At 42.3% G+C, this 140,305-nt stretch overlaps 13 protein-coding genes across 17 annotated transcripts in view; 3 read left to right on the forward strand and 10 right to left on the reverse strand.

Moving 5' to 3' along the window:
* The window catches only part of kiaa1614 (KIAA1614 ortholog), a 6,888-nt gene extending 3,384 nt beyond the window's left edge, over positions 1-3,504 (reverse strand). The window contains exons 1-3 of the mRNA XM_084692286.1: positions 3,440-3,504; positions 591-1,873; positions 217-355 (exon numbers count right to left, since the gene is read on the reverse strand). Coding sequence (XP_084548412.1) covers positions 217-355; positions 591-1,873; positions 3,440-3,504 — 1,487 coding nt within the window. The remainder of the gene's footprint in view (positions 1-216; positions 356-590; positions 1,874-3,439) is intronic.
* Positions 3,505-4,177: 673 nt separating this feature from the next.
* On the reverse strand, positions 4,178-30,381 carry LOC146221095 (polyamine-transporting ATPase 13A3-like). 2 transcript variants are annotated; one of them, XM_084692667.1, is made up of 34 exons: positions 30,108-30,380; positions 25,010-25,085; positions 22,334-22,429; positions 21,839-22,012; positions 21,310-21,480; positions 21,146-21,216; positions 20,106-20,189; positions 19,867-19,936; positions 19,116-19,250; positions 17,983-18,055; positions 16,920-17,051; positions 16,214-16,402; positions 15,921-16,078; positions 14,624-14,812; positions 14,284-14,345; positions 13,855-14,005; positions 13,300-13,419; positions 13,135-13,152; positions 12,882-13,035; positions 12,551-12,671; positions 12,344-12,468; positions 11,974-12,146; positions 11,648-11,776; positions 11,457-11,536; positions 11,318-11,360; positions 11,055-11,164; positions 10,692-10,788; positions 10,096-10,168; positions 9,791-9,968; positions 9,467-9,651; positions 9,278-9,366; positions 9,101-9,181; positions 8,430-8,525; positions 4,178-7,500 (listed from the first exon to the last, which is right to left on the reverse strand). In XM_084692667.1, exons 3-34 carry the CDS (start codon positions 22,382-22,384, stop codon positions 7,297-7,299), a joined length of 3,786 nt encoding a protein of 1,261 aa, XP_084548793.1. In that variant the 5' UTR covers positions 22,385-22,429; positions 25,010-25,085; positions 30,108-30,380; the 3' UTR covers positions 4,178-7,296. The 2 variants fall into 2 exon arrangements, with proteins under 2 accessions (XP_084548793.1, XP_084548794.1); XM_084692668.1 differs by lacking the exon at positions 25,010-25,085 and having other exon boundaries at positions 30,108-30,381.
* A 4,091-nt stretch (positions 30,382-34,472) lies between these two features.
* LOC146221096 (uncharacterized) lies at positions 34,473-39,753 on the reverse strand. Of its 2 annotated transcripts, none has more exons than XM_084692870.1 (9): positions 39,620-39,753; positions 38,792-38,845; positions 38,504-38,605; positions 37,588-38,388; positions 37,169-37,492; positions 36,948-37,082; positions 36,773-36,824; positions 36,524-36,675; positions 34,473-34,567 (listed from the first exon to the last, which is right to left on the reverse strand). In XM_084692870.1, the coding sequence occupies exons 2-8, from the start codon at positions 38,822-38,824 to the stop codon at positions 36,554-36,556; spliced, it is 1,569 nt and encodes a 522-aa protein (XP_084548996.1). In that variant the 5' UTR covers positions 38,825-38,845; positions 39,620-39,753; the 3' UTR covers positions 34,473-34,567; positions 36,524-36,553. The 2 variants fall into 2 exon arrangements, with proteins under 2 accessions (XP_084548996.1, XP_084548995.1); XM_084692869.1 differs by having other exon boundaries at positions 36,524-36,678.
* A 3,772-nt stretch (positions 39,754-43,525) lies between these two features.
* LOC146221097 (phospholipase A2 inhibitor and Ly6/PLAUR domain-containing protein-like) lies at positions 43,526-45,293 on the forward strand. The gene is made up of 6 exons (XM_084692287.1): positions 43,526-43,552; positions 43,737-43,806; positions 44,010-44,114; positions 44,274-44,435; positions 44,885-45,001; positions 45,112-45,293. The coding sequence occupies exons 1-6, from the start codon at positions 43,526-43,528 to the stop codon at positions 45,291-45,293; spliced, it is 663 nt and encodes a 220-aa protein (XP_084548413.1).
* Positions 45,294-51,935: 6,642 nt separating this feature from the next.
* Positions 51,936-55,871, forward strand: LOC146221098 (uncharacterized). Of its 2 annotated transcripts, none has more exons than XM_084692263.1 (9): positions 51,936-52,070; positions 52,845-52,898; positions 53,090-53,191; positions 53,307-54,107; positions 54,203-54,526; positions 54,648-54,980; positions 55,067-55,234; positions 55,354-55,405; positions 55,506-55,871. In XM_084692263.1, the coding sequence occupies exons 2-9, from the start codon at positions 52,866-52,868 to the stop codon at positions 55,625-55,627; spliced, it is 1,935 nt and encodes a 644-aa protein (XP_084548389.1). In that variant the 5' UTR covers positions 51,936-52,070; positions 52,845-52,865; the 3' UTR covers positions 55,628-55,871. The 2 variants fall into 2 exon arrangements, with proteins under 2 accessions (XP_084548389.1, XP_084548390.1); XM_084692264.1 differs by having other exon boundaries at positions 55,509-55,871.
* Positions 55,872-56,007: 136 nt separating this feature from the next.
* On the reverse strand, positions 56,008-59,897 carry ttc22 (tetratricopeptide repeat domain 22). Its single transcript, XM_084692265.1, has 7 exons — positions 59,331-59,897; positions 59,178-59,233; positions 58,953-59,068; positions 58,701-58,819; positions 58,340-58,501; positions 58,067-58,219; positions 56,008-57,643 (listed from the first exon to the last, which is right to left on the reverse strand). Exons 1-7 carry the CDS (start codon positions 59,895-59,897, stop codon positions 57,110-57,112), a joined length of 1,707 nt encoding a protein of 568 aa, XP_084548391.1. The 3' UTR covers positions 56,008-57,109.
* A 3,156-nt stretch (positions 59,898-63,053) lies between these two features.
* Positions 63,054-73,551, forward strand: lurap1 (leucine rich adaptor protein 1). The gene is made up of 3 exons (XM_084693136.1): positions 63,054-63,793; positions 69,561-70,648; positions 73,491-73,551. Exons 1-2 carry the CDS (start codon positions 63,581-63,583, stop codon positions 70,569-70,571), a joined length of 1,224 nt encoding a protein of 407 aa, XP_084549262.1. The 5' UTR covers positions 63,054-63,580; the 3' UTR covers positions 70,572-70,648; positions 73,491-73,551.
* A 6,563-nt stretch (positions 73,552-80,114) lies between these two features.
* On the reverse strand, positions 80,115-83,871 carry LOC146221101 (calcium-activated chloride channel regulator 3A-1-like). Its single transcript, XM_084693135.1, has 7 exons — positions 83,847-83,871; positions 83,644-83,750; positions 83,332-83,550; positions 82,794-83,061; positions 81,023-81,187; positions 80,614-80,850; positions 80,115-80,508 (listed from the first exon to the last, which is right to left on the reverse strand). Exons 1-7 carry the CDS (start codon positions 83,869-83,871, stop codon positions 80,138-80,140), a joined length of 1,392 nt encoding a protein of 463 aa, XP_084549261.1. The 3' UTR covers positions 80,115-80,137.
* A 206-nt stretch (positions 83,872-84,077) lies between these two features.
* Positions 84,078-90,801, reverse strand: LOC146221102 (calcium-activated chloride channel regulator 3A-1-like). Its single transcript, XM_084692288.1, has 3 exons — positions 90,721-90,801; positions 84,424-84,660; positions 84,078-84,329 (listed from the first exon to the last, which is right to left on the reverse strand). The coding sequence occupies exons 1-3, from the start codon at positions 90,799-90,801 to the stop codon at positions 84,078-84,080; spliced, it is 570 nt and encodes a 189-aa protein (XP_084548414.1).
* An 8,663-nt stretch (positions 90,802-99,464) lies between these two features.
* Positions 99,465-106,771, reverse strand: LOC146221103 (calcium-activated chloride channel regulator 3A-1-like). 2 transcript variants are annotated; one of them, XM_084692787.1, is made up of 14 exons: positions 106,495-106,771; positions 105,606-105,740; positions 105,343-105,493; positions 105,146-105,251; positions 104,425-104,581; positions 103,977-104,204; positions 103,657-103,881; positions 103,394-103,571; positions 103,191-103,297; positions 102,878-103,096; positions 102,344-102,611; positions 101,808-101,972; positions 101,405-101,641; positions 99,465-101,309 (listed from the first exon to the last, which is right to left on the reverse strand). In XM_084692787.1, exons 1-14 carry the CDS (start codon positions 106,642-106,644, stop codon positions 100,936-100,938), a joined length of 2,700 nt encoding a protein of 899 aa, XP_084548913.1. In that variant the 5' UTR covers positions 106,645-106,771; the 3' UTR covers positions 99,465-100,935. The 2 variants fall into 2 exon arrangements, with proteins under 2 accessions (XP_084548913.1, XP_084548912.1); XM_084692786.1 differs by having other exon boundaries at positions 105,606-105,703; positions 106,495-106,558.
* Positions 106,772-109,576: 2,805 nt separating this feature from the next.
* On the reverse strand, positions 109,577-115,068 carry LOC146221104 (calcium-activated chloride channel regulator 3A-1-like). The gene is made up of 14 exons (XM_084692879.1): positions 114,919-115,068; positions 114,369-114,503; positions 114,100-114,250; positions 113,918-114,023; positions 113,427-113,583; positions 112,979-113,206; positions 112,664-112,888; positions 112,399-112,576; positions 112,120-112,226; positions 111,806-112,024; positions 111,301-111,568; positions 111,023-111,187; positions 110,614-110,850; positions 109,577-110,509 (listed from the first exon to the last, which is right to left on the reverse strand). The coding sequence occupies exons 1-14, from the start codon at positions 115,066-115,068 to the stop codon at positions 110,121-110,123; spliced, it is 2,715 nt and encodes a 904-aa protein (XP_084549005.1). The 3' UTR covers positions 109,577-110,120.
* A 7,665-nt stretch (positions 115,069-122,733) lies between these two features.
* LOC146221105 (single-strand DNA endonuclease ASTE1-like) lies at positions 122,734-126,283 on the reverse strand. The gene is made up of 4 exons (XM_084692341.1): positions 124,969-126,283; positions 124,579-124,786; positions 124,224-124,401; positions 122,734-123,544 (listed from the first exon to the last, which is right to left on the reverse strand). Exons 1-4 carry the CDS (start codon positions 126,226-126,228, stop codon positions 123,292-123,294), a joined length of 1,899 nt encoding a protein of 632 aa, XP_084548467.1. The 5' UTR covers positions 126,229-126,283; the 3' UTR covers positions 122,734-123,291.
* An 11,330-nt stretch (positions 126,284-137,613) lies between these two features.
* The window catches only part of LOC146221106 (calcium-activated chloride channel regulator 3A-1-like), a 6,343-nt gene continuing 3,651 nt past the window's right edge, over positions 137,614-140,305 (reverse strand). The window contains exons 11-15 of the mRNA XM_084693154.1: positions 140,235-140,305; positions 139,960-140,124; positions 139,011-139,247; positions 138,563-138,910; positions 137,614-138,457 (exon numbers count right to left, since the gene is read on the reverse strand). The exon at positions 140,235-140,305 is cut by the window's right edge and continues 197 nt beyond it. Coding sequence (XP_084549280.1) covers positions 138,117-138,457; positions 138,563-138,910; positions 139,011-139,247; positions 139,960-140,124; positions 140,235-140,305 — 1,162 coding nt within the window. The 3' untranslated portion in view covers positions 137,614-138,116. The remainder of the gene's footprint in view (positions 138,458-138,562; positions 138,911-139,010; positions 139,248-139,959; positions 140,125-140,234) is intronic.

Below are 140,305 nucleotides of genomic sequence, written 5' to 3' on the forward strand. Positions count from 1 at the left end.
GGTTAGGGTATTGGGCTATTAGTCAGAAGGTTGACGGTTTGATTCTCGGCTGAGAAAATGACGTTGTGTCCTTGGGCAAGGCCCTTCACCCTACTTGCCTCGGTGAGGAATGTCCCTGTACTTACTGTAACTCGCTCTGGGTAAGAGTGTCTGCTAAATGTAAATGTATCCTTGAACAGTGGAAATTGGAATTGGATGAATGGATGAAGAACTCACTCAACAGGACTGCGACCATCCTCCCTCTGCTTCTCTGCTCCCATCTGCCCTCTGTCACTTCCATCACCCGCACAGTGGTTCACTGATGGTATGTTGTCCACTCCTTTTAGACAGTACTCTTCCATACCTAAATGCTCAGCTATGGGATGGAAAAATGGAACGTACATGCAGTTTTTTGTTTGTTTGTTTCATCGGCATCAATAAAACAAGGGGTCACATTTAAATTTGAATTCCACTTAGTACTGCTAGTTTATGTACCCTTAGTATAGATAGTCCACATATTTACATTTTAGGTTTAGGTCAATTACCCATTTCTAATTGGTCAGTGTGAGGGGGTGTGTGAGGGAGGGTGTTGGGGGAGGAGTTAGTCTAACCTGATGCGAGGGGAGCGGTGTGACTGTGCTGTCCTGTGGTTCGGGCGGGAGATGAAGAGTGTTTTGGGACAGCGGGGTCGATGCAAGAGGCCATCGCTACGCCGCCAGAAGTGGGCACAGAAGAGACACAAACCTCCGTGACATCCCCGTGACCTCCCTCACCACAGAGTCCCTCCTGACGACTGGCTATGGCACCTCTCTCCTGGACCTCCAGGGCCTTCTTCGCCGCTTGCTGGCCATTGCACTGGCTCCTGAGACCCGATTTGAACGCGGATTTGATACGGAGTGGGGACGAGGGGTTGCTCTTGGGTGTTCCCAGGGTTCTGGCGTCTTTCACCGAGGACACCAGACGTGGGGTTAGAACAGCCACACCCACAGCCTGCTCCAGGGCATACGGGTTGGGTGGTAGCGCCACTGTGCCATTGGTCGAGGCAGGCGGCGACACGCGGTCGTCGTCGGGTGCCACAGGCACTGTAGGTCTGTGGGTGCCCGCTGGCTCTCCCTTTTGGCTGCACCTCTTCACCCGCATCTTGGAGACACGCAAACCACAAGCTTTGCCTCCACTCCCTGTCGTGGCATCCTCTGAACCTCTACGCATGCTGTCGCCGTCCCCCGTAGCGGCAGGAACCACGGTGCCGATATACGTCTCCTTGATGCGTTCCGAGTGCACCCAGCACGGCACCCCGTCGGCCACGCCATCCGCGAGCCCAACCGGGGGGTCGGGAGGATCGCCATAGAGATACGAGCTCTGGGGGGGAGGGTTCGGATTGAGGTTGTGGTGGGCGACCGCTGCGGCGAGGAGGGTCCCGCATGATTTGCACTGTCTCGCTAACACGTCTTGCGGCATTCGAGGTCTGCAATGGCTCGACGTACCCCTCACGAAGCTCCCCTGAACTCCGTGGGGCTTCCTACGCCATACAGCACCGCCCTCAGGGCAACATCCTCTGTCGGTTGATAGTCCATTTGCGGCTCCCGTGGGCTCGTTCGTCTTGTTGACGAAAGAGGACAGATGGGGCTTGGGCACGAGCAGCGGCGGAGGCCTCTCTGCCGCTCTCTGCCTCAGTCTCTCCAGGTAGCGGACCTCCGCTTCGGTTTCACTTTCGTCTTCGAAACGCACCCGCGTCGGAGAGGGACCGGGCCATCGCCTGGGGGGGGAAACGGAGTCCGTTCGAGAGGAATCGCCGTGGTTCCCCGACAAGGAATTTCTAATACAATGGGACAGTCCGGCTTTCCCCGCCAGATAAGGCCAGTGCAGAGGTACACCGGGCCTAGAGAAAGGCTCCCTGTAAGTGGACACACACACACACACACACAAAAAGCATACAAGTGTTTTACTTTCTGGGCAGAGTATTGGTTTCATGCCTGTGGGATTCCTCTTCGAAATCCAGGCCTTAACATTCCTCACATGCTTGGCAGGCAGAGAATAGCCATCCTCAGTCTAAATGCGCTTTCTGCATCCAATCATCTTGTCTCAGCAGCTGCAAGAGCATCGCTCCATCGCTTGAATTACAACACGCTTCCGAAAGATGCCCAACCATTTCTTTGGCCCTCTCTCCACGTAAGCCTAGCACCGAATTGAGGTCGCCTGACATGAACAATGGATGGATTTGATCGATGATCTGAGGAGATCAAACTGTTTCGAGGTTTCCACTGTGTTGTTGTTTTGCAGACGGTTAGATTGTGGGGCAGGGAAGTATGACATGGCTGGTTACCTTCTTAAGCTGCCAAGAGAGGTGAGGTAGTCCTGTGCTGACATCAGCACACCGTATCCTGTTGATACTAACAGCCGTGAGGGTGTGCATGCGGTGCGGTACCTCTGGAAAAGAGGCCTAAGTATCTTCCTAAGGCACTGACTGTACTGTATATGTGATCCTCATCAAAGAAATTCTGCAGGCCAAATTAAACCAAAACATGCAATATTGTCTTCAAAAACTTTCAATTTTGGTTACATATATTAAAGTATCCGCTCTACTGAGGATACTTTGTTCCTCAGTAGAATGTTCCTTTCGATTATTCTGAGTGAAACACTCTCTGTTCAGGTGAATATGCTGATGTCACCAGAGGATCACTATACCAGAAATAATTTTAGCACTGAGATTGGAGGCATGTAGAAGGTGGAGAAAATATTTATTTCTGTGAAAAGGACTATTGAGAGCCTGAATAAGAGGATAAGATAGAGATCAGAGGGATAACAAATTATGCTTATCTTACAATTGGCATAATTATGTGTTTTGTTTAAAGTGTTTTATGATATATAACTGACAATATTGATTGCACTGAACACAACTACATTGCAGCACTCGTACATTGTATCTGAAAACTATACCATGTAAGACTTTTAGGTTGTCATATCTCTGGAGCATAGATGAGATTGAGAACAGTCCAAAAATGTGTATACAAGGCAAAAAAAACTATCTAAATTACCTGGCAATACATCAAAGCAAGGAAATGTTTTACTAATATATGGCCATGACATATATTAAACAGACACGTCAGGCATTTGGGCATTCATAAAAGGCATAACAGGCTAAACTGCCCCAGCAAACAAGCAGCACCATTAGATGTAGTTAATCTCTCCACAGTCATGTGTCTGACGGAACTGCATGTATACACCAAACATAATAAAGCCATCGACCACAATGTCCTTACTTAATAACGGGCACAGGGTCCCACAAATATAGAGATGAACGGAGGGAGGGAAGAGAGAAAACACACTCTTTGAAAAAGAGCTTGCTGGTTTAGGTGCCTGCTACAGATTAGCCGGGCCAGCAAATAACATTCCATCCCTGAAACGCATGTAAACACACACACAAATAAACAAACATATGATTTTTTCTTAGGCCACTCACGGGTTGCCCCTCTGGACGGGTAGGATGGTGTGGTCGGCCTTGACTGGGTAAGAGCGGGCCTTCATGCGAGCTCTTTCCTGGATCCGCTAGGCCTGTTCATGGCGTGGACTCGGCAACAGGTCCTTAGTGGACACAAAGGCCCCGTTAGCCGTTCACAACACACAGTCAGTTGGGGAGAGGGGGGGGTTGGGAAGAGGGAGAGATGCATGCATCAGCGCCTGTGCGAGACACTCATAGAGCAGGGGATTAGACAGAGTGGGCAGTCATTACTCATTAGGGTGATGAGGGCTGTGTGTGTGTGTGTGTGTGTATGAGAGAGAACTGTTATTTGTATCTGAATGAGCTAACGGATCGTATACTTATGTGGTTCATGTAACTTCTTATTGTACGTTTTAGTGTTTTGTAAACGTTTTTTTTCCATGTGGTGTCCCTCTTTGACAGTAGTGCTGGCTGGCTAAAATCCCTGATTGTGTAAATTTCAGGCTAAAACATGATGTCTTCACCTGAAGGGAGGGCTCTGATTCTAGCCAGTCCAGTCATGTTTCATCATAATTTAGCCAGGGACAACCAACGACTTAAACATTATTCAATAAGGATAATGGGCAGATTTAGGAAAACACCATCCTATTACCCTCCTCTGTGTCTAGGTTACGTTGCAAGTTTCACCATGTTCTAGTTCATAATCACGATATATTTTCAAATGTAAATGATCTTTTGTGCAATGAATCCAAACCTGTGGGATGTTTTAACCACATTTATTGAAATTAAAAGGAAATAATCTACAGAAATCAGACATGCAATGCTCAGAAAGTAAATACAACGCAAAATAAATACAAAATAAATAAAAGTACAAAATTCTGTGAGTAATTTACATCTCAGCTAAAAAAAGGATAATTACTCCATGAAGCCTATAAGGATCTGAAGACAGGTTTTGAAGCATAATCTACACAGAAGAAACACCTGACATACAGGAGAACTGTAATAAAATGTCTAAAAACAAGCATTTGTCAATTAGTTCGGTATCAACTTTATTTCTTTATTTGTTACAAATACACATTTCCCTGAGGAAATAATGTCCACTGGAACATGTACAATTTTAGTGGCTGATCGGTTCTTAAAGTCTCTCGATGGTCTTGTTTAAAAAAAAAAAAAAAAATCTAAATACAATTCTAGAGAATAAAGGTGTCAACCCTTGGAATCATGTACCTGTAAAAGATCATAGGGCTTTCAGCATACACTCAATCGGTTTGATATAGTCATGTCTTGATAATCCATTGAGCCAAAAACTATTAAGCGCTTTCATAGAGTCTGAATTTACAAGATTGATGGTAATCATAAAATATTAAGATTACAAAAAGGATTAAAGGTGCACCATTATGACAGTTGATAAATAATCATTGTCCCCAAGCAGCAAAATAATCCTTACAAGGATAGATATTGAAAGTAAATCAATAAAAAGACACTGACAGCATTGCACATTCTTCAGCATGTGACGTTTATCTTGATTTCACAAACCGAAAAAATAAAACGTTTTTAGCATAGAGTATCTAATTTGCCTGGTTTATTTGCCCAATAATGTGGAATCCCTTCTTCATCAATCACTAGACATACATAATTTACACAATACAGTGACAAATGCTCAAGTGCTTGGTTACAAAGTCAATACATCTCAGTCAAGATGCCATTATAATCCCACCTCAGAATCATTGGTTCAAACCGTCAAAGAAAAGCCAAAGGCATCTATTCCAAACCAGCTAAATCAACACATTACAGCCCTGTAAATGAATAACAATAACCAAACATAAAACCCAGACAGAAATTTAAAATGTATCATGACAAAACAGTACCAAAAGTAAAAAGCAACAACAAAGCCCTCTGTTACAAAAAAAAAACGGAGACGTTTTAAATAATAGAATGCTGAAAATGAGCAGAATACTGTAAATATGCATCTCAACAAATACAGCATGTGTTCATATTATTACCAACATGAGGTCCATTGTTTTTCAGTCTCATTCTGAGTTGGTCTTTTAGAGAAATCGGAAAATATGAAATGCTCAAATAACTTAATTGTATTAAAATCTTTGGGGACTGCAGAATGGGAATATTTTGGTGCTAATCTTGAGGGTGCTGTTCAAGTATGCATCATGATAAAAATAATAAAAATAATTGAACTATCCATTTCCATTTTGTACATAAGTCTGTACAAAACAATACAATAAAACAAAGCAACATTGGTCACTATATTTCTCAATATTTGTGATATTTGCAAGATTCTCTGCAAATGAAAACATCATGTTCCATGACTCCATGATCTTTTTTTACCCCTGGCTAATATTAGCCAGTTTCTATAGAGAAATGATTTGGTTATTAACCACTATCCTGGTCAAAACCATAAACTATATCCACATGATCTGCACTTCAGCTAGGCTTCATGATCAACCGGAAAAGAATGATTGTATATCACGATTTACTTTAAAAGTCTGATAATGTAATCCATTTCAATTTTGTGAACTCAAAATACAAATCATAATGGATGTTGTCCATAAATTCTTACGTTGCCTTAATTTATTTGAGGTTATTTACGGCTTTGCTACTGGATCATTGAGTCAAGTGGGGCGGAATTTCAACAACTTAATCTGATCTAAAATCGTTACAACGCTAGAAACGCTCATCATTGCTGTGCAGCAAATAATATTCATGTGCGTACTAGTACATTTACTGTATGTGTAAGTGGATCAAAATGCATGTTCGGTATTCTGTAAATTCTGATATTGACAATGTATTTTGAATACTGTAATGTAGAAGAGCAGAGGATACATATCTTGGACCTTCACCCGGTCTTTCAACTATCCTAGCCATAAAGCATACTGACATGCATTACCACAGCAGTGTACCTTGGTACAATGCGGATGCATGGCATGGCTGTATCGAGTGTGCGCACAGCAAGCAACTGACAATCACAATGTTTGGCCTTTGACTAGTAGGATTCTTTGATTGGTCTTCCATAGGAAGAAAAAGCGAAAGAGAAGATCTACTAAAAAAAAAAAAAAAAAAAAAAAGACAGACAGTAGTATTCGACCATGGCTAAAATCACAAGATTTTGTAGATCGAGAAGAGCTTTGGAAGGTCTCATGTACGTGGGTTCTGCCCGTGTTCTCAAGTAGATTTGCATGCCATCTCTACACGTTCTGCTCCTCAAAGCAGACAGGCTGCTATGGCAGACTCCTATATTTCTACCATCTTGTAGAAATGCTGTGGTGGTATTCAACCTTGTTTCATGCAGGTCCATGCATCTAATCCCCTTGGTAACTGCTCAATTGGAAAGCATGTGTGTCTGATAGGTGCACACACACACACACACACACGCCAAAACACACACACACGCCAAAACAAGTACTCTGAAAGATCTATGGGTGCCAAGAATCACAGAGGCCGTAGATCAGAATCCTGCGTAGGTCCCCTTGATTTTGTCAGTTCTCTGCATATTTAGCGATATCGAAAGCAAATCACTGTGCATGTGCGCATATTGGACAGCAGATCTTTTATTGGACAGCAGAGAAGGTCGGGTTGAGGGCTTGCGGGGGATGGGGGGGGGTCGACACAAAACACGCGTGTTGAGAGTACGCGTGTCAGCCTACATTAGGAAGAGCAGGAGGGCTCTGAGGAGGAAATAACACGGCTCCATTACATGCATCCGAGGTGACCTGGTCACACACCTCTCCTCCTCCCCCCCCCCCACACTCCCTTCACTTTCAGAGTCGTCCATGGCCATCCTCAACAACTCGTCGTCGTGGTCCAACTATTGTTAGAAAAAATAAAATAAAACTGTAGGCGGGGGTTGGGGGGCAGGGGGGGTGCTAGGAGTCGCCCGTTATCTGGTAAGAGCCGTTCTCTGGTCCTGGTGGCGGGGGTTTGGCTTCGGTGGTGGTGGTGGGTTTGGGGGGCCAGTCGGGGTCCACGCTGAGCTCTTGGGCCAGGTGCATGTAGAGAGCCTTGGGCATGGTTCTCCGCCTACAGCACAGCCAGGACAGACACCGCCGGCCCCAGAGGTCGATGCCACTCTGAAGTCGTGACGACAAATTAAGAAAGATAAAACTACAAAAACACTTTATATTTGATACTTTTTTTTTTTTTGAAAGAATGACTGACATGCACTGTATGATCAATGATGTATATGAAGTAGAATATATATGTGTCAAAGATGTATGCAATGCAAAGCTATAATTACAATATAAATATATAGGAGGAAATAACATGGCTACATATACATATATACATACATATATATTTTTTTTATTATTTTTATTATAGCTTTGAATTGCATACATCTTTGACAATGACCTTAAAAATATCATACATGCATCCAACCAACACTTGTTGAGTGAGCAGCTGCCTTCCTGCACTTTGCATGATTGTGAATATTTCACAAAAAGGAATCTAATGGAGTCCAAATCATATTCATTCCACCTTTCCTACCAATTTCTGGAATGAATCAAAACGTTTCCGGGACCTTTGAACACCCATCCTTATTGGCTACCAACATACCCCTTGGAAGTTACCGTGCATTTGTTGTGTCCAGAGTACATACCTGCCTTTGGCTGTTCTGTTTGCTCTCGCACAGTTTGAGAAGAGACTATATACAGTTGAAGGAAAAGCTGATAGATAAACGAGCAGCACTCTTATTGGAGCCACTGGGATGACGAGGCAACAACATGAAAATCGGAAAGGAAGGAGTAAAGACGAAAAGTGATCATGCTCAGGGAGGAGTTCTCTACCCCCACCCCCCCCCCCCTCACCCCACCCCCCCCCACCCCCTCCCAAGGGCACAAGAGGGAAGAGAGGCACAAACGAAGCACATGCGAGAGGAGCTGGTTACGTCGAAAGAGTGTTTGGTGACATGGAAAGAGGAGGAAGGAGGAGGACAAACGGGATGAGAGCACCAGACAAGAGGGAGAAGAGGGAGCGGGGTGACATGTCCGATTTTCCCAACCTGGTGTGTCGGGCCGGCAGCAGAGGTGGCGCCATAGCTGCCCTGCTTGTCTCGGCTGAACACAAGCTTCCATAAGACGACGTCAAGCACGAAGGTCTAGGGAGTAGCGCAGTGTGCAGGGGAAAGAATTACAGGAGGGCTACTTGATCACACTGCTACTTCCAATAGATTTGTGCATGTTATCCTCATTCCTTCAACATACACTATGAAAAGGGACATTAAGGGTGATTTTTAGAGGCTGTGCATTAGTCGTGAAGTCAGGAAGAGAGGCAAAATAAGATGGTTATTATTATTTTTTTCTTTCAAACTCACATGAAGATTAGAGGGTTGTTGGTGATTTAATCTACAATAGGTGGATAGCTACTCTTCATCAAGAGCATTTGGGTCATCGTTATTGGCGATGAGTGACTAGGATCTGTTGGTGGTTGGTGATTATCTACTCATTGGTGGTGTAAGACACGGTGGCACCCTTTAGACTTGTGTGCCGAGAAAGCGTGCTTGACTTGGGAGGCTACAATGCAAGTCGAATGATTCTAGAACGTGAAACGAATGAGCGCACTGCGCGACAAACGTTTGACCTGAGGGGGGGGGGGGGGAGGTCGGAACCGTTGGTGCACGGTAAAGATGAGGAGTAGGCGTGGCCGCGTAGTGGGGCGTGTGCGTGCGCTTACCTCCACGAAGACCGCCACGGCGGCATTGACAACGATGACGCAGAAGAGTGTGATTCTCCACTCAAACGGCACACACACAATCTGAACAGGGGACAGACATGTTCACGGTTGCCTTTCGAGCGAGATTTGTCGGGAACAGCGAATGGTTGGTTCAATCGGGGCTGACGGGCCACTCACCTCTAAAAAGTCGTCGATAGCCTCGACGGGGTAGAACATGATAAAAGTAAGGAATAGGTAAAGGCTTAAGGCTGACAGCACAAATGGCCCTGCAGAGAACAGAACACACGCAGAATGATTCGCCACATGCAACACTAATTAAGGGAGTTTGAGATTTGGGGGGGGGGGGGGGTGACAAGGGAGTCTTACAGTTTTTGTAGCTGGGTTGCCTGAAGGGCTTGCCCTTGGAGAAGACGATGGCCACGATGAGGTACTGAAAGGAGGAGATATAGAACAGGCTGGTGTTCTCGTAGTTCTTGATGTTGTGGTGGTCCAAGTCCTCGCTGGAGTTGTGCTCCGGAGAGAAGTTGCCGTAGGAGGTGACGTTGCAGGCACTGCGAGAACAAAAAAGGACAGTTCGGCTCAACGGGTACCTGTGATTTGTACGTTGGCTTTCGATGGAAGCGTTTTGGCAAAACGAACCCCCAAAAAAGCGTCCAAACGCCGCGGCGGCATTTGCCATGTTGTACTCACTTGGACTGGGGGGTCCAGATCTCATACCAGTGCTGGTGTCTGACCCAGAGGAAGGCGATGGTCTGGAAGCCCAGGCAGATGATGATCTGGGTCAGAACCGAGAAGAGCAGCGGGCCCGAAATCAGCCCCGAGGGAGGACGTTGGGACACCAGCTCCTTCCACGCTGGGTTCAGACTCACTGGGTCGAGAAAGGGAGAGGCGTTAGAAGGACATGAGAGAGAGAAGACATTGAGAGAACGGGGGACTCGAGCGAAAAGAGTCAATCTGCAGGCCTTTGCGTGTTGGTTCTCTCCGTTTATACTCACTCGTGAAAACGATAACGAGGATGATTGCGATGTCAATGAAGAGGAACTGGAAGTCTCCCAGGTTACTGAGGATCTGTGAGAACCACAGACAGCCCAAGTGAGAACCACAGACAGCACCAAAAAAAAGCATTCATGTTGTGCCCGAGCCCTAGACAGCTCTATCACAGATTTTCCTAGCAAAAAAGTTTCCTAGCCAAAATGTACTTGCTATTCCCAAACATCTTCTCATAAGCATGGTCATCAGATGTGTATAATTGACATATAATGCAATTGAAGGATCCTCTGAAAAAGCTTAGGTTTACATTTAGGAACCCTTTTGAGCTCTTTAAGGTGCTGTTCAGAACCCTAAATATTTTTTGCTAACTTAAATGTTTCTTTTGGAACCGAAAAGAGTCCTGAATGGAAATGTACTGTTTATTGCGGAACTTAATCGTTTGAGCAGTTTTCTATTCTTAGAAATGATTCCATTTAAAAACATCTATTGATTGTAGTTCCTGCTTCAAACAGGCGGCAGTAACAAACACTGCTAAATAATGCATCTCCACCAGAGGGTGGGGGCAGAGTACATTTGAAACGACCCGCCGAAGGCTACTCACAGAGTAGAGGAGGGTGACGCTGATGTACTGAATGATGCTGTACAGGGCCATGAACTTGAAGACGCAGAAGGAGGTGATGAGAGCGGCACGGCCCTCTCTGCAGACGGACAACAGCGTGTTAGAGGGGAGTCAGGCGGCTGAGCGGTGAGGGAATCGGGCTGGGGATCTGAAGGTCGCCAGTTCGATTCCCGGCTGTGCCAACATGACGTCTTGTCCTTGGGCAAGGCACTTCACCCTACTTGTCGCAGGGGGAATGTCGCTGTACTTGCTGTAAGTCGCTCTGGATAAGAGCGTCTGCTGAATGACTCAATGTAAATGTTAGACGGGGCCTGTTGTCGTACACAGCGAGTTGGGCCAAGTTACCTGATGAGACTGGGAACGCAGGAGATGTTGGGGGTGCGCGAGGTGAAGGGGGAGGCTACCGAGGCCTCCAGTTCCGACAGAGATATCCCACCATGGGCCCTTTTCAGCGCCTAGATCGGGAGATGGCTAAAATCACTGACCGATTCAGGTCACCACTTACACAAAAACAATCCAACGCTGTGATTCGCTGTGATTCGCTGTGAAATGCCCCAAGTTACCTGGTCAGCAGAAACGGAGGAAAAAGAAATAAAGCTGGTACTTACCCCGCAATCATTAGCACCATCTCCACACATCCCTACAAAGTAGCTGGACAGGGAAAAGGAGAACAAAAGTATGTTGTTGACCCGAATCGAAAAGAAACGTCTGAGAGTGTGTTGTGTGTGAGCGCGTGTTGTTACTCACTCTACACCCTGTAGAGCCTCAATGAGTTGGGTTTTTTGGTCGGGTGCCATTCGGGCGAAAACCGTGCCGTGAAGGACCAGCTAAAAACAATCAAACATCAGTGGAAGATAACAACAACCACCATTCACAAGCCATTTCTTACGTTTTCTTCAACAATTATGCGTCCCCCCCCCCCCCCCCCCAAACTCTACCTTCTGAAGCAGGTCTTGGAAGTGTTCGGTAATGACGGCAAAGGACTTGCCACTCATGGCAAAATGGTACTGCTCCTGAGCCTTGGGCTTGTCTGTGTGGCGCACGTCCTCCATGCTGATCTCCACATTCTGAGAGAAGAGACCCAAACACAGCAACTGAGTGACGACTGTTGCTGAGGCGAAGAGGCTGTGAGAAACATCGGACGTCGTCGGCTTTGAACGATGCCTTTCGCGTCTCCAAAAATCGTACGGAATGCCAGCGCGCCCCGTGTTTGCGACTCAACCCAAGTCGAGGCGCGCGCCCCCCCACACCCACACCCACGCACCCTATAGTTGGCGTCCAGGTCGTGGGACTGGCTGGGCTTGTCTGCGTAGCGCCATGTGATCTTGGCTGCCTGTCCATCTCTGGGGTGCAGGGCGTCTGCAATGATCACTTTGTCTAGTGGGGGGATCATACCGCAATCCCTCGCCACGGAGATGGCAGTCAGCATGTTGTCACCTGAGACACGGGGGGGGGGGGGGGGGAAGAGAGAAACGGAGGCCGCGATATAGGTCTCGAAAGCTGGTAGAAGCTGTTCAGATAATATGTATCTGCAAATGCGCATGCTGCATACGCGGTTCATTTTTCTAGCCAAGTGTGGGCAAATCATTTTAGCTTTGATCAAACCGCGCGCGTGTGTGTGTGTGCGTGCTCACCAGTGACCATGACGGTACGGATGTTGGCTTTGCGGAGGTTTTCCAGTACTCCAAAGGTCTCTGCCTTGAGTTTATTCTGCATGATGATCAGGCCCAGGAACTCCATGTTGGCTTCGATATGATCCCTGGGGAAAACAGAATGAGGATCCGTCATCTCAGACAGTACAGCCTTTGGGATAGAGCGAAGAGCCGAGGAGTGGAAGATACCTGTTGACATTCTGGACTTTGTGCCAGGTGAGTTTGGACTCAAGGCGGCGGTGGGCCAAGGCTATGACCCGGAAGCCCTGCTTTGTGAAATCCTCCAGAACACCTGCAAAATTCTCTGGAACTACACACACGCAGACACATAACCGTTTATACCTGGTCTTATAGATGTTGTGCTTCGGTCAACTTGGAAAAGGTTCTATATGCCCCCCCCCCCCCACCACATTACATTTACACATACGACTAACTTAACAGACTTGCAATCAATGACTCAAGTGCATGATAAACATACAATGTGAGCAGATTTGCAAGGAAACTCGTTTGAAGGTATTACCCGTGTCCTTCTTGCAGAGGCTGGCCACCACCTCTGGCGCCCCCTTGAGGTAGGCATCCATGCGTTTCTCCCCGAGGAGCCGGGCCACCACACTCATCCTCTGGAGGGCGGAGGAGAAGGGGAACTGGCGCACAATGCCGATTTCATAGGCCGACTAGGGACGGAGCACACAGTAGAGATTTTAAACCCTTAAAAAAATATAAGAATTCACGCAAGAAATAAATGAATGAAACCAAATCAGCATGCCACTTACCGACAACTCGTACAACTCCTGTGAGACAGAGGTGGAAAAAGACGAACAAAGATCATCGGTCCATCAGAGAGATTATTTGCAACTTGATTTATGACGATGAATGATGACGATTTATGATGATGACACTTTCGCAAGGGGGGGGAGGGGAGAGATTCTAGCACGTACCATATCCTGCTCTGGGGAGGCAGTGGGCTCGGGTGGAAGCAGCTGTTTGGGAGGCCGCACCACGGTGGGCATGATGAGGTTGTGATGGGACGTCTCCTCCTCTGTGGCCTCCTCCAGGATCTGAAGGATGGAGGGATGGAAGGAGGGATGGGAAGAGGGTGGGAAGAGGGATGGGAAGGAGGGATGGGAAGGAGGGATGGAAAAAGAGTTGGAAAGAGGGGATACCAAGTTTAGGAAGCATGAACAGTGGGGATCAGATGGCTGAGTGGTTAGGGAGTCGGGCTAATAATCAGAAGGTTGTTGGTTTGATTCCAGGCCGTGCTAAATGACGTTGTGTCCTTGGGCAAGGCACTTCACCCTACTTACCTCGGGAAGAATGTTCCTGTACTTACTGTAAGTCTGCTAAATGAAACCGTAGCTCCAAACCTTGACCTGCTACACTTGGTAGTCACGCTATCATCTTATGAGAATGTTATTCCCAGCGAGAAAGAATGTGAGGGAGACTGAGGGCAAAGGTGCACGATTAAGAACATCCAGGGACTAGTCGTCACGCACCCAGCCTGTGGCCTCGAACATCTTAAGGTCCAGCGGGTCCCCGGAGAGCTGGCCCTCAATCTTGGTGAGGGAGTGGCAGGTCGACATGCACGCCACAAACTGGGACTTGACCAGGCTCTCCTTGTAGGCCTTCTCCTCTGATGGTTGGAAACTGGGGTTGGGGGGGGTTATGGGAAGGAGGGAAGGACAACAAACGGGAGGGATGAGGAACCATTTTAAGGGAGTCGATTTCAAGATATCTGCCCACAGTACTGTACTATAGTGAGCGGGCTCATTCAGATTCTCCAACTTGACTGGAGTCCGAATTTTGACACAACCCTTTTAAATGTACCTTGTTTATGCGGAGACGATTATACGTTCTTGATTACACGATCAGGATGAAGTTAGTAGTTCATCTGTATGTGGTTTATGACTTCTGGTCCATCTTACCTGCCATTCTCTACCCTTTGGATACCCCATAGGTCCAGTCCATCTTCTGTCAGTGTGCCTGTCTGAGAGGAACAACCACGTGTTAGTGATTGAGACGATGCTTACTGTGCTAGATCTATTCAATAAGATGAAAAACTCAAATAAAAGCAGCGTTATTGGACCGCATAATTAAAACTTATTTTCTGAACTTTCAGATGGCTTGCTCTGCTTCTTAAAAAAAAAACATGGTAATTTATTCCCCCCCCATTTTCATATTTTTTCCGTTTTAACGTGGGGACTTAACGTGGACATCCTAGGGTGCGAGACACCGAAGAGCTGGCGGTTCTGTCTGGGTCCTTACTTTGTCAAAGCAGACCAGGTTGAGCTGTCCACAGATGTTGATCCTCTGTGGACTGATGCAGAAGATGCCGATCCGTTTGAGGCGGCGCTGGGCGTAGACGATGCCTGCCGTCAAGGCAGCAGGCAGCGCCGGCGGCACAGTGATGGTGATGATGTCCAGGGACTCGATGATGATAGTCTTGGCAGGCACCTTTGGACAGGAATAAAAAGGGGTAAAATTACATTCACTTTTATGTCATTTATTTTGATATACCGGTATATGTAGTTTTTTTAGAGGGGCATTTATTATGCTTTATTGGACAGTTTTGACAAGCATGACAGGAAAGGCAGAGAGAGAGAGGGGGAAAAACATTCAGCAAAGGGCCATGGCCAGATTCGAATCTACGCTCCTGCAGCAAGGCCTCAGCCTACATGGTACTCACTTATCCGGTGAGCTCCCGGGGGGGGCGCCCAAATCACATTTACCCTTGACAGTACCCATTACATAAGGCAGCAACTAAAAAAAGGCAACTGTTGCCTACACATTGTCAGAAATCAACAAGTTTCCACTCTAAAACAATGACCGTATTTCTCGGATATAAAACCGGCTTGTACCCCGATTTTTTAGTTTTCTTGTGGTTGTACAGCTTATATTTCAAAGCGCCGTACAGCCTGGTTTTAGAACAAAAAAGTGGCTTCGACCCAGGATCTCTACAGACCTTGCAGCTACGTAATTTAAAGCTCAACACTGGAACGGGCTTATTGAAAGAGGAATTATTTAAGGTGTCGTCTCAGTTACACTATCAGGGCTTGAAAATACAGTGACTTGCTAAAGTAGGCAAATGGCTAGTAGAAAATACAATTTCATAATCATTTCAGTAAATCAAATAGCTGCAAGACCCAGTGAAATGTTATATACAGCTAGCAAACCAACATTACTAACATCGCTAACAACATTGGCTAACCTCAGGATTTGCAAGCTAGCTAAACCTATACAATATCTAAAATAATTTTGTAGACATAACAATGGATTTTGCCACGCATGGACATACTATCCACAACCAAAGTGTGTTACGGCACGCTGTAAGATCGCCTATAGTCTACTCATGCATTGCTTGGTATCATTGCCCCTGTATCAAGTGTGGCATATATTTCAGTGGGGGTTGAAATCCGATACAAACACAGTGTGCTCCGGTAAAAAAAATAATACGGTAAGAGGCATCCTTTACCTCTGCCCCTCCCAAAAAAAAAACATAACAAACTCAACTGCCGTCAAGGCAAAACTCAACCAAATCAAACCAACCAAAACTCAACCATACCTTGTTCATGATGCTGAGGACTATGGAGTACACAAAGCCGATGCCGGCAACAGCCACCAGGCACAGCAGGAAGAGGTAGGCATCACGATACAGCTTGAAGTCCGTCGGCTTGGGGTAGAGGATAGAGCGAACCAGCTGTCCCTTGGCTGTGCTGAAGCCTGGAGGAGAACATGGAAGACATGAATCCAGATACGAAGGAGCAGGAGAGGGGAGGGAGGGTAATAATAACAAAATGCACAACTCGACAGGAGGATAATAATAACAAAAAATGAACCACATGACCAAAAGTGTACCTGTGCGGACCACCACAGCCTTGACCAGTTCTCCGGAGTAGAAGCGGGTCTGGATGACGTGGGTGCCACAGAAGAGTGTGTGTCTCTTGTGCTCTTCGGTGCTGTATGGTGTGTCGTCCTCCAACGCCTTGTCCCCCTGGGCATGGCCTGGGTTGGGGAGGTTGGTCTTGGTTACCGGAACACTCTCACCTGGGAAAGGGGAACAGAGAAACGAGTTATGAAGACTGACCGCCTTGGATTTGATATGATAGAGAAGATGACAACATGGGATGGGAGGATAGGAGAAACAATATTTGTGATGACAAAGTTGTTAATTGCCAGCCCCATCCTAATCGTGCAGATATACTCTGAACCTGGTGTAAGGCTATCGCTACAGACCCACGGACATTTTCAAGAGAGTCAATGGAAGTGAGTTCATCACAAAAGTGGAGCGACGCAGTGATTTGGGAAAGGTGTCTTTCTCTGCGCCAATCACAATCTTGCTAAAAAACAAACCCTGCACACGTGCTGCATGTTGTGAGATTGTCTTAGACCATGCACAAGACACATTCTCAAATGTGGATATCTTCTAGTTGTATAAGCATTTACATGCAATAGAAACTACTGAATATGCCGCTTTTGTGTGGAAAAGCAATTATTTGCGTCATAAAGCAAACAACTTAAGAGTTACAGAGTATCGGGAAATGGCAGGGGTTCAGTGCTTCACCTGTGAGCATGCTCTCATTGACAATGCAGGTACCGCTGATCAGCACAGCATCACATGGCATGATGGTCCCGTTGCTAGGGATGACCACTACGTCGCCAGGCACCAGGTCTGTGGACAAGGCCTCCTCGATCTCTGTTGGTGGACAAGATAGGTGCGGGGATGACAAAAAGAGGAAATTAAGAAAAAGGAATGAAGGAGATAAAGCACGGTGGGGGGGGGAAGGTGGGGATGAATTGGAGAGAATATGGAGAGGAGGAGGAAGCTGGGGGGAGGTCTTGCTCACAAAGACATCTCTCATTACTCATGCCCCTCTGGGCTGAAGTGAAACTGCTGAGGTGTCATATTTACAGGTCAATGCACCAGGAAAAACACACACACACACACAATGCTGACATCACCAGCATACACAACAAGAAAGACGTTTTATAGTACATTCAACAGCACACACGGCTTTCCATAATAGTTACAGAGGTGGGTGACAGACGGTACTATGCTGACCTTAATAATAATAACAAATATTCATGTTTAAACTTTTTTTTATATAGTGCTGGAGCATGACATCTAATATGCACAAACAAAAATTACATTAACCCTTCTAATTGTTACCTGTGTAAATGTACTTATTTGACACGTAATTAGGAAGTAAGCTTATATCATATGGGAGCATTAAAATAGAAAAGAAAAAAAAAAAAAATTCAAGGGTTTTTCTGTTGGCGCTAGGCCGCCTTAGTTTTAATGCCAATTGAAGCTTGTATAGACTTGTAGCAGTGCTAGGCTTTAAAGTACAGTGCAAAACACTACATTACTCTAATACCCTCCCAAGTAAGTTCAAAAGCCAGACAGGTGTTCAAACGCATAGGCCCACGAGGGACACTATATAAAAAAAGTTTACACAATTCCTGGCCGTGCCAAATGACGTTGTGTCCTCGGGCAAGGCACTTCACCCTGCTTGCCTCAGGGGGAATGTCCCTACACTTACTGTAAGTTGCTCTGGATAAGAGCGTCTGCTAAATGACTAAATGTAAATGCAAATCAGGCGAAATCTTTGAACGTCTCAACTTACCGTTGTTGGCCCGGCACACAGACACGCGGACGACACTGTGAGCTGCCACCATATCATGAAGCATGACATATTGCTGAGGGAGAGACAGAGAGAGCAGAGAGCATGAGGCAAAAGACTAATCAGCGAGAAAAGGGGATCAAGAAAACACCCAATCTCGTGCAGTGCGTCTGTACGGCTGCATTAGCAGACACCTGATGAACTAAAACAACCTCATCATGGGATACTCGGGCCTTTGTTTTATTTGCTCCATGACAACCAGTTCCAGTTGGAAACAAAGGAATACGATTGTCTCCACACTGTCTGACCCCCCCACCCCCCCCCCCCACCCTCCCCCCACCCTTCTAGCGGAGAGCAAGTTGGGAAAGGCAACTTGACGCTTCAGAAATGGAGGTTTATGCTCGGGAGGTCTAACAGTTCTGCTGAGACGACACCCAAATGTGAGTGCGTGCACCATTGTCTTCCATGCGCGTCACACTCCAATCCCCGCAGTGTGAAGCGGTTATGCAACTCCTGTTCTATGAGTGGAGCGGAGCCCTCGAGTGGTGCCCTTTGCTCCCGGTGGTACAGGCAGGTTGTCTAGACAACATAGCCTGAGAAAACAGTCATGTACAAACTTTTCCAACGAGGAGTCGACGGCCCCTATCCAGAGACGGAAGACCACAGGAGGCAGCAGGGCGTGAAAGCCCTATGGGGCTCCGCTCCACTAGAACTCCAGTTACATAACTCTGAGAACCATTGTTCTATTTTGTAGACCTCTGCCCAATAGAGGGTGCTTTGCTGTGGTATACTAGACAGATAGCGCCACAAAGTCCAAAAGGTTCTGCTTGCTGACCAAACACATGACAATAACTTTGCCTATGGTAAATAAGTTCCATCCAAAGTTCTGCTCTATAAATACAATGTCACAAGTACCTAGCAAATTAATGTAAATTAACTAAAACTTTGAGTGAAAAAAAAGAGGTTTGACAATTTAACTGTTTTCAGGTTGAATTGTCTAACTGGATAAACCCATGAACGTGATGCCATACTACGCATAAGAATGTCTAAGTTCAAAAGAGGTCGCGATTATACTCTGTGGGGTTTGTGTGCGTGCTCGTTAAAATTATTATCAGCTCCAGAGTATTTTCACCAACCTTTTTAGTGGTGTACAGAGAGGTAGTTATGGATATGACGGACATGAAGACGATGGCGATGGCGTAGTAGTAGTACTCATCTGCACTCCAGAGGATCACACTGAAGAGTTGGAAGATGTAGAAAGGGTTGAGGACCTGGAGGATGGAGAGGCACAGAAATGAAAGCAAGAAAGAGAAAAAAAAGTAAAGCAAACATTACTCACAATTCCTCGATTGACTTTCTATGTGTCCGAATTCTCGTGTTAAAGTTTGTATGTTTTCCTGTGGCGTGAAATATTCTACAAATGATACAAACTATAATATAAGGGTTAACTGAGACATTCATTTTCATGCAGATACAAAAATCAATTTCTATGTCAGAATCCTAAAGATGAGGATTTCTAAAATGTTGCGTATGCACAAATGAAGGTGTACGCCACTTGCTGAGCAAAACTTTGGCATTTATCAACCAACATTTTATTATGGGAGAATGACCTATGTGTATACATCTAAACTTGAGGTAGGAGAAACTGCAACTCCAACGGCAGTAGGATAAACTGTGAATGAATTTCACAGTTACACTTTCACTTTGAAAGTGAACACTTTCAAATTTATACCATCCTGTAAAACAAATCTAAATATTTGGGTTAGGGTGCTTTTCACCTATCATATATGAAGAACATTCTCACTATGAAAATTCACACAATTTGCAAGAGAAAAAAATATATAAAATCCTTGAAGGTGTCCAAATCCCTAAATGAGACAATCCTACCTCTTTGATTAGCAGCTTGAAAACTGAAGGCACTTTCACTGATATTTCATTTACTCCAAAGAACAGTCTCCTGCCAGGGTAAAACAAGAAAAAAAAAAAAAAGTTAACCATACCAAAGCTTGAGTACAATCAGCACATTCTCCCCCCCCCCCTCTCTCCGTCTCTTGAACATGCGCAAATCTAGATCAAAGCAGCCCAGTTGCTCTGTGCGGCAAATAATGGAATTTGTAAGCAGCTACCTGTATTCTTGTTGGTTCCTAGTTAGCCCAGTGCTATGCTCTGAGTGTATGGTTGAGCAGTTGACCTGCAGATCCTCCAGGCCTCTACAGCGAGTGGTAGGATAGGTTGGGAGACAAAGCACATCGTAAGTATATCATGTTGACACACTACCATAGTTAATAGTAACATTTCATGGAGAATTGCGTTCAGTCCGCATGTGCATATTGGCTGGTGCATTGCTAATAGGACAAAGTGGAAAACTAAAACAATACAAATGACATTTAAAACGTTCTTACAAGAGCATTGTTTAAAAAAAAAGCACAACTCAGGAATAATTAAAGGGTTGGCATTCACAAAGAGGCCATTGCAAACCATATAATATAAATTAAAGATTAAGAAAGATAAAAAAAAATCTCTGAAAGGTGTTAGTTATTAGAAAAGCGGTTCTATTTGTCCATCCAGGGTGCCAGACTTCTATGAGAGTCAGGAATTTGTTGGAGCGTTTGATTCAAGTTCACAGACAGAGAAAACTGGGAGAAGAGCAAGGTAACATGTGATTGCGGAATTCTAAACATGACTTACAATGACTTAACGATTTGACATAAAAGTCAGACTTGTCCCAGGGTTTAACACAGAACCTTGTGCTTTCATTATAGATTAGATGGTCTTTTCCACAAAGAGAAATTCATTTTGTTCAGTTCTGTACCATCAAAACAGATGATAAAAGTGCAACAATAACAGTACAAAACACAACACTGCTAAACTAAACAGGAGGTATGATTCAAAAAGTTGGCCCTCCTGACAACGCTATTGTGCCCCAACGGTGTCATGCATATTTGCGTGTACAGTATAGTTCTACTACATGCTACTTGAACATTACATGCCGACTTACAACTGGGTTGGGAAATTCACAAAAAGAATTGCGCAACAGATTTTGACGGTAGAGGAAGTATAGGCAAGGAGGTTTAGTTACTGAATGTAAAAATCAAAATAGACTTTGAAAAAAGTCTAGCCCAAGTCATATATATTTTTTTTTTTTAAGAACAAACGTAAGACTTACAGTAATGCTTCAAAGTTTTGGCCCACGTCATTCCAGTAGTACTTTGTGCTGTGGAGTGTGAAATAGCGGATCTGATGGGTAGAGAAGAGAAAGACAGTGAATAAGGACAAATCCAAGCCGGTGTTTTTCAATCTGTCAGCAGCGTTTGCTTGTCTGTGTGCTACCTGAGTCGGCTGGTACTCTGCATATTTCTTGATGAACTCCTGAGCTGGGGTGTCTGAAGGGTTAGGTACGTGTCCATTGACCCCAGCGGGGGTCTCCAGGCTGTCAAATGGGCGTCTTCCTGGGGCTAGCATTACCCTGACCTTCGCTAGGAACCAGCGCTTGAACTCGTCCTGTAACACAGACAGGCACAACTTAGACCACCTGTGTATGTGTGTGTGTATGTATGTGTGTGTCTGGGTTTATGAAAGTATAACAGAGTTAATATATGGATTTGTAATGATCCTTATAGTAGTGTTATACTAACGTACAGGTGTTTTATAAATTATGAACCAACAATTAACCAATTCATGTTCCATACAGTGTACAGTGTTACCAAATTTCCTAATAACATTACGTGCAAACCAAAGAAAATGTTTCCCCCCCAAAAATAGTGTATTATTTGAAAAATATTCAATATTTTCAGTCACAGCTCACTGCATGCATGCATCTGTGCGTACACAGGTGAGTCAAGAGCAGGCGGATACGCACAGTGGATTGGAGCAGCACCACCTGGGCGTCTCTGACGGTGGTCCGCGTGCAGGTGGCCTTCACACACCACTCAGGCATCCAGTACAGGAGCAGGAGAAGGAAGCCCCCGGTACACAACACCCCCAGGCCCACCAGGCCCACGCGCCAGCGACACAGCCGGTACCCTTGGAGCTCCTGAAGGGAAACACGGGGGGAGTCCAGAAAGTCAGAGCTCCAGCCTGGAAAGCAGTTCTTGCCTTCTCTTTATTTACTTGCCGCCTCTTACGCAAAAGGACAACAACTTCATATTCTTTCTTGCTACTTTTTAAAAAGATGTTCTTTATGTGGATTTTTGGAACTGGTGTGCCCCAATCGAGTGGGACTAACAACCAATCAAGTGGCAGCAAGGTGTGGGATTGTTTCAAATTATGCTCCAAATGTATGCGAGTGACAGAGAATGTGCGCGTGAGATTGTGGCAGAGAGAGAGAGAGACAGAGAGGAGCAAAGGTACGCGCCATCTCATCCTCCTCCCCCTTGTTGATGATCTTCAGGTCTTCTTTCTCCATGACGCTGCAGACAAGTCACCAAGCCCACAGAGAAATGCTGATTCACTGGAAAGACAAACAACCATGCAGTCAGTTCCTATTTGTGGCACAAACCAGATGACCAGTGACCAAACAAACATCCCTAAAAAGGGTGTGAATACCTCATTTGAACCACCTGACCTACTGTGAGCATCACACATCACATGGATGCTGACCCATTTACAGCAGTTTGTGTCTTTCAGACTTGAAATCAACAAGGCACACTTTGAAGGCATTTTCAGCCATATTGGTTGAACCACTTAGAAAATCCAGAACCTGGTGTACATAGTCCCCCCCCCCCCCATTGAGAGTTTTACATGCATTTGCTGAATAGGCCCTGCTGCTATGTTTCATTAGACAGCATTCATTTCTGGCATCCGTGTAGTTATATAAAATAATAACAATAATAACAATACAATTTATAGGTGACACTCCCTAAACAACGGGGCTTGGTTTCTATTGTCTTTTTTATTTTATTTTTTACAAATCAACCACTGCATTATGTTATATTAAAATAAGATATTGGGTGGAATTGCTTACTCTCAATCATCTAAAGTGAAGCTATTGAAGCTCCACACGGGGTTCATACTTGCCTCAATCCCAAGTAATAGTGTCCGTGGGGGGAAGTGGCCACATACAAATGAGTTGGCGTGACGGTCTGTCCATAAAAGTTTGCCACAGCCGTGCCACATTCAACCAACAGAGGACAGTGCAACCCTACTTCCATGTTTGGCCTAGGCGGCTCGTTAATCTCCTATCAGTGTCCATTGTTGTGTCCAACTGTTTCATTCTGGTAAGGGAAATCAAACAGCTGACCAACCCGATATGGGGCTCGGCATTCAGTCATGTCCGCTTTTCCCGGAGAACAACAAAGTAAGACAAGGGAGATGTTGAATGAACTTAAGTTATTAGCAACGTATTACAATTAATGTATAAAAGTTGTGGGCAGGCTAATTGTCAGCTGTCAACATGAGGGTCTGATCCTCTGTGGTTGAGCACCGTGCTGTCATTAGTCAAACATTTTTACCTCAGATATGCTTGCTGGTTTTACGGGCTTCCCACCAGATTACCTGGTTAGCTACCCAGCAGTGTACAGTGTGATCTTGGGGGGGAAAAATGTCCATGCACGCTGTGGTGCCAGCTACAGGCTATTGTAATAGTTTATTTATATTGGTAGTAGTAGGTAACAAAGTTTTACAGAGCATGATGCCAATGTGAATCATTCCTTTGCTTTCATTACCGAGGTTCTTGCTCTCTACATGATCCAACTACACTGTGATTGAAAAGCCAGGTCCTTGAATCAAGTATAGCATCAGAAGAAAGGGAAAACTACACTCGGATTTCAGAAGTAGGTTTATAGTGGTGCCACTTGCTCATCAAACAGTGCCGTCTCTGTTCAACACACTGATATGCAGTTCCTTCAGGGCCTTGAGAAGAAAATGCTGTTAGATTGAGTCAGGATGGCGGCTGCAATTCAGAGGGGCTTTTTTTGGGGGGGCAGGCAGGACATGCTGTCATATCAACAATGGAGAAACGCACGGCAGGCAGGCGAGGACAAGGAGAAAGGCTGAGGAGAGTTTGTAGGGGCCAAGAGAATGCTCCAAAAGCCAGAGAATGGAGGGCAGGGGGGGGGGGGGGGGTGAAATAAGGGAAGAGAGACATAAGCGAGACGGACAAAGGGGAAGGGGGGGTGACCCTGGGTTGGGACGCTGCCTGGGCTCCCCCTGCCCTCTGCCACCTGCCCCTCGCCCTGATCTTATCTGCCCCGCTGCGGTGGGGAGTGTGTTCCCTGGCACACAGCGGGGATATTTTGCTTGTGACCAAGCCCTTCCTACCATTTAACAGCACGGGATCTGGAATGGCGCTTCGCCTGGAGGCTGGACAGGCCTCTCTCGTGTGTGTGTGTGTGTGTGTATATAACATATTACTGATAAATAGCACAAAACAGATTTCACAGATTAGATTTTTAGGAAAAGATCAAGTCTAACTAGCTGTCCTCAAATAATATTAATTCAGTATCCATAGGGGTCAGATGGCTGAGCGGTTAGGGAGTCGGGCTATTAATCAGAAGGTTGCCGGTTTGATTCCCGGCCGTGAAAAATAACATGTCGTTGGATAAGAGCCTCTGCTAAAGGAACAAATCCAAAATATCCATTCTTGTGTAGGTGTAGCAGATAGTTAAAGCACTGTTACACGTCTTGAGCCTGCCATAAAGTGATCCTTTATACAGAAAATAGCCATTCTTGGCCTTGCATAGCTTCTTCAGTTTTACATTGTTGGTACATAGTCACAGGCTACAGAGAAAGCATGGCTAATCAGCAGCCCCAAATGTTTTTTCTAATCAGGACTCATAGCATCAATAGCTCACTTTTTAACCGGAGGTGAAAAAGTAACAGTAATGTTTGTAGGGTATTGTGTCAGGCGTTGTGGAAGGGAGGCTGTGGGGACTGTCTTTGAACCTAGTCCAGACGTTTAAATACAGATCCCCCAATTCATGTTTTTGGTCAGACAAGCCCCTGGAGAAAGACAAATGTAACTAACTGAACATAGCAGACCAGCCCTGGTAGGAAGTACCACACATGGCAAGCTGAAACCAGGTATTCTCACCTTAGGTGTCTGGGCGGTGAAGTTACCAGGCTGTCCTTCTCCCCGGTTAACTCTCTCACAACACCAACCTGGACCCCTGAAAGACACACTTTTCAATGACCTATACAGAAAGTAAGTCTGGGCGATAAAACAATACTAATGTGTACTGCTGTAGACACCTCCTCAAAAGCTATTCGAAAATTGTTCGATAGTATTACCTAAGAGGCAAAAGGCCAGGAAAACAAAGATTGCACAAAGTGCCCAGCTTTAGCATGAGCGAGCAGAGGGTGAGGGAAAAAAACACAGGTTCTCTCGTCAGTATGGCGGTTTCTCTTAATTTTCGGTGTAAACAATATTAGAACGTTGGTGCATTAGCCCCTCTGTTCATGGCTTTGTTGCCAGCTTGTAAAATTCTTGAAAGGTATTATGAGCAAAAGAAAGCAGTTGTTAACTGATTAATTGTTGACAAGGATTAAGCAATTGTTGCATCACACTTTCGCTTTAGGGTTTAGGTATGCTTTTGGACAAGGACATTACTAACGTGTACCAACAATAAAACGTTAGTGATGTGGCCCAACAACGGACGCAAGAAAAGTTGACCGAAAGAGTATACCATCCTTAATTATCAGTCAGCGTTTTGGACTTCATTGAGAAATCTCAAGCAAAGCCACTAAAGGCTGTCTGTAGAGTTCTTCTTGAGTTTGTTGACTTGAGACCCTTCCATCTCCTTCCTTTGCCCCCGTTTGCCTTAATAAAGAGTTGTATTGCAACGTTACAAACCACACGCAAATCTGTCCTCAGCAAACAGTAAAGAGCCAACATCACACACCCCCTTTCAAACTGTCAAAAATGCTAAGAAATATTTGACCAAAAATGAGCAAAGTCTGGTAGGTGGGCTTGATCGGTCACCTTTTCCCCACAAGACGTGCAAACCTAGAAAACATCGCTTTTCCTGTTCTAGTTCGAGACCAGCATTAACTGTAATAAGCTGGAAGATCATCTGACCGTCGCCGTCTGTGGCCTGAGTCCAACACAGAGGAGATCAAGAAGAAAGAGTTGCGGGTCAAGATGAGACCCAGGATTAAGGTGGCGTGTGAGGTGGCATGTAAGCTGGCGAAATGAACAGTGAAACAAACCGAGGGAGGAGAACGAAAAATAGAGATCAAACATGCACAGAACTCTTAAGTCGGGCCACATGCTAGTGGATTAACTGTGGCACCGCCTCGGAAAACTAATGAACACTCTTGCAAAGATTAAGCAAAATGACAAAACTCCTTGGGACAATTGTAGAAGGCTACAGCAAAAACAATTTTGATTGTGTGGAGCATGTGTTCGTTTTTCTAAACAATGACAATTAACCTTTTGGGGCAGTTTAAAATCGGAAACACATCTAAAGTTAGAAAAGGCTCACTTTCAGCATTCCGACCCATTGCCAGAGAAACTGTTTAAAATTGCTTTCCCAAATGTCATAGTCGTTTTCATTTTAAACCCCCCTTCCAGCCTCATGAGCCACAGAGAAAGGAGATAACCTGGGGCAGACTAGGTTCATGTAGGATACCTCTTGGGACGGACAACTGCGTCTATCTGGCTTGCACCTTCAGCTTTTTTGCCTAAATATTTCTGAATATGGCTTATGAATATCTGAATATTTCTAAATATGGCTCTGTCTTTGGTGTCCTTCTTAGGTCAGTTAAATTGTGGCTTAGATCCTTGAACCATCCCTGTTCCTGCCGTTGGGGCTTTGGTTTGCCTTGGCCGATGTAAAAACAAACAATTGGGCTGCAACTACAAAGACCCACCTCTGCACCGCTGCCCGATGGCTCAGAGGACAAACCCTACCAGGTTGCTGAAGGGACTTGCACCATGTTAAGATATGTCACACCCCAGCTCCAGATCAACATTGGCAGACCTTCTGTCACAGGCTGTGGTCTTTGAGTTCACCTGTGAAAGGCCCTTTAGCATTGGCTAAAGGCTCGGAGGGGAGATCAGTGCCGCACTCCAAAGCCCTCCAAAACCAACTCCAAATCTTCTGTTTGGCAAGGACATCCTGTATGCTTGGAACCCGAGGGGAAGACTGTTTAGCCGTCATGCTGAGAAGCAGACCACAATTTATCAAACTACGTAAGGTGCCATATACAAAGCTAGATGACTTGTCAGAGTAGACAAAATCATTTCAATTCGTTTGACCATTTATTTTTCCCCAGGCACAAGCAAATGTGATTGGTCAGGGGAACAAATGACTCACCATCCCCAAATCATCCTTATTCCATCCATTGGATGAACAGTCAAACCGGTATCTGTGCCAGCAAAATTCTGCTGGTGCCATCGCTGTCATGTGTCATAAGCGTTTAAATATTACCACATTGCAACTGCTTTTCCAAAATATATCACCTGAGGATGTGACAGGTTTGATTAGATCTCCAATAAAAAAAGAGACTCCAAGAGTCCAAATCTACAATTATGGTCACCCAGGACATTGACAGGCAAATACTAGCCTAGTCTTATTCTCAGACGCAAATATGTGACAAAGGTCTCATCACATTGTTGAATTCTCAGACATAATTATTATTGTAAATAATCTTGTGGGCATTTAAGACCGAAGGCAAACACTAAAATATTGTGAACCTACATTCTATTCTGAACATAAACACAGTTGGTCATAACCACAATGAGACAGTCATTGTGAGAAAGTGGCGCACAGCCACAAGGTGTGAACTTTGTTCCACAGGTTCTTCAGCAATCAATGATGGAATTGAAATTGTATATTAACTTGTGATGACATAAGAGTCGCAAACCAAAACTAATAATGATAAGGCCCACCATCTTGTTATGCATTATCACACTCATGACTAGCCTATGACAAATACAGTGCGAGAAGCACCAACAGAATACAAACCAAAGTGTAGATCAGTAAGGCTGTATGGATCACTTCAGCTAGGCCTATTGTTCCTTTTGAACGACGAGCAAATCAGCCAGGTGCTATAGTGATTCATAGCATTAACCTCAGTAGCTGTAGTTTTTTGGTTTGAGGGTGGTCTGATACCTCAAGCTCTTGAATACTTGCTATTTGTTGAGGTTGGTCAGCTATACTGGTTTGTGTCAGTGACACTTGAAATGTAACAGAAGAAAATGCAATATTGCCCAAATAGCAATGCACCATTTTTTTTAAATAAAGTAAAGACACTTATTAAATCAAATCAACTAAATATTTAGGTATTTCCACACAAAAGGAGACACCTTTTAGCATAAAATCATACAGGGGAGTAATTCGGTGTACGGGCTGAGCTACCATAAATTAGATAGGGGTGAATGTAGTCACACACAATTCATTTAAGTTTATTGTCACTAGAAGACTATCTTTAATGCATCAGGGCCAAGATAAAAATGATTAATCTCTTTATGATACAACCAATTCGAAGCTAACCTAGAAGACAACACTTTGCATTACTAAAATGCTCAATGCTTATGTGATTTCGCCAAGTGTCATTTCGCATGTGGCTTCACATGTTCCTCTGCCAAGTGTCTTGCTGTGTCAGACAAGGACTCATGGTGAAAATTGCCTGTCTAGTAGAAAAGGCTTTAGCCGTAGTTTTTGTGGTTTAATTATGCCTTCTTTCTTTTTCGACACTATACATAAAGGTATGGAGCCAAGTTAGTCTTGGCGTGCTAAAGAGATACTGGCATATAACAGGCAGTAGCCTAATACTCTTTAAACCAAACATGACCAACATGTTGTGACTTCCACCTCACAGAATCGACTTTCTCTGCGCAAAGACAGGATGCAAGGTAGTCAAGCCAGCAGTTTGAAAAGAACACATAAAAAGGCAGACAGTCAACTGCACATTTTTGACATATGGCCTTACCTTGCTGGCTCCTTAAATGGATTGTATGTCAGAGCATATCAGATGAGTACAAATGGATGGTTCTGTGTTGGGTTCTCAGTTATCAGGTCAACACCATGATGAAGACTGTGCTCCCTCACCTTAAAATTTTAAGAGCATCTCCCAAAACACTCACTAGTTAGACTTACTCTTGATACTCACTAGTATTACTACACTTGTACTTTAGTATTAGAAAAGTATTAGTAAGGCTCTCTCTACGTTAAATGACCCTAACCCAACAAAAACATAATTTAGCCGCGGTGGTAGTGTCATTGTCAAATGTAAATACATTTTTTTTGGCTACACATCAGTGCCAAAAATCTCCAAAACACCAGTCTACCCAACCAATTACCCATACTCGCTCAATGTACCCCCATAAAAAGTTACTCTTTGACGTAAACAATATGGACCTATTTAAAACGTCTATAACGCAAGCAAATAAAGTTGTGACTATATTCTAGTTTCAATTTGTAGTCTCGACAATAAAATGTGTCATGTGTTAGTTCGCAAAATAATTACAAATCGTCATTGAAGATCGTACTGTGACACAAACCTGTCAAAAATTACATACCGACACCAAGAGGTTTTTACTTAAGTTTGAAATCTTAAGTTATATAAAATAAAGCCACTTTAAAACCAAAAACTTTGAGTCTTAATCATGGCCAAGGTATGGCCACTTACCTTCCCAGCTACAAAAGCCGTATTTAGTGGCGTTTTGTTTGACAGGTCGTGGCAAGTGTGTGCTTCACACAGGAGTCTGTCCGTATAACCACAAATATGGAGCTAGCTAAATGTTACTTGGCTTAGATGCTCGTACCTGCTAATATATAAATATATATATTATAACAGTTTAAATTAACTGGCTATTGTATTGATCGATCCGTCAAATACCTATCAGCCTAGGTATGATCGCGTAGGTAGCTAGAAATCTTCCTGGTTTAACGTGTTAGCCGACAAGCTCGCTAGCACTAACGAGCTAGTTAAGTACATACCATAACAAACATTTCATCAGAAGGAACCGTTACTCTTGAATTGGTTTTCCCATTAAACTGAAGTACCCAGTCCAGTGATTGACAACCAAGAGACTATTTAGCTAGTGTGTCATTAAGGCTGGCTCCAAGATTCACGAATGACCAGAATGGCAGACACAGCTTCTGGCATTGCTAGCTGGCTAAATAACGTCAGTGGCTAACACATGTACTGGCGTTAACAGTCCAAAAACGAGTCAAGACACTTACCAGAATCACCCGGATCATTTAAAGATCATCTTAGAGTCATAATGAGACAAAAGCAGTTGTTGTATCGAAAATAATACGTCGTTGAAAAGCGATCTTGGTAGAATTTACTAATCGAATGTGGTCCCCACAAAAGGAGATGGAAGGTGTCCTACTGACAGTTAGGGGCTGTGTGGCTGTAAATTAGTCGTTTTGGTGAACTGCCCTGAACTGGCTGCGTCCCTTCTTCTTCTCCTCTGCTTATTTTGCCTTCCGGAAGAGTAGGAGCGGCCAACGCATGTCTGCCTCCTGTGCTGCCTCCCAACGGTAGCTTGAAAAACAGTCCAAACATTTTTTTTTCTTCTTCTTAGATTTGGTTGGTGGATAACATCCAGCTAAAGATGGATATACTGCCACCTATTGGGTGAGTGAGTTTACGGCAAACGGCCTTCCACATTCGTGTCCCATGTGTGTACTATGGTAAATGTTTAACTTGCACATACAGACACACGCACACACAAAGATTTTTTGAATTATAGTATAGATAATGCCTAACTATTTAAACCACATTTGTAAAATAAAAGATATGAATGTAAATGGGAGTAAACAAGGCCATACAACTGTAAAACAACTAGCCTACTGTAAGCACATGAACGTTTTGTGTAGCCCCGAATTTAATTTTAATATCTCGACAGAAAAAAACAATGCGTGTGATGTGTGAGTTTTCGTATCATGCTGTAAATGTCTGTCAAAATAAATGTAGTGTCTCTAGTATGTCAGTGAACGTCTCTAGCTCTAATTAGCTAGCTGAAGGGATGTGGGTCTGGTGGTCCGACCGTCCGCGCTGTGTAAGAGCCAGTGACAGAAAGTCAGCGCCGTCTGTCTATGACTACGCCCCTGCTGAGCCTCACACTTTTAGCAAAACACTACACACACTTCTCTACAATAGACACATAAATCTAAGATGTCATTTCTTTGCCATTTTAAGACATCGCCCTTAAAAATACCACACCTATGAACCTATTGATCACAGCCGTCGAGTGTACAGGCTTAGTTCTAAACCCACCTATCAGGCGTAAGCACTATTAAAATGCAACAGGGTCTGGTCTGTCTTCAACAAAAATGGAAGGCAATGTTGCAGTGAGAGGAAAAGGATGATGAGGAGGAGTGAGGATGAGAGGGGGAGCCCATGGAGGAATAGTGGTTGGGAGAGTGAGAGGTAGACCTGGAGAAGGACTTGGACAAAAAAGAGAGGGCCACATTTATTAAATGTGATTAGATCATTGGATCACTGTGTAGTATTAGTCTTGAGTGTTGTGTTGTGTTCATGTTTTTTTAATAAATAGTTGTATACTTTTGAATGTAGCGTTTCATGTAGCTTTCGTTTCTTTATTTATAAATTAATTAATAATACAAATAATAAATAATTTAAATACTTATGTCACATTTTAAAAACGTATCATACAGGGAGCAGTCTATGTGAGCTAAACTGTGAATGATTTGTCATTGCATGACACAAAATGAATGAATTGATTAATCAAGTTAATTATTTTCTCACTCAGACACAACCACCACCAAAACTTTATGTACCCACAAGTCAATTTACACGTTTACATACCCTTTTCAAAACTGTTTAACTTACGTAAGTCCTAAATCTAACATGATACAAAATTGAATAGACAGCAATTGGCTACATTTATACAATAATATTGTATTGATATATTAACATATATATATTAAATACCATCTAAACAATTAGAACATTCCAAGGCTGATTCCCATTGTACACAATGAATCCTGGTTGCCTGGACATATCGACAGAAGATAGTCAGGGATGGACCAGCCATTCCAAAAGTTTTTGTCCTAGGTGTGTTGCCCAAGATGACGTAATATGTGATGTGGATGAGAACCTGTGACCAAATGTAGTAGACAGAGTTGCCTAGCGTTGTTACTGTATCAGTAGAGGGTGTACAAATGACTGCATAGTATTTTTGAATCACTCAGTGTGAAAACATGAGGAAAAAAAAACATTGACATATTGAATAATGTCTGATTCACTCCTTTAAGGTTTACGGCAGGGAATTCTAAACAGTAGAGTGGTGTCATTCTTGTTTTGTAAAGACGTTTTGCAAAAGATAACATTGTGTATTGATACCTGTTGTCATTGTTTATAGGTCAATACTTTATGATTGACAAAGTGTGCTTGCCGGTTGAAAACCTTTGCTAGTGTTATTGAAGAATTCGTTTATATTATGATATATATGATATATACAGCAGATATATATATTTATATATGATATATCCAGCAGCCTCCGTAGCACGCAGCTCAACACCCTATGTTCTCGGACTGAGCGTCTTAGGAGGTCCTTTGTCCCAGCTGTCATAAAACTCTAATATATGACTTCACACTGTTTTGCTGTTTTACTATACATCTACAATATACATAACCTTTTGTATTGTCTGTTTGTATTGTGTTTTCTGTACATATTGTATGTAATTGTAAATGTGAAAGTTGTGAGAGATACCTGAATTTCCCCAAGGGATTAATAAAGTATCTATCTATCTATCTATCTATCTATCTATCTATCTATCTATCTATCTATATACATGTATTACGTGTAATGGCAGTTTTAGCGCATTTTGAACGGGAAAACAACTCCTGTGCCAAGCTGAAAGTTGCTTAGGAGAATTGTATGAAGAGTTCTGAAAATGTGGCCTGAGTATTGAAAAATAGGTCTTAGTTTAAAAATAGGTCCTAAAATACTGTAACCAATTGTGAACTGTATTTAGTACGCACATTTGACCATCATAGTAAGCCACACTGGCATGAGTACCACATTCAGTGGGCCAGTAGAAGGGGCTGTATTTTTGGGATGAGTAGTTTGGGCTTGGGTAGTCACCTTTTTAGTAAAGAGGTGGGTGGTAGTCACAGAACCAGCAGTAGGGAATATGATATTCAGCACATTGGTATTGTTGGCTGCAACATTCTTCCCACGACTGCAAGAAATCGCATCTTTAGTTGCCGAAGCCACAAAAGTGGCCATCAGAGACGCAGTGCACAAATTGGAGGATATACAGCCCTTGACGACACCCGTGCTTACTGTAAAAGAAGAAAGAACAAACATACTGACCTTCTTTTCAGGGCACACATGATTCTACTGTGAGTACTCCAACACATGTTCATGATCATTTCAGCATGGAGACACTCACCGTTGACAACAGCACATGTATCCTCCAGTCCGACACAGTTTGCTGGGGTGTTACACACAGTGTCTGAGTAGCTGCTGCAGGAATCACACTGTAGGCCGTTTGGAACTTGACTGGGGACTGCAAAGAAACACAGGTCCCATCAGATATACTGTACTGTTCTGGTTCAGTTATATTCATTATTGTCTTCTCCATCTATATGAAAGTTGCAGTTAGAATGGATTGTTTTTACTCTCCAGTCTAATTTTGAAAAATATACAAGTTACTCCTGAGTACTTGTATTTAAGATTCCTAATTGTCTTTGTCAACCTCCCATTCTCCTACAGTGTTTATTGTTCCATTATTGCTCCATTGTCATTTAACGTAGTGCTCATAACACTTGCCCCTGTTGATGACCAACTACTGTATATCCTACCTAAGATGCGTTTAAAAAAAAACATATATTTGAGAACATATGAATACTTTCACACATGACTTTAAAAAAATGTATATCTCATACCTTAAACATCCTTTAGCTGATATTGTTTAGTTAAAACGACACCTTTGTTGGTCTTACCAGGTAGGGTCTGTTTGTTGCAGCCGTCCGAGTCACAGCAGAGCACAGATTCAGACATCGGATCGATACCGAAGTTGAGTGAATAATCCAGCTGAACGTTCAAACGTGTTCTGCACTCCACCGATTGTGTGCAGTACTTTCCTTTTGTACTTGTTTTTCCAACTGGATAAAAAAGAACATTTCAACGTTCACATTAAATCAGAGCATTTTGCAAAAATGTTATCCTTTTTTGATACCAAAGGAAATGCTAAATGAATGACAGTTTCAATGGAAGAAAACCACAAGAAAAACCTTATTTCAAATAAAAAAGTTTACCGAACAGGGTATGTGTCAGACATACTGCGTCTGGGTGTGATGGGCAGGTGGTTAAAACTTCACTTGAGCATGGTGGCTCACATGAATAACACCGCAATGATTCCACTGGAAAAACAGAATAAGACAAATAAACATTTGGGACGTTTGTCCAAGAATTGTATTATAAATACTCTATAGAATATATACAGTAAGGACTTGATCAAAACCATACGTTACACCTCCTTGTACTTAAATCTCACCATAATTCATGTAATTAATTCATGAGAACCTACTTGGTACCAGTTCAGCTCAGTCAAAGTTTGTTGTATTACCTGTGAGGAGAAGAGCCCAAGTAATGGAGATTGTCAGAATCAGCTTCATCTTGGATCTGCAGGTGAGCGTCTGTATATTGAGCTGGGAGCGGCTCCTATTTTAAGCATTCAGAATACAGGAAGGTGGAACAAAAAACTAACTGTGACGTTGTGAAATAATGGTCCAGCCACATTCTCATCATTCAAAAAGGATGCACCACCCACAAAAATAGAAATTAAGTAAACACATTTAGGGTTGGTCACATCTGATTGACGCATTTGGACCTGTCTTAGATTAGGTAACAATACAGAACAGGTTGCACATGACAGCCCATTTATACTGGGACAGAAACCCACTTAACCCTGGAGAACCTATGCCAATTCTGTGCAAGAAATCAAAGATTTTCTTTATGCTTATGGTAATCTGAATAAGTAGATCAGATATTGCCTTATTCCCTGTTCATATATTCTCATATTATTCATTCACATATATGAGTTTCTATTGTAACCTACAATGCCCTCCTATGGCAGTCACAGGTCTGTGATGTGGTATCCCTTGAAGCTAATAATGCTAACTATGTTCCCACACTAAAGAGTTAGCCGTACTCCATGTGTAGGGAGGACTAACCCTAATGAACATGCTGGATCCTGAAGTTTTTTTAATGTTACTTTTAATCCTGTTTTGTGGATATGAGTAGTGAAGAGTCATGATTGACATCACACCACATCCCTCACTACTGGTCCAGTGACAACCACAGCCCCAATTTCTGGACCGAGACTACGACAGCCATCACTACTGGTCCACTTACATTTGATCCACTTTGGAGCTGCATTTTTCCAAAGCAACATATAAATTGTGCTTACAGTTAGACTGATATTAAAGGACTAGATGTATTAATCTCTCATCGGTTCGTGCCAGGGAACGTTCTGTATGCGAACCATACACAAGGCAACAAACAAAGTATCTCAATTACAAAGTTGCATAACTCTGATGATTGGACAACGCTACAATAACAATAAGATAATTCCGTATCCACGTGCAATATTGTCAAAAGAATGTTTGACATGATCCTTTAGAGCACATTGACAGAAGTATCTGACCAAGTAGACGCCCTAAGGTCAAAGACATACCAATAATTGTGTGCAAACCAACCTGAAGGGCCACCTTAAAGGTACCATGAAAGAGGAAACAGACAGCCACACCTCACTTAGATTATTGTGTTGTGTGTCAGCCTTCTCTTCTCCACATACCAATCTGACTCACCTAGGCGGTTCCCAAATTGTCAATTTGATTGAGAATTGAAAACAATCAACTGAATACATGGTATTTTGGGTGTGTCAAACAACACAGTTACCCCAAAAGCTCCAGCACTCCAGGCTCTGACAACCCAATAATCACGGAGGTCCTGGCCAAAGACCAGCAGGGTCCCAGTCAATTATTGTCTGGGTTTGGCAGTCACATGACTAATCGTGGTGTCTGTGTTCTGATACACAGAACTAGTAGTCACCAGATCAGTAAATCAAAATCTGAATCTGAATCAGCTTTATTCGCCAAGTAGGTTTGCACAAAAATGGCAGAAAACCTTACTATGGCACTGCAAGCACATGACATAATACGTGACTCGGGTCAATGGGAGGACATACTGAACAACAGCCCATTCACACCCCTCTCATCCTCACTCTTCCTCATGATAAATACAGATAAGGATTGCGCGAGGCTTCAAACATTCCAATTCAAGTGATTGCGAAAGGAAGAGGCACCAGAGCGTGACAGATCTGCACGTCTTTGATCTATGTGTGCCTCCACACAGGTGTATTACTACATGGGCATGGCTGCTCTCCAGGAGAGTCTGCCGGTGGACGAGGGCGCTTTGAACAATGCCCTGGTGAGTCTCTCCCAGGCCCTGCAGTGTGACCTGGGCAACAACCTTCCTTGACATCCACTTTTTTTGTATCCCTCTCTGTAGCTATTCTGAAATAGATATGGAGGTATTTGTGAGAATGCTCACAAGTCTCTGCTCACAACTTCTTGGAAATGCCAATAAAGGTTTTATTTTGGCTTCAAAATATACTTTGTGTGTCGCCTCCTAGGTGACAGGGCCTCAGTCCTCCTTTGGGATTCCAGAGGAACATATCATCCTCTTCCAAAGCCCTCTGAAGAATGCACGGATTCCCTTCTTCTTTTTCTTCTTCTTCTCCTTCTTCTTCACCTGTCTGTCTTCATCTGCTGATTAAAAACAGCATACATCACTGAATTCATTTCACGCATTTCAAACTGAGGTAATGGAGGCCAAATTATCGTGGCACTTTGAATAACTCACCAGCACATTTGGCAGCCTCTCCACTGCATTGCCCAGGAACAAGATCGGTGAGCTGAATACAGAGACACAGAAATGAACATGTGTAAAAACATCTAAAGGTGAAGATGGTGGTTGTTGATAAAGAAGAGCAAGGTGTACAAACCATAACAACTTTGTCACATATATCATCTCATACCTGAGGAAGCTGTGTGACTAAGAGAGGGCAGTCAGAGACAGAGTCAGACTCTTTCACAACCTTCTCCAGGAGTTCATTAAGGACAGCCTCAGCAGCAATCTCAGACTTCCCATTGATGAGGGAAAACTTCCGGGTCTGTAAAAAGCAAATCAGTGTAAAGACTTAAGTTATATGTACTGTTGTCTGAACAGCAAAGTAAGCTTTGATGAATGATGCCAGACCTGGGTATCCAGGGGAGTGGTCATGTGAACCATCTCTACTGCAGCTGCTATGAGGTCCTCCACAACTTTGGAAGCTGCAGTCTTCAGGCTGTCCATCACCAGCTCCTTGGCTTCAGCCTTCATGAAGGCTTTTTCAGCATGAACATCAGTGATGTGTCCAGTTGCCACAAGCTGTATGGCTTCAGGAGGCAGCAAGGCCAGGGAAAGACTTTCAGAGACAGCAGCCAGGGATCCCTTCTCCTCAGACTGCTTCTCTGTCTTCTCCAGGGGTTCATCAGGATCATCATAATAAATGATGGATCCAGCTGCAGCAAGCTCTTCTTTCTTAAAAAAACAACGTAAACATAGAAAATGTTGCATTATGAACATCGAACATGACAAGGCCGGTAAAATAACTTAAGATATGTCTAGGTTCATACCAGCTGTTTGGCCAGGATAGGCCTGTGACAGTAAGAGAGGTCAGCCAGATATCTTTTCTGCTCTGAGTCCACCACCTTCTCCAGGAGCTCACTGGGGACTTCCTCAACAATGATGGGTGCCTCGATCTTCCCACAAAACTCCTCAAGCTCCGAGGAATAATCATCAGCCAGGGGTAGCTGGTACTTGAAGGCAGCAGCCATTTTGCTTTGGTATATCTTTACCAGATAGGTCACCACAGCCTGGACCACAGGCTTCAACTGGAAGACGGTGCTGTTGAAGCCCAGTTGGTTGAAGGTCTTGGCTGTTTCCGTGAAGCACCGAAGCACAGCGGCCATGTTGTCCCGTGCAATCATGCCTGTAACTGAGATCAACAAGTGCCTGGAGCAGTTGCCACAATGGGACAGGAAGATGGAAACCACTCTCATGACTAGATTATAAATTTCATAAGTGGCTGCCACAGCCTTCTTTCCCACAACAGAGACAAGGCCCAGGTTACTGAGCTGTATGGTTAACTTAGCCAGAGACTGCTGGACCATCTCTCCGGGTTTCTCCAGCAGGTGCTTCAGGGAACAGGTCATCATGCCTGGGACCTGGACCTCAGGTCCCATGGTGAAGTCAGGCATGGTCAGGGCTAAAGACTCTGGTTCAGTTTGTCCAGACGATGATGTGGAAGTGCTCTTCATGCTCCCTGTTGCCATAATAGGAAGGCCTTTCAAGGCCGGAGAGAGGCATTTCCTCACATCCTGAGCTGCCGCAGACCGGATCTTTTGGAGGAACGTGTCCAGACCCTCCACTGTGATCTTCACGGAGAGAGAGATAAGGAGATCCAATTGAAATATTTTAGTCACCAAACTAAATCTGCTCAGTGTCATGAGAGAGGCTAAGGACAGAAACAAATGCTTTTGTCATTCATACCTTTCCGTCAAACAGCTCTGACAAACGACGTTCGTAAGCTTGCATTTCACTTAGAATGTTCTCCAGCTCACAAACGAGCTCACGCATTTTGGTGTTCCCCTCCTGAATTCAACATTTGAAACTATTAACACTGAATAATCATCTCCAACATGTCACTCAAATAATGACCTCTGAGCCTTTTTCTTTTCTTTACCGACACATTTTGAATAAGCATTGGTTACTTTATCTTTGACATATTAAGTATTCAGCAATAGCAGATTTAAATAAATTCCTACTGTGTAATATTACCTGAATCTCATCATATTCATCTTCACTGTCCATTTTGGTGAAACAGTCAATTACCTAAAGAATGACATAGGCAATCAAAATGTCTGTAAAAAGATATCTAAATAACGTCCATTACAGTTTACTGATAAGTATTGCAGATACGGTTTACTACAATGCTGGTGCTGTTATGAAGAGGACAAAAATAAGCTTTTACTTTAGTACATCAGAATGGAATGACATTATGGAAAATTAAGACATTGTGACCTCACAGTTATTGATGCGTCATGGTTCTTGTCAAAACCATAACAACGGTACACAGAAACTGACTATTGATTAGGGTAGCCTACTGTTAATTACATACATTTAGATGTGGAAATCAATGATAATATCAACTAAATACATTTTATAATGCACAGTATGGGTCATTTATATAAACCATAGCTTATACTGTACATTCATATAAGCTGCCTACATGTTTGAAAATTGTAATCATGGGAAACTACCAGCGCCATTAGTCCATCAAACATTTAAACTGCCTCTACCACAAATTGACTTATATTGATAAGGCATAATTGGTAATAATAATAAACGGCAGTAATTTAGGGTAGCCTAATAACAGCATAGCGCAACAGTTTATCCAACAAAGATTTAGTTCAGAGCTGATCACTGGCTTTGCTTGTTACGTTCAAAAGGTGACACTCCCAGATATCGGCACAGGCCTGTCCGAGATTGCTTTTGAACCACATACTATGAACCCAAATCAACATTTATGGACGGACATAGAAAAGAAGACTTAACCTTAACCTAAAGTATTACATTTAATAAAATACCACATACCGTAAGCCTTACCTGAGAATTCGGTTATTTAAATAGGCGAATCCGTTGTGTTTTTCTTCTTCTCTTGCAGTAAATTATTCAACGGAACGCGACATTGGTCGTAACGTGATCGAGGTCAAATAACTTCTGGTGACTCAAAATGTTGTCTTTTCATTTATAATATTAACTTTTGACGTATACATTATGACGTATTTATTCCAATAACTCAATGTTAACAGATCCGTGCGGTTCTATTGTCAATCACTGATGGTGAAAGTATATAATTGTTTTATTTTTACCTGTGAGATTAAAAACTCTCTTGGAAGTCGCGTTTGGTAAAAGCGTCTGCTAAAATGCACAAATGTAAAACTCCAGTCAAACCATATAAACTCAAACAAAATGACTGTGGATTACAATGGTTTACAAAATGCCTGTTTATCCCTGATAAATTTAACAGATAATTGAAAAGAAGCAGTTACTCGGTTTTTATTTCTATAGGGAGGCGCCTTTAATCATATCAAAATCAAATCACACCCTTTTATTGTCACTCAACCATACAGGACTGCAACAGAGGTTGAAAGTCGTGGGTGCAGGTACAGGCAAATATAAGCAATATCTAACAATTATAACAACATGATCTTATTTACACACAACGCAATCTACACATCCGTTACACAAAACAATGTCCAATATACACTTAACAAATTACAATACATGTTTACACAAACACAGGTACAATAAAATACACAACACATATATGCAGTTGAGGGCAGTGCTGTTGCCGTACCAGACAACGATGCAGCCAGTCAAGAGGTTCTCCACAGTCCTGGTGTAGAACAGCGTGAGGATGTGGTGGTTCATTCCACATTCCTTGGCTGTTGACTGTGTATCCTGTGATATAGAAATACTGTTATGAGCAGTGTTAAACTACAATCTCACAGCAGTTGAAATGCCTAGTAGTCTTCGTTTCATATGCTTTGTTATCATCTTTTTCATACAAACTTTTCCAGTTCATGTTGCTTCCTTTCTAAATTAACTCAAAGATTTTACGTTCTCACTTGATTATATATAGTTATAGTTATTTGAAAAATACATGTATATAATGTTTTCATAATTACGTATTTACATGTGAAGTCTGTAATCTGATGGCTGTTATGAAGTATATTTGATCATGAGAGTGGTTTCCATCTTCCTGTCCCAGTGTGACAACTGCTCCAGGCACATCTCTGTCCCTGACTGCCCTCTCTTGGCCACACAGCTTCCTCAGGTAAGAGATTATACATGTGACTATGTTGTTCATGGTTTGTGCACCTTGCTCTTTTTTATCAACCCCCATCTTCACCTTTGGATGTTTTCAAACACTTATTGGCATTTCCAAGTAGTTGTGATCCATGCAGAGATGTGGACACGGGGTGAAAAGTACTGGAGCTAAATTTGTAGTGGGCTCCAGGATTGTGAATGAATCTTACATCATGAACATACTCCACAGTTTATTTAAACTTTTCTGTATCATCAACATATAATATATATATATATATATATATATATATATATATTTGTATATATTATACCATATCTGGTGTAAATCAACTCTTTCTTTGTACTGTATAAATGAAAACCTCCTATCATTGTGTTGTACTTGAACCGTAAATCTACTTTTTTTTCTTCTTTTTTATCTCAGAAATACATTGTTGTAAAGCAACCTGTCTGGATCTGGTTCTTCTGGTTTCATTGTTACTGAAATGGGTCATGCTCTGAACTATGAACACATTTCAGAATAGCTACAGAATGGCATTTAAGTGGAGGTCAGGCAGGCTGTTGCCCAGGTCGCACTGCAGGGCCTGGGAGAGAATCACCAGGGCATTGTTCAAAGCCCCCTCGTCCACCAGCAGACTCTCCTGGAGAGCAGCCACGCCCATGTAGTAATACACCTGCGCGGAGGCACACATAGATCAAAGACGTGCAGATCTGTCATGCTCTGGTGCCTCCTCCTTTCGCAAACATTTGAATCTGAATGTGTTGGATGCCTTGCGCAATCCTTATCTGTATTTCTTTGACAGGTGTTGTCTATTTTTTGGGGGAAAATACCATATGAATGTGCTGGTGTTCAGTATTTTCTTAATTGACTCCAATCATGTGTGTACCATGTAATGTTCTTGCAGTGCCCCTCTGCACCTTCCCATGGTTTCCTGCTTTTTTGTGCAAATTGATTTGGCAAATAAAGCTGATTCCGATTTTGATTTATTGATCTGGTGACTACTAGTTCTGTGTATACCACAGACCCCACTATTAGTCCTGTGACTGCCAACCCCATCTTTACTGCTCTGGGGGCTCATTTATAAAACTGCACAGATTCCATGTGACAATATTGAGGTCAAACAAAACACAGTGAGTACGCACACAAAGAGAGATTATAGTTGACTGGGATCCTGCTGATCAGTGGCCAGGTCCTCGGGTGATTAATATTGGGTGGTCAGCGCCTGGAGTGCATGTATTCAGTTGCATGGATTCAGTTGATTGGTTTTTAATTCTCAATCAAATCTGGGTAACCGCCTCGGTGGGTCAGATTGGTATATGGAGAAGAGGAAGCTGACACACAACACAATAATCTAAGTGAGGTGTGGCTGTCTGAAATGGTTTCCTCTTTCATGGTACTTTTGAGCTGTCCCTTCAGGATGGGTTACGCACAGTTATTGGTGTGTGTCTTTGCCCCTCAGGGCACAAGTGTCAAACCCTGGTCCTCGAGGGCCGCTGTTTTAGATGTTTCCCTGCTCCAACACACCTGATTCAATTAAATGGGTTGCTGTAACGACCATTCATTCGAATAAGGTGTGTTGGAGCAGGGAAACATCTAAAACATGCAGGGACAGCGGCCCTCAAGGACCAGGGTTTGACACCCCTGCCTTAGGGCGTCTACTTGGCCAGGTACTTATGCCTGTGTGCTCATAAGGATCATGTCAAACATTCTTTTGACGATATTGCACGTGGATTCGGAATGATGTTATTGTTGCATTATCCAATCATCAGTCATGGAACGTTATAATTGAGATACTTCGTTTGTTGCCTTGTGGTTTGCATCCAGAAGGTTCCCTGGCAGTAACCACTGAGAGATGTATCTAGTCCTTTATTATCAGTCCAGCTATAGACACTATTTGTATGTCGCTTAAGAAAAATGCACCTCCGAAATGGATCAAATGTAACTGGACCAGTGATGGCTGTCGTAGTCTCGGTCCAGAAATTGGGGCTGTGGTAGTCACTGGACCAGTAGTGAGGGATGTGGTATGATGTCAATCATGACTCTTCACTACTCATATCCACAAAACAGGATTAAAAGTAACATGAAAAAATCTTCAGGATCCAGCATATTCTTAGGGTAAGTCCTCCTTACACATGGAGTACGGCTAACTCTTTAGTGTGGGAACATAGTTAGCATTATTAGCTTCAAGGGATACCACATCACAGACCTGTGACTGCCATAGGAGGGCATTATAGGTTACAATAGAAACTCATATATGTGAATGAATAATATGAGAATACATGAACAGGGAATAAGGCAATATCTGATCTACTTAGTCAGATTACCATAAGCATAAGGAAAATCCCTGATTTCTTTTACAGAATGGGCAAAGGTGTTCCAGGGATGAGTGGGTTTCTGTCCCAGTATAAATAGGCTGTCTTGTGCAACCTGTTCTGTGTTGTTACCTGATCTAAGACAGGTCCAAATGCATCAATCAGATGTGACCAACCCTAAACGTGTTTACTTAACCCTTGTGCAGCCTTAGGGTCATTTTGAACCTTTGGGTCATTTTGACCCATTGTCGTGTTTTGACAACTTCACCTAATACAAAGATGACATGAAACGTTTTCTTTTAACCTTCGTGCAGTGGGGGGTCTGAGACAGCACAAAGGTTAAAAGAAAATACTTTACTTAATTTTTTAATGAGGTTAAGTTGTCGCAACACAACGGTGGGTCACAATGACTGAAGGGTCACTATAAGAACTGCTTTTCTATTTTTGTGGGTGGTGCATCCATTTTGAAGATGGGAATGTGGTCGGACCATTATTTTACGCCGTCTCAGTCAGTTTTTTTGTTCCACCTCCCTGTATTATGAATGCTTAAATAAGGAGCCGCTCCCAGCTCAATATATAGACGCTCACCTGCAGATCCAAGATGAAGCTGATTCTGACAATCTCCATTACTTGGGCTCTTCTCCTCACAGGTAATACAACATACTCTGACTGAGTTGAACTGTTACCAAGTAAGTTCTCAAGAATTAATTACAAGAATTATGGTGAGATTTAAGTACAAAGAGGTGTAAAGTATGGTTTTGATCAAGTATATGTATATATTCTATAGATAATGAATAATACAATTCTTGGACAAACGTCCTAAATGTTTATTTCTCTTATTCTGTTTTTCTAGTGGAATCTTTGCTGTGTTTTGAATGTGATCCACCATGCAAAAATGAAGTTTTAACAATCTGCCGATATCACTCAGACGCAGTATGTCTGACACATACCCTGTTCGGTAAACCTATTTATTTGAAATAAGGTATTTTCTTGTGGTTTTCTTCCATCCAAACTGTCATTCAATTTCATTTGGCATTTCCTTTGGTATCAAAAAGGATACATTTTTTGTTAAATGCTCTGATTTGATGTGTATGTGGAAATGTTCTTTTTTATCCAGTTGGTAAAACAATTACAAAGGGAAAGTACTGCACACAATCGGTGGAGTGCAGAACACGTTTGAACGTTCAGCTGGATTATTCACTCAACTTCGGTATCGATCCGATGTCTGAATCTGTGCTCTGCTGTGACTCAGACGGCTGCAACAAACAGACCCTACCTGGTAAGACCAACAAAGGTGTCGTTTTAGCTAAACAATATCAGCTAAAGATATTTAAGGTATGAGATATACAGTACATTAAAAAAATATGTCATGTGTGAAAGTATTCATATGCTCTCAAATACGTTTTTTTTTCAAACGCATCTTAGGTAGATTATTAAGTGTTGTGAGCACTAAGTTTATTTTTTGAATAAGAGGGGTTGGCCATTGAACAATAAATACTGTAGGAGAATGGGAGGTTGACAAGGACAATTAGGAATCTTAAGTAAAAGTACTTCTAAGTACTTTTGTACTTTTGTACTTCTAAAGGAGGAGGACATTTTTTTCTAAAATAGACTGGATAATAAAATGATCCATTTTAACTGCAACTTTCATAGATGGAGGAGACAATAATGAATATAACTGAAACAGAACAGTACAGTTTATCTGATGGAACCTGTGTTTCTTTGCAGTCCCCAGTCAAGTTCCAAACGGCCTACAGTGTGATTCCTGCAGCAGCTACTCAGACACTGTATGTAACACCCCGGCAAACTGTGTCGGACTGGAGGATACATGTGTTGTTGTCAACGGTGAGTGTCTCCATGCTGAAACGTTCATGAACATATGTTGGAGTACTTACAGTAGAATCATGTGTGCCCTGAAAAGAAGGTCAGTATGTTTGTTCTTTCTTCTTTTACAGCAAGAACGGGTCTCTTCAAGGGCTGTATATCCTCAAATATGTGCAGTCTGTCTCTGATGGCCACTTTTGTGCCTTCTGCAACTAAAGATGGGATTTCCTGCGGTCGTGTGGAGAATATCGCATCCAGCACTACCAGTGTGCTGAATATCATATTCCCCACTGCTGCCAGAGGTGGAAAGTAACAAAATAAATTTATTCACGTTATTGTATTGAGTAGGCTAGTTTTTTTGTGTATTTTGTATTTTTCAAGTCATTTTTTGAAATCAGTCATTTAAAATGTACTTGATTACGTGTGTGAGGTATTGTATTTCGCTACATTACAAATCCCATCCTTCGAGTTAAAATCTGTTGTTCTGGATTACTGTTTAGTGCAAAGCGAGCAAGGATGAGCGCAACAAACTTTCAACAAAAAATAAACTGCTGCTCAAACTTAGAAAGACATTTGTAGACTAATCCTCTTAAAGGATTCTTCTTCTTCTTCTTCTTCTTCTTCTTCTTCTTCAAGATGGGGGTTGATAAAAAAGAGCAAGGTGCACAAACCATAGAAAACATATTCACACATATTGTCTCTTACCTGAGGAAGCTGTGTGGCCAAGAGAGGGCAGTCAGAGACAGAGATGTGCCTGGAGCAGTTGTCACACTGGGGCAGGAAGATGGAAACCACTCTCATGATCAAATATACTTCTCACGAAAATAGTCATTCTAAAACATTAAAAAGTATGATATTTACATGAATTATTATAAAAAAATAAGGATACCTATAACTTCAGATATAACCAAGTAAGAATGGAAAATCTTTGAGTTAATTTAGAAAGAAGGTAAAACAAACTGGAAAAGAATGTATGAAGAAGATGATAATAACAAAGCATATGAAACGTTTTTTTTAAATTGTATGATTAAAAACTGCCCAATACAACCATGTAGCCGTAAACAAAATAATGGAGTTAGTCTGTTGATCACAAAGGGTTTACAAAATGTATGTTTAGCCCTGATAAATTGATCCGAGAACTGGTTGTTGCTCTATGGTGTTATTTCCACTGGGGGGCGTCATTAGCAAATGGTTTCCTTGTATTGCATAGAAAGGAAGACGAAAACAGTAGTGTAGAGACAGACACGAATGGATTTCTAAAATGTCAGTAGTGTAAACTGGACAACATGTTTTTGAACCATTAAGGCTCCTAGGCATTTCAACTCAAATCAAATCAAATCAAATTTATTTGTATAGCCCTTTTTACACGCAAGCATGTCACAGAGGGCTTCACATACGCCCATAGAACTGCCCCTCAACCAACCTAAACCCTCGAGGAAGACAAGGAAAAACTCCCAGAAAAACTCAGAAAAAAACACAAAAAACACAGAAAAAATGGAAGAAACCTTGGGAGGAGCAATTCAGAGAGGGATCCCCTCCTCCAGAGACGGTTGGCAAGAGAGAGGAGCAGAACACAAGCTAAACATAGTCATACAGTGTCAATGGGTTTTGAAACACCAAAAATCCATTGTTCGGCTTTATAGACGTTGGATGGGACCTGGAAACTCGCTGTTGGCCGTCATGGAGGCTGGTTTCCGGTTGACGACCTGGTCCAGCGTTGGTAGACCGACGACCAGGCAGGTCCTGACAGCTCAGACCCCCCACACCACAAGGGATGTGTGGGGGGGACAGAGAGGAGAACAGAGATTAACTTAACTGCTGTGACATTGTCATTTAAACCTGCTCGTTTAACACTGCCCAGTATTTCTATATCACAGGATACACAGTCAACAGCCATGGCTCTCCGGAGCTCCAACACAGCATTTGCGTTGGGAATTGTTCCGTACCCTGAGTGCAACCAGCCCCTTTGTGAATGTCTTTGTTTCACAATTGTCTAATGAAAATGTTTTAATTTTAAATGCTTCACAAGCGTAAGACGAGAATCCAACCACTGATCAATCATTGATTAATCAATTGAAAGAGCATCTTGTTTAACCTCTAAATTACATTAGTAGTAAACATGTGTTTTTGAAAAACATGTGGAATAACATGTTGCAAAATGAAGTATGTGACTGTATAATATGAGTAAAACTGTCCAAAAAAGACATTGATTGATTACGATTGTCTGCTGACTACCATGTCACGTCCATGTGTTTTTGTTGTGCACGATGTGTTTATTTAGCAGGTAAATTAAGCCACATTGGCATGAGAACTACACTCAGTGGACCAGTAGAGGGGGCTGTGTTAGTTTCAGGACCAGTAGAGACAGGGTGCACGTGTTTGAGGATACACAGCCTTTGAAGACACCCGTGTTTTCTGTAAAAGAAGAAAGAACAAACCTACTGACCTCTTCAGGGCACACAGGGTTGTACTGTAAGTACCAACACATGTTCATGATCATTTAATCATTGAGACACTCAGCTTTGTCCACAGCACATGTATCCTCCAGTTAAACACAGTATGCCGGGGTGTCGGAGGGATTGCTGCAGGAATCACACTGTAGGACATTTGGCACTGAACTTGGAACTGCAGAGAAACATAGACCACAACACATCTAATGTACTGTTCTGTTTCAGTATTATTCATTATTGTCTCCTCCATCTGTATGCAGTTTTTACTAGTCAGTCAACTTGCAAACTAAAAATGTCCAAGTTACCCCTAAGTACTTTCTACAGTAATTTCAGATTCCTAACTGTCCGTATCCACCTCCCATTCTTCCACAGTATTGATTCTTCGAAGACAAACACTAGGAACAGTGAGAACACTGTTTGATTTGAGGTAGTTCAGAAATAGTTCTGACTTATGCCTCACTGTTTAAAACGTACAGTATGTATCTACTTTGTTAGCTGACATGGTTTAGCTAAAGTGACAACTTTAGAATTCAAAGGGAGTCCTTACCAGGTTGAGTCGCGATGTTGCATGTGTCTGAGTCACAGCAGAGCACAGATTCAGACTGCTGAAAGTAACCGATGTTGAATGAAGAAGCCAGCGGAACGTTCAGAGGTGCTCTGCACTCCAAGGCTGTTCTGCAGCCCTTTGTTATTACAACAATTTCAGATCAAATTGCAATATAGATCAAATAAGAGCATCTACTAAAATGTTCAAATTTTGGACACTAAATTAAATGCTAAATGAAATGAATGCTCAATGAAACGTATATAAGTAGATGGTTTGGATATTCAAAAACAGTGATAGAAAACCAAGGCCTTGAAAAAAGATAAATAACCCTACCTAACGCAGTAGACGTCATACACAGTGAGCCTGAGTTACAAGAGGTTAAAACTTCACTTGTGCACGGTGGATCACATGATGAACACTGCAATGATTTCACTGTAAAAACAGAATAAGACTAATAGACATTTAGAACCATTTTTCAAGAAACTGATTATAAATAGTCTATAGAATATATACAGTCAGGACATAATCAAACCCATACTTAAAACCTCCTTCCTTCCACCTGCATCCCACCATCATTCATGTCAATTATTGAGAACCTCCTTGGTTGTGGTTCAGGTCAGTAGAGGATGTGGTGTTACCTGTGAGGAGAAGAGCCCAGGTAATGCAAAGAGTCAGGATCAGCTTCATCTTGACTCGGCAGGTGAGCAACTGAACATTAAGCTGGAAAACACTTCCTTATAAAGTACACCACAGTCACTTTAGGAATGTGGACCAAGAAACAAGAATCGGAGATGACAAATAATGCTACGATGTTGTCAATGTTCTCGATGTTCCTAAAAACACTCATCCCAAGGAAAGTTAGGACACATTGTATGACTTGTATGAATCTTTTTTCTTTTTTCTAATCATGCTTGATTAGAATATGATGTTCCTGATTGACTTATTGATCGCTTGTATAACAAGCTTCTGACTGACCAGTGAAAGTGGCCTGTTACAACGTGAAAGAGACACAATACTAACTGCTTGTAGTTATCACTAGGTTAGTTTCGTCATTAAAAAGGATAGATTTAAGTTTGAATCTCTTGGTGTCTTGGCCTGAGTCAGGAAACTGTTTCTTAATTCTAGACATCGCATGGCACATATTCAAACATCCACTGTTATTGCTGTTTGGAACAAGGTTTTTTAAAGGTTCATTCAGCTTGGTCTGACAAACTGGTTGTTTGAAAACTGTAGCTATCAGAACACCTCAAGTACAACTGCTACTGGCTCACACATTTTACCCTACAAACCGTACCTTTGTCTGGCAGAAGGATGCCCTCCAAGTCCAGCTCTCCATATTATGCTACCTTTCATATACTGGATGTTTTTGCGAGAAATAATGGACAGATAACGGGAAGGTTCTGACTGTCATTGTTCTTCTAAATAATAAATCTTCAATATTTACATCCCCTTTACATTTGATCCATATAGCAGATGCTGTTCTAACAGTGTTTTTTTAGTGGTTAGTGCCAAGGCACGGTGTTTGTTTTAACTAGTGAGTGCAAAAATAACAAACGCTGTTAAATAATTATGTTCATAGTACAGTGTACTAATCAAAATAAATATCATACTGTATCTCAGTGCAACAACACACTTTTTGGGGCGGAGTTCACTGTTTCGAACACTGTGCTGTGTTTCGAATACAGTGCAACAGATCTATTTCCAGATAAAGCCGACACCTTTACTTTTAGTTCTTTCAGTTTTTAATGTCCAATTAACGTGTCATTCTAAACTATTCAGAAAACCACCCATCTCTAAGATGGTTGTATGCTCCTGTTACGGCTTCTGTATGTTTGCGTATGCATCTCTGTGTGAAGTGAACACATTCTACTGATTAGTTTGCCTCTGTGGTTGCGTAGATAGACATTCATTTACTACAAAAGAAAGGCCATCTTCATCACAAATGTAAAATATTTTTATGTTATAACTAAGAGAACAGAAACGAGGCTTTGTGTGTGTGTGTGTGTGTGTATGCTTGTAAGGCGCAGGTTTTGCTTGAAAGTTGGAAGGGACCCATGGGTGGTGTGGAATGTGGGAAGGAGGTAAACCACAGGTTATACTAGATGAGGTACATTTTCTAAATAAATAAAAACAACCCTCCCTCAACATCAGTAAGACCAAAGAGTTTGTGGTGGACTTCAGGAGGAAAGACAGAGAACACTTGGAGAGAGTGAACATCTCCCAGTCCCTTGCTGTCCACATCACTGAGGAAGTCACATGGTCTGTCCACATCACTGAGGAAGTCACATGGTCTGTCCACATCACTGAGGAAGTCACATGGTCTGTCCACATCACTGAGGAAGTCACATAGTCTGTCCACATCACTGAGGAAGTCACATGGTCTGTCCACATCACTGAGGAAGTCACATGGTCTGTCCACATCACTGAGGAAGTCACATGGTCTGTCCACATCACTGAGGAAGTCACATGGTCTGTCCACATCACTGAGGAAGTCACATGGTCTGTCCACATCACTGAATAAGTCACATGGTCTGTCCACATCACTGAGGAAGTCACATGGTCTGTCCACATCACTGAGGAAGTCATATGGTCTGTCCACATCACTGAGGAAGTCACATGGTCTGTCCACATCACTGAGGAAGTCACATGGTCTGTCCACATCACTGAGGAAGTCACATGGTCTGTCCCCGTCACTGAGGAAGTCACATGGTCCGTCCACATCACTGAGGAAGTCACATGGTCTGTCCCCGTCACTGAGGAAGTCACATGGTCCATCCACATTACTGACGAAGTCACATGGTCTGTCCCCGTCACTGAGGAAGTCACATGGTCCGTCCACATCACTGAGGAAGTCACATGGTCTGTCCCCGTCACTGAGGAAGTCACATGGTCCGTCCACATCACTGACGAAGTCACATGGTCTGTCAACATCACTGAGGAAGTCACATGGTCTGTCCACATCTCTGAGGAAGTCACATGGTCTGTCCACATCACTGAAGAGGTCACATGGTCTGTCCACACTGAGGCTGTTGTGAAGAAGGGACACTAGCGCCTCTTCTTCTAGAGACGGCAGAGGAAATGTGGAATGAACCACCACATCCTCACGCTGTTCTACACCAGGACTGTGGAGAACCTCTTGACTGGCTGCATCGTTGTCTGGTACGGCAACAGCACTGCCCTCAACTGCATATATGTGTTGTGTATTTTATTGTACCTGTGTTTGTGTAAACATGTATTGTAATTTGTTAAGTGTATATTGTACATTGTTTTGTGTAATGGACGTGTAGATTGTGTTGTGTGTAAATAAGATCACGTTGTTATAATTGTTAGATATTGCTTATATTTGCCTGTACCTGCACCCACGACTTTCAACCTCTGTAGCAGTCCTGTATGGTTGAGTGACAATAAAAGGGTGTGATTTGATTTTGATATGATTAAAGGCGCCTCCCTGTGGAAATAAAAACCGAGTAACTTCTTCTTTTCAATTATCTGTTTAATTTATCAGGGATAAACAGGCATTTTGTAAACCATTGTGATCCACAGTCGTTTTGTTTGCGGTTATATGGTTTGACGGGAGTTTTACATTTGTGCATTTTAGTAGACGCTTTTATCCAAAGCGACTTCCCAGAGAGTTTTTAATTATACAGGTAAAAATAAAACAATTATATACTTTGTCAACATCATTTTCACATATTTTTTCTCCAGTTTTGAGTTACTTCCTTTCGAAGTGCCCTAGATTCTTCTGTTGACTCGTTTATATTTTCAGTTATTGGTATGCTTATTGTTTTGATTAAATAATGTATTTATTTTCGTTGTTGTTATTGTTTGTTTGTTGAACTGTAATGTTATTTTTCACCATCAGTGATTGACAATAGAACCGTACGTATCTGTTAACATTGAGTTATTGGAATAAATACGTCATAATGGATACGTCAAAAGTTAATATTATAAATGAAAAGACAACATTTTGAGTCACCAGAAGTTATTTGACCTCGATCACGTTACGACCAATGTTGCATTCCGTAGAATAATTTACTGCAAGAGAAGAAGAAAAACACAACGGATTCGCCTATTTAAATAACCGAATTCTCAGGTAAGGCTTACGGTATGTGGTATTTTATTAAATGTAATACTTTAGGTTAAGGTTAAGTCTTCTTTTCTATGTCCGTCCATAAATGTTGATTTGGGTTCATAGTATATGGTTCAAAAGCAATCTCGGACAGGCCTGTGCCGATATCTGGGAGTGTCACCTTTTGAACGTAGCAAGCAAAGCCAGTGATCAGCTCTGAACTAAATCTTTGTTGGATAAACTGTTGCGCTATGCTGTTATTAGGCTACCCTAAATTACTGCCGTTTATTATTATTACCAATTATGCCATATCAATATAAGTCAATTTGTGGTAGAGGCAGTTTAAATGTTTGATGGACTAATGGCGCTGGTAGTTTCCCATGATTACAATTTTCAAACATGTAGGCAGCTTATATGAATGTACAGTATAAGCTATGGTTTATATAAATGACCCATACTGTGCATTATAAAATGTATTTAGTTGATATTATCATTGATTTCCACATCTAAATGTATGTAATTAACAGTAGGCTACCCTAATCAATATTCAGTTTCTGTGTACAGTTGTTATGGTTTTGACAAGAACCATGACGCATCAATAACTGTGAGGTCACAATGTCTTAATTTTCCATAATGTCATTCCATTCTGATGTACTAAAGTAAAAGCTTATTTTTGTCCTCTTCACAACAGCACCAGCATTGTAGTAAACCGTATCTGCAATACTTATCAGTAAACTGTAATGGACGTTATTTAGATATCTTTTTACAGACATTTTGATTGCCTATGTCATTCTTTAGGTAATTGACTGTTTCACCAAAATGGACAGTGAAGATGAATATGATGAGATTCAGGTAATATTACACAGTAGGAATCAATTTAAATCTGCTATTGCTGAATACTTAATATGTCAAAGATAAAGTAACCAATGCTTATTCAAAATGTGATGTGTCGGCAAAGAAAAGAAAAAGGCTCAGAGGTCATTATTTGAGTGACATGTTGGAGATGATTATTCAGTGTTAATAGTTTCAAATGTTGAATTCAGGAGGGGAACACCAAAATGCGTGAGCTCGTTTGTGAGCTGGAGAACATTCTAAGTGAAATGCAAGCTTACGAACGTCGTTTGTCAGAGCTGTTTGACGGAAAGGTATGAATGACAAAAGCATTAGTTTCTGTCCTTAGCCTCTCTCATGACACTGAGCAGATTTAGTTTGGTGACTAAAATATTTCAATTGGATCTCCTTATCTCTCTCTCCGTGAAGATCACAGTGGAGGGTCTGGACACGTTCCTCCAAAAGATCCGGACTGCGGCAGCTCAGGATATGAGGACATGCCTTTCTCCGGCCTTGAAAGGCCTTCCTATTATGGCAACAGGGAGCATGAAGAGCACTTCCACATCATCGTGTGGACAAACTGAACCAGAGTCTTTAGTCCTGACCATACCTGACTTCACCATGGGAGCTGAGGTCCAGGTCCCAGGCATGATGACCTGTTCCCTGAAGCACCTGCAGGAGAAACCCGGAGAGATGGTCCAGCAGTCTCTGGCTAAGTTAACCATACAGCTCAGTAACCTGGGCCTTGTCTCTGTTGTGGGAAAGAAGGCTGTGGCAGCCACTTATGAAATCTATAATCTAGCCATGAGAGTGGTTTCCATCTTCCTGTCCCATTGTGGCAACTGCTCCAGGCACTTGTTGATCTCAGTTACAGGCATGATTGCACGGGACAACATGGCCGCTGTGCTTCGGTGCTTCACGGAAACAGCCAAGACCTTCAACCAGCTGGGCTTCAACAGCACCGTCTTCCAGTTGAAGCCTGTGGTCCAGGCTGTGGTGACCTATCTGGTAAAGATATACCAAAGCAAAATGGCTGCTGCCTTCAAGTACCAGCTACCGCTGGCTGATGATTATTCCTCGGAGCTTGAGGAGTTTTGTGGGAAGATCGAGGCACCCATCATTGTTGAGGAAGTCCCCAGTGAGCTCCTGGAGAAGGTGGTGGACTCAGGGCAGAAAAGATATCTGTCTGACCTCTCTTACTGTCACAGGCCTATCCTGGCCAAACAGATGGTATGAACCTAGACATATCTAAACTTATTTTACCGGCCTTGTCATGTTCAATGTTCATATTGCAACATGTTCTATGTTTACGTTGTTTTTTTAAGAATGAAGAGCTTGCTGCAGCTGGATACATCATTTATTATGATGATCCTGATGAACTCCTGGAGAAGACAGAGACGAAGTCGGTGGAAAAGGGATCCCTGGCTGCTGTCTCTGAACGTCTTTCTCTGGCCTTACTGCCTCCTGGTGCCATACAACTTGTGGCAACTGGACACATCGCTGATGTCCGTGCTGAAAAAGCTCTGGCGAAGGCTGAATCCAAGGAGTTGGTTATGGACGGCCTGAAAACTGCAGCTTGCAAAGTTGTGGAGGACCTCATAGCAGCAGCCCATAAAGAGGTTGGCATGGACACTCCCCTTAATACTGAGGTGAGAAATAATTACCTCAACATGGCACAGTCAACCTTCCCATTTTATGTTGGGTTTGTAGTGTTTTTTGTTGAACAGCTATATTTAACTGGTTTCCCACAACTTTTTACTGATCTCTTAGACCGAGAAGGTTGCCCTCATCACTGGCAAGGCTCAGGTTACTGCTGAAGATGTTCCTGATGAACTCCTGGAGAAGACAGAGAAGAAGTTGGTGGAAAAAGGATCCCTGGCTGCTGTCTCTGAAAGTCTTTCCCTGGCCTTACTGCCTCCTGAAGCCATACAGCTTGTGGCAACTGGACACATCACTGATGTTCATGCTGAAAAAGCCTTCATGAAGGCTCAAGCCAAGGAGCTGGTGATGGCTGGCCTGAAGACTGCAGCTTCCAAAGTTGTGGAGGACCTCATAGCAGCTGCAGTAGAGATGGTTCACATGACCACTCCCCTGGATACCCAGGTCTGGCATCATTCATCAAAGCTTACTTTGCTGTTCAGACAACAGTACATATAACTTAAGTCTTTACACTGATTTGCTGTTTACAGATCTCTCAGACTCGGAAGTTTGCCCTCATCAATGGGAAGTCTGAGATTGCTGCTGAGGATGTTCTTAATGAACTCCTGGAGAAGGTTGTGAAAGAGTCGGAGAAGAAGAGATCCCTGGTCCTGATCTCCGTCTCTGACTGCCCCCCCTTGGCCACTCAGCTTCCTCAGGTAAGAGACAATATGGGTTAAGATTTTCTAAGGTTTGTGCACCTTGCTCTTTTTTACCAAACACCATCTTCACCTTTGGATGTTTTTACACATGTTAATTTCTGTGTCTCTGTATTCAGCTCACCGATCTTGTTCCTGAGCAGTGCAGTGGAGAGGCTGCAAAGTGTGCTGGTGAGTTATTCAAAGCTCCACGATGGCCTCCTTTTGGCCTCCATTACCTTAGTTTGAAATGCGTGAAATCAATTCAGTGATGTATGCTGTTTTTATTCAGCAGATGAAGACAGACAGGTGAAGAAGAAGAAGGAAAAAAAGAAGAAGAAGGGAATCCGTGCATTCTTCAGAGGGCTTTGGAAGAGGATGATATGTTCCTCTGGAATCCCAAAGGATGACTGAGGCGCTGTCACCCAGGAGTGTCTGTGCCCCTACAAGCAACACACAAAGTATATTTGAATCCAAAATAAAACAGTTATTGGCATTTCCAAGAAGTTGTGATCCATGCAGGGATGTGTACACAGATCAAAAAGTACTGGGGCTAAATGTGTAGCGGGCTCCTGGATTGTAAATGAATCTTACATCATGAACATACTCCATAGTATAATTAAACTTGTATTTTATTCTCAACATATAAAATCTCCATGTCTGGTATAAATCAACTCGGTCTGTGCACAGTGTAAATGAAAACTGTTGTTTTAATATACATGCATTGTGCTGAAATTTAACATTAAATCTACTTTCTTGTTTTCTTTATTCAGTGAAATACATTGGTGTATAGCTGCCTGTCTATGTTACAGCCTGAAAAGGGGAGATATCAATGAAGACTCTTGGACACGATGCACCCCTTCTGGCAACTGCATTGAGAATCTGTATTATTTTCAAAATGATTGACATAGTTACAAAAGTTCTCTCAATAGATACAAGACACAATTTGGAACAATAATAAGCCTATCTTTTAAATTCCAAAGTCAACTTGCTAATCTAATTCTTATTCTCTTCCAGTAATATTTTACAAGTAAATAAACAATAAATTGTAATTTCTTACTCTTTTCTTAAACAGGTCAAATCAAATGTGACAGTATTCATAAAGATGATCTTTTTGTCAATTAACAAGTTAAATTATAAAACATATGTACTGGGGACAACCACAGAGATATTGCAAAACATTACTAGCCATTTGTCTCCTCTATTCCTTATTACCTACTAATTAATTCAGAAATGAACACACAACCACAAGTCATTAATCAAACACAAACATTGTCAATATTAACCATACACATTGATAACCTCATACTACCTGTTCTAAAATCAGTGTAAACCACGGCCTCTTGGGGCTTATTGCTTAAAAAAAATTTTTTTAAACATATTCTAAAGTTCAAGAGCACAAATACACATTTTGTACCTGAAAAGGGGAGATATCAATGAAGACTCTTGGACACGGTGCATCCCTTCTGGCAGCTGCATCGTGACCGAAAGCTCAAAACTCTCCCTACCGGCCTCTGCAGGCATGACTAATCAATCACAACTTAACGGCTCAACAAGTCGATCATAGATTAACATTGTATGAATTTCCATTTGCCTCTTTTACTGCTTTTAATATCTATTGAACTTAGTGATCAGCTTCCAAAATAAAATAAATCAACCACAAAATCAATCTATCACATCTAGATCTTGTTCTGGGTTCTTAGTTAATGCAGTGGGTCATGCTAAGAAGATATCTATCTATATCCGAATAGCTACAAAGAAGCATAAACAATTTCTTCTCTTTAATAGAAAATGATAATACTTCTAGGGAAGATTTTAATGGCCAACATATTAATTGCAATTCATCGGAGGAGAAACTGATTATCTTCCATTCTTGGTGAACGATCGAATCCCTCTTCAAATAGACATAGACCTTGCCAGTACTTTCTTACTGGCAGTGCGGTTGGGCTGCACAGTATTAAGCAGCCTTTTCACAAGGTCAAGCCTTCCTCCCCTGATGAGAGCCCTGGAGAGTTCTGTGACCTCGGCCGTGTGCGTCCGACAGAGATACCTCAGCTCGGCCTCCACCGCGTCCTCCGAGTACCTCTCTTCGGCCCGCCGCACCCACACCTCCAGCTGGCTGATAGCGGGGCCGGGGTCGGGGCCACTCTGGGCAAACAGGGCCAGGAGGGCCTCCAGGAGACAGCGCAGAGCAGACGTGTCCCCACTGCCCGGACGCTCCAGCTCGAGGGCCCTCTTGAAGCAGTCGGCTGCGTTCTGCTCCTCGCCCTTCAGGAGGAGGCAGCGCCCCCTGAGGAGGTGGAGGTCGGGCAGGCTGTCGCCCAGGTCGCACTGCAGGGCCTGGGAGAGACTCACCAGGGCGTTGTTCAAAGCGCCCTCGTCCACCAGCAGACTCTCCTGGACGGCATCCACGCCCATGTAGTAATACACCTGCGCGGAGGCACACATAGATCAAGGCTCGTTTATTCAGGTATTTTGTGTTTGCACACTCAAACAAGAAAACGTCCACATGCAACCATTCCACGCGGTCCACTCGCACGCAGACATGTTGTACAGTGTAAAACACAGGTGTGAAGAAATGACGGCACATAGCAACCGTGTGTGATCAAGTAAATGGTGTTCACATGTCACAATAGTTACTTCACAGCCAAAAAGCACTCACGCCTAATTTCCATAAACCAATATGTTGATGTGAAGGAAGAGGTCACACCCAATAATCATGCAATTTAACGGCTAATTTTTGCTCTACTTTTATGCAATCTATAACCAACCATCCCATCTTCACGATTGAACCTTACCGACGGTATAATACTTCCACTAGCCATCATGACTCAGCCCTCTTACTCCTCTCACCTGTCCCATCTCCAGGTGTGTGCGCAGGCAGGGCCTCACGTCCAGCACCTTCTCCAGGTCTGCCTTAGCCGCCGTCAGATTGTGTCTGTCAGGTATCCCAGCCTGGTCCTGCTTGGCTCTCTCCAGATCCCTCACGTAAGCCGTCACGTTGATCTGGGGGCGACCAGCAGATCGGTCACTCTCCAGTACCACCTACTCTATATTTGAACACCACACTACGACGGGGGGCTGGAAAATATTTGGGTAGTGAACGTTGGCATGGGTTGGGTTCACCTTTGCACGTGTGCAGTAGGCCTGCCAGTTGAGTTCGGCGTCAGGCAACACGTTTAGCGCCATGTTGCAGATCCCTGTGGCCATTTCGTGTTTACCCAGCAGGACGAACACCTTGGCCAAGCGGTTCAAGATGAATGCATCATCCTTGGCTACTTTTATAGCCTGGGAGAAAAGATTACAGTTAAGATTACAGAAAAGATTACAGTTATAGATGAACACCCGACATGGCGCCAAGTTAAAGCCCTTGAGTGCGTCCAGGAAGTAGACATCATGACTCAGACAATATCAAGCGCCAGAATGGCCTTCTTTATGTTAATCATAGATTTGATTACTTATGTCTGTTTCCCATGTTTTGACGTACCGTTCCATAGCAGGACAGGGGATCTGAGCCAGAGAAGCCACAGTCATGCACAGACATGGGGACAGTGGTGAACAACTCCTTCCTCTCCAGCAGGATGCCAACGTAACACCAGGCAAGAGCTGTGGGGGAGGGAGGGGTACATGTGAGGGGTGGACAGCCGGGGTGGGGATGAAGGAAGCGCTTTTACTGATTGATCAATCCATGTTCAGGACATCAACAGGAGATACACTTTCATTATTTGTCCAGGCATACCTTTATGTTGTGTGTTTTCGGAATTCAAGGTCTCTGCAAGCAGCTTCAAGCCCTTGTTGTAGTAAGACAGCCTGGCATACTCGAACTCCTCTTTGTCCTTTACTATATCATCAAGTCTACAGGCAGAGATGGTATTACTCTCACAACACTACAGCTAGCTGGCAGAATCTTGTTGTCAAATGTCTGAGACTATCAATACAGCATTTACACAAATGTGAATACTACCTTATATAAATTGTCGCCATCTTGAAATACCAGCCTCTTTTTTCTTCTGTTGGTATCTGTCAAAAAAGTAGTTTAAACATCCTCCCTTGAATGACATACAGCATGAAATAAAATTGGCAATGAAATAACTTCTTCTGTGATGTCAGATCTCACCAGCTGCCCTCCGTAGCGTAGGGCTCGGTTGTACAATGTCAGCGCAGCAGTCAGTCTCTCTCTCAGGTCCTCTTCTTTGTCCAACTCCACATCATAGGGGTGAGCATAAGCCTGCTCTGCCAGGCACCGGGCCGCCAGAAGCCTGGACTCCGCTTGGCCGGCCTCCCCAGCCTCCAAGCCCATCAGCTGGGACACCTTCTCCACACACTCCCCGGCATCCAGCTCCCTCTTCAGGCGGTCGTAGACGTATCCCAGGTTGGCCCAGGCGTTGAGGTTTCCAGGGTCCTCCCGGCAGATGCTCCTGAAGGCCTCCTCAGCCTGCTCCAGATGGTCCAGGTGGAAGGCCAGGAGACCCAGGAGGTTGCGGACGGCGTACTGCAAAGATCCGGCTTCGGCCTCCAGTTCGGCCCACAGGCTGTCCTGCCTCAGGTGGGTGTCCCTGCGTCTCAGCTCCCCCGGACCCTGAGGTTCACAGTTGAGGTTGAGGTCCAGGTGGAAGTGACCCGGGATGTAGTCCATGCCGTCGATGAGCGCCTCAATGTCCTCCTCTGTGTTGGCCTCCTCCATAGCCTCTTCCACTTAGAAGCCTGTTTAGTCCACTGACTGCTGTTTTAAAGCTGACAGTCGACTGGCTGCTGTCTTCCAGGTGCCAGCAGGTTTTACAGGTTAGACTAGGGAGGGACTGGGTGGGGAAAGGAATAAGGAAAGACGCGCACAGATCTGTACTTGCTCTGGTGCCGCCTCCTCTCGATCACTTGAATAGGCTATTTGAATGTGTTTGATCCCTTGTGCAATCCTTATCTGTATTTCTTTGAGTGAAAGGTGTAGTCGATTGTTTGGGGGAAAATACCATGTGATTGTGCCGGTGTTCAGTATGTCCTTTATTGACTCGAAATCACGTATCACGTTACATGCTTTTGTGTTCTTACCAATCACAGCGTTGTGATTATGTCATAACTGTAAGCTCATTCATCCTCTGACTCATTCAGAAGCTTTTTCAAACGGATATAAAACAGCAAAAGATCTGTTCTGAGCGGCAAGTTGGGAACAACAGAATGTGACCCATCTGGCTTTGGAGAGATTGCTGAACAGATGTGGTGAGCAGCAACAAGCTATCCGATTTAGCATGTGTGTTTTGATCAGGTATGCAGATAAGCTAACATCACCAGTTAATAAATGAAAAGATTTTCAATGTTTACAACCTGTCCAGTCCAAATGATTTACATAATGCATGACTGGTCTAGAAGATGAACCCTTAAACCACTATGTTGTTGTTACTCGCCATGTTTCTAATGCTCTTACTTCGTATGTGCATATCACAAATGCCATGCAACTAACCTGATATCATTTTAAGCTTTTTAATTTTTAATTCTTGAAACTGCATTCTTAAACAGCATTTTTCCTTATAGGGGCCAGGCCTTACTGACTAGTAAACCCATTCTTCCTTATTTTACCTCATTAATGTAAGGCCTGCCCCTCTTCCCGAACCTTCCAATAAGGCTGGGAAACACACCCCTGTCACCGGACTTCATGAACGCACCCCTCGCAGAAGATCCCGGTCCACAGAGTATACTGATTGCAAATTCCACTCACCTGTTCTCCCTCTACCACTTACTGCCACTACATAAACTGCTCATTCACACCCTGTCCTTTGTGACGTAATGTGTGTCACTCTACCAAGCCTGCTAGTTTTTTCTTGAAGTGATAGCAGTTTGTTCTAGAACGCTGTTTTGTTCCTTTTCACTCTCTGTATCTGGACCTGTGTGGACGTGTGTCTTTTTGGTTGTAATAAATACCCCAGCACTTGGGTCCAGCTGTTCCCTTCTCCGTGGGTATTCATTACAATTAAGAAATCAAGAGTTTTGATTTGGCCTCCCTTGTATAGTTATGTTATAAAGACATCGTCTCTCCAACCTTGTTTTCACGGGTTAATATTTTCGGAATGATTCCATAATCATCACTGCTGGCAATTCATTAGGTTTATATTCAGAATTCTCCCAACTAACATTATTTTGTTCACCTCTGGAAAATTAGCTTTTTGTGAGCTTTTTTCCCCTTTTCTGTCTGTCTCTCTCTCTCTCTCTCTCTCTCTCTCTCTCTCTCTCTCTCTCTCTCTCTCTCTCTCTCTCTCTCTCTCTCTCTCTCTCCCTCTCTCTCTCTGCTGTTCTATTTTCCTCCTAAATGATTTTAACAGGAGCTAAGTCACTGTTGTGTTGTCTGCAGCTGCTTGGTGATGTCATCACTCTGGGACAAGGGCCAGGGAGAACACAAAGGTGAGCGATGACCGGGAGGGGGTTGCACATGTGTTCATGAGGTCATCGCTGTTCTCATGTAAACTGACATAGACAGTGGTAGAGGTTTTAATTCAAGTACTTTAGGCTTATTCAATAGGATTTGACAATGTTATACAATGTTCTATCTGCAGGAGTGGGTTGTGTGATCCATATCTCAGAGTATACTTACTGAGTGGGCAGAGTTCTATCTTGAATGTGGAGGTGGGACATGTCAATCTTTTATTTCCTTTGGAATTGTGTAACATCAGACATATCAACAACCTACATTCTATCATCCTTTGGTTGTACGAAAATATACTTAAAAGGATGAGACAGAAAGTCTGGATTGGCTAAACTCATACTGAAACATTCTTCTCCAAGTTCAGTGTAGCTGATGTCATCGGACTGGAGATCAGCCTTAATCAGAGAAATGAAGCGTGAAAGAGTGTCACTTGAATCATTAATCATATATTAAGACACACACACACACACACACCTGCTGACCAGATGACCATCACCATCACCTTCCAGCATTGCCTCACTCTAAGAAAGTGGGCAGGGCCATTTCCTCATCATGTCTGGATCTCCTCAGTAAAAACGACAGTAAAAACGTCCAGTCTGCGGTGTGGACAGCCAGCTGGCAGTGTACAGACCTTTTAGAAGTGCAATCTTTAACCAGACAGTGCTTCTGGAGAGCTGAGAGGATCTCTGGCACAGGAAGTCACTCAGGATGCCAATGAGAGACTGATTACCCACTTTTCTGTGTTGGAACTGGGAGAACAGCAGACACCAATGATGGAAAGGCAGATTGTGAAAATGACTCAAGTTCTTTCACCGTTTCTAGGCTACCCTCACCAAAGAGCTTCCCAGTTTTGAGCTCATGATGAAGCTGTTCAAATATGGACTGCACAATGCTCGAGGAAAGAACAGGTACGAGCCATAAAAGCATAACAATGGGTGACTCGTACTAAAATGTACTGTGTTCCACTGTTTTGTGGAAGCCATTTCTTAAATTAATTTGTAAAAATTAAGGCCTGGAACACTGACAGAGACTGAGGTGTTTCATAACCTCTCCCTTTAAGAGTAAACTTGTTGTTTAGTCAAGTGTGAACCCTATGATGGATGACTATCATAGCAATAGTTGTGCGGCAGCACAACCTGCTGATAGATTGTTCTACCCCCTCATATGAAATAAAATCTTACCACCGAATATACCCTGAAACTTTAAAGAAATTCGCAACACATAATTCAATGTTAGATTCAACTACATTATTACACTACTTCAATTGTAGTGTAATAACTAAGGTATTTGTATGAACTACGTTTTTAGGAATGGGGAATGTGGGCGGCGCAATAGTACACACATTTTGGTTCAGATATTACAGTATTTACGGCAGACAAATTGTGCGCTCTGGCTCAGTTTTCATTCTGCGGCTGTCGCATGCAGGTGGAATCTGCGTCGAGGCGCCTGCGTGCAGCTCGCTGCAGTAAAGTCGAGGGATAGACGAACCAATTGATGATTTTATCAGAAGGAATAACATTCGGTACGACAGTGAATAATTCCATGGGCCGCATTAGGTGCATTGCTGTCCAATGAAAACGCTATGAGAAATGTGAACATACGAGTCTCTTGACCGGATGAGAAACATTTCGTGGCTACCAACTTTAAAACACCGATTTGCATAATATTCAGCTATTGGACTGAAACTGATGCTGTATTTTGAGCTACCATGCAAAGGATACCTATGCCAAAAGACAGTGGATTTCTATTAGGCAATAAAAAGATTGAATCTACAGGATTAGTAGCTCCATGGTAGCCAGAATTTTTTTTTTATCAATGCACAACTCAATTTGATTGAAGTCCTGTAGGATGCCAGACGTTGCAATAAGAGGTTGCTTTTGCCACTTCACAAACAAGGATTTTCAAGGAATAGAAAGGACATAGTGCGCCGTTGACTCATCAAAACGCTGACCACTATGGATGAAGGCACAGTCAGCGAGTCTATTCCAGATTTGAAAGACATAGAAGTCAAAATTGGACGGAAGACTCCGGAGGGCTTACTGAAGTGGATGCGGGAAGAGGCATCCTCACACCGCGGAGATGCCAAGTTAAATTCGCACGAGCCCAAAGACAATGACACAGGAAAAAAGAGTCTGGATGAAAAGATAAGGAAATTAAAAGTCGACATGGTAAGAATAAAATAGTATTTTCACTTTCTCCCTGTGATTTGTGCGCCCGGTAGGCTATAGATCTTGGATGGTCAATGTAGTCTACACTTCCACCTCCCAACTCACTTTAAGAGGTATTGTTAACATTTCTTCATCAGGAACAGTACGCATTGGGCTCTTGGTTTACGGCACCTTCAGTCTAATCCAGAGACTACAGTAGGCCTACAATAATCAATAATTTAACATGCGCCTCCATGCCATCAGCGGCAGGTGGCTTGAGTGCTATTAAAGGATAACGTGGCCTTAGGCAACACCCTGAAAAGCACACATACATTGCAGTTGTCTAATTAGTGCTTTCATTTTTTGTGTGTCGATTGATAACATAGTTATTTGTTGTATAGTAATTTGTGTCAACAGGTATAGTCCACTCAGAGGCAAGAGCATATGGGTGGAGGGTCTATCGGCCAATAATTAGACATAGGCTCAGATAAATCCATTAGTGCGAGTCAAAAGGTAGTTTTTCAGAAAAGGCATGCATTCCTGTTTTACAATGCTCAGTGAATCATCCGTAATCCATAAACAAAACAGCACTACAACAGTGACGCTCCTAGGCTGTTGTTGTTGTTCCCCCTTGTGCGTAGCCCTACCCCACACATTCCAGGCGCTTGCGCGGTGTCGTGTCATATAGGGAATCAATTTAGTTGTACAATGTGGAGACTTGTGTAAAGGACTGTGCGTTACCTGAATTTTTTGCACAATATGGATGTGTAAGACCGCGGCCCTAAGAACATAAAAGTTGATAATCTCTTTCAGTTCATAACACACGTCCCCAAGTCTGAAGAAAAGGATTTTTCAAAAGCAAACTAGATTACATAAATGTCCCAGAGTCGCTGTTTTAATAGACTTTCAATGCTGAGTCGGCCTGAGAGAGGACTTGGCGAAAGGGCATTAAGAACATACATCTCAGGAGGCCCAGTTTGACTAAATGGCTAGCTGATTTGTTAGCCGGCTTCCTCATTTATCAGCCTTACTGGGATGGGAGGATGCGTGGGGAGATAGTGATTAAGAGCTCCCTCTTAGGCAGAGAGAGGCTGCCAACGCAATGCAGGACTGGCCTTTCTCGGCCATATATTTCATCCTCATTGAGTGGCGCTGCCCAGGAGTCACTACCGGACATTGCAATCTCATCAAATTCCCGCGGACACACATCGGCACGCTGTGCTTGTGCGCGCACACACACACACACACACTTCATAACTGGTTGAGGTGTCCTTTGTTTCAATGTTTCACCTTTGATCCTTCCTGCTGACTGGCCAGACATACTGTAGGTGCATGCATACCCAGTGTGGGCACGCACATGCTCACATGCTCACACACACAAACACACACACACGCACACACACACACACACACACAAACACACACAGATACTCTCGTTCACACAGACAGAATCCCTTTCTCAGCTTCACTTATTGCCTACACTCATTGTAGCTGAGCTTTTTCCTCACCTCCTCCTGTGTGTGTGAGGGAGAGAGAGGGAGAGGGAGAGGGAGAGGGAGAGGGAGAGGGAGAGGGAGAGGGAGAGGGAGAGGGAGAGGGAGAGGGAGAGGGAGAGGGAGAGGGAGAGAGGGAGAGAGAGAGAGAGAGAGGAGAGGGAGAGAGACATGGAGAGAGACAAAGAGAGAGAGACAAAGAGAGAGAGACAAAGAGAGAGAGAGAGCGTGGGAGACCAAGACCCTATATGAATAGATAACCCGGAAGCATCTGTCTGGTTGAGTTCACAGAGAGGCTGGCAGGGGTATCTAGACAACCGTGTAATAATCTATTTCCATTCTAGAGTTAGAATTAGTTTAGAACAGTTTTTTTCGAGACATGATCTATAATGTTCTTTTCAATTTGCAGAAATCTATACAAACATCCCATGACCCAAATAATGCTTGATTATTTGGGTAGTCTTTAGTTCAATCTCAGTCTCAGACATCTGGCACTTCAACAGCTACTTAGCCTCATCAGACTAGACCACAAAACACTGCAAGCTTGAAACAACTCACTCCCGATCAAGACTGTGAATGCTCTCTCAATGCTACCCAGTACCAGTTTACCAGATGTGAAATAGCAGACATTTCTTCATGGTTCTAAACAGCTAAATGGAGTCATTCTCCACACTCCACCAAGACAGACAGCCCGCTCTCTGCGCCCTGATATTGAGTTAGACACACACACATTAGCAATCATGCATTCATCAGACGACTGGCTGTTTGGCTGGGGTCTTGAACTCCACTCAATGAAATGAACACAGCCCTAGTCACCACCAGTATGTATCTTATCAAAGAGACAGGTCATCAGTGCAGTTCAGTGGATGACTCACCCTGCCTCGCTCTCACCAGTGCCCAGATGGAAGTCACAGGGGATAGAGTGCGGGCAGATGGAGGTGGAAAAGGCTTGTGGAGAAAAGAGTCTGCCCTTCCAAGGGCTCCTTCTACCTCTCTCTCCCTGTCTTATTCACTGTCCATTCCATTATCTCTGGCTGTCGTTCTCTGTCTCTTTTCTGCACAAGAAAGAGGGAACGAGAAGGAGATCGAAATAGTTTGACAGTGCAGACAGATGGGACCAGGGGGAATAGCTACTGGTCTTAAAAAGCGATTGAACTGCGAGCGAGACGGGGTCGGCAGGGGAGACAGAGATAGACGAAACGTTGACAGAAAGACACGTCAGTTACTCATTGAGATTAAGAGACGGGTGAAGACTACAAGGGCTAAAGTCGTCTTTAGACCTCTTCGCTTTCCAGGGAACTGTAGGTGACGGCCAATTGTGAGTGGAAACTTAGGCACGGGATGGTGGGACATGGCAGTATGCAGACAGATGGACCAGAGGGAGGGCTGTGGAGGGAGATCACCCTTCAGCTGTTTCAGGGAAAGGGGAGAGAGAGAGGGGGAGGAGGAGAGAGGGGCTGTTCATGGACATGGTCCTCCACTGTTGGCAGAGGGGCACCGCCTGGATGGGGAAGGACAAAGGGACAGACAAGGTGAAAGAGGGAGACATCATCTTGCTGGTGGGGGTGTGCGTGTCTGTGTCGTGTGTGTGTCTGTCTGAGCAGGGTTGTGTGAGTGGGACTTTGTTTTCTGTCGTACTGCAGGGTTGCACCAGTGTGGTCAAGGAGCCCGTAGCAGTGTGACATCATGAGACCGGTCTCAGTGTGACGGAATTTGTTGGGGGCTCACTAGTGTGTGGCATCAGCTCTCACACTAATCTAAACACACTCTGACTGTAATATGTGTGTGTGTGTGTGGGGGGGGGGGTCGGCACCGCTTAACCAGAATATATCGCCTCCCATATGACAGTGAAATGTGTTGTGGCTGCCATGCAAAGCACCCAAAGAGTTTATTTCAGCATGATCAAATTGCAAACATGACATGAACATTCCTCCTTAGTTCGATGTGATGAAACAACTTTCAGCTCGTTCTTGGCACCGTCAACGGGACAGCACAGCCCTCTCGACGTGCTTGAAGTGCTGACGTTCTTAGAAATCGAATTAAGACATCTATTCTATTCTTAGGGCCAGCATGTGGCTGTGTGTACTGTGTGTTTCCTTGTGAACATAGCATGGGCGGGAGTGATGGCGGAGAGAAGGAGAAGGAGCTCTCCAGAATCCTGGGGATTGGCCAGGAGGTGCCTGGCCTAATGCCTGAGATGGAAAACTGGGGGATTTCTTTTGGCCATGAAAAAACGTCCTCAATCCTTTGGGCAGCATTTCCGCCCCCCCCTCATCCTGTCCACTCCAAACCTGTTAGACAGGAAGACAGACAGAGGGACATTAGGACAGACAGCAACCCACCATGTCCACTCTCCACATGAACAAACATGGCGGGAAAGACAGTTTGCCCGCATTGACCACAATGCTCAATGCTGTCTGTACATACACACTGTAGATAGAAGAAGCAAAGTGCATGAGGAGGTGCACATTTTCTTTCGAACATGTCGTAGCTTTTGGCAAAGGAAGACAGACTGTATGTAGACATGCAGAGATCAGCATCGAGGCGGGTTAAGCGCACCACTTCGTCAGCATGCCTCAGCGTCGGGCAAATTTACTACCATGCTCATTAGTCTCTTAGCTCTGAGACACCCTGCCAGCCCAAGCCTCAACCCAGCCCAGACCCAACCCTAACCAGACCACAAAAGTGTCTGCATGCCAAGACGCTATCAAAAGAGCACAGACGTAAAACAGCCTTCCTGAATTTGATCTCACGTCAAGCCTTTCTTCAAGTAACATCTGCGGTTAGCTGGTCTTGTGTGTCATGAGGCTAAACTGTTTCCGCCCGTTGAAGGAGGAGAGAGTGCGATCTGTCGTGGTTGTCCACTGCCAATCTAACAGGGTCACTCCTCTTGTTGACCTTGCTGGTCTTTTGTCTGGTCATCTGTAAAACCCGTGGCCTGTGCGTAATTATTGCAGTTGGGGGAGCCGGAGGGAGCCTGTATAATTTGACTTTGGCATCAGCAGATCTCCTGCACCTGAATTACCTGGGAGAGGGGTGCCCACCCACCTCCCCACCACACACACACACACACACATACACACACACCAACTGTGCTGAGAAAGCTCTGACTTTCAGCCTCATCTCCATGTTCCGGATGGTCTGTGTTTCCTGGGCCTTTCTCTCCTCTGGGCCAGGCTGAGCTGGCAGTCTGCAGAGGTGCATACACAGGGTACGCTTGAAATGGAGGCGGGCCAAAGCCTGTTGAAAGGCTGGCGGTACTGCAGCGTCCAACCGATTGTTTTTGTTTTCCTGCTTAGAGTGTAGTTCACTCAAAGGACGCTCTGTCGGCCGGCTTGAATCAGATTGGAGAAACGTGTTTTGCTTCTCGCTAGCATGGCCGGATACAAGTTGTTTGTCTCTTCCACGCACAATAGCACAGTATGCAGGCTTTGCGGCTCCTTGCATTCACTGTCTCCATTTGTACGGACCCTATTTGTATTTATTTCCTGAATAATCTTTGCCATAATGATGGTGACTAAGAAGGATGCCTGATCGATACAATAAGATTTATTGCCGTAACAGGCCGGAAGGCCCAAACACTTATTAGATGCCGTGGCTATGAGATAAGTAGATTGGTGTGATGGATTCATCAATAGGTTACCCTCTAGTGATGTATTGATTTGACTTGCGGGGTCACCATGGATGCTAGGGGAAATAGTAGAGGCACACAAAGACTGCCGAAGGGCAAAGGGCAAAGAACCTTACATTAACGGTGTGCATTGATCCTGAAGTCCGTGAATACAGATTGAAGTGAATGAGGTGCTTTAAGTGTATGCTGTGGCTAGAGACTGGGCCCTGTCCAGAGAACACAGTATACTTTGCGGTGACAGGCATGGACTATCTGCAGAGGGAGATGGATGTTGTCAAGCCAAGCCATTAATCTCAAGACCATGCACTATATTACTTCCTGGCCCTACTCACCAGGGCAGACCTTTGCTAATGTGTTCTGGGGTTGTTTCCATGGTCGCAGTGAGGTTGTGTTTTTTTCCACTCCCCAACTAGAGTTTTCAACCTCCTTCAACACATGGTAAAATCCAGTGGTTCATTTTTAACTTGGACTTTAACCAACTTTTACTTCTGTTCCATGAGGTCACGATGGACTGCTTTTGGACTTTTATCTGCGAAGAATGAAACAAAACCATTTTCTTTCCCTCCTCTGCTGAACTCCTTCCACCCCCTTCCCTGAAATCCAACCCTGCTCCTCACCTTCCCCCTCTCTCCCCTCACTCTGTTCCCTCCCTCCTTCTCTCCAGGCTCACCTGCGCTCGGTGGACGTGAAGATCCTGCAGCAGCTGCTGGCGGTCCACGAGGGCATCGAGGCGGTCAAGTGGCTCCTGGAGGAACGCAGCACCCTGACCAGCCGCTGCAGCAGCCTGACCAGCAGCCAGTACAGCCTGGGCGAAGGGCCCGACACCTCCTGGAGGGGCAGCTGGAGCAGCCTGCAGGACCCCAACGACAAGCTGGACAACATCTCCATCGGCAGCTACCTGGACACGCTGGCCGACGACATGGACGAGTACTGCCCCTCGAGCTCCGAGTCGGTGCTCTGCTCCAACACCCTGGCCTCTGAGACGATCAGCCGGACCACGGGAGGGGCCGGGGGTAAGGTTGGAGCAGGGGCCGGAGCAGGGGCCGGAGCTGGGGCTGGGGCTAGGGCTGGGGCTGGGAGTGGGGGTAAGGTTGGAGCTGGGGCTGGGGTTAAGGCTGGAACTGGGGCTGGGGTTAAGGTTGGAGCTGGAGTTGGGGCTAAAATTGCAGCAGAGTCTGGAGCTGGGGCTAAGGTTGGACAAGAAACAAAGGCAGGTACTGGGGAAAACGCTGGGACTGTAGGTGCTTCGAGAGCAAGTACTAGTTCTAGTGCCGGTACAGGACCGGTAGCTGGTACCAATTCTGGAACTGGAAGAATCTCAGCGACGGGGGCAGGACCTGGCTCTCCCCAAGTCGAGTCGAAACCCCCCAAAGACGCATCTCCCGTTTGGACTAAGGCCGTAGAGGCTGACAAAAGAAACACCAAGGACACCGGGCAGAAGCAGCCGGGGAAGAGCAATGGGGTGATGGAGAGGGCCTCCAGGCCAGCAGGGGGTCCAGGCACAGCCAGGACCTGCCTGGCAGACAGGCTGGGGAACAGCCAGAGCCCCAAACTCAAACCCTACAAGAACGGCAAGGTAGACCTGGAAGGCTGCAAGATGAACGGCAAAATGCACCTGGAGTACGACGCGCACTGGCGATGGGTCCAGTCGCAAGATGACGTGACATTTCTGTGAGAGGGATGGTTGACCCCTGGCCCCTTCCACGCTCGAGGGGGCAAGCTGATGGCTCTTAAAGATGGACGACGGCCTTTGTAATTTACCACAGGGAAAGACAGGCGGTGTGACTGAGCAAGAATACAATATTTCTGTTCACTCCTCTGTGAATGCACTTACAAACGTACAAAACAATGATGTCAGTATTAGGGGTAAAGCACACGGACAGTACTTTTATAATTTAATATCAATTCATTTAGAATAATTTGCCCTGCTTCTATGCATTCGAAAAAACTCTATAGCAGAGAAAATTAGAAGAATCCAAATCTGTTCCGATCCTTTTTGTAACCCCTAGCTAGCTTACTATGACCAAAGTTATCTCTATCCACCCCACTGATTAGCTTCAAGTCAAATACTGTTAAATATTGTATGATAAAGTAGATCTGAAACATGGAATATTAAAAAAACGTATCTGACACTATATCTTTTTCTATCTGGGGAAGAGCGCAAACCACCAGATAGCTACTTTGTGTTGTTTAGATTCAGCACGGCGTCACACCATAACACAGGCAGAGCATGGAGTTCTTTCATTTAGAAAGGACCCACCATCCACCCACGGTTCCGCACCTGTGTCATTATGGAGTTGACGCCTACAGAACTTAACCTTAACTCAATATGTATATCATATGAACTGCGACACTGTTAAACTGTACGCCAGGTGTTAGCGGGAGAGATTGTTGGAAACTCAAAACGATGGCTGAATGCTATTGTTGTTTTTGGATTATGGCAGTATGTTTCATTTGGAGAGCAGTCGTAGAGGCTGGTGTAACCCTAAACTAAATGTGCTTGTTTTTCCTCTGCCGAGATGACTGCACTGTTGTTATGATCATCTTGATTCTAGTGGAGTTTTTCTTGTGGCCTATGCTTGTGTCTTTATTGGACAGAGTAAAGGGGGGTCTCAGGGGGGTACTGTTAAGCAGTACCCCCTCCCTCTCCTGATCATTCATCATTCTGAGATTCCTCAGTGTCCCATCTCAGTGTCCCTCCCATTGGTCAACTGTGTGTGGGAACGGTATTCGAGACTTGAGGAAGACTAACAGTATGTGCACTTGCAATCTTCACACCCAGTCATTCAAGAAGTATATACCGTACTTCTTCTATATTTGCATTACATGCACCCCTCTCCTTGGCAACTAAACTATCAGGTGGTAAGCACATTTTTCAGATCAGGTCAGGAGGATAATAATAGTATCATTTTGAGTTTGTACTTTCTCCAGGCTTATAGTCTCGGTTCTCCTCTTTTAGCTTGTCCGTTCTGCTGCTCAGCACAGCTATCATTAGTTTCTTAATGGGTTTCAGATGAGTTCTCACTTCAGCCTCCCCGCCTCCTCCTCCTCCCTTTTCCCTGCAGTCTTCATTCTCCTCCTCCCCCCCCCCCCTGCTCCTCCTCTACTTGCTAAACTGCGCCGTGGCACTTTTCTTCCGACACTTCCTCCTTTTCGCCTCCTGTTTTCCACCACCACGATGACATGCTGGAAAAAGCACTTACAGTGCCAGCACACACAAACAAACAGTATTTTAAGAGTGGTATAGAAGGGAACAATGCTCATGGAATAGTCAGTTGGGAAAGAAGGCAGAAGGGTTTCAGAATGTTCGGTGCGAGTGACCGATAACTGCAACATTGAGATCTTTCCCTATCCCTTGTTCTGTGCTTGGCTAACCATGGTGAGCGTCAGACTGTGCATGCCAGTGAATGAAATAAAGACCTTTTTGCGGTTTAAAAGAATGTTCCGTGATGTCCAGTGCAGCCATGTTGTCATGTAAAGCTACGTTTCTTTTCTATCGCAGATGTGTTGGCTGGCAATAACACAGGCCAAAGAGTATGTTATGTCACCTATGTACTCTGTGTGGTTTTCCGTCCGAATGAGCATATTTAGAAGAGACTTTACACACATTCTGGAAGGGATCATTGTCCTCGACAAGGGAGGTCTTCAACTCACAAACTGAGTAAACTAGACACTAAACGTTGCTGACTGAGATACAGTTGAACAAATCAATGAACAGTAGCTTGTATGCTCCTTTCTGGACAAGGAGAGGGAGGCTGACAATTGATCACTCACATTGCGCTTGAAGTCGCTGTGCAAAGGCAATGGTAAAACCTAATCCGAGGGTTTCACATACTGTCGGGTTTGGCTTGGATGCAGGTACTCCACTTGTATCATCTATTCTGGGCACCAGGCAAACACAGAAATAATTGCAGAGTAACCAGTATCCAGTCAGTTACCATGGTAATGGCCTCGACAATGTTTCCCACTGGTAGGAAAATAGAAACGCAATATAGAGCAAGAACATTGTAAACTGCTCACATCTTTTGAACTATTAGGACATGGTTAAGACTACCGTTCTGAATGCTCAGTAATTACACTTGTTTACACATCAGTCTATAAGGAGTGGAAATACATTTGGTCATCCAAACTAGACCGTAGGATAGTAGAGCATTGCTTGGTCACAATGTTATGCTATTGGGGCAGATTAACCTGAGCATATCCTCATTTTTCCACTGTGTGGTTGTCAGGATTACAGAGCAAGTTCCCCTGTTATAGCCATCTGATGTATCACAAAGAAGCTTTCGGCCTCTCTTGTCTAATACTGGGGCCGCGTTGAAGTGGTTTCGGGAGACTGGCTAATTGGGTGTTCCGGGCTTTGAGAGGTTGAAATAGGGGTGTAGTAGAAGGAGGCACACAGCGACACGTTGAATGAGGCGTCTGCTTCCAGCCTCCTGCGGTTCCCTCTGCGTTTTGGCGGGCGTTGGCATACGAGGGTCGCCAAGCACCTGACAGCTCAGGAAAGAATGGAGCCTTTTTAAACGATAGGTTTTCCCTTTGTTTTCCACTGTGACTTTAACTTTGTTTTGTTCTTATTCCAATTCCCTGTTCAAAGAGATGGAAGTGCAGAGCAACAGCCCCCCACTGTGTGGACACTGTGGTCCGAACTGGCCTCCAACTAAACTTGATCCACAGTGAGCAGAAAGGACTGGAAGACAAGCCATCGAGACTGACTGAAATGCACTGGACCAGTTCACACAGTTTGCTTGTATGAGTGAAACATTTCCTCATGGCATTGTTTATTGTTTCAAATGCAATATTTTGCCAAGACAAGTCTTTATTATTTTGTTTTGAATGCATAGATGTACGTCTAAAGATTGATATTTGCATTGATGTTAATAATTGTATGCAATATGCAAATGTGCAAGCTTCTTGAACAAATGATTAAAGCTATTTTAAATGTTACGTCCGTTTTCCTTCATTTTACCCTTATATCCGAAATTGAAGTTAAAGAATGGTCGGATTTCCCAGGTCCCAACAAACTGTCTTTGGAATACTTTGGCATTGGATCAAATATTTCCCAGCAGCGAAAGCTAACGAGAGACCCAGCTCAGCCTCATTCAGCAGTGTATTGGTTTTAAATGGCCCCCATGCTGTTAATGGGCTGCCTGAGAACTTAGTCTACTATGGTTTCTCTCATCGATTATTTTCACCGCCCCCCCCCCCCCCTCCCACAATTCCCACCATCCCTTCTCTCCAAACCTGTAAACAGTTCTTATAGCACCACATATCAAGTTTCTTCTGAACCGGAAACACTCTTTGCTGGATATACTACATTCCACAGGACCTTTTAGGGGTTCACGTTTGGATCTGAGAGAGGCCAGATACAAAAATGCTTTTAGTGCTGGTCTGTACAGTGTAAATCCAATGTACACTGTCTGCTAATGTCAACCACTCTCTTACCCACTGAGTTGGGAAAGGTAAACATGTAGGGTGAATGGTGTTCCGACTTCAGCAATTGAGTGGAGTTTAAAAAGCACAAACACAGCCCAGAATGATCTGATAACCTCTTCGATAACAGATAAACATCTTTGTTCTTGGTCTGGACGCACGCAAATACTATTTTGACTGGATTAAGGAGTCCTGGTGAGAGGAGGGGAAGGTGGGTGTGAGGGGAGTGGGTCATAAGATTGTGATCCGTCCCGCATATTGTCGTTGATCCTAAGCTGGGGAAGCGATAAGCGGTTGGGTGGGGGGGGGATTTGCGTGCTGGGCTGATGTGGCAAAGATGTGGGCGAAACCCTCCGCCAACCCCACCCCGAGGATCATATTGAAATGAAAAAAACACTGTCGCCTGAGCTCAGACTCATTCCCAAATGGCCACGGCTTGGCGTGCCACCGGTCCGTGTCAGTTTCCGGGGACATTGATCTGTAGTGTCTGGAGATGGGAGCCGTGTCCCTCAACGCAGGCTACAAATGAGTTCCAAGAGGGGCGTATGAGATGAGCAACCGGAACACATGGATTGCGTTGACGTGCGTGTGTTCCCACGAAGACACCTTGGGAGGGTGACCACAGAGCCGAGCCAGAATGAAGGGATGCCCGCTAACTCGGGGGCTGCGCGGAGGCGCGAGGAGGCTGTGAAGCAGCAGTGGAACAGCGGGGAGGAGAGCTGACGACTGGGGTTAACTGCAGGAGAGGCTCGGTCAGGTTGGGGGGCGGGGGGGGGGGGTCCACCGGAGAGACAGACCGGCAGGAGGGAGACGGAGATCCGACGAGCCCATAAAAAATGTTGGTGAAGGCAAAATCAAAACCAGACCATCCTGATGGTAAAGAGCCGTTTGAGCGACCGTGTGTGGAAACATGGGGTGCACGCCTCACACCGCCTCACCCGGCGGAGCTCCTGAGTCCTTGGCGAATTGGTCATGTTCATGGCTTTACCAGTCTTTGTACAGTGACACCAGTCCAGAGGAAATCGATCTGTTGGTTATGGAACCACACAGGACAGTTTGGTTTGTTGGATATGACCAAATATGTGCCTTGAATCCGAAATCCCTCTTTATGTCAGGATAATAGCAGGATAATACTCCAAAGTGCACAAGCTTCTCTAAATCTGCACAGAATAACACCACAAGCCACCTTCATTATCCGTCAACATGGGGGTGGGGGGGGGGGGGGGGGCAGACCCTGCCAGACCGAGCTAGATCAGACCAGGCAAGGGAGAACAGCTCCATGGTAACAGACCGGGCTTTGTTTTGGTCGTCCTGTGGAAACCGTAGCTGCATTACTCCACTCTGCCCTGAACCACATTCTACTGCGGCCTACCACCCACTCCCAACACCCCCCCCTCACCCCCCCCCGCCACAACCCCCCTAACCCCAAACAAATACACTCCGCTCCCAGACCACAGTCACCGAAAACCCCAGTTCTGGAATCTCAATCTTGTTTTGGGGTCTGACTTTCAAACCAGCCTGCGTCACACAAATACTTACAGCTCCAGTGTCGTCCCTTTTTCTCTCTGTTTAGCTTTCCGGTCGTTTCCTTGCTGGTGAGGACCTTCCGGTGGGGGATCTTGGAATGCCTGGCTGTCCTGGGGATGGGTTGTGAGAGTGTACATTGTTTTGCCCGGTGGATGCTTGGAGCTCTGGGAAGTTGAGGGAACCGAACAAAGGGCCAGAAATAGGCCACAGTGTTCCCTCAGAGTGATGCAACCAAACGTGTGTGGGGGGGCTGTTGGGTTCCCTGAGGAGTGTGGTGGATTATAGAACGGTAACCCGTCGGCACGTTCGGGATCGAAACTCATCTGGTTTCGGTTAGTGTGTGTGTGGGTGTGTGTGTTTGGGGGGGGAGAGTGGGCGGAAAAGTCTCAAGGCAGTACGTGTCATCAATCCCATTTTGCTGAAGATTGGATGGGATGCATCGACCCTATGGGTCCCTGTCTGTTCTCAGAAGGAAGAGCCTCAACGTGTCCACATTTCATCTCAAGGGCGCCCATGTATGTTGGTTTTCCTGCTTAGGTCGTTTGTTTTGTCTGATCAAACAGCCCTGATGTGATGGAACGGCATCGATCTGTCTCGGAAAAAAAGGGCTTCCTGACGCCCCCGGACGAAGAAAGTTGTCTTTCCTAGAGTCTCTTTGGCATCACGTGACCAGACTGATGCGGCACATGATGTAAATTACGCGAGCGATGATTGCTTTGCTGTCCTGGTTGGTCTCCAGAGGTCAAAGGAATGTCGGAGACTGCCAGTAATGTGTTAAAGGAGTAAGACACCTCATAAAGAGAAAACCCTCTGAGCTAAGCTGCTGACAAGTAGTGGGGGTCCACGTGCGCACACACACACATCCGCACAGTGTCGAGAACATTCCTGACGACTTCTGTATTTTCTGACTCAAGTCAAAAACATTTACCCCAAAACATTACCAGAGCACAGGACTGTTTTCCCTTCTTCATCTGAGGAACTATGTTCAGAATGTAAGGGCAACACCCTATTGCCGTGTCCAAGTGAACGTCCAATCTAGCCCTTACTTGAGTGTCTTTCCTGAAAAGAACTCCATTCAGCACTCTGTTCGTGCAATTAGCCAAAGACAAAGATGCTTTGTGACCCATGTTTGAACGAGACCTTCTTTCTAGGCCCTGTTACACTAGACATCGCTTCGCAAATACTCGACCCCTTTCACCTGCCGCACGTGGTCGTTGTCAAAGCTCTCCACTTGGATCCTGTTTGTTGTCAACGAGCTTGGGTGACCTAGTTGCCTGGTTTGCGCTTCAACTCAAACGACAATGGAGGCTGAGTTCCGCGATGCTCCCTCCTCTGTGTGCGTAACTAGTCATGAATGGGTTTGTATCTCACTGTACACACCACGTGTGTGTGTATTTGTGTGTCTACGGTGAGTTGTTTATTGGGAACAGGCGTGGGGACGGAGAGTTATGCAAGGGAGGTAGCTGTGTAAAGAGGAGTGTGTGTCGTGGCCGGACAGGGAGCGAGGATGAGGTGGAACGATGAGGTCAGGATGTGAGGAATCCCCGCCGAGCGCCTAGAGGGGACGGCTGCAGAGAGCGCTTTGTGGGAGGTAGGCACCCCGGGGGCTTCTGGGTAATACTCTTCTTCACAGTCGTCCCAGATACCAGAAATACTTTCTCTCCCTCCATCCCCTCGCCTGACCGCTCACCGCCATTCTCCGATCTCACTCCCCCTTTTTGAAACCTTCTCCTCTCCCTCTCCTCACCGTGTGGAGGTTGTTCAGGCCAGACTGTGAAAACATCCATGAGGGCTGATGTCAATCTCCCTACAAGCAGACCATCAGGGAGAGAGGAAAGATTAGCAAGGGGCTTTACATTCCACAACCAACCGAAATCCATTCAGCCAACAGCCAGTCCATCCAAGCCAGGCAACCAAACAGAGTTTTTCTTTTCTCTGTTTACACTGGTTTTCAAGGGAGAGGCTCCAAAGTCTTATACGGCAGGAACGGAGGATTTTCTCATTTCCTTTGCAGGGCATGTTTTCGAGTGAACTCGCCTTTCTCTGACCTCTGGTCCACATGTAAGGTCTTCAGAGCCAACAGGAGTCAATGCCAGGGGCTAAACCCACACATTGCTGCACCGATTAATACCTTGCGATCAATGCAGGATTTGCAATGTCAAGCTGTTAAATCTTTCCCATGAATCCCAGGAGCAGGCCTAGTGCCAAGACAGGCTGTTCACATGAAAGGCCCCATGTTTCCGGTCAATATTTCAATCTCTCTTATTTTCTTCAAAAACAACTCGCCCACGCATGCTAACATCCAGTCATGTATTGTCATGTTATTTACAGTCATTTAGCAGATGCTCTCATCCAGAGCGACTTACAGTAAGTACAGGGACATTCTCCCCGAGGTAAGTAGGGTGAAGTGCCTTGCCCAAGGACACAATGTCATTTGGCACAGCCGGGAATCGAACTGACAACCTTCAGATTACTAGCCCGATTCCCTCACCGCTCAGCCACCTGACTCCCCATTCTAGCCCCTGACTATCCCATTCTGGAAAATGTTGGCAAGGTCATGAGTGAAAGTCCCCCAAAAAGGTCAAAACCAACTTTTCCGCTTCAAATCAATTATCCAAGTGCATCAAACCAAGCGATGCACGCTTTAATGGAGGCGTCTCGTCCTCTAGTGTCATTTGACCTTGTTACATCAACAATGGAGCCTGGATAGACCGGAAAAGGCCCGGTCAACTCTGACCTGTGAACTGCAACAGAGGAAAGATATGGCTCCCTCCTCCTCCTCCTCTTCATCCTTCTCTTCTTCCTCCTCCATCATGCACTTGGGGTCATATTCGGTCACCATCTTTTGATCGCTTCCAGCTGCCAATGTTTTTCGCATCAAAGCGAAATCCTATTGGATACCCGACTGTTTTTTTATTCGGATTACTGCGATACCAGAGAGCTATTTTCCTAGAGGTGAAATGCCTTATGAGGGAATGTTTGTGCAGGCCGTGCTCTGAGTCAGTAGGGGAGATTTTCCAGATGGATGGAGCCAGGCAGATAGGTGTGTGTGTGTGTGTTGGGGGGTGGTAGCTGAGTGATGGGTCCTTGCGATGATTCATAAGCAAACAGCACGTTTGCAGATTATCTTTGATTATCAGATTTCATTTAGGGATGTCTTTCTCCAGGCATCCACCACTGGTAAACATTGCTTTCTGGCGCTAAGAACGGGATTATCACATTATCAGTTACATTTTCGAGATGATTTGTTCAGGTTTTAAAAATGCAATCAGCTAAAGTGATCTCTTCTCTGGACGAGGTTAACACTGCAAGGAAGAATTTCCTTTCAAGTCGATCCTTTTAGCCAACCACAAATTAATGAAAGGAGCCGAAAACATGATGCAACCATACTCTGCACTATGAGGACTGTTATTAAACAGTCTTTTGGAACTATGAGTCAAGTATAGAAGACAACAAAGTAGAGCATGTCTGTCACCTAGTGGTAACACTGTATAACTGCATTCAAATGTGGCCTGCAAGTCTGAAAATACAAATTGATGATTGCTGAGTGAGGATGCCATGGTTTATTATTAAAATATCTGGTTGTGAAGAGTTCTGACCAGGAACGGACTGAGACAATACTTCAGGCTGGGAATTTGACTCCATCCTAGGCCTCTGAGACTGTATTGAAGATGTTTGGGCTCCACAAACTCTTGCACACGCACACACAACCTCAAAAACTCACTGCACCAATCACAGCACAGACAAATTTATGTGAATAGACACATTAAACAATTTGTTTTTAATTATAAGAGTTGACAGAGTTGACATTGTGACATTCTCCACCATCTAAAGTAGTAAATACTACAGGCTCTTCAGTTTTATAAATTGAGTTTTTGAAAGAAACCCAGATTTAGAATTGGCCTGTGTAAAAGCACTGCAATGCAGATGTAGCGGAGCTATTGGAAATTCTTTCAAAACATTAAGTTGCATAATCTGAGCCATTTTAACATTATGCATGGCCCAAGCCTTACAGTGCATGCACATACGCGTGACCATCATTCCATGTAAAATGAGACTAATAAATGCCAGAAGAAAGGTCTATAAAGGTGTCGGAAGTGTTTATTAATGTTCAGGAATTAATCAATATTTGTGAATGGACATTGGTGGTTTCATCAGAATCTTTTTACAATATATCAGACCTTATTTGCTTGCAAAACAGAATCATCCTATTTTATAATATGTAATGTCATTTACAGACTCTGGGAACAGAAACCAGCTGGATATTATAATGTTAGGGAGGAGTCAGTGATGAGTGGCAATGAGGGTGATTGGCGCCACCTGTACAGAAAAGACACAGAGAGCCGAAACAAACACACACACAGAACACATGACAGGACTGGGGGACGTAACAATGTTTACACCATTGTCAATGACCTTGGTCACTTGAGCAAGGTTGGAGGTCTCAGAGGAAAGTGTATCTTTGTCAACTGCTTTAACTGCAAAGAACAGAGTGTTGCCGTTTCTCATCGTTCCATGGGTGGGAGTGAAGGAGAGTTGTTCTGAGGATCCAGATTCATTTGGTACCAGGTTAGATGAGTTGATCAGATGAGCGTTGCTGAAGTTGGATCTGAGTACATCAGGATATTCACTGTAGCGGATCTCGTATTCACTCGCTGAGAAGAAACCACACGTCAGGTACTTGTGACGTACAGTCCCTTCTGTTTCGGCAAAGTGTCTGAAACGGAATCCATGTCGTGGGAGTACTCATTTGTTCTCACCTGTTCCCTGGTCCAAGTCTTCCCCAGGTGCAGTCCAGGTTAGCAGCACTCTGTCCTTCACCAACTCTGCGTTCAGGTCTGTGATGGTGTTGGGGGGGAATTTCGTCGCAGTAGGAACACCAGGTGGCAGATTCACAGAGAAGCTCTCACCTATGGCTGTCCTGCTGAAGTTGCCAACATCTGCCTCTAGGTCCTCCTCACCAACAGAGGGCTTTGGTGGATTGAGCTCCACCTTTCCTGAAGGGACAGTCATCAAACAGTTAACTGAAGAAGGAAATCACTGAGGCCTAGGTTACATTTGATGTACTTGGCAACATAGGACTTTAGATTTTAACAGGATGCAGTCCTTCACATGAATTCATACACAAATCCATTGTGTCCAAATGTAATGTGTAGAATGGAGCCATACCATCAACCACATATCCAGGTATGTACATGGCACCACTGTGTCTCTTGAGGGAGAATCTAGCTTTTCCATATCCGTTTTTTACTTTTACTTTCAAGTTGAATTTCCCACCTTTCATTTGTGTAAAGTATCTGGAACAGATGCCATCATTTCTGAAAGCATCGGCACCTTGAAAAAAAGATTTGTGTGATAAGTGTATCATCAATAATGAAGGCAAAAAAGGATATGTAGCTCTTTATTTTGTATAACTTCATTTGAGGTTTTTCAAATATACAGAAGTAAGCATACCTACATACAAATAGAAACTCAAAACATAGTCCCAGATTAGTACCCTCCCCATATACCCTACACAAATATAGCAGTGAGTGGTTTGGGTTTGAGGAATGTGTTGCATAGAGCTGCAAGGCAATCAAATATATTTGATTGATATGGAGGACTAGAAATCAACTACAGAGGGACATGACCAGACATGTGACCCAATTACACAGTTTTCACATCTGGGACGGATAATATATATATATATATATATATATATAAAAATATTAGGGCTGTGAAAATAACGCGTTAACGCGTTATGATTAAATTACAGGATTAATTCGATATTTTTGTTTAACGCATTTAACGTAATATAACCACAATTCCACCCAATCTGCAACTTCTGGATGAGAAGTTCGTGTTCCAAAAAAACTAAGATGGAACATCCAATAAAACCAAAGTCATATGCACACTCTGCGGGAAGACGTTATCGCTCTGGATAAGAGCGTCTGCTAAATGACTGAATGCTAAATGACTGAATGTTATCGTTTCACCGAAGCAATACCAGCCTAAAATAACCTATACCACCTCAACGCGAAGCATGCGTTGGTCGGCGAGGGGAGTTCAAGTAGAATGCGCCAAACCACCCTCACTGAACAGCGTAGGGCCCTCAATAAGTATGCCTGTAACAAGGTGACTAGCACAGTTGCCAAATGTATTGCAAAAAGCTGTAGACCGATTGATATTGTTGAGGACGAGGGGTTCACCAAAGTTTTGCGAGTGGCAACTCGAGCTAAAAGGTACCGCAAAATCAAAGATGCACACTAATGAAAAAAATTCGGAAAATCGGTAATATGTAATTAATCATGATTGATCCACAGAAACCTGTGATTAATTTGATTACAACTGTTAATCCTTTCACAGCCCTAATAAATATATACATATATTTTAGCTAGTCTGTCATTGGAGTAATGTACTCTGTGAAATACCTTGAATCATCAGTCCATGTCTTATATATTTACATTTAGTCATTTAGCACTCTTATCCGGAGTGACTTACAGTAGGTACAGGGACATTCCACCCGAGGCAAGTAAGGTGAAGTGCCTTGCCCACAGACACAACGTCATTTTTTCATGGGCGGTAATCGAACCGGCAACCTTCAGATTACTAGCACGATTAGCTAACCGCTCAGGAGATGGAGATGCATTTAGCCCACACATCATCCAGGATTACAATGTCCAGGTCCCTTTCCCAGGCTTCATGCATTTTAGTGTGTGTTGGAGGATCAATATTGTGTATTATATTATATGTTTTAGAGATTAGACACCTATTCCATGGATTCAGATATAATAGGTCATATGCTGAGTCTTTATTCGGCGGCATCGGGTAAGTAAGCAAATGTTTAGAGGCAAAACTGCGTGCTTGGAGATATCTGAAAAAGTGTGATCTTGGGGTATTTTGATCTCTAACTCGGTCTTTGACGGACACAAAAGCGATATGTAGCTCTTTTCTAACTCACCCGCTCCATTATCTAGTAAATCCAGCTCTTGTTTGTCTCCAGCATTAGACTCCAGGGTAGCTTGTATGTCTGCCATAATGACAGGAAGTCCATTCTGGCTGACCTCTGCAAAAACCACCATGGCTTGGGCACCGTTACTGGACAGTTGGTTCATGTGAGTCTTCACTGTAATAGGCGGCACATCTGCACTGACAGCACGACTGGTCACTGTTATTGACATAGCCTGTGCTTGTCCGTTGTTGGTAATGTTGTACGTCCATTTTCCTTTCTGGGATTGAATATCAGATTAAACAAAACAGACGGCACGGCACTAGTTACATGACAAAGTGTATTATGTTGGCGATAACCTTCACCTTGCAAAAAAAAAAAAAAAAAATCCACCAAATTCTGAAACAACCATAACTAACCACAACCGCAACCATAACTCATTCTTACTGTATGTAAACAGATCAAAGTAATTGTTGACATTTGCATGTATGTGTCTGTAAGTACAAATATATTCCATGAAGATTGCAAAATAATTTAAGTAAACACACACCTCTGCTGTTCCTGGAATATTCAGGGTGAGAGAATTCCCTTGAAGATCAGGTTTAATTTGATCATATTTCTGTCCAGAGGGGCTTTCTACAAGGATGGTTGGTGGTGGACTGAGTTCATAGAGGATCAGAAAAGCTGTGTTGTTTCCAATTGTCTTGTCAATGGACACAGTCCCACTGAACAAGCCAGACCCACTCACAGTAAATCCAAGGCTTTCAACCTGTTGGGTAGAGATGGCAGATAGTGAAACAGAGTACTAAATGAAAAGTAGATCACTGTTTACATACCATCATGGTGACTACAGTCAGCTAACCTGGATGGTCTGTTGTGTCGGATCTCCATCAGAAGTTGTTAGTGAGGCAAAGACATCCACAAGCTCATTGGAATTCAAAGTATCTCCTGCATAGAAGAATTTACCACCTAGAAATTGTAATGAAGAAAGAAGGAATGATCATCAAAATCATAAAGTATTTCTCCATTGTGCAATTAAAAGGATGGACTTGCTTTATACCTCACCTGTTTTTTCAGACATCTCTTCCATACGTGGATCTCCACTGGGTCCTAAACTAATTGTGTGTACTGTAGCACCACTTGTGATGGCATCATTTACGCAATTTATTGGACTATTAGACTCTCCATCAGTCAAGAAAATAATTTATTTTCCATTTGAAAACCCATCAAGTGTTTTCAGAACCTGAAATAAAAAGTAAATGTTCACTGATGCAATCTAGTCAGATATTATTTGCATTAAATTGATCTATTCTTCTTTGGTTCAATTACTTCTAATCCTTTATTAAGACCTAGACATATTTCTGTGCCACCACCGGGGTTGGTGGGCAGTAAATCAGCCAGCTTTTCTGTGGTCTCCAAATTATCAATCAAGGTCAATGGTTTTAGGACTGAGGCAGTTGAGTGAAAGGTGACAATCCCAGCATAGGATTGGTCTTCAACAATTTGCTTCAAGAAAAGTGAGGCAGCTTGACGTTGCCTTACAATTCTCTGACCCTAAGAAGAAAAAAAACATTCGTGTATACATTTAAATGACTTTTGTATCTGCACAATAAAAACATAAATACTGTAACAAAATGTCAACATACTGTACCCCCATGCTTCCTGAAACATCTAGAACGAGACAAACTACTCTTTTTTGTCTTTGCACCACTGAGAATGTGGGTTCTGGACTGGGTGATGGTAAAGAACAGGAAGGGATATATTGTGAGTCCACGCTGGAAGAAAATATAACTTCCTCTACACTTCGGCCACCACACATCTTGTTCTGCATGTTTGGAGCCTTATTGTTGTGATTTTCTTTATTGCAGAACTGGACTACCTGGGCAGAGACAACAATTAGAAAATATAACTGCAAGCAGTAATGGCGGATTCCTCCAAACACTGCAAACCATTGAACAATGTTTATTCTTGACAAATTGTAACTGTATAGAAGAATGTATGCTGCAGAATTACCAATGGCATACCAAATCTGAAATGCAATACCATCAAGATCCACAAGGGCCTTTATTTCAAGCCAGTAAGTGAAGGAAGGGGGCTTGGTGAGCTTATCCATTCCAGAAAGCCTTGTATCTTTATGCATTAAGGCGTGGCCTGTAGCGCCACCTATGGGTAATGGTGGGCCATTTGTGGTGTGGTAGTTACTCTTGGCCTATACTATTAATGTTTCAGGATTTTAAAAACTTTTTACCACTGCATATAAAATCGAAAATGCAATACCAACAGGATCCACATGGGCTTTGGGTAAAGTGTGGTAGTTACTCTTGGCCTGTACTGTCAATGTGTCAGGATTTGGAGACCTTTTTACTATTGCATACAAAGTAGGAAATGCAATGACACCAAGGTCCTCAAGGGCCTATGCTGATATTCAAGGAATGAGTTGGGGCTTGGTCAGCCCACACAGTCCTGATATGTTGCGTGTATGTCTTGCCAAGCCCGCGCGTGTCAAGGGAAGAATGAGTGTGTGAGAATTTGGAGCATGCGCGGGGAGGAGCAGGGGACACATTTCATTGTAAATTTCCCTAGAAATTAGCCAAGCATGCATGTTTCAAAGATTCACCAAAAATCGACCTTTCATCTTAGAGTCAACTTTTTCTCAGATTTGTGTACTAAACATTCTCAAGAGTCTTCATATGAACTTGTTTGACTGGCTTACATGTAAAGCATTGCGAACCATTGAAAAATGTATATTCTTGACAAATTGTAACTGTATAGAAAAATCAATGCTGCAGAATTTCCAATGGGATACCAAATCTGAAATGCAATAACATCAAGATCCACAAGGGCCTTTATTTCAAGCCAAGAAGTGAAGTGCTTTAATCTTCACAAGAAGTGAAGTGCTTTGTGCTTTAGGGCGTGGCCTGTAGCGACACCTATTGGTAATGGTGGGCCATTTGTGGTGTGGTAGTTACTCTTGGCCTATACTATCAATGTTTCAGGATGTTTTTAACTTTTTACCATTGCATACAAAATCGGAAAAATATACCAACAATATCCACATGGGCTTTTGTTAAAGTGTTGTTGTTACTGTTGGCCTTTACTATCAATGTTTCAGGATTTGGAGAACTTTTTACCATGGCAAACAAAATCTGAAATGCAATACCATCAAGATCCACAAGGCCTTTGCAAAAGACCAAGGAATGAGTGGGGGCTTGGTAAGCCCACACTCTCCTGAAATGTTGCGTGTGCGTCTTGCCAAGCCCGCGCGTGTGTCAAGGGAAGACCTATGGGTAATAGTGGGCCATTTGTGGTGTGGTAGTTACTCTTGGTCTATACTATCAATGTTTCAGGATTTTTATAACTTTTTACCATTGTATACAAAATCGGAAAAGCAATACCAACAAGATCCACATGGGCTTTTTGTTAAACTGTTTCTTTGCCTATACTATCTATGTTTCAGGATTTTGAGACCTTTTTACCATTGCATACAAAATCGGAAATGCAATACCATCAAGATCCACATGGGCCTTTTTTCAAGCCAATACGTGAAGGGAGGGGGCTTGGTGAACCTATCCATTCCAGAAAGCCTTGTATCTTTGTGCTTTTGGGCGTGGCCTATAGCGCCACCTATGGGTAATGGTGGGCCATTTGAGGTGTGGTATTTACTCTTGGTCTATACTATCAATGTTTCAGGATTTGAGACCTTTTTACCATTGCATACAAAATCGGAAATGCAATACCATCAAGAGCCACATGGGCCTTTGCTAAAGACCAAGGAATGAGTGGGGGCTTGGTCAGCCCACACTCTCCTGAAATGTTGCGTGTGCGTCTTGGCCGCGCGTGTGTCAAGGGAAGGCTGAGTGTGTGTGAGATTTTGGAGCACGCGCGGGGAGGAGCAGGGGAGACATTCATTGGAAATTTGCCTAGAAATTAGCCAAGCAAGCATGTTTCAAATATTCACCAAAAATCGACCTTTCATCTTACAGTCAACTTTTTCACAGATTTGTGTTATGAACATTCTCAAGAGTCTTCATATGAACTTGTGATTGAATCAGAGTATCAGTTTTTGACTGGCTGATGTGCAAAGCATTATTTTAGCGTTAGCGATAAGTTCAATTTGATTTATATCAATCATTTTTAGAGATATGAATTTGCCTTTGCACATGGTAATATGTTGTAGTGTCTTCCTCCGATCTACCAAGTTTAGTGTTGATATCTCAAAGATTTGCTGAGACATGACTTCACATCCTGTTTGGCGGCTTTTCTGATGAATTTGATTGGCTGTACCGGACAGACGGTTATGAGGATCAAAATTCCTTTGATAACTTTTGTGAGGCTTGGTTTGAAGATCATCTCTGGTGATTTTGAAGAATATATGACAAAAATTGTAGGAGGAGTAGGCTTTCAAAGGTTTTTGATAAAACCGGAAATGGCGGGAAATCTATATAACCGGAAATTAACGCCATGGTGTGCGTTGAACTCGGCTTGATCCAGGGAATCCAATGGTACCTCATTTTTGAAAATTGGTCATACGGTTCAAAAGTTGCGTGTGTAAACACAAGTCCAACTTTGACCCATTGGTGGCGCTAGAGTGGTCTAATGGGAGACATGAAACTTGGTGTAGGTATAGAATAAACTGTCCTTAATGAGTGTGCCAAATTTCACAAAAAGTTGTCGATGGGGTCTAGGGGATGCCATTGACTCCCATGGTACAAGAATTACAAATAATAAAACCACCAAATATAACTGCAAGCAGTAATGGCGGATTCCTCCGAACACTGCGAACCATTGAAAAATGTTTATTTTTGACAAATTGTAACTGTATAGAAAAATTTATGCTGCAGAATTACCAATGGCATACCAAATCTGAAATGCAATACCATCAAGATCCACAAGGGCCTTTATTTCAAGCCAGTAAGTGAAGGAAGGGGGCTTGGTGAGCTTATCCATTCCAGAAAGCCTTGTATCTTTATGCATTAAGGCGTGGCCTGTAGCGCCACCTATGGGTAATGGTGGGCCATTTGTGGTGTGGTAGTTACTCTTGGCCTATACTATTAATGTTTCAGGATTTTAAAAACTTTTTACCACTGCATATAAAATCGAAAATGCAATACCAACAGGATCCACATGGGCTTTGGGTAAAGTGTGGTAGTTACTCTTGGCCTGTACTGTCAATGTGTCAGGATTTGGAGACCTTTTTACTATTGCATACAAAGTAGGAAATGCAATGACACCAAGGTCCTCAAGGGCCTATGCTGATATTCAAGGAATGAGTGGGGGCTTGGTCAGCCCACACAGTCCTGATATGTTGCGTGTGTGTCTTGCCAAGCCCGCGCGTGTCAAGGGAAGAATGAGTGTGTGAGAATTTGGAGCATGCGCGGGGAGGAGCAGGGGACACATTTCATTGTAAATTTCCCTAGAAATTAGCCAAGCATGCATGTTTCAAAGATTCACCAAAAATCGACCTTTCATCTTAGTCAACTTTTTCTCAGATTTGTGTACTAAACATTCTCAAGAGTCTTCATATGAACTTGTTTGACTGGCTTACGTGTAAAGCATTGCGAACCATTGAAAAATGTTTATTCTTGACAAATTGTAACTGTATAGAAAAATCAATGCTGCAGAATGTCCAATGGGATACCAAATCTGAAATGCAATAACATCAAGATCCACAAGGGCCTTTATTTCAAGCCAAGAAGTGAAGTGCTTTAATCTTCACAAGAAGTGAAGTGCTTTGTGCTTTAGGGCATGGCCTGTAGCGACACCTATTGGTAATGGTGGGCCATTTGTGGTGTGGTAGTTACTCTTGGCCTATACTATCAATGTTTCAGGATGTTTTTAACTTTTTACCATTGCATACAAAATCGGAAATGCAATACCAACAAGATCCACATGGGCTTTTGTTAAAGTGCTGTTGTTACTCTTGGCCTTTACTATCAATGTTTCAGGATTTGGAGAACCTTTTACCATGGCAAACAAAATCTGAAATGCAATACCATCAAGATCCACAAGGCCTTTGCAAAAGACCAAGGAATGAGTGGAGGCTTGGTAAGCCCACACTCTCCTGAAATGTTGCGTGTTCGTCTTGCCAAGTCCGCGCGTGTGTCAATGGAAGACCTATGGGTAATAGTGGGCCATTTGTGGTGTGGTAGTTACTCTTGGTCTATACTATCAATGTTTCAGGATTTTTATAACTTTTTACCATTGTATACAAAATCGGAAAAGCAATACCAACAAGATCCACATGGGCTTTTTGTTAAAGTGTTTCTTTGCCTATACTATCTATGTTTCAGGATTTTGAGACCTTTTTACCATTGCATACAAAATCGGAAATGCAATACCATCAAGATCCACATGGGCCTTTTTTTCAAGCCAATAAGTGAAGGGAGGGGGCTTGGTGAGCCTATCCATTCCAGAAAGCCTTGTATCTTTGTGCTTTTGGGCGTGGCCTGTAGTGCCACCTATGGTTAATGGTGGGCCATTTGTGGTGTGGTAGTTACTCTTGGTCTATACTATCAATGTTTCAGGATTTTTATAACTTTTTACCATTGCATACAAAATCGGAAATGCAATACCAACAAGATCCACATGGGCTTTTGTTAAAGTGTTTCTCGGCCTACACTATCAATGTTTCAGGATTTGAGACCTTTTTACCATTGCATACAAAATCGGAAATGCAATACCATCAAGAGCCACATGGGCTCTTTGCTAAAGACCAAGGAATGAGTGGGGGCTTGGTCAGCCCACACTCTCCTGAAATGTTGCGTGTGCGTCTTGGCCGCGCGTGTGTCAAGGGAAGGCTGAGTGTGTGTGCGATTTTGGAGCACGCGCGGGGAGGAGCAGGGGAGACATTCATTGGAAATTTGCCTAGAAATTAGCCAAGCAAGCATGTTTCAAATATTCACCAAAAATCGACCTTTCATCTTACAGTCAACTTTTTCACAGATTTGTGTTATGAACATTCTCAAGAGTCTTCATATGAACTTGTGATTGAATCAGAGTATCAGTTTTTGACTGGCTGATGTGTAAAGCATTATTTTAGCGTTAGCGATAAGTTCAATTTGATTTATATCAATCATTTTTAGAGATATGAATTTGCCTTTGCACATGGTAACATGTTGTAGTGCCTTCCTCCGATCTACCAAGTTTAGTGTTGATATCTCAAAGATTTGCTGAGACATGACTTCACATCCTGTTTGGCGGCTTTTCTGATGAATTTGATTGGCTGTACCGGGCAGACGGTTATGAGGATCAAAATTCCTTTGATAACTTTTGTGAGGCTTGGTCTGAAGATCATCTCTGGTGATTTTGAAGAAGATATGACAAAAATTGTAGGAGGAGTAGGCTTTCAAAGGTTTTTGATAAAACCGGAAATGGCGGGAAATCTATAAAACCGGAAATTAACGCCATGGTGTGCGTTGAACTCGGCTTGATCCAGGGAATCCAGTGGTACCTCATTTTTGAAAATGAGTCATACGGTTCAAAAGTTGCGTGTGTAAACACAAGTCCAACTTTGACCCATTGGTGGCGCTAGAGTGGTCTAATGGGAGACATGAAACTTGGTGTAGATATAGAAGAAACTGTCCTTAATGAGTGTGCCAAATTACACAAAAAGTTGTCGATGGGGTCTAGGGGCTGCCATTGACTCCCATGGTACAAGAATTACAAATAATAAAACCACCAATAACAATAGGTTTCCTCCTTACGGAGGAATCCTAATAACAATAGGTTTCCTCCTTACGGAGGAATCCTAATTAGGAGTCTTTTGCTAATTAAAATTTGAAAGGTCAATTGCAATGCATTCTTGATTCAATCTATAACGGTAAGGAATGTAGTTAGAAAAATACAGACACATCAATGAACATACAGACAGCGGTATCAGAAACAGCATTCATATACTGTACAACCTGAAATTGTAATTCATCAGATAGATTGTACCCACTGAGTCAATACTCTGACTATACATAACGGATGCTTTGGCCGTTTTAGATTTATCCGTGATGAAGTAACAGTTGGACGGCATCCCGTTGATATTGGTCGGTGTGCACATGGCTTCACTGGGGATGGATCGCCACTGTCCTGTAATATCTTTGGTACATCTAGACATTTATTGTAGAAAATAGTTTATTGAGTAGTCTAGGGCTTTAAAATAGAGGTAAAAAATAAATACAAGGAAAATGACGTACCGTGACCATGTCAAAACATTTAAGGCAAGGTGGGCAATGTTGAGAACCACTTTTTGTCCTATTTGCTGAAATATATTATCATCCTGATAGCAACCACAAAATCTAAAGGTTTGACAGCAAAATGAAATTGATTCCAATATCTGTGGGTGTCACAGGACTGTAATAAACACGACCAATCATTAAGGTCAGACCGGCACTAATGATTGGACAGCATTTGGACCAAATTGGACGGGCTACTTTGTCCGTCTGTCTGACTACATCCCGGCAGTAGTCAGGCAGCTCATTTATGTGTTTTGAAGGAGTGGCTTTGATGGGAGGTGGTGGGATATTTTGGTTTGAATCCTTTTAAACTAGCTAAAATTTGCTAGGTTAACTAAATAAACTCAACTATGAACCAAAATAAATCAATATTTAGATGCCTAAATCAATATTCTAATCATTCCTTAATGTAGTTTGTATGTCTTCTAATCATAATATTTTAATTTTCTTGACAAATTACCTTGTAGTCTCCAGTTTTCCATTGTCTGTATAGAAGGGTTTCTTCTCATCATATTCATCATAAACACCCCATCTTAGATGTGCCCATTCATGTACAAGGACCTTACCTGGAAACACCAATTTATGGTTAACCAGCATTCACATTATTTAAGATACAATCACTGAAGGAAATGCATACATTACCTCTGGGTCCATAGAATGTTATAAATTCATCACGTTTCAGGAAGTCAGGGGTTAGACGGATATGGCGACCCTCAGTCCCACATTCCCCATACTGAATAGTGTAAGGATCGTTCCCATTTAAATCGTTTGGCTCATCTATTATGATGTTGGCCTTTAAAAAAAAGTACAAGCACTTTGAGAATAAATCTAATACAGAGAGAATAACATAAACACAAAGCACACAGACGCTTGTTCATTATCCATTATTTATGTGATGCTTAAATATTTCAGTGTAATAAAAACTGACAGTTTACCTTTTCATATGATTCAGTATTTGCTCTGGAATACTTTCCTGTCCACTTTGGGGGTACTAATATCGTCACATCCTTGAAGTACAATTTGTTTTTCATCACTTGAAATAAATACGAGGAGACGTCAGACACCATTTCCTAAAAGAATGAATAGTTATATAAGGACCAGTGACTTAAAGTGCTCCACAGTATGTCATGCCAAAGCAGGGCCGGCCCAAGGCATAAGTAAACTAAGTGGCCCTGTGGCTACCAGAGGGCCTCCAATAGAAAATTAAATTACAGTTTAATGTATTATGTAAAAATATATTCTTTTTCTATTTTTATTGGCTAAGATAAAGATGGGCCCCCAAATCAATTTTGCTTAAGGCCCCATAAAGGCTTGGGCCGGCCCTGTGCCAAACTCAAGGGATTCAACTAAACTCCATGCTTAAGTAGGGGGTTTTATATCGGCTTGAACAACCAAAACGATTTCCCCTATGTTTGAAGAAAGATGGGAAACTGAACAGTGTATAATGGCAATACCAATGGAATTGGTATTGTCTTTGTTCACATTTCCGTGAAAGCTGTACACCACTAGGGTACAACGATTGTCTTAGGGGTCATTTTTGACCCGGCAGTTATAAAACCATTATACACACCACAAAAAAATGTTTTTGACACACATACACACACATACACTCACACACATACAATAAGATAATTACATTATTTGTGCTACTGATTGAACTCAGACAAAGCTAAAACTTCTGTGTGCAGGTGCAGCATCTCCCCTCCCTACATGACTCACAGACAAAATGAAAACTATTTCAGACAGACTAAACCAAATTTCAGACTAAATACAAATGTCTTCAAAGCATTGTTTACTAATGGGGAATGCAGTCAGAGGCTACAAAGGTCCTGCATATGACAGTACCCCCAGTATTCTTTGCTGAAGCCATGACTGCATATTTCAGTGCCCAACAGGGTTAGGGTCTCAGCTCTCAGATCTACAGGTTGTAGATCTGATATGATGATTTAGAAGAGGAGGTATCTGAAGAAGAACATGGGGAATAATACAACCTGGAGCATGAAGCAATAATACACCTCTACTTTAGTAAAGAAAAAACACTTATGACAGGTCTGCTGTAATAAAACGAATAGTTGTCCACTGATTAAATGTAGTCTTTCTGCAATGTGAAGAGTTAAAACCTGCATATTCACAAATGTTGTGATAAAGTACAGGTTGTTTCTTCATGCAAAAAAGATTAGGAGTTTAAAATTAAATTGAGCTGCTTTATTTTAGGGGTTTGGTGAAGGTGGGTCATTTTTTACCCTTAAGACACGGGGAGTGTACAGAATGTTAAGACAACACGAGGGTTAACTGTTCGACTTTTAAGAATTCGGGGAAGCCCACCCCTGGTGCAACATGTTTATATCTGTAAGGAATACCAAAGAAAAGTTACAAGTTACAACAGGAAAACGCCCCTTGTTGTTTTTCCTGGAAGCCGTCCTCTATGATCTCTTCATCCATGCCAGATTTTGTTTCATCAAGTATAAACGATGGTTCAATTCCCGGCCGTGACAAATTACATTGTGTCATTGGGCGAGGCACTTAAACCTACTTGCCTCAGGGGGAATGTCCCTATGCTTACTGTAAGTCGCTCTGGATAAGAGTGTCTGCTAAATGCTTTAATGTAAACCCAACATCTGTTTACTGTGTTTCTCCCAAATTATTCTCACCAGAAAAATTATTAAAAACTATTTGGCACTGATTCTGAAACAATGGCTATAGATACACATTATATCCTCTTCTAAACTTAATGGCTGAAAGGATGACACTATGAGGTAGAGGTATTGTCTATAGCGGGATGATCACAGGCTTGTTAACACGTGTTGCTAAGCTGAGTCTAATCAGCCTCATACACGGCAAATCCCTCTTCTTAAAGCATCTACTCGGTTCATCATCTGTCATCCACCTTACATTTTTGTCTCAACGATATCCGCCTTTAATCTGCTTGTCCTACCTTTTTTCATAAAATGACTGGACTAGTTAGAACGTCTTTAAGATGGCCTTGATGAAATCACTTCAGAACATGTTTCTCTAAAAAACAGTTCCAGTGATGAAGCAGTAAACCAAAAGAGGGTGTGGTATTTGTCTTTGATACAACACCCCCCAAGCCATTTCACGGTTCCATGGAAATTTCTCGTGTGAAGCCCTTTTCCTTGGTATCAAAGTGTCTTTAAATGCTGAACTGAAGTCAATGAACAGCAGTGTCACATAGCTGTTGTTGTTGTGCAGGTGGGAAAGGGCGGAGTGTAGTGGCGTGGAAATGGAGTCCTCCGTACTACCAATCTGATGGCTGAGTGGTTAGGGAATCAGCTATTAATCAGAAGGTGGCCGGTTCGATTCCCGGCCATGCCACATGACTTTGTGTTCTTGGGCACTTCACCCTACTTGCCTTGGGGGGAATGTCCCTGTACTTATTGGAAGTCACTCTGGATAAGAGTATCTGCTAAATGATTGAATGTAAATGTAATCTACTTGGTTCATCATCTCATCCATCTCACACTTTGTCTCAAAAATATGTGCTTCCATCTATTCCTCTCACTTTATCTCACACTGAAAGTTACTTGCTGTTATTCACATTGCCGTCCACCATTCCTTGTACAAGGTAACCTATTCACAGTCAAATTCAAAATGTCAGAAAGTCTCAAAAGTACAAATTAAAGCTCTACCGAAACATAATAGGCTTATTGTTGCGCAATAGGCTATTAATCAGAATCAGAAAGAGATTTATTCGCCATGAAAGTTTGCACAGACAAGGAATTTGCTTTGGCAGGAAGGCATACAATAAACAAATAGGAATCTTAAATTACTGTCAGCTTCCCTGTAATAAATATAACAGAACAAGTTAGAACATGACACTCCGTAGCGTGTATCCTAATATATAATGTCTAACACATTATGTGTTAGGATATACTACAATGTCCTGTTTCTGGACTTCAACCATAACCCTCTCAATCTTTATTTGGGTCTTTTAAATACTCAATGCTACATAATGACATGAAAAAATCTAATCATCTGCCCTTTTGTCCAACTCATTTTCATGGATGAAACAACAATGCTGGCGGTTGTCACACATTCTGTGTTTGGAACTATATTTGAGATTAATATTCATATTTGAAACTATATTTGAAAAATATTCTCATGAACTGTAGGTCCGATTGACTTAAAACTCATGCTGCTCATACAGATGCGATGATTCATAAACAGCATGTTTGCCGATTATATTTGGTTATTCAATGTTACAAAGAAACCTGTTTTTTCTATGAAGGTTCGAAGGGGATGTTTTTCTCCTGTCACCCACTGGTCAGCATCACTTTCTGCGCATTTCTGACCCTTAAAACAGGATTATCACATTATCAGTACAATTATTATAGTTACTTTTTTGAGTTGATTAGTTCGGCATCAGCTAAAGAGCTACAGAAGATGTGTCTGGTGATTGCATAACTGTCAGAAAAGTTTAAGATGTAACCTGTTATCCTGTATAAGAATGATACTTCATGTTCAGTGTTCTTTTTGTGCAAAGACAGGCCTACCCCCAACTCTGAACTCTGGGCAGTGGCGATTTTAGACCCTTTCATCTCAGCACCCCTAAAAAAAGAACTGCTGGTAGTTCTTAAAGAAAGGGACATCCTTAGTTTTTTCATTCATTCAATATTTTGCATAATAATACATAAATATATTAATTGTTATCCAGGGAAATTAGGGAGATATTTACAGGCATGCAAACTCCTCACCTTGAGGTGAGACTCACCTTTTTGAAACCAAAATGGGTAACCAATTCGTGCAGGGGAGGGGGGTCGTAGCTGGTTGTGGCCGTGGCACAGATTCTACAGAGATTGAGCCTCTTAATTTTGTTCTCAAAGTGAACCAAATTCATTTTCTTATGGGGGAGCATGACCCCGGACCCCCCAAGAGTCGGGGGTTCGCCGTATCCTTCTCACCTCTTTTACCCCTGACCTGTTTGCATGCCTGTTATTAGCAAGGGGGTTTAGAACTTTTGCAAGGCACTGTATTCATGTCACATTCTCACTGGGGGCTGAGCACCCCTAAAGGTCTGATCCTAGAATCACACCTGACAGGGGCATTTTATATTTATGTTTAAATATAATTTGTTTCCGTTTTTAATGTGCCCCTCTGATTAAACACTGGCCCCCCCTTGGCCCCCCCAGAAAAATTAGTCTAGAACCGCCGCTGGCCCGACTCTGGGTAACTAGCTTTATGTAAAGAAGGTGATCTGGACTGATCACTATCTTGCTGCTGGAGAGGTCATAAAAGAAGTCTAACCTTATCTGTGTTGTATGAATCAGGCTTGGAGGGGTTAGAGAGCGCACACACGCATTCACACATGCAAGCACGCGCACAAGATCTATGCAAAGGAGCCAATGAAAGAGCCATGTGACATTTGCATGTCTGTGTTTGAATGGTCGTTTAAATGGCAAGCACAACATGCAAATCAGACCATTTTTGTTGCACCTTGGTGTGTGGCTGTTTTTGTCTCCTTGTGGCCAGAAGTAATAAACCTTTCTTAACTTGTTCACCGACTGGGAATTTGACTCCATCCCAGGCCTCTGAGATTGTCCTGAAGATGTTTGGGCTTGCACAATTCTTGCACTTGCGCACGCACCCTCAAAAACTCACTACACCAATCATAGCACAGACAAATGTATGTGAATAGACACACTCTTTTATTGAAATAGTTGAGGTTGTGACATTCTCCACCAATTCTACAGTAATAAATGCCAGAGGCTCAGTTTTATAAATGGAGTGTTTGACAGAAACTTCCAGGTTATTAGACAAAGGCTTGTTCTCCTCCCCCTTCTTCCCGCTCTTTCCATCTGACTGATTGCATGTTTTGTTTCATGTGTAAGCCCATCAAACTCTTACTTAAACCAATAACAAATATCCAGTACTGTTCATAATATTTCAAGGAATCATTGTGTTAATTCTAACTTGCATAAATATATTCCCTTACGTTATTTGATTGGCTCTACTAAAAATAATAATTCATCTTACAGTGCATTCACATACGCGTGACTATCGTTACACCTAAGATGAGAAATGCCAGAAGAAAGGTCCAATTAAATAAGGTGACCAGATGTCCTCTTTTACCCGGACATGTCCTCTTTTAGAAACCTAACAAATGCGTTCGGCAGGGATTCCAAAATTGTCCGGGATTTTGCCTCGTCGAATATTTGTGTTTCTCTGGGTCTTTTACAAACTATTACCCTAGAATCAGAATGGGTTTTAATTGCCATGAAATTTTGCACAGACAAGGAATTTACTTTGGCTGGAAAGTGCAAACATTAAACATATAGGAATCTTAACTTAAATATGTGGTCTAACTATACTGAAGGTACAAGTCTAACTAATACTAAGTGGATTTAGAATATAAAAACATTTCCCATTTTCAATTTCAATATATCAGAGCTTATTTGCTTGCAAAACAGAATCCTCCAAATTTATAATACGTGATGTCTGATCTTTCTTTGTTTTCTATGCAGTGCTCAGTACTTTCAATCCTTGTTATTTATTAACAGGGGTGCAAACTCATCAGGGATGAAAAAGGTGACAAGGATCCGAACCCCCTCGGGGGTCCGGGGCATGCTCCTCGGGGAATATATATTTTTAAATATTTAAATATATTATATAGCCTATGCATAGTCAGTGAACACTAAAATGAATTTGAGGATAGGTCACATGACCAAAAAGCTATTGAGGTTTGAAGGTTTATTTTGAATAACGAATACATTTTTAATAACTTGAGATGAAAATGAACAAAACAAAGGCTTTGCAGCATGAATGCATACATCTTCAACAGTTTAACATTATGTTGACGCTCCTAGTTCATGTTGTTGAGAAGCTATTGACTTTTGAAACGTGTAATTTGTTGATAGTCCCTAAACATACGCGTTGTTTAGGCAGCCGAAAGAATAGGCTAAGCGGCCGGTTGTAGCGGTGCTAACTCCGGTTAAAATAACACAATACTGGGCGTCCGAATATCTGTTGAATATCGAACTTTCAACCAACTTTATCACGGTCATTCGCCAGCCTAAAGTGCAATACAATCAAATCACCTCTGTCCTATGGAGGACCAAACCTGCCATATTTAAAAATGAATGAATGAATAAATAAATGTCCACATCCATGCATTTAGACATAAATAAATGAATACATGTACTAATTAATGCACAATTGTCAATCAATATTACCTTATAATTTACATGTATTTATGTGTGTATTCATTTATTTATTCATTTATTTATTCATTCATGTATTCATTCATTTATTAATTCATGTGTTCATTCATTTATTCATTCATTTATTCATTCATTTATTCATTCATTTATTCATTCATTCATTCATTCCTGTATTTCTTCTTCTCAATATGTTAATGAGTTGTGTCAATCAAAATAGGTAGCCGGTATTTGACACACCATTGGCTAATCGTTTTCCACGCTTTGTATTCGATTATGTAGCCTTACATCCATCCTTGCTGTCATGGACAACATAGCCTACATGGACAGGCTGGCCGACCTTGTTGAAAATAAAGATTTAATTCACCTTATATGATATTTGGATAAACAAACATGTTATAAAGATTTTACTACGTTAGTTGTGGGCTATCACTTAACACCCAACTTCACTACGCTGACCGGCCAACCATGTGTTTACCCCGATAAAAACGTAAACATTTTAAAATAAAAAATCCTGATTGTTGATTGTCAAACCAACATATTTGTCCTGTGTGTAAGAGCGAGATAGACAATCTGGCATAAAGCCCCCAATCAAGCAGAAGAGAAATTTGTGAAGATTGACGACACAAAGTTAATCATCGAAGATGAAAAGTAGCTTAGTCCTAAATGGAGTTGCCCCATAGCACACATTTTACAAAGACTACGGCAACAAAAGCCAAACGTTGCCACGTTATGTTTGGAATGGGATGCCGTTGCGAAGGTTATTGTTGGAGCTACAAGTTGCCTAAATAGCCTGTAGCCTATGCCATGTTTATGTACATGTCAGCTTTACATGTAGAAAAGAAAATCTCAGAAAAGGTGAAAGGCTTGGTGACCGGCGTGGAGAAATGCGCGTCTAGTGTGAACAGCATCGCGCCATTCGTAGTATATTGTGGCGCTCCAGGGCGCTTCGCAGCCAGTGTGTCCCAAGCGTTACCTAGATTGAATCTATGGCTCTGGATTGATTGCAATGTCTGAACATCAGTTTCCACGCCTACTGGCCTCCTCTCATTATCATATTGGGAACAATGAATGAATGAATGAATGAATGAATGAATGAATAAATAAATGAATAAATAAATGAATAAATAAATGAATAAATAAATGAATAAATAAATGAATGAATAAATAAATAAATCAATTAATCAATCAATCAAAACATAAATGAATACAAAATAAATAAATACATAAATGTAAAATATATGTAACTATTGATTGACAATTGTGCATTAATTAATATATATATTCGTTTATTTCTGTCTAAATGCATGGATGTGGACATTTATTTATTCATTCATTCATTAGTAAATATGGCAGGTTTGGTCCTCCATACATTTCACCACTGGCACTCTAACTTGTCCATTGAACATGAGAAAAACTGTTTGTGGTAGACATCACAGAGGTCGGATTACGCAGCTCCAGTTTGCTTACCAGTTCCAGTGATTAAAGGGGTCAAAGAATGCAAAACCGACTTAACGTTGTCATAGTTAATAAGACAGTTTTGTCGGAAAATGTACATACAGTGAACCTCAAAGTCCATTGACAACTCTTTCTTACGGAGGATTATAGGGGCCAAAACTAAATAAATAAATGGTTTTATACTTGAATAAACAAATAATTATATAAAATAAACCTTGAATAAATGAATAATTGTATAATGTAATGCCTAAGTTACATAAAATGTATAAATCACAAATGAAATGAGACAATAAATATTTAAATGTTATAGGGGTGCAAAACCGATCCGAAAACAAACAAACCGAGCACTACCCACAGTTCGGTTTTTACATGTAACCGGGCAATCACTTGCCTTACTTTTTTTTTGTTCTGCTAATTTTTTTGGGTTTACAGTGTATAAAACTATGGATTAAGAGTAACGCAACAGTTACTTGTCATTTTGAGCAGTAGTATCGATTGACAGTTACCATATTTTTCGGACAATAAGTTGCTCCGGAGTATAAGTCGCATCAGTCAAAAAATGAGTAATAATGAAGAAAAAAACATACATGTCGCACTTGACTATAAATTGCATTCATTTAGAAATGTATTTCAAAATCCAAGACCAGGAACAGACATTTAATCTGGAAAGGCAATTTATTGCCAACTACACAATAGCACACAGAACAGCAGGCTAAATAGGTGTCCGGTATGTTAATGATGTTAAGTTGTGCCATTTTGAACAGATGATTATAGTTAAATGAACAAATGATCCAAGGTGTATTTGTATTGTATCCAAGAAATTGAAAATTGTGTTAGCGTTTAAAAAAATTGCATTTTGATCATCAGATGTGAGTTTTGAAAAAAGATATAAAGTTTCTGAGATTGGTGTCAAAGGGATTGTAAAAAACTGTTACATTTTGCATGGCCCAGGCCTTACAGTGCATGCACATATGCGTGACCATCATTATTAAACCTAAAATGAGACTAAGAAATGCCAGAAGAAAGGTCCAACTAAAAGTGTTGGAAGTGTGTTCAGGAATTAATCAATATTTGTGAATGAACACTGGTGGTGTAATCAGAAAATAAACAAAACAATTACAAAATAGCAACAAACATTGGAAATCCCAAGTTTCCCATTTTCAATTTCAATATACCATGGCTTATTAGCTTGCAAGACAGAATTTTCCTATTTTATAGTATGTGATGATTGGTCTTTCTTTTCTCCGTTTTTTATACAGTCCTTGATACTTTCAATCATTGTAAAGTGCACAATATTAGTCATTACCATCCAGCCTTCTGTTGTAGTTTTAGTTTAGTCACTGTTAAACATGCAATCAAACCAACCACTATGGTCAAAATGGTGACGGATATGACAATTGCGTTGATGTTGACACCGTTTTCAACATACCCAATGACCTTGGTTACTTGAGCAAGGTTGGAGGTTTCAGAGGAAAGCATATCATTGTCAACTGCTTTAACTGCAAAGAACAGAGTGGTGCCGTTTATCATCGTTCCATGGGTGGGAGTGAAGGAGAGTTGTTCTGAGGATCCAGATTCATTTGGTAGCAGGTTAGATGAGTTGACTAGATGAGCGCTGCTGAAGTTGGATCTGAGCACATTAGGATCCTCACTGTAGCGGATCTCGTATTCACTCGCTGAGAAGAAATCACACGTCAGGTACTTGTGACGTCACTTCAGGCAAAGTGTCCGAAATAGAAGCCATGTTGTGGGATTACACATTTGCTCTCACCTGTTCCCTGGTCCAAGTCATCCCCAGGTGCAGTCCAGGTGAGCAGCACTCTGTCCTTCACCAACTCTGCGTTCAGGTCTGTGATGGTGTTGGGGGGGAATTTTGTCGCAGTAGGAACACCAGGTGGCAGATTCACAGTGAAGCTCTCACCTATGGCTGTCCTGCTGAAGATGCCAACATCTGCCTCTAGGTCCTCCTCACCAACAGAGGGTTTTGGTGGATTGAGCTCCACCTTTCCTGAAGGGACAGTCATCAAACAACATACACCATCAATCACAGGTCTATGATATTTTTGATTTGGTTGGCAACAAAGGTTTTTAGATTTTAAGAGGATGCAGGCCTTCACATGAATTCACACACAAATCCATAGTGTTCAAACTTAATGTGTATAATTGAGCCATACCATCAACCACATATCCAGGTATGTACATGGCACCACTGCGTCTCTTGAAGGAGAATCTAGCTTTTCCATATCCATTCTGTACCCTCACTTTCAAGTTGTATTTCCCACCTTTCATTCGTGTAAAGTATCTGGAATAGATGCCATCATTTCTGAAAGAATCGGCACCTTAAAAAAATGATTTGTGTGATCAATAATGAAGGCAATGACAACATTCTTGATTTAAGTTTTACATTTTTGATATGTAGATGTAATCTTTTTTTCATAAATTTATTTCCAGGTATATTTCCCAGGCTTCACGTATTTTAATGTGTGTTGGAGGATCAATATTGTGTATTATATTATACGTCTTGAAGATTAGACACCTATTCCATGGATTCAGATTTAATAGGTCATATGATGAGTCTTTATTCAACGGCATAGGGGTAAGTAGGGAAATGTTTGGAGGCAAAACTGCGGGCTTGGAGATATCTGAAAAAGTGTGATCTTGGGATTTTATAATCTCTAACTAAGGACAGAAAAGCTATTTTCTAACTCACCCGCTCCATTATCTAGTAAATCCAGCTCTTGTTTGTCTCCAGCATCAGACTCCAGTGTAGCTCTTACGTCTGCCAGTATGACAGGAAGTCCATTCTGGCTGACCGCAGCAAAAACCACCATGGGTTTGGCACCGTTACTGGACTGTTGGTTCATGTGAGTCTTCACTGTAACAGGCGGCACATCTGCACTGACCGCACGACTGGTCACTGTTATTGACATAGTCTGTGCTTGTCCCTTGTTGGTAATGTTGTACGTCCATGTTCCTTTCTGGGATTGAATAGGAGATGAAACGTAACAGACGGCACGGCACTAATTACGTGACAAAGTGTATTTTGTTGGCGATACCCTTCACCTTGCAAAAATATGTATTTTTCAGAAAAATCTGAAACAACCATAACTAACCACAACCACAAACATAACTAACACTTACTGTATGTACACAGGTCAATGTAATTGTTGAAATTTGCATGTATGTGTCGGTAAGAAAAAATATATTCCATGAAGATTGCAGAATAATTTAACTAAACACACACCTCTGCTGTTCCTGGAATATTCAAGGTAAGAGATTTTCCTTGAGGATCAGGTTTAAACATATTATATGTCTGTCCAGAGGGACTTTCTACAAGGATGGTTGGTGGTGGACTGAGTTCATAGAGGATCAGAAAAGCTGTGTTGTTGCCAATTGTCTTGTCAATGGACACAGTCCCACTGAACAAGCCAGACCCACTCACAGTAAATCCAAGGCTTTCAACCTGTTGGGTACAGATGGCAGATAGTGAAAACAGAGTAGTAAATTAAAAGCAGATCAATGTTTACGTACCATCATGGTGACTACAGTCAGCTTACCTGGATTGTTTGTTGTGTCGGATCTCCATCATAAGTTGTTAGTGAGGCAAAGACATCCACAAGCTCATTGGAATTCAAAGTATCTCCTGCATAGAAGAATTTACCACCTAGAAATTGTAATGAAGAAAGAAGGAATAATCATCAAAATCATAAAGTATTTCTCCATTGTGCAATTAAAAGGATGGACATGCTCTATACCTTACCTGTTTTTTCAGACATCTCTTCCATAAGTGGATCTCCACTAGGTCCAAAACTAATCGTGTGTACTGTAGCACCACTTGCGATGGCATCGTTTACACAATTTATTGGACTATTAGACTCTCCATCAGTTAAGAAAATAATTTCTTTTCCATTTGAAAACCCACCATTCATTCTGAGAACCTGAAATATAAAGTAAATGTTTACTGATGCAATCTAGTCAAATTATATAGCATTAAATGTATCAGTTCTTATTTGGTTTAATTACCTCTAGTCCTTTATAAAGACCTCGACATATTTCTGTGCCACCATCGGGGTTGGTGGGCAGTGAATCAGCGAGCTTTTCTCTGGTCTCCAAATTATCAATCAAGGTCAATGGTTTTAGGACTGAGGCAGTTGAGTGAAAAGTGACAATCCCAATATAGGATTGGTCTTCGATAATTTGTTTCAAGAAAAGTGAGCCTGCCTGACGTTGTCTTACAATTCTCTGGCCCTAAGAAAAGAAAACATTTTTGTATACATTTAAATAACGTTTGTATCTGCATAATAAAAACATAATTACTGTAACAAAATGTCAACATACTGTACCTTCATGCTTCCTGAAACATCTAGAACAAGACAAACTACTCTTTGTTGTCTTTGCACCACTGAGAATGTGGGTTCTGGACTGGGTGATGGTAAAGAACTGGAAGGGATATTTTGTGAGTCCACGCTGGAAGAAAATATAACTTCCTCTACACTTCGGCCACCACACATCCTGTTCTGCATGTTTGGAGCCTTAGTGTTGTGATTTTCTTTATTGCAGAACTTGACTACCTGGCAGACAACAAATACTACAGATTAGCTATCTATTGCAAATTAAAATAAGAAAGATGAATTACAATACAGTCTTGATTCAATCTATAATTTCTTTACAGTAAGGAACGCAATAAGAAAAATATAGACACATCAGTGAACATACAAACAGCGGGATCATAAACAGCATTCATATACTGGACAACCTGGAATTGTAATTCATCAAAGAGATTGTACCCACTGAGTCAATACTCTGAAGATACATAACGGATGTTTTGGTCGTTTGAGATTTATGCGGGATGAAGTAACAGTTGGACGGCTTCCCGTTGATAATGGTCGGTGTGCACATGGCTCCCCTGGGGATGGATCGCCACTGTCCTGTAATATTCTTATTACATCTAGAAATCGATTGTGAAAAACTGTTTATTCAGTAGTCTGGGGCTTTAAATAAAGGTAAAAAATTTAAGGAAAATTAAGTACTGTTACATTTGTCAAAACATTAAAGGCAGGGTAGACAATGTTGAGAAGCACTTTTTGTCATATTTGTTGAAATAAACTTGACATCCTGCTAGCACCCAAAAGATCTTAAGTTTTGACAGCAAAATGAAATCAATCCCGATATCTGTGGGTGTCACAGGAATGTAATAAACACGACCAATAATTAAAGTCAGATCGGCCGTAATGATTGGACAGCATTCGGACAGAATTGGACGGGCTACTGTGTCCGTCTGTCTGACTACCTCCAGGCAGTAGTCAGGCAGCATATTCATGTGTTTTGAAGGAGTGCCTTTGAATGGAGGTTTGGTTTGAATCCTTTCAAACTAGCTAAAATGTGCTCGGTAAACTAAATAAACTAAACTGTAAACTAAATAGATAAAATCAATATTCAAATAATTCCTTACTGTAGTTTGTATGTCTTCTATTCATAATATTGCAATTGTCTTTTCACAGATGAACATTACCTTGTAGCCTCCAGTTTTCCATTGTCTGTATAGAAGGGTTTTCTCTCATCATATTCATCATAAACACCCCATCTTAGATGTGCCCATTCATGTACAAGGACCCTACCTACAAACACCAGTGAAAGGTGAACCAGCATTCATAATGTTTAATATACAATATAATACGATACAATTACTGAAGGAAATGCTTACAGTACCTCTGGGGCCATAGAATTTCATCAATTCATCACGTTTCAGGAAATCAGGAGTCAGACGGATATAGCGACCCTCAGTCCCACATTCCCCATAGTGAATAGTGTAAGGATCATTCCCATTTAAATAGTTTGGCTCATCTATTATGATGTTGGCCTTAAAAAAAAAAGAGAATAATATAAACACAAAGCACACAGATGCTTGTTTATTATCCATTAATTATGTGATGATTAAATATTTCACAGTTTAATGAAAACTGATATTTTACCTTTTCATATGTTTCAGTATTTGCTCTGGAATACTTTCCTGTCCACTTTGGGGGTACTAATATCGTCACATCCTTGAAGTACAATTTGTTGTTCATCACTTGAAATAAATACGAAGAGGCGTCAGACACCATTTCCTAAAATAATGAATAAATGTATTAATAGTTATCTCAGTGCGAGTGAGTTAGAGTGGACCACAGTATGTCATGCCAAAGGCAAGGGATTCAACTAAACTCCACGCTTAAGTAGGGGGTTTAATATTGGCTAAAACAACCAAAATGAATTCCCCTATGTTTGAAGGAAGATGGGAAACTGAACAGTATATTACCATTAACCAAATAATGCCAATACCGATGGAACTGGTTACTGGAACTGTTATTTTACTCTATGAGTTAAATCATAGCAAGGATGGACAGATTAAGGTTAAAATAAAACGTTTATTTAATAACATTGCAAATGCACGAAATCAATTACAAGGGAAACATGCTACAACGTGAAGGTTTTAAATCTTACTTACTCAACCTTGATTATTGTATATCAGAGAAAGAGAGAGAGTAAGAGGTGAGCAAGGAGAATGAGTCGAACAAGCCAGAGCTGAGGAGAAGCCCTCAGGAGATGAAAAATCCATAGAACAATGCTTCACAATTCCCTTCCCTGAACAATCAATCAGACCACATCTTGAATTACTTATCAACATATGCCTGGCAATGCAACAGTAAGTTACACAATGAGGTGTGAGACCCATCAAGCAGAGACTATGTCCAGCAACTCCAGATTTTAGCATATGAGAGGTGGGGGCAGGGTGACACCCACCTTACATTTAAGTAGATCAAGGCTAAAATAAATGTATTTTGTAATGTTTATATTATAGAATATTAATTTCCATCTTACCTTGATTCGTTCAAGGAGCAAAGGGTCTTCAGTCACAGCAGGGTTGATAGCTATTAGAATATCTGTGTACCCATTGCCATCAAGTCGGATCCCACAGGTAAATCCTGACAGGTAAAGCATTACGAGCACAACTACCACTTTGAAGGTCATGGTTCAAATAGTCAGAGTGGTATGTTATCTGAGATTTCTAGTGAATCATTCACAGAGATAGAAAAAGGTACACATATCAGGAGAGGAGTGGTTCTCCAGTATGGAAGTGAGCTATAGTCATGTAACTGTCAGACTTTCAAGAATTCAGTGAAGCTCACTCCTGGTGCAACACATTTACATCTGTAAGGAATGTCAATAAAAAACAAGCACAAGTTAGAACAGGAACATGCCCCGTAGCGTGTTCTCTGGAATTCGTTATGTAGGTTACTGAATGATACTTTCTCTTAATCCGTGTCAGCTTTTGGTTCATCAAGTATAAACACCACGTTTTATTTTACAAACGTCCATGGACATGACCCTGGCACAGTACTCTTGGCACAAGTTCCCCTCTCTAAACCCATTAACTTTATAACAGTACATCTTAACATTTTCAGACCTCACTCTCACAATATAGAGGTGTGGCCAATCACATTAAAGTATGACATTATATTGTCATACTTTAACATGTATACAGGGGAGTAATGCACAGACTCTATATGCATTACCATGAAAATAACAATTCAGTAGATCCAAATCCAGCATTGATTATCAAATGAACTTATTTTACTACTCTTTTTATCACTAGCGTATTCCTTGTATTCCCTGCAAATAGCCGTCCATAATTCCAGGTGCGAGGTATTCACATACTATTAATCACAGTCATATTAAACATTTCTTAACGTCTCCGGGACAAACTAAAGCTCTGCCGAAACATAGTAGGCCTAGCGTACCGCAGTAGAGTATTAAATACCGTCCGCTTACCTGTAAAAAATATAAACGAACAAGTTGGGTGAAAGTGAAAGTATGTGTGTATAAGGTGTGTTGCGGACCAGGCCAGGGTGGAGGTGGGAAGTATGTTCACTGGAGGGAGGTATGTGAGGGGGGGTGACCAGGGGGACTATCACCGTGGTGCAGAGTTCAGCCGGGTAACAACCGTAGCAGAGCAGCTACAATACCACACTGAGAAGCAGTTGGGAAGGATTCTCTCGATGGTGCAGCGGTAGAAGTTCACTAGAATCTGAGAGGACAGATGGGCCTTATTCAATCTCCTCAGGAAGAAAAGACGCCGGTGAGCCTTCTTGACCAGGATTGAGGTGTGAAGGGTCCAAGAGGGGTCCTCCGAGATGTGGACACCCAGGAATTTAAAGCTGGCGACACGCTCCACCTCCGTCCCATTGATATGTATGGAGGGGTGTGTGTGCCCCCTTTGGTCCTGTTGAAGTCCACAGTGAGCTCTTTGGTGTTCTTGGTGTTGAGAGCTAGGTTGTTGTCAGCGCACGACTCTGCCAGGTGCTGGACCTCTTCCCTGTAGGCCGACTCATCGTTTTTGCTGATGAGGACAATCATTGTTGTGTCGTCTGCAAACTTCACAATGGCATTAGAACCATGTACTGTACAGGTGTGCAGTCGTATGTGAAAAGGGAGTAGAGGAGGGGGCTCAGCACACGGCCCTGTGGGACACGGGTGTTCAGGATGAGGGTTGAGGAGGTGTGGTTCTATAACCTGACAAATCGGGGGTCTGTTGGTTGGGAAGTCCAGTATACAGTTGCTGAGGGAGGAGTTGATGCCCAAGTCACTGAGTTTGGTGCTCCGTTTGGAGGGAATGATGGCGTTAAATGCTGAACTGAAGTCAATGAACAGCAGTGTCACGTAGCTGTTGTTGTTGTCCAGGTGGGAAAGGGTGGAGTGTAGTACCGTGGAGTACCGTGGAAACATAATAGGCCTACTGTTGTGCCTTAGGGTATTAATTACTGTCAGATTACCTGTAACAAATATAAAAGAACAAGTTAGAACAGGATACTCTCCGTAGCGTCTATCCTAATACAGTAGACCAAAAATAGACAAATAGGCCCTATCACTATAATATCCTGTTTCCGGACTTTCATAACCCAATCAATCTATATCTGTGTTGACTCAATGCTACATAATTACATGACAGAATCTAATCAGTTGCACTTTTGTCCAACTCTTTTTCATGGATAAACAAACAATGCTGGATGTTGTCACACATTCTGCGTTTGGAACTATATTTGAGATTTTTGGGATTCCTCCGTCAGGAGGAAAAAATCTCATAAACCGAAGGTCCGATGGACTTAAAACTAGACATGATGCTCATACTGATGCGATGATTCACAAACAGCAAGTTTTTCGATTACATTTGGTGATCAATGTTACAAAGAAACCTGGTTTTCTATGAGGGTTCTGTGGGGATGTCTTTCTCCAGTTACCCACTGGTCAACATTGCATTCTGTGCATTTCTGACCCTAAGAACAGGATTATCACGTTATAAGTAAGATTATTAAAGTTACTTTTTTGAGTTGATTAGTTCAGGTTTAAAACCGCAATTAGCTAAAGAGCTAGAGAAGATGTGTCTGGTGACTGCATAACAGAGACCCGAAAAGACATGTAATAAAGCCTGTCCACACACACACATCCAGTCAGCTTAGTGAGATGGTGGAAGTCATCCTTTCAAGGCATACAAACATAATGTAACCATACTCTTGTGCACTATGAGGACTGTTATCGAACAATCTTTTGGAACTATGAAAACAGCCAGTGAGGTTAGTGCAGTAAAGCAGTAAAGCAGACAACACAGAAGAGCATGCCTGTCACTTAGTGGTGACACTGCATAACGGCATTTAAATGTGACCTGCAAGAGTCTGAAATACAAAATGAGGACTGCTGAGTGAGTGTTTTATTTTATTTTTCAGATCTGGTTGTGAAAAGAGATGGGTTCTGACCAGGGACAGACTGAGACAATACTTCAGGCTGGGAATTTGGATCCATCCTAGGCCTCTGAGATTGTACTGGAGATGTTTGGGCTCCTCTCCAAACTCTTGCACACGCACCCTCAAAATCTCACTACACAAATAATAGCACAGACAAATGTATGTGAATAGACACATAAAACAATTCTTTTTTTAATTATAAGAGTTGACAGAGTTGACAGAGTTGACATTGTGACATTCCCCACCATCTAAAGTAGTAAATACTACAGGCTCTTCAGTTTTATAAATTTAGTTTTTGAAAGACATTTAGAAATAGTCCTGTGTATAAACGCTGCAATGCAGATGTAGCAAAGCTATTGGGAATTCTTTGAAAACATTAGGTTGTATATTGTGAGCCATTTTAACATTATGCATGGCCCAAGCCTTACAGTGCATGCACATACGCGTGACCATCATTCCATGAAAAATGAAACTTATGAAAGGCGGAAGAAAGGTCCAACTTAAGGTGTTGGAAGTGTGTATCAATATTCAGGAATTAATCAATATTTGTGAATGGACATTATTGGTTTCATCTGAATCTTTTTTCAATATACCAGAGCTTACTTGCTTTCAAAACAGAATCGTCCTATTTTATAATATGTGATATTTGATCTTTCTTTGTTTTCTATGCAGTGGTCAGTACTTTCAATCATTGCAGAGTGCACAATGTTAGACTGTAATTTGTAGACTCTGTTTGTGTTTTAGTGCAGTCATTGTCACACCTACAATCAAACCGACCGCTATGGCTACCACGGCGATGGATATGTAAATTGCTATCATGTTTACACCAATGCCAGGACTTTCGATGTAACCAATGACCTTGGTTATTTGAGCAAGGTTGGAGGTTTCAGAGGAAAGCATATCTTTGTCAACTGCTTTGACGGCAAAGAACAGAGTGGTGCCATTTCTCATCGTTCCATGGGTGGGAGTGAAGGACAGCTGTTCAGAGGATCCAGATTCACTTGGTAGCAGGTTAGATGAGTTGATCAGATGAGCGTTGCTGAAGTGGGATCTGAGTACATCAGGATCCTCACTGTAGCGGATCTCGTATTCACTCGCTGAAAATAAATCACACGTCAGGTACTTGTAACGTGCAGTCACTTCTGTTTCGGCAAAGCATCCGAAACGGAAGCCATGTTGTGGGAGTACACATTGCTCTCACCTGTTCCCTGGTCCAAGTCTTCCCCAGGTGCAGTCCAGGTGAGCAGCACTCTGTCCTTCACCAACTCTGCGTTCAGGTCTGTGATGGTGTTGGGGGGGAATTTCGTCGCAGTAGGAACACCAGGGGGCAGATTCACAGTGAAGCTCTCACCTATGGCTGTCCTGCTGAAGATGCCGACATCTGCCACTAGGTCCTCCTCACCAACAGGGGGCTTTGATGGATTGAGCTCCACCTTTCCTGAAGGGACAATCATCAAACAGTTAACTGAAAAAGGAAATCAGTGAGGCCTAGGTTACATTTGATGTAGTTGGCAACATAAGACTATAGATTTTAAGAGGATGCAGTCCTTCACATTAATTCACACACAAATCCATAGTGTTCAAACTTAATGTGTATAATTGAGCCATACCATCAACCACATATCCAGGTATGTACATGGCACCACTGTGTCTCTTGAGGGAGAATCTAGCTTTTCCATATCCGTTTTTTACTTTTACTTTCAAGTTGTATTTCCCACCTTTCATTTGTGTAAAGTATCTGGAATAGATGCCATCATTTCTGAAAGAATCGGCACCTTAAAAAAAGATTTGTGCGATAAGTGTTTTATCAATAATGGAGGCAATGACAAAATGCCATATTCTTTATTTAAGGTTAAAAATGTTGATGTGTAGCTCTTTTCTAACTCACCTGCTCCATTATCTAGTAAATCCAACTCTTCTTTGTGTCCAGCATCAGACTCCAGTGTAGCTCTCACTTCTGCCATAATGACAGGAAGTCCATTCTGGCTGACCTCTGCAAAAACCACCATGGGTTTGGTGCCGTTACTGGACTGTTGGTCCATGTGGGTCTTCACTGTAACAGGCGGCACATCTGCACTGACCGCACGACTGGTCACTGTTATTGACATAATCTGTGTTTGTCCGTTGTTAGTAATGTTGAAAGTCCATTTTCCTGTCTGGGGTTGAATAGGACATGAAATGTAAACACTCAAACTATAGCGTAAACTAGTCAAGTGACTAAATATATTATGTTGGCAATACCCTTGATATATCATAACTAACCCCAACCGCAAGCATAACTAATACATACTGTATGTACAAGTGAAAGTAGTTGTTGAAATTTGCAAATACTAATGTCTATAAGTACAAATGTATTCCATGAACATTTAAAAATAATATAATGAAACACACACCTCTGCTGTTCCTGGAATATTCAGGGTGAGAGAATTTCCTTGAGAATCAGTTTTAAACGTATAATTTGTCTCTCCAGAGGGGCTTTCTACAAGGATGGTTGGTGGTGGACTGTGTTCATAGAGGATCAGAAAAGCTGTGTTGTTGCCAATTGTCTTGTCAATGGACACAGTCCCACTGAAAAAGCCAGACCCACTCACAGTAAATCCAAGGCTTTCAAGCTGTTGGGTAGAGATGGCAGATAGAGAGAACAGAGTACTGAATATAATGCAGATACATGGTAAAGGATCGTTATGGCGACCACACGTCAGCTTACCTGGATTGTCTGTTGTGTCAGATTTCCATCAGAAGTTGTTAGTGAGGCAAAGACATCCACAAGATCATTGGAATTCAACGTATCTCCTGCATAGAAGAATCTACCGCCTACAAATTGTTATGAAGAAAGAGGGAATTCTCAATTCAAATAATAAAATCAATCAACCAAAACATTACACAATCATTCCAGTTTACAATTTAAAGTATCCTTTGTGCAATCAAATGGATGCACATGGCTGAAAGCTTGTAAATTCATTGTAAAGGATGCTCTATACATCACCTGTTTTTTCAGACATCTCTCTCATAAGTGGATCTCCGCTGGGTCCTAAACTAATTGTGTGTACTGTAGCACCACTTTCCTTGGCATTGTTTACGCAATTTATTGGACTGTTAGACTCTCCATCGGTCAAGAAAATAATTTCTTTTCCATTTGAAAACCCATCAAGTGTTTTGAGAACCTGAAATATAAAGTAAATGTTCACTGATGCAATGTTGTCTGACATTATATTACATTTAATTGATGAATTCATCTTTTGTTTAATTACCTCTAATCCTTTAAAAAGACCAACACATATTTGTGTGCCACCACCGGGGTTGTTGGGAAGTGAATCAGCTAGCTTTTCTCTGGTCTCCAAATTATCAATCAAGGTCAATGGTTGTAGGACTGAGGCAATTGACTGAAAGGTGACAATCCCAACATAGGATTGGTCTTCAATAATTTGCCTCAAGAAGAGTGAGGCTGCTTGACGTTGTCTTACAATTCTCGGACCCTAAGAAAAGAAAACGTTCATGTATACATTCAAATCACCTTTGTATCTGCACATACAGAATTACTGTAATAAAATGTCAACATATTGTACCCCCATGCTTCCTGAAATATCCAGAACGAGACAAACTACTCTTTGTTGTCTTTGCACCACTGAGAATGTGGGTTCTGGACTGGGTGATGGTAAAGAACAGGAAGGGATATATTGTGAGTCCACGCTGGAAGAAAATATAACTTCCTCTACACTTCGGCCACCACACATCCTGTTCTGCATGTTTGGAGCCTTAGTGTTGTGATTTTCTTTATTGCAGAACTTGACTACCTGGGCAGAGACAACAAGTACAAATTAGGAGTCTATTGCCAATTAAAATTAGACAGATGAATTACAATGCAGTCTTGATTCAATCTATAATTTTTAAACGGTGAGGAATGTAGTAAGAAAAATACAGACACATCAATGAACATACAGACAGCGGTATCAGAAACAGCATTCATATACTGGACAACCTGGAATTGTAATTCATCAGATAGATTGTACCCACTGAGTCAATACTCTGACTATACATAATGGATGCTTTGGCCATTTGAGATTTATGCAGGAAGAAGTAACAGTCGGACGGATTCCCGTTGATATTGGTCGGTGTGCACATGGCTCCCCTGGGGATGGATCGCCACTGTCCTGTAATATTCTTATTACATCTAGAAATCGATTGTGAAAAACTGTTTATTCAGTAGTCTGGGGCTTTAAATAAAGGTAAAAAATTTAAGGAAAATTAAGTACTGTTGAGTAGTGTGGGGCTATAAATACAGGTTAACTTTAGGCAAGTGTACGTTAAGTTTCAAGTTAACTTTGAAGCATGATGGACACAGGAAAAGGACGTAGCGTGACCATGTTAAAACATTATTATCTAACTGACATATCATGAGTTAAAATATAAACTTAATAGACATAATCAATGTTTAGTTTTGCTGTACTTTGTATGACATCTCTTCCTAATATTGCAATCGTCTTGCAATATTAAATCAACATTACCTTGTAGCCTCCAGTGTGCCATTGTCTGTATAGAAGGGTTTTCTCTCATCATATTCATCATAAACACCCCATCTTAGATGTGCCCATTCATGTACAAGGACCCTACCTACAAACAACAGTTAAAAGTTATGCAGCATTCATATTATTTAAGATACAATCATTGAAGGAAATGCGTACACTACCTCTGGGTCCATAGAATTTAATGAGTTTATCATCTATCAGGAAATCAGGAGTCAGATGGATATAGCGACCCTCAGTTCCACATTTCCCATACTGAAGAGTGTAAGGATTATTCCCATCTAATAAGTTTGGCTCATCTATTATGATATTGGCCTTTAAAAATTAAAAAAAAAAAATATAAAAAGTTTCAAGAGAATAATATAAACACAAAGCACACGTCATTTATGTGATAATTTGATATTTTAAAGTGTAATAAAAAGTGATATTTCACCTTTTCATATGTTTCAGTATTTGCTCTGGAATAGTTTCCTGTCCAGTTTGGGGGTACTATTATTTTCACATCCTTGAAGTACAATTTGTTGTTCATCACTTGAAATAAATACGAGGAGGCGTCAGACACCATTTCCTAAATGAATGAATGAATAACTATATCAGGGTGATGAAGAAAGTATTTTGTCCATCTCTTCATTAATGCAGTGACTTAGTTGAGTTCTGGATTTTAATAAGTATTATCAATCTGCAGATTGGGAGAGAACTAGACCTCTGACACTAAACGACAAGCTCACATGACAAGCTCATATGAGAACATGCTAACCTTCTGATTCTTCTGATTCTGATTCTGATTCTAACTGGTATCCAATGACTAGTTCTATTGATGAGTGAATAATGTAAGCACACAGGAAATCCCAATATCTTCCACAAGGTCCAGCGACTTACAGTGGTCCACAGTATGTCATGCAAGTCCACATTTAAAGCAGATCCAGGCTAAAATAAATGTATTTTGCGATGTTTATATGATAGAATATTCATTTCTATCTTACCTTGATTCGTTCAAGGAGCAAAGGATCTTCAGTCACAGCAGGGTTGATAGCTATTAGAATATCTGTGTACCCATTGCCATCTAGTCGGATTCCACAGGCAAATCCTGACAGGTAAAACATTACGAGCACTACCACCACTTTGCAGGTCATGGTTCAAATACTCAGAGTGGTATGTTATCTGAGATTTGTAGTGAATGCTTCACAAAGATAGGAAGAGATACATATATAATGAGAAAAGTTGTTTTCCAGTATGAAAATGTTATTTACGTAATATTTTGCATATTTCTCCAACTCCAACATATTTTTCAAACCCCTTCATCATGGATAAACAAACTATGGAAATGCAAATTTCAGGAAAGTCCGATTTTCACATTCCACCTTGAACAGGTAGAAAAGTGCATGCCATTTTATCTTATACGTGTATAAAGTACAGATTATAAGTAAACCGTGATTAAACGCTAGTGTCTTTGATAATAGAACAATCATCATGTGATGTTCACTTCTCTTTAAAAATTAAGTATCATGTGATTTCTGTTTTTATCTGACCTCTTCCATGATGTTGAAGAAAAATGTAAGGATTGTTGTCATTCCAGGAGATGCTCCTTTCAGTTAATTATGTTTTATTTTGCTGACTGTTACTATGTCAGCTACATCATCAGATCACAAGACTGCAGATGTTCATAATCTGTTTATAATGAGACAGTCTCGGGACACTGGATTTGTGAACTCATAAATTTAGTAAAACCAATAAGGAAATTAATAAAGGCCAGTCTGTGTAATTACATCTCTAAACCTTTTTATATATACTATTTTATATGATACATGTAGTACTGTAGAAAACTAACGTTTTTGCAATCCAGTTTTGTCTGTCACCAAATTGGTTGCATCACAGGTACTGGCTCAGACTGCATAGGATGATGACAGATATTTCAGTGGATTGTTAGGTTAGCCAATTTGATTAGAGATAGGGAAATTTAGACAAGAGTATACACTTTCAGTCTGTTTAACCAGAGACATATACAAGAGAACACATATTCTATCCAACTAGAAAAACTAGCAACCGGTCGCATCTAAAATACATAGTGCCTGTGATGCAGTCTGTGAAACACAAATACAGATTATTTGAACTATAGATAGTGCATGGTGCCCATGATAAAATCACACAAACGTATTCCTGGAATTATACATAGGGCACAGTGCGATGGTATCTGTGACACACACTGATTTCTGAAATTATAGTGCTGTGCCCGTGATGCAGATGACAGCTCTTTTCTGGCTTTGGTATCAATATTTCTCAGATCATAATTGAAATTCTCTGAAGTACTTTCTCAACCTCCACATCCTCTATTCTAGTAGTTTATGCACGTCATAACATACGTTTCTCATGATTTTAAACAAAGAATGCTAATTAGTATGTAGCCTTCATCTGTCTGCTGTTTCCTACGTTATAAATTGCTCATGTTAAGGTGATCAAAATTCAGGCCCGTAGCTTTTTGGACCTTTTTGCAGCTTTTCCCAGGCGCACATGCCCCTACTCATTATATGTACAGGTCAGGGTCTTAAGTTTGAGATCACCTTTGGTAGAGACATAAATAGTTCTTTGCAATTCTTTGCGCAATAACCTGAGCATAAAATACAGTTTTTTGAACTTGTAATAGAATACGTTCAACTCATGTTGTTATTCTGTTGGAGTCAAAATAAGATAATTGCTCTGCCTATTATTTAGAAAATGTCTTTAGTTTCTTTAGATTAAAACACCAGTTCTCTGCTAACAACTCTGCTTCTGTCTGGAGATGGCTCAGGCAGATTATCAACTACAAGCCCAAAGCCCTCCACTCCACTAATGACTCTCGCCTGGCCAATGTCCTGAACGAGTTCTACTGCAGACTGGAAAGACAATTGGACTGTCCTGAACAGCACCCTCCCCAGCTTTGTTTATTCTCCTTTTCTCCAAAATGATAATGATTCTACCAACAGGCCTTAACGTTACTCCAGCAACGCAACCTATATTTTTTGCCAGGGCATTAGGCAATGCTATGTTCACTATAATGTTACGATGGGATTAATTTTTTAATCGGATGTTCTATCTGACAGTACAGAGCCATCTTGACATGTAGCTAGCTTATAGTTTTAAAAAGTATCAACATGAGACCCCCAATAACTGTAGCTTACTATATTTTCAGGTTTTGTACCTCACATTTTCTAATATGCATGCTTGTCATGCTATTTACGATACAGTAGGGTAGGCCTGACATGTAGGCCTATTTCACTGTCCTACCAGCTGGCTAGCCATCGAGCTTATTCGCTAACCTGTTGTTTTTTGTAGGCTACTCGAAGTGTAGGTCTTGGTGTCTGTCACTGAGGTGCTTGGCAAGGTTAGAAGTATTTCCTCCCTTGCAAGACACTGTTTTATAGCACATTTTACAAATAGGCTTCATGTCCGTGGGTTTGCAATCAGTGTCGGCTCTGTAGACAAAGTAGTCCCATGACTTCGGAATTCAGACACATTCTACATTTCACCCTATCAATCGCTTATTCTTGTTTGACCTAACTGAACATTGGGAAATTCTAATACCGAACTGTTTAAAAAAAAAACATATATAAAAGTAGGCAAACTACATTTCGGTATACCGTCTCTGTGACTCATCTTGGGGAACACCTAAACCGGGGAACAGACCAATGAACTGCTTCACCTGCATCAAGACACTCTCTTTTCTTTGGATTATAAAGACTAGCAACAAACTGTCGCCGATGCTTCTCCTGTGGATTAATATGGCTAGTGACTGTACTCACACAAAGAACTCTCTGACAAAAGGACTTTGATTGCATTACACGGACACGTTTGACTACGGACCTGCTTCAACCACCAACAAAGTAAATGAAACTAGCTATATATCACATTAGTGACATTGGCATGGAGTCATTTACATTGTGTATGTTTGATAAGACTACACTCCAAAACTAGCTACCGTTAGTTACCACTAGAACATTCCAGGTTATTAGACAAAGGCTTGTTCTCCACCCCCTACTTCCCGCTCTTCCTGACCCATTGTATGTTTTGTTTCATGCGTAAGCCCATCAAACTCTAACTAAAACCAATAACAAATATCCAGTACTGTTCATAATATTTCCATTTATTTATTTTAACCTGCATAATCTATTCTCTCACGTTACTTGATTGTCTCTACTCTTATAATTAATCTTACAGTGCATGGACATAGTACGCGTGACCATCGTTACACCTAAAATGAGAAATGCCAGAAGAAAGGTCAAATTAAAGGTGTTGGAAGTGTGTATTAATGTTCAGGAATTCATCAATATTTGTGCATGAACGTGGATGGTTTCATCAGAAAATAAACTACATAAATATTGTTACAAAATACAACAAACATTTGACATCATTAAAGGTTTCCCATTTTCAATTTAAATATATCAGGGCTTATTTGCTTGCAGAACAGAATCTTCCTAATATATAATGTGATATAATGTGTTTGATCTTTGTGTGTTTACTAAGCAGTGCTCAGTATTTTCAATCATTGAAGAGTGCACAATGTTATTTGGTAATTTGCAGACTCAAACCACCCGCTATGGCTACTATGGAGATGGATATGTAAATTGATATGTAAGCCCTGTTTGGTGAGTGATGGATGCCGTTGAAGGTGAAAGTTGTTTGTGTTTAACTTTTGTGGAGTTTTTGGGGACTGTGGAAAGTTTGGACTGGAGGAAGAACCTGCCAGAGTTTCATTTTTTATAGTCTGCTCCTGGAAAATAAAGTGCTGTCGTCATGTTGAACCTATGTTTGCTCTGTCCTTCCCGCCCCATTACAATGCCTCACTCTTCTTGCCTGCCCCAGTTGGCTCTTCTCATGATGCTACATTTATTTAAGATGTCCAGTCAAACTATTATGTAGTATGTATAATTATGTAGCTCTGTACCTTTTCCATTATCTAGTAAATCCATCTCACGTTTGTCTCCAGTATCAGACTCCAGAGTAGCTCTCACGTCTGCCAGTATGACAGGAAGTCCATTCTGGCTGACCTTTTCAAAAACCACCATGGCTTTGGCACCGTTTCTGGACAGTTGTTTCACGTGAGTCTCCACTGGTCAGCTTGGAATTTGCATGTACATGTCTGTAAATACAAATATATTCCATGAACATTTCAAATTTATGTAAACACACACCTCTGCTGTTCCTAAAATATACAGGTAAGCGAATTCTCTTTGGGATGAAGTTTAAACATATTATATTTCCGTCCAGAGGGGCTTTCTACAAGGATTATTAGTGGTGGACTGACGTCATAGAGTATCAGAAAAGCTGTGTTGTTGCCAATTTTCTTGTCAATGGCCACAGTCCCACTGAACAAGCCATACCCACTCACAGTAGTTCTTACGTACTATCATGATGACTACAGTCATCTAACCTGGATTGTCTGTTGTGTCAGATTTCCATCAGAAGTTGTGAGTGAAGCAAAGACATCCAGAAGCTCATTGGAAATTAAAGTATCGCCTACATAGAATAATTTACCGCCTACTAATTCTAATGAAGAAAGAAGGAATGATCAATTCAAATAATAAAATCAATCAACCAAAACAAAAACAAAACATCAACTCTACAATTTAAAGTATTTCTCCATAGTGCAATGAAAAGGATGGACATGGATGCAAGCTTGTAAATTCATTTAAAAAGATGCTCTATACCTCACCTGTTTTTTGAGACATCTCTGCAATACCTGGATCTCCGAGAGGTCCTAAAATACAATTAGACTCTCCATCAGTCAAGAAAATAATGTATTTTCCTTTGAAATCTCATCAAGTGTTTTAAGAACCTGAAAGATAGAGTAAATGTTCACCAAAGCAATCTAGTAAGAGATTATATTGCAATAAATTGAGAATGTATTATTACCTTTAACCCTTTATAAAGACCTTGACGTATTTGTGTGCCACACCCGAGGATAGTGGGCAGTGAATCAGCCAGCTTCTCTCTGGTCTCCAAATTATCAGTCAAGGTCAATGGTGTTAGGACTGAGGTAGTTGATTTAAAGGTGACAATCCCAATATAGGATTGGCCTTCAATAATTTTCATCAAGAAAAGTGAGGCTACTTCACGTAGTCTTACAATTCTCTGACCCTAAGAAAAGAAAGAAAAACATTTGTCAGACACTATATGTCCAAGCACAACAGTGGCACAAATACAGTCTGTTTATTGTTGATAATATTTCAGTGATTAGGTTACTCAATACAGTTAAATTGCTTTATTATCTGTATAATACAATTGTTATGACAGTAATACAGTTACGAAAAAAATGTACCTGCATGCTTCCTGAAATATCTAGAACGAGACAAACTACTCTTTGTTGTCTTTGTACCGCTGAGAATGTGGGTTCTGGACTGGGTGATGGTAAAGAACTAGAAGGGATATTTTGTGAGTCCACGCTGGAAGAAAATATAACTTCCTCTACACTTCGGCCACCACACATCCTGTTCTGCATGTTTGGAGCCTTTGTGTTGTGATTTTTTGTATTTCAGAACTCAACTACCTGGGCAGAGACAAAAAGTACAAATTAGGAGTCTATTTACATTTAGTCATTTAGCAGACGCTCTTATCCAGAGCAAGTCTATTGCTAATTACAATTTGAAAGATGAATTATAACGCATTGTTGATTCAATCTATAATTACGGTAAGGAATGTAGTAAGAAAAATACAGACACATCAATGAACATACAAACAGCGGTGTCAGAAACAGCATTCATATACTGTAAAACCAGCTGCTGGTTTTACAGTATATTTTACAATATTTTACAGTATTCATATACTGTAAAACCAGTTTATGGTATGGCGACTGTATCGAGCGATGGAAGGACTCAAGTGACGTCAAGTCCTCGAGACGTCAATCTCATAATCGTCATTGACAACTTGATAAATTAAGGTTATGTGACAAATGTTTCGATTTGCAAGTGTCAAAAATATGTTATCATATATCTTGTTGTATTATAAACAACGTTACGTCTTTGCTACTTTACGTTTATGATATTTATTTTTAGGTTCTTATAACATTAATTACACATTTTCTTCAAATGCGTATGGCCTCGTGGTAAAGCGCAACCTATCACTCAAATGTAGTGAGATTGCATCCCCTCACCCCGTTTTAGTAGAAGTATATGCTAAAAGAATATATTACTAGATGATAATGTAAGCTAGCGGTTAAGGTTTTGGAACATGCTTTTGCAACCGGGAAAGGGATGGCCACATTTGAAGGCTGGTAAAACTAGAGAAAGATGTAGGCTATATGTGCTTATGTACACCTACTATCTCATATTTGTATCTATCTCTGTCTATCTAGCTCTGGCAATCTACCTGTATCTCTGGTTCTGTCATTGAATGTATAGTGTCCTTAAATAGGCCTGTGTCTCCTCTTTATAACCTACGAATATTAGTGATGTCTGATGTCTTGTAAGCGTTTGAAACAAACGCTGTTTGTCTCAGCTGCTCGTGTGACGTCCGATGCTTCGGACGTCACTTCGACACTTCGACTCTGATCACGTGGTTTTTGGCCATTTGAAGCTACGCTCGACACGTTTGTATCGGTACAAATTGTTTCGAAAGGTCGATACCGCTTCGTGTGCACGGTATCGAGCGTAACATCACTACCATATGAACGATTTTCCTGGACAGGGAATAGGCCCTACCTAGAAAAAATATTCTCATTAACCGTAGGTCCGATTGACTTGAAACTCGGTAGACACGCTGCTCATACTAATGCGATGATTCTTAAACAGCACGTTTGCCGATTATCTTTGATTTTTCGATGCAACAATAAAAAGGGAAGTCCGCCAGTTTGTCGAAAGGGACTTTGATAGACGACGGCCTGAAGTCCTAGCTTACCCACAGTCGAGGCTGCTGTCAGTTTACTCAAAAGAACCCAGGAGATGCTCGCTGGCTCAAACCAGTGGCAGCTGGTGAAAATTATTCTCGGTGGGGCTGCGAAATATTCAGTCAATTCGGTAACCATCCCAATATAATGCAGAAACTGCATGAGTTCTCTGTGAAATAGTTTATGTAGCTAATTAATGCACACAGCTATAGGCAAATGTCCACATTTGTGGACAATAAATATCATTACACTCTGTTCAGAAATATTGAAAAACTTTGTGCACTTGTTTTATTTTCTCAGATACATGTTTAATGTCCTTAACCCCTGTCACGGTCCATGGCCGAGGTGAAGTTGGTTTCATATTCGACATTCGACATTCGTGCTATTTTCAGAGATTAGCGATTTTCTATCATTTAAAAAAAAGTTTTATTGAAAAAGTAAAGGATGTGGAAGTAGGTCAGACATTGTTGGAATGCTTCTGTTTTTTTGAGGTTTTATAGTCATACAAATATTATAAATGTCATAATTTTTCAAAATTGTATGGGTAATTTTCATCCGGTCCCTAACTCGATGCTGCAAAGTAGCGTCTTCCGAATGTGAGACGAATGTCGAATGTCGAATATGAAACTAACTTCACCTTGCTCGGTCCATGCTGTATCTGTTCCGAATGTTATAAAAAGCAAGCACCGTCACACCTAAGGTTTTTTTTCTTCTAACAAAGCATTATTTTACACATTTTTGTGTGTGTTTCAATCAGTGGTTAAAACCCTTCATTATGCCGCAATAGTAGTGTAACTTAATTTAAATTCCTTTGCCAGCCTTATAATTTGAAAAATAGAATGTCATATGCCGCTGAACTTTCGATGCGTTTTTTCTGTACGGACCTCCTGTCAAGCCAGATCATGCATACTCAGTTGATGTCAGACAAATAAAAACCACTGACTAGAAGTGTTGTATTTATTAGTCAAGATCAGCTCTGGTGATTTGATGTCGGTTTTGCACATATTAAATCATCAAAATTCATAACTGTCCCACTTTACCCAATGTCCCACATTACCTGAACTCACCCTAATAATAATAATACATTTATTTATATAGCCTAGCGCTTTCCAAAGTTCTCAAAGTCCCTGTACATGGTTAAAATAAACATAAAACAAGGACATCATATAAAATCACAAGATTAATTACACATTAAAAGCAGATCTAAAAAGGTGCGTTTTGACTAATTATTTAAAAGTTGATAGGTCGGTGCAGTCTCTGATGGGTTTGGGGAGTAAATGTGAAAACATGTTCATTACATTTCAAATAGCATAAAACACAAATAAACATTAAAATTTAGTAGATTTACAAAAACACTTGGAAGGCCATAATTTCTTCCCTATCAATACATGTCTTTCCTATCAATACATTTCTTTACAATCCTAAGGCAATTAATTTCTATGTTTTGAAGACTTAAAATATATAGGTCTCAGATCCAGCCTTTCTTGTGCCGGAGCTTTGACTATTCTGGGATTGCCAGCCTCTGCAGATCGGCTGCGACGTCATCCATGGGTTGCTGTGGTAATGTCCCGCCCCGAGCTGCACCTCTGGTTGTCGTGGAGATGATGGATCTGCAGTCCTGGGAGAGGAGCACAGTGTCCAGGAGGGCCTTGTATAGCAGCCCAGCGATGGGGCCTCCAGCCAGGATAAACTCTGGGCTTGTCCCTCTTCTCAGTTCAACCACTAGGGGGTGCACAAGAGTGCCCTTGTACAGCCTGGTCAACAACAAAGACAATGTTAATGCTAACACTAGTTCAAGTTCAAGCCTTTCATTGTCAGATGCACAGAACCATACAAGGTCAGACTGGACACTGAAATTCTTGGGACAAGACAACGCAAAGCAACCTGGCATAACATAACATATAAGTACCCAGAACATAGATTACATCTATGATAACAGATTACATCTATGATAAAATAGAATATAATGAACCTCCTAAATATACAAAATAATATACGATATACAATATACAAGAAAGTATACTTAACCTCTAATACACATAACAACCTATACTAACCTTATAAACCTTTACTAATCTAAAGACAAGAGGGGTACAATTAGTGCAATATTGCTGATAATGCAACCAGTAGCTGAAGGAAAAATGTAACTGTACAAACACAGGGCCTTTGTTGAAGAAAAAATCCACTTTTCTACTGTCATAAACCCAACATTCACTGTTTAGTTTGGTTATATATTTACGCAAGTTGTTATGCTACAGGAGATGGTGGCTGTATATGAAAAGTTCTTATCAAATGCATCTGTTCAAAGCAGCAAAAAAAATAAATTTTTGACTATAATGATAAGAAACTTTGTTAATGATTTGCTTAATAACATGATAAAAGTCCAATTTGAGTGCAAAGCTCCCATCAGTTATAGTAAGGGTTCCAGCTTACCTTGCACATTCTGTCTCCACTAGAGGAGAGCATAGCAGCTGGTTCAAATTGAGACTGTCTTTAAAGCAGGCCTGCCATTGGCTGTAGGCATGGGCCACATCCAGGTCCAGCTTCCATGTACATTTCTGGATTATTCCTTCAAACTTCTGCAGCACCAGACTCTCACTCTTCGAGATCCCTGATACATACACAGGAAGGAGTTATCACCCACAGTTGAGCAATCAGGGCTAACAAAGCTCAAACATGGCTCTGCTGGTTTTAGCCACCTAAGCAAAAAGCATTTAGTCTGCATCCCCTTATAAAACTGATTACAACATTTCAGTGTGTGTGTGTGTGTGTGTTTCAGTGTCCCCACCTGTCTTTGTCTTCTGTCTGCAGAGTTCTCCATAGACCATGCCCAGGAGCAGGGCCTGCAAGAGAGGCAGGTCAGGGGGAGGGGCTGCGTGTGTCATCCAATAGCAGGTGACGCTTACAGACAGATGCAGGTGAGGCGGGATGCCAGTCAGTGACTGAGTCACTCCCAGGGTCTCTAACATCACCGTCAGACGATCTGGGAGGTGGGCCTGCAGGACGGAAAGGAGCGCTAGACTGAATCCTTCTGCTCAAAAAAAACTAACAAGTTTGGTGTTTATTTCAAATTGACTCAGTCAATTAAGCTCAAGTTTGTTTTAATAACCAATGATCAAAATCCTTTCAATCTTTTAGCCAAGTACTGAACTGTTGCATCATATACATTTTTTTTTACCTTATTCAGAGTGTCCAGCTGCAGATTTTGTACAGGCCCACTGAGGATAGGCTTGACCATGTGACTAGTCAGACTCAGGCCATCTCTGTCATACTCCTCAACCATACATTGTCCCGTCTCCATCGATGCAGGGGATTTCCCACCCAGTAGCAGCCCGTACAATATCTGCCGTATGGGCCTTGAGGTGATTTGTCCGCTGGGTAAGCTAGTGTTCTCTACCTGGGAATTCTGCATCACTCTTCTAAAGAGTATAATGTCAATGATGTCCGAGCTGAGCTTCCCCTGTGTCAGCGATAGGAGGGCCCAGTCTGGCAATACCTTCACAGGCTCTGGAATATTGGATGGTGGGGTCCCGTTCCTGAAGAACTCCCCCAATGAGCTAGGAGATAGTTTGTACTCTTCCATGCTCAACATGAAGGCTTGTTCTGTTTGTTTAGATTTCACCCTATCACCGTCATCCATTAACTTGAGCACAGCGCTCAAGGCATTCTTCTTATTTTTGCCTAACCAGTTGAGCAAGCCGTCGATATTGGCAAATCTCCCTCTCAATTTCGAGAAGTCAGACCATTTTACGGACACGCCCTGCCTGGCGAGATTGAAATAATCGTTTCCTGAAATGGAGGCAAAAACTGGTAGTAGAGACCGGTCGATGTTGAACCTAGAGCAGAATCTTTCTTGAGTGAAGTGTTTGGCGGGAATACCCGTCTTCAAGCCCCCTTGCTTCCACTTGAAATGTGGGATGGGTAGAAATCCTGCTGGGACGTCGAATATGTAGAAGTCACTGTCATTGGAGAGTACGGGGCAATTCCACTCCCTTGCCAGTGAGGCTATTTCTCTGTCTGCTTCAGCGATGCTCTTTGCAAAAGGTACTTGCAATTCGGTGAGAATCTGTGAGAACACACATTTAGTAATGGGTGGCAAGACATTACATTTGCGTCCCACTGACACGTCGTGAGCTTTGTGAATCTTTTCTTCAGCTCGTTGTTTCAGAGTCTCAAACTTCTTGTCTGTGTAGTCAGACCCACCATCAACAACAACATAGGGTTCAATCCCATTTTCTCTCAGAGCCTTGATAAACTCACAGATGAGACCCTCAAAAGAATCATAGTCTCCCCCGTGACTCTGGTCCAGTTGTTCATCAAAATAAAGTAAGTAGTATAGATTTTTGCCATCGATTACCAGTTTGCTGTTCTTGAAGGAAACATCTTGTAAAATGTGTCCATTGTTATCCACAAAACTGGTCAGTCCTCTGACTCCCATGATGTGATCTCTGTCTTTCTAAGTCGATATCCTGTTCCGAATGTCATGAGTTCACTGGAATTTATAGAGTTAGAGTCACGGTCACTACTTCCTTAAGTTTCATTTTTCTTACATCACTCATGATTCTCATCAACCCCTCCCAGTGTTTTGTTTTGGAGAAACAAAACCACAGACACATTTCTATTTCATGCTGCATTACAACATTAGGCTTAACGTAATGCAATCTATATACCAAACGTTGTAGCCATATTAGGCCTAGAAATATAACATATAATATAACATATCAACCTGAAAGAATGTGACGTCTGATATTTAAGCAATAAGCCCCAAGAGGCCGTGGTTTACGCTGATTTTAGAACAGGTAAGGGGAGTTGTTAGGCACGACGCGAAGCGGAGAGGACACCCTAACCTAACCCACTCTTTATATTATTATTATACTATTATATTATTATACATTACATTATATACATATACATACATATATATACATATATATATGTATACATATATATGTATATATATATATATATTAATATATATATATATATTAATATATTAATATATATTAATATCTAAGTGTGTGTGCGCGTGCGTGTTTTCAGAGGTAACGCATGTCTTTCGTTTCTGCAACTTCAGTACAGAAAACGAAACAGTATTGCTTCAGATCAGCTGACAGCGTTATGCAAGGGCTAAGTTTGCCCATGTGCACAGAGTACTGCTATCGATGTGGGGCCGGAAGCATCAAACATGTGGACAGCAGTCACTGATCAGTCAAATTTTTCGGATGAAAACGAATACACTTTTTTCTATTTAATTGTACAATTATAATAATAATAGGGTTATTTCAGGTAATGTAGGACACTGTATGGTGGAGGCTCCAGTAGACTTACAAAATAACTGTTAACTCGCCCCAGTGGTGTTTTTGTAAATCGTTTTAGGGCTTAGGAACATTTTCATGTTGGAATTAAATGTACAATACACAATATTATAGAAGCCACACAATTTCAAACATAACATGTGTTGGAAAAATCGACCCCCTCTCTCACTCAGGCAGCATTTTCAGGTAATGTGGGACAGCTTGTCTGGTAAAGTGGGACAGTCATCGTCTGTCAACCTATAGTCTGCTAAATGCTAATATAATAATAATTTGTTTATATACAACAATGCTAGGTGTAAGGGTGTGGCAAGATTCATTTAGTTGTGGGGTTTGACTTATACAATAGGCATAAAGTGTAACTGATGTAAACCTTAGTAAACTGCAGTCTGTGCTAGCTAGCTAGTCCCGCTGCGTTAGCATTTTGTTGGACTTGCGTTAGCGGTCACGCTTAAGGCCGATTTATACTTCTGTGTTTTTAAGCACACGCACACGGGGACCGCCCTTTCCGTGAAGAAACGCCTTCTGCGTGTCCTCTCCGAGCCCTTCACAGAGCTCTGCGTGCACCTCCTGATTTTCCTGACTATCCGTCTGTCCGCGCGTCATTTTATGGATACCCCTTGGCTGTGATTGGTCCGTATAGACCAATTATTTGTTAGTAAACATTCGGGATGCGCGCGCAATGTGGTTGCAGAAAACCGGGAAAGGATAGCATTTAAAATGGCAAAAGGACCACACGGATAATACAAATAGTTAGATTTAAAAAGACCAAAAAGGTCGAGGAGGACAGCCTTTAAGAGAGAAAGCGATTACCTATTGATCTGTTGCATCAGAATTTTGATTTGGGTCACGAAAGTCTTGAAATTTGAGCGAGAATGACGCCCGGTACAGACCCCATAGTCGGGCGGCAACCATGTCTTTGCGTAAGGTCACAAAGTTAATAATTTTAGAGAATCTACTTTTTAATCTAAAAAGTCGAGCAGGGCAGCTTTCAAGAGATAAGCGAATTCTGCTTTTAGCCAGCTGGTCCAATTGTTTTTCTGATTTATTTAAACTGGCAATCTGAGTGACACTGCGTCCCCGTTACACTGTTATGACGTTAGCCTCAGTCAGACTCGCTCACTGCAGTGGCAGTGTGCAGTGTGCCATGGCAGTGGGCACAATGTTGTATTTCACTCCATTATAGCCTACACCAGAAAACATCAGGGAGGACTGCCTGATGTAGATACGAGCCTGATGAAGATATGCCAGCATCTGAGATTTCTTTAACCGAGCTTATTTCATTCGTCATTTGCCTGAGAAAGCGACCTCCATTAGCCAGGCTAGTTTTGCCCAATCACTTGGTCAGGCTATTTAAGGGTATCGGGGTCAAGTGACTTTTGTGTATAGAAAAGTGAAACTTAAATGTATTTGTCCAAAGGCCAAGAGCCCCAATAAGTTAATGTCAAGCCCTGCAATCCAGTGGCCAGAGATATATGATGACCTGATCACACTCCAAGTGTAATAGACCGGGGAGAAGTTCGTCTTTTGCAACCAACATGCGCAGTTGAGCCTGCTTGACAGTTGTGTGACGTAGGGCTATAATTGGTCTATTAAGAACCGCTTGCGTCAGGGGTGGGGGTGGGGTTGCCGTGACCAACAAGACAACAGAATCCTTTGACCGCCATTGTTGTAAGTTTTACAACTTTTATTTCAGCTAAACAGAACATGTAAATCAGCATCTGAATTAAAATGTGACGAGAAATGGGCAGTGTAGTTGCTGAAAATTTGCTTATTTTATTGATGAAACGGCTCATTTGTAAATTTGCTCCGACTTTTCGATAACCTAGCTAGCATTGCAGTGCAGCGCTACTGTTCTGCCGGTGAATTGCTTTCAGCACGCAGAGCCGTCGGAGTAGTATGAATTCAACCAGTCCGTCCGACTCCGTCCGACTCTGTGCATGCGTCTGTCCGTTAACGGAGACGCAGAAGTATAAATCGGCCTTTACAAGTCTGAGAATGCTGGTTCGATGACAGTGTAAGTTGTTATTTAGTTGGGAACTTAAGTGCAGTATGATGCATTGGTATTAAACATTTGAGAACTGTCGAATTAAATTACTTTTATAGCATAAACACAGCATTACTAGATGTCCCACTTTACCTGAAAAATGCTGTCCCACATTACCTGACACGATCAGGTAATGTGGGGCAGTCACTTTACGCATCATTTTTGAGGACGCTGATTGGCTAAATATGTGTTTCTTGTTAGCAACGGTCAGCAATTCACCTATCGCCTGTAGGTTGGTAGGCGGGCGCTTTTTCTAGCGCCCCAGATGTTGAGCATGAAATACATTTATCCCAAAACATAATTTTAGTATATATATACACAACACTTTATTGTGTATTTTTAATACAGTCATGCTTAAAATGATTAGTTATTGTTTAGAAAATATATTACATGAAAAACAAAAATCTAAAACACTTTTCACCAGGGAGGGCAGCGACCTAGCACCCTCTATTGCTAAGGCTACATAAGACCTGGACCTCGGCACCAACACTCGACACAATTCCCATGCAGCGTAGCCTCGGCCTTAACTGGGACTTAAAGACAGACACGTTTACCTTCAGGGTCAAAGATGAAGAGAAACCCTTCACTTGTAGAGGTGTTCTGTCTACAGTCAACAGCCTGTATGACCCCTTAGGCTTTGTCGCACCCGTGACCATTCAAGGTAAGGCCTTGCTACGGGAACTCACCACTGAGAGATCTGACTGGGACGCTCCACTACCACTGGAAAAGAAACACATCTCAAAATATTCACATCTCAAGAGCGTATGCTCCAATCTCATCGCCTCGAGCCAAATTCAGAGAACTTGGCTCCTCTCATATGGGTGGGGCCTGGGAAAGGATGATTGGTCTTGCTAGACGCACCCTGGACGCTATGTTCCTGCGTTTAGAGTCCACAAGACTCAGTCACGAGACTCTCACAACTTTCATGGCCGAAGTAGCAGCCATCTTAAATGGAAGACCTCTAACCTCTGTGTTTACCGACTCTGCAGACCCACTGTTACTTACTCCCTCCACTCTATTCACACAGAAAGTTGACACACACACAGAGCTCCTGCTGGGGACTTCGACACAAGGGACCTGCACAAACGCCAGTGGCGTCAAGTACAATGTCTTGCAAACTTTTTCTGGGACTAAAGGAGAAAGCAGTATCTTCCCACACTGCAGACACGCAGTAAGTGGACTTCAGACCAGCCAAAAACGCAGCCTGGCAGTGTTGTCCTTATGAGTGACTGTTCGACCAAACGGAACGAATGGCCACTCAGACTTGTGACACAAGTGTTTCCAAGTAAAGACGGAAAATAAATCAAGGTCTCCAAAGGAGATGGAATGAAGTTGTTCCTCAGACCCGTTACTGACCTGGTCCTTCTTGTTGCACCTGAAGACTAAGATAGCAAGTAGTTTTCAAGTTTCTAAGTAGTTGTGGTATTTATTCATACCAGGCGGGAGTATTATGTTTTCAGGGCTGCCAAGTTTTCAAAGATTTGGTGGGGCCAACCACAATTTTGCTGTGTACAAAGCAACTCCCTCCCCCCCCCCCCCCCCCCCTCTGTGTTTGTGCGTCTCTGTGGCTTTACTCGGTGTATCTGCGCCTCGTCCGTTACTGTTTGCAACGTCAGCGAAACTACTGGGGTGGCATTGCCTTCTCAGCGTGAGTAATACAAAGTGTGGCGTGAGAGCGTGTGAACAGGTTGAAATGCGTATGTCTCACGGCCAATGCGTGACAGTTGGCAGCCCTGTGTTTTGAGTTTGTTGTTGTTATGTTTTGAGTTTGTTGCTGGTGCGGGTGGCGTGGTGACGTCGCTGTGGGGATGTATTTCTCCAGTCACCCACGGGTCAACATTCCAGCGGTTTTGGACACAGATGTTGAGGTGGAAGGACAGAGAGCTAGAAGATGTGTCTGGTGACTGCATAAGAGAGACCAGAAATGACATGTAATAAAGCCTGTCCACACACACACAACCAGTCAACTCAGTGAGATGGTGGAAGTCATCCTTTCAAGACATGCAAACATGATGTAAGCATACTCTTGTGCACTATGGGGACTGTTATCAAACAGTCTTTTGAAACTATGAGGACAGCCTGTGAGGTTATTACGGTAAAGCATAGAAGACAACACAGAGCATGTCTGTCACCTAGTGGTGACACTGCATAACTGCATTTAAATGTGACCTGCGAGAGTCTGAAAATACAAATTGAGGACTGCTGAGTGAGGATGCCATCGTTAATTATTAAAATATCTGGTTGTGAAAAGACACTGATTCTGCCCAGGGACGGACTGAGACAATACTTCAGGCTGGGAATTTGACTCCATCCCAAGCCTCTGAAACTGTACTGAAGATGTTTGGGCTCCCACAAACTCTTGCACACGCACACACACTCCCTCAAAAACTAATTACACCAATCACATTACAGAAACATGTATGTGGATGGACACACAAAACAATTAGTCTACATTTTTTAATTAAAAGAGTTGAAAGAGTTGACCTTGTGACTGATTCTGCCCAGGGACGGACTGAGAATACTTCAGGCTGGGAATTTGACTCCTCCCAGGCCTCTGACTGAGACTGTACTGAAGATGTTTGCTCCTTCCCAAACTCTTGCACATGCGCACACACCTTCAAAAACTCACTACACCAATCAAAGCACACAGGCAAGTGTACGTGGATGGACACAACAATTAGTCAAAAAAACTTTATTAAAAGAGTTGACAGAGTTGACATTGTGACATTCTCCACCAATCCATCTAATGTAGGAAATACCAGAGGCTTTATAAATTTAGTTTATGAAAGAAACCCACTTTTTGGAATGGGTTTTGTAAAAACACTGCAATGCAGATGTAGCAAAGCTATTGGAAATTCTTTGAAAACATAATCTGAGCCATTTTAACATTTTGCATGGCTCAAGCCTTACAGTGCATGCACATACACTTGACCATCATTCTACCTAAAATAAGACTAATAAATGCCAGAAGAAAGGTCCAACTAAAGGTGTTGGAATTGTGTATTAATGTTCAGGAATAAATCCATATTTTTGAATGGACATTTTTGGTTTCATCAGAATCTTTTTTTTTTCAATATACCAGAGCTTACTTGCTTGCAAAACAGAGACGTCCTATTTTATAATATGTGATGTTGATCTTTCTTTGTTTTCTATGCAGTGCTCAGTACTTTCAATCATTGCAGAGTGCACAATGTTAGACTGTAATTTGTAGACTCTGTTTTCATTTAAGTGTCATTGTCACACCTACAATCAAACCGACTGCTATGGCTACCACGGCGATGGATATGTAAATTGCTATCATGTTTACACCATTGCCAGGACTTTCAATGTACCCAATGACCTTGGTCACTTGAGCAAGGTTGGTGGTTTCAGAGGAAAGCACATCCTTGTCAACTGCTTTAACAGCAAAGAACAGAGTGGTGCCATTTTTCATCGTTCCACTGGTGGGAGTGAAGGAGAGTTGTTCTGAGGATCCAGATTCACTTGGTAGCAGGTTAGATGAGTTGACTAGATGAGCGTTGCTGAAGTGGGATCTGAGTACATCAGGATCCTCACTGTAGCGGATCTCGTATTCACTTGCTGAAAAGAAATCACACGTCAGGTACTTATGACGTACAGTCACTTCTGTTTCGGCAAAGTGCCCGAAACGGAAGCCATGTTGTGGGAGTACACATTTGTTCTCACCTGTTCCCTGGTCCAAGTCTTCCCCAGGTGCAGTCCAGGTGAGCAGCACTCTGTCCTTCACCAACTCTGCATTCAGGTCTGTGATGGTGTTGGGGGGGAATTTTGTTGCAGTAGGAACACCAGGGGGCAGATTCACAGTGAAGCTCTCGCCTATGGCTGTCCTGCTGAAGATGCCGACATCTGCCACTAGGTCCTCCTCACCAACAGAGGGCTTTAGTGGATTGAGCTCCACCTTTCCTGAATGGACAGTCATCAAACAGTTAACTGAAGAAGGAAATCAGTGAGGCCTAGGTTACATTTGATGTAGTTGGCAACAAGGACTATAGAAGTCTTGCAGGACTATAGATTTTAAGATTTGCAGTGTTTCACATGAATTCACATCCAAATCCATTGTGTCCAAAAACGTTGAATTTAATGGAGCCATACCATCAACCACATATCAAGGTATGTACATGGCACCACTGCGTCTGTTAAGGGAGAATCTAGCTGTTCCATTTCTGTTGTGTACTCTCACTTTCAAGTTGTATTTCCCACCTCTCATTTGCGTAAACTAAAGTATCTGGAAAAGATGCCATCATTTCCGAAAGCATCTGCACCTTAAAAAAATGTGTCTGATAGGTTTGTTATTTATATTGAAGGCACTGACAAAATGCAATATTTTTTATGTGACATCACAAGGGGACAGGTAGTGGAGGGATGTTACATTCCCAGACAATAAAGGTGGCAACCATAGACATGTATATATGTCTATAGTGGCAACACCCTGAAATGGCTGCGGTGGCCCACACTACATTTCCCAGAATCCATCACCAATTAGACTGGTGTAGTTGTTTAAGCCATCTAATTAAGTTAGGACTACTGAAGGGGGGAGGGGAAAGAGTAGGTCGAGAAACCGAAAAAAAACAGAGGGCACATGGCTGGGTAAATTGGACCAGAGGCAGTTTATTGCAGTTTGAATACTAAGCCCTGTTTGGTGAGTGAAGGATGCTGTTGAAGGGGAAAGTCGTTTCTGTTTAACTTGTGTGGATTTTTGTTAGACTGTGGAAGTTGGAACCTGCCTCAGTTTCATTTTTTGTAGTCTGCTCCAGGAAAATAAAGTGCCACGTTCATGTTGAACCTGTGTTTGCCTTGTCCTTCTCGTCCTGTTGCACTGCCTTACTCTTGCCTGCCCTAGTTGGCTCTTCTCATGACACTTCATTTATTTTAGTCCAGTCAAACTATTATGCAGTATTTATAATGATTTAGCTCTTTACCTGCTCAATTTTGCTCCAGTTTGTTCATGTGAGTCTTCACTGGTCGGCTTTAAATTTGCATGTCCATGTCTGTAAATGCAAATATATCCCATGAACATTTCAAATGTATGGAAACACACACACACCTGCTTTTCCTGAAATATATAGGGTGAGAGAATTATCTTTGGGATCATGTTTAAGCGTATTATATTTCTGTCCAGAGGGGCTTTCTACAAGGATGGTTGGTGGTGGACTGAGTTCATAGAGGATCAGAAAAGCTGTGTTGTGGCCAATTGTCTTGTTAATGGACACAGTCCCAGTGAACAAGCCAGACCCACTCACAGTAAATCCAAGGCTTTCAAGCTGTTGGGTAGAGATGGCAGATTGTGAAAACAGATTTATACTATATATAATGCAGATACATTTTAACGTCTTGTTGTGGCGACTACAGTCAGCTAACCTTGATTGTCTGCTGTGTCGGACCTCTATCAGAAGTTGGTAGTGAGGCAAAGATATCCACAAGCTCATTGGAATTCAAAGTTGGAATCCTTAATTAATTAGTTATAATTAATTTATTAATTATTTCGATTATATTAATTATTTAGATAAAGATTTTGCACATTGATACAACAGGCCACAAGGTTTGGCCACGCCTGAATTATGTATTACAATTTTCTGAGATTTTGGACTTTCATGTAGGGAAAATCATGTTGACTTTACATTTAGTAGACGCTCTTTTCCAGAGCGACTTGCAGTACGTACAGGGCCATTCCCCCCGTGGCAAGTAGGATGAAGCGTTTTGCCCAAGGACACAGCGCCATTTTGCACCACCATGAATTGAACCGGCAACCTTCAGATTAATAGCCCGATTCCCTAACCGCTCAGCTATCTGACTTTATTTGTCATGGGGAACAAAAAGGCCTCAAGGACGCATTAAGTCCGCCATGATGGATTTTCCTGGACAGGGAATACCTAGAAAAAATATTCTCATGAACCAGAGTTATGATTGTCTTGAAACTCGGTAGACATGCTGCTTATACTAATGCGATGATTCTTAAACGGCACGTTTGCCGATTATCTTTGATTCTTCAATGTTACAAAAAAAACTGTTTTTTGATGAGGGGATGTTGTTCTACAGTCACCCACTGGTCAACATTCCAGCAGGTTTTGGACACAGATGTTGAGGTGGAAGGACATAGAACTAGAAAAGATGTCAGGTGACTGCATAAAAGAGACCAGAAATGACATGTAATAAAGCCTGTCCACACACACACAACCAGTCAGCTTAGTGAGATGTTGGAAGTCATCCTTTCAAGGCATACAAACATGATGTAACACTATGACGTTTACACTCTTGTGCACTGTGAGGACTGTTATCAAACAGTCTTTTGAAACTATGTAGCATGTGCACTGTGAGGACTGGGTTCTTTCTCTCTCTCTCTCTCTCTCTCTCTCTCTCCTCTGTGCGCTCTTTTCCAGTGCCAATGACATCACTAATTGGGGGTGGAGTGGGCGTCTAGTGGGCCACTTAATTTCCATAGAGGTACGCGTATATAAACCTGGGGTCCTTACACCAGTATGTTGTCACTCTGCTGCTGGCATTGGTGTGACGAAGCCATGATCTGGGTGCTGTCTTGAAGTGCGAAGTGTGTGTGTGGAGGAGCAGACGCTGATCGAACCGTGGTGTACCCGTATTTGTGTGACTATATCCGTATACAAGCACCCACTGGGTATTGTGGCTGCCGTGTGGGGTACCTGCTATAAACGTAGCGTTCCGCGCAAACTGTGACGTGAGCGGCAGACTTTTTCAACCGCAGCCAGCATTGCTGGTTGCTGTTCTCCGCATATATGATAGTGGTGCTGCTCATAGCCCAACCAGTTTTTGGTTGGTGTTCTTTTCCTCCAGCCTGTTGGTCGTATTGTAAGTGAGAGTGCATGTATTGTACATCACAGGCTGGAGTGGTTTTCTTTATTTTCTTTATTCCTTTGTTTTGTCGTCCCCCCCCCTTCCCTCTCGTGTAGCCGGCCTCGGTGGTGGTATAGCCAGGGTAGCCTATAGGACCCTTTTGGAAGGCAACTTTCCTAGTTCCCCTTCATGCACTCAAAGAGTAGTTCAGATGTGAAGTTGCTGTGAAGTGTGAATTCCAAAGCCCTTAAATCACGTTTATCAGAGTGACATTAAGTTGCAGTGTGTATAGATAGACAGTGGTCACTTGTGATATTGGGACTCTAACCCTTCGATTGGTCTTCTCTAACCCTAACCCTTACAACCCCCCCCCCCCCCCCCCCGTATTTACCTGTTGACCAACCAAACCAACACCTCGATACCATGTGTTAATAAAGATTGTTTATACTTTTCTAAGAACCTGTGTTTGTACATATTATTAGTTCACAGAGTTCCCCTTGCTCTGGACAACCAGTGTAGGGAGGTTACTGTTGCATTGACGTATAGAAGACAACACAGAAGAGCATGTCTGTCACCTAGTGGTAACACTGTATAGCTGCATTTAAATGTGACCTGCCAGAGTCTGAAAATACAAGATGAGGACTGCTGAGTGAGGATGCCATTGTTAATTATTACAATATCTGGTTGTGAAAAGAGACTGATTCTGCCCAGGGACGGACTGAGACAATTCTCAGGCCTCTGAGACTGTATTGAAAATGTTTGGGCTCCCACAAACTGTTGCACACGCACACACACTCCCTCAAAAAACTAAACTACACCAATCACAGCACAGAAACATGTACGTCGTGGATGGACACACAAAACAATTAGATCTACACTTTTTTTCATCTAAAGTAGTAAATACCACAGGCTCTTCCATGTTATGAATTTAGTTTTTGAAAGAAACCCACATTTGGAATTAGCCTGAGTAGAAATGCTGCAATGTGGGTTCAGTAAAGCTATTGGAAATAGTTTGAAAGAATTAGGTTGTATTATCTGAGCCATTTTAACATTTTGCATTGCCGAAGACTTACAGTGCATGCACTTAAGCATGACCATCATTCCACCTACAATGAGACTAAGAAATGCAAGAAGAAGTTTTTGTTTTCGTGCAGTCGTTGTCACACTTTCGATCAAACCGAACGCTATGGCTACCATGGCGATAGAGTCCGTCACTTGCATCAAGACACTCCGCTTTCACTGGATCATAAAAACCACCAAACAGTCGCCGACACTTCTAATATGAATTAATTTGGCTATATGACTGTACACACACAAATAACTCTCTGACAAAAGGACTTTGATTGCATCACACGGACATGTTTTAACTACGGACCTGCTTCAACACACCAGCAAAGTCATTTCAACTAGTTATATTTCTCAGTTGTGATATTGACATGGAGTAATTTATGTTGTGTGTTTGATAAGACTACACTCCAAAACTAGCTACCGTTAGTACACCTTTCCAGGTTATTAGACAAAGGCTTGTTCTCCTCCCCCTTCTTCCCGCTCTTTTCATCTGACCCATTGTATGTTTTGTTTCATGTGTAAGCCCATCAAACTCTTACTTAAACCAATAACAAATATCCAGTACTGTTCATAATATTTCCATTTATTTCAACAAGTCATTGTGTTAATTTTATCCCGCTTAATATATTCCCACCATTATTTGATTGGCTCTACTCTTAAAAATCATTTTTAAAAGTGCATAAGTCACTGATCATAACACCGAGATAGCCCCAAACATTGCGGGTAGCCAAACATGAAGCATACGTTGTAGAAAAAAAACAGAAAAGTGCTAATGGGAAGAAACATAACAGCATGCAGTTAAACAAATGACTTATACAACAACATGAACCTCAAAAGTGCAAGAATGTACCTGTAGGAAAGCAAGCAACAATCATATAATTTACAGCGAGTAGGCCTACTCAGTTAAAACTAACCAACAAGTGCAACAAGTCCCTCAATTAACTTGAAAAACAGAATCCTCCTAAATGATAATATGTGATATTTGATCTTTCTTTGTTTTTTATGCAGTGCTCAGTACATTCAATAATTGTTAGTCATTAATTTGCTGACCCTGTTTACGTTTTAGTACAGTCATTGTCACACCAAAATCAAACCGCCCGCTATGGCTACCATGATGACAGATATGTAAATTGCATTCCTGTTTACACCATTGCTAGGACTTTGGATGTACCCAATGACCTTGGTCACTTGAGCAATGTTGGAGGTTTCAGAGGAAAGCATATCCTTGTCAACTGCTTTGACTGCAAAGAACAAAGTGGTGCCGTTTGTCATTGTGACATGGGTAGGAGTGAAGGAGAGCTGTTCTGAGGATCCAGATTCACTTGGTAGCAAGGTAGACGAGTTGACTGGATGAGCGTTGTTGAAGTTGGATCTGAGCACATCAGGATCCTCACTGTAGCGGATCTGGTATTCACTCGCTGAAAAGAAATCACACGTCAGGTACTTGTGACGTACAGTCAATTCTGTTTAGGCAAAGCATCAGAAACGGAAGCCATGTTGTGGGAGTTCACATTTGTTCTCACCTGTTCCCTGGTCCAAGTCCTCCCCAGGTGCAGTCCAGGTGAGCAGCACTCTGTCCTTCACCAACTCTGCGTTCAGGTCTGTGATTTTGTTGGGGGGAAATTTCAGCGCAGTAGCAACTTGAGCAAGGTTGGAGGTTTCAGAGGAAAGCGTATCATTGTCAACTGCTTTAACTGCAAAGAACAGAGTGGTGCCGTTTCCCATCGTTCCTTGGGTGGGAGTGAAGGAGAACTGTTCAGAGGATCCAGATTCACTTGGTAGCAGGTTAGATGAGTTGATCAGATGAGCGTTGCTGAAGTTGGATCTGAGCACATCAGGATCCTCACTGTAGCGGATCTCGTATTCACTCGCTGAGAAGAAACCACACGTCATGTACTTGTGACGTACAGTCACTTCAGGTAAAGAGTCCGAAACGGAAGCCATATTATGGGATTACACATTTGTTCTCACCTGTTCCCTGGTCCAAGTCTTCCCCAGGTGCAGTCCAGGTGAGCAGCACTCTTTCCTTCACCAACTCTGCGTTCAGGTCTGTGATGGTGTTGGGGGGGAATTTTGTTGCAGTAGGAACACCAGGGGGCAGATTCACAGTGAAGCTCTCGCCTATGGCTGTCCTGCTGAAGATGCCAACATCTGCCACTAGGTCCTCCTCACCAACAGAGGGCTCAGGTGGATTGAGCTCCACATTTCCTGAAGGGACAGTCATCAAACAGTTAACTGAAGAAGGAAATCAGTGAGGTTGATGATACATTTGATTTTGTTGGCAACATAGGACTATAGATTTTAAAGATCCCCTGACATGCTGCTTTTGGATGCTTTTATCTAGGCCTAAGTGGTCCCCTAATACTGTATCTGAAGTTGCTTTCCTGAAATTCAGCCTTGGTGCAGAATTACAGACACTACGAGCAGTCCCACAATGAGCTTTCCTCAGGAGGGGCTATTTCTGTGTCTGTAGCTTTAAATACTATGAGGAAAAAAGAGGCGGGGCTAACTGCCATGCTTCGGTCTTTTGCAAGCCATGATGTCTCGAGAAAAAATTAATATCGCACTCTCATGATCATAGCTCATTTTGTCATTGGTGGGCCAAATTCTCTGTACGGGAAAAGCAGAGAAAGGGGAGGTAACCGTCCTCCTTATAACGACATAAGGAAAGGATTTTCAAAACTGAGCGTTTCTGCTTTTATTTTCTCAAAGGTGGAGAATACCCAGGGCGTGATTTACACCTATCTAAATCTCTAACCGCCGGGGGACCAAAGGCAGTCTAGGGGAACTCAATAAAGTTAAACAACTTCCTAAAGTTAACATTTAATCTCATGGGACCTTTAAGAGGACTCAGTCCTTCACATGATTTCGCACACAAATCCATTAGTGTCCAAATGTAATGTGTATAATGAAGCCATACCATCAACCACATATCCAGGTATGTACATGGCACCACTGTTTCTCTTGAGGGAGAATCTAGCTGTTCCATTTCCGTCTCGTACTCTTACTTTCAAGTTGTATTTCCCACCTTTCATTTGGGTAAAGTATCTGGAATAGACGCCATCATTTCTAAAAGCATCGGCACCTTAAAAACAAGATTTGTGTGATAAGTGTATTATCAATCATGAAGGCAATGACAAAATGCCATATTCTTTAAGTTGAAAAAGATTGATATGTAACTCTTTTCTAACTCACCTGCTCCATTATCTAGTAAATCCAACTCTTCTTTGTGTCCAGCATCAGACTCCAGAGTAGCTTTCACTTCT

The sequence above is a fragment of the Hypomesus nipponensis genome, chromosome 26, assembly GCF_054491055.1.
Source record: "Hypomesus nipponensis isolate SF chromosome 26, ASM5449105v1, whole genome shotgun sequence".
NCBI classification, from domain to species: Eukaryota; Metazoa; Chordata; class Actinopteri; order Osmeriformes; family Osmeridae; genus Hypomesus; species Hypomesus nipponensis.

Coding starts and splice junctions, on each gene's coding strand:
- lurap1 (XM_084693136.1), top strand. CDS start 63,581: ATGGATGAAGGCACAGTCAGCGAGTCTATTCCAGATTTGAAAGACATA. Junction 63,794..69,560: donor GGAAATTAAAAGTCGACATG/GTAAGAATAAAA, acceptor CCTTCTCTCCAG/GCTCACCTGCGCTCGGTGGA.
- LOC146221098 (XM_084692263.1), top strand. CDS start 52,866: ATGGACAGTGAAGATGAATATGATGAGATTCAG. Junction 53,192..53,306: donor CAGAGCTGTTTGACGGAAAG/GTATGAATGACA, acceptor CTCTCCGTGAAG/ATCACAGTGGAGGGTCTGGA. Junction 55,235..55,353: donor TGGCCACTCAGCTTCCTCAG/GTAAGAGACAAT, acceptor CTCTGTATTCAG/CTCACCGATCTTGTTCCTGA.
- LOC146221104 (XM_084692879.1), bottom strand. CDS start 115,068: ATGACCTGCAAAGTGGTGGTAGTGCTCGTAATGTTTTACCTGTCAGGA. Junction 114,024..114,099: donor TAAATTCTATGGACCCAGAG/GTAGTGTACGCA, acceptor TGTTGTTTGTAG/GTAGGGTCCTTGTACATGAA. Junction 112,889..112,978: donor ATATTTCAGGAAGCATGGGG/GTACAATATGTT, acceptor TTCTTTTCTTAG/GGTCCGAGAATTGTAAGACA.
- LOC146221101 (XM_084693135.1), bottom strand. CDS start 83,871: ATGGAAGAGATGTCTGAAAAAACAG. Junction 83,062..83,331: donor ATATTCCAGGAACAGCAGAG/GTGTGTGTTTAC, acceptor ATTCAATCCCAG/AAAGGAAAATGGACGTACAA. Junction 80,509..80,613: donor AGACTTGGACCAGGGAACAG/GTGAGAACAAAT, acceptor GTTTCTTCTCAG/CGAGTGAATACGAGATCCGC.
- LOC146221096 (XM_084692869.1), bottom strand. CDS start 38,824: ATGGACAGTGAAGATGAATATGATGAGATTCAG. Junction 38,606..38,791: donor ATGAATATGATGAGATTCAG/GTAATATTACAC, acceptor TGTTGAATTCAG/GAGGGGAACACCAAAATGCG. Junction 37,083..37,168: donor CCACTCCCCTGGATACCCAG/GTCTGGCATCAT, acceptor TGCTTTTTACAG/ACCCGGAAGTTTTCCCTCAT.
- LOC146221097 (XM_084692287.1), top strand. CDS start 43,526: ATGAGGTTAAGTTGTCGCAACACAACG. Junction 44,115..44,273: donor TCTGACACATACCCTGTTCG/GTAAACCTATTT, acceptor TTTTTTATCCAG/TTGGTAAAACAATTACAAAG. Junction 45,002..45,111: donor TACATGTGTTGTTGTCAACG/GTGAGTGTCTCC, acceptor CTTCTTTTACAG/CAAGAACGGGTCTCTTCAAG.
- ttc22 (XM_084692265.1), bottom strand. CDS start 59,897: ATGGAGGAGGCCAACACAGAGGAGGACATTGAGGCGCTCATCGACGGC. Junction 59,069..59,177: donor ATGGCGACAATTTATATAAG/GTAGTATTCACA, acceptor CTCTGCCTGTAG/ACTTGATGATATAGTAAAGG. Junction 58,220..58,339: donor CCTACTGCACACGTGCAAAG/GTGAACCCAACC, acceptor GGTCGCCCCCAG/ATCAACGTGACGGCTTACGT.
- LOC146221102 (XM_084692288.1), bottom strand. CDS start 90,801: ATGCCGTCCAACTGTTACTTCATCACGGATAAATCTAAAACGGCCAAA. Junction 84,661..90,720: donor ATAGTCAGAGTATTGACTCA/GTGGGTACAATC, acceptor GTCTCTGCCCAG/GTAGTCCAGTTCTGCAATAA. Junction 84,330..84,423: donor GAAGCATGGGGGTACAGTAT/GTTGACATTTTG, acceptor TCTTAGGGTCAG/AGAATTGTAAGGCAACGTCA.
- LOC146221103 (XM_084692787.1), bottom strand. CDS start 106,644: ATGACCTTCAAAGTGGTAGTTGTGCTCGTAATGCTTTACCTGTCAGGA. Junction 105,494..105,605: donor ATACTGAAACATATGAAAAG/GTAAAATATCAG, acceptor TTTTTTTTTAAG/GCCAACATCATAATAGATGA. Junction 103,572..103,656: donor GTCTTTATAAAGGACTAGAG/GTAATTAAACCA, acceptor TTTATATTTCAG/GTTCTCAGAATGAATGGTGG.
- LOC146221105 (XM_084692341.1), bottom strand. CDS start 126,228: ATGGGAGTCAGAGGACTGACCAGTTTTGTGGATAACAATGGACACATT. Junction 124,787..124,968: donor AGCTGGACACTCTGAATAAG/GTAAAAAAAAAT, acceptor TCCGTCCTGCAG/GCCCACCTCCCAGATCGTCT. Junction 123,545..124,223: donor GTGGAGACAGAATGTGCAAG/GTAAGCTGGAAC, acceptor GTTGTTGACCAG/GCTGTACAAGGGCACTCTTG.
- LOC146221095 (XM_084692668.1), bottom strand. CDS start 22,384: ATGGAGAAAGAAGACCTGAAGATCATCAACAAGGGGGAGGAGGATGAG. Junction 22,013..22,333: donor AGGGGGAGGAGGATGAGATG/GCGCGTACCTTT, acceptor GTTTCCCTTCAG/GAGCTCCAAGGGTACCGGCT. Junction 11,777..11,973: donor ACCTGGACGCCAACTATAGG/GTGCGTGGGTGT, acceptor CTCTTCTCTCAG/AATGTGGAGATCAGCATGGA.